Source organism: Colius striatus, chromosome 4 (genome assembly GCF_028858725.1).
Source record: "Colius striatus isolate bColStr4 chromosome 4, bColStr4.1.hap1, whole genome shotgun sequence".
Taxonomy (NCBI): domain Eukaryota; kingdom Metazoa; phylum Chordata; class Aves; order Coliiformes; family Coliidae; genus Colius; species Colius striatus.
In genome coordinates, this window is record NC_084762.1 from 79,271,717 (window position 1) to 79,415,895 (window position 144,179).

At 40.4% G+C, this 144,179-nt stretch overlaps 4 protein-coding genes across 12 annotated transcripts; 2 read left to right on the top strand and 2 right to left on the bottom strand.

Moving 5' to 3' along the window:
• Positions 1-8,546: 8,546 nt before the first annotated feature.
• On the bottom strand, positions 8,547-51,317 carry NUDCD1 (NudC domain containing 1). Of its 3 annotated transcripts, XM_061995153.1 has the most exons (11): positions 51,103-51,185; positions 46,053-46,146; positions 39,896-40,050; positions 35,390-35,575; positions 33,068-33,251; positions 31,475-31,660; positions 28,737-28,944; positions 22,864-23,008; positions 20,644-20,769; positions 14,700-14,859; positions 8,547-11,467 (listed from the first exon to the last, which is right to left on the bottom strand). In XM_061995153.1, the coding sequence occupies exons 3-11, from the start codon at positions 40,001-40,003 to the stop codon at positions 11,175-11,177; spliced, it is 1,596 nt and encodes a 531-aa protein (XP_061851137.1). In that variant the 5' UTR covers positions 40,004-40,050; positions 46,053-46,146; positions 51,103-51,185; the 3' UTR covers positions 8,547-11,174. The 3 variants fall into 3 exon arrangements, with proteins under 3 accessions (XP_061851137.1, XP_061851136.1, XP_061851138.1); XM_061995152.1 differs by lacking the exon at positions 46,053-46,146 and having other exon boundaries at positions 51,103-51,317; XM_061995154.1 differs by lacking the exons at positions 8,547-11,467; positions 46,053-46,146 and adding an exon at positions 12,869-12,928 and having other exon boundaries at positions 51,103-51,317.
• A 77-nt stretch (positions 51,318-51,394) lies between these two features.
• On the top strand, positions 51,395-56,009 carry ENY2 (ENY2 transcription and export complex 2 subunit). Of its 2 annotated transcripts, none has more exons than XM_061995155.1 (5): positions 51,395-51,522; positions 51,931-52,024; positions 53,543-53,613; positions 54,760-54,834; positions 55,750-56,009. In XM_061995155.1, exons 2-5 carry the CDS (start codon positions 51,957-51,959, stop codon positions 55,824-55,826), a joined length of 291 nt encoding a protein of 96 aa, XP_061851139.1. In that variant the 5' UTR covers positions 51,395-51,522; positions 51,931-51,956; the 3' UTR covers positions 55,827-56,009. The 2 variants fall into 2 exon arrangements, with proteins under 2 accessions (XP_061851139.1, XP_061851141.1); XM_061995157.1 differs by lacking the exon at positions 51,395-51,522 and adding an exon at positions 51,531-51,616.
• Positions 56,010-68,142: 12,133 nt separating this feature from the next.
• EBAG9 (estrogen receptor binding site associated antigen 9) lies at positions 68,143-86,573 on the top strand. Of its 5 annotated transcripts, XM_061995101.1 has the most exons (9): positions 68,143-68,295; positions 73,880-73,993; positions 74,676-74,851; positions 75,761-75,858; positions 79,896-79,974; positions 80,183-80,341; positions 81,159-81,266; positions 82,269-82,360; positions 86,037-86,573. In XM_061995101.1, the coding sequence occupies exons 4-9, from the start codon at positions 75,776-75,778 to the stop codon at positions 86,155-86,157; spliced, it is 642 nt and encodes a 213-aa protein (XP_061851085.1). In that variant the 5' UTR covers positions 68,143-68,295; positions 73,880-73,993; positions 74,676-74,851; positions 75,761-75,775; the 3' UTR covers positions 86,158-86,573. The 5 variants fall into 5 exon arrangements, with proteins under 5 accessions (XP_061851085.1, XP_061851087.1, XP_061851086.1 ...); XM_061995103.1 differs by lacking the exon at positions 74,676-74,851; XM_061995102.1 differs by lacking the exon at positions 73,880-73,993.
• Positions 86,574-92,485: 5,912 nt separating this feature from the next.
• SYBU (syntabulin) lies at positions 92,486-137,430 on the bottom strand. 2 transcript variants are annotated; one of them, XM_061994886.1, is made up of 7 exons: positions 137,332-137,430; positions 136,929-137,115; positions 122,847-123,044; positions 100,596-100,695; positions 97,975-98,178; positions 96,301-96,450; positions 92,486-94,588 (listed from the first exon to the last, which is right to left on the bottom strand). In XM_061994886.1, exons 1-7 carry the CDS (start codon positions 137,356-137,358, stop codon positions 93,484-93,486), a joined length of 1,971 nt encoding a protein of 656 aa, XP_061850870.1. In that variant the 5' UTR covers positions 137,359-137,430; the 3' UTR covers positions 92,486-93,483. The 2 variants fall into 2 exon arrangements, with proteins under 2 accessions (XP_061850870.1, XP_061850871.1); XM_061994887.1 differs by lacking the exons at positions 136,929-137,115; positions 137,332-137,430 and adding an exon at positions 133,125-133,218.
• Between the last annotated feature and the right edge of the window lie 6,749 nt (positions 137,431-144,179).

Consider the following 144,179-nt stretch of genomic DNA (forward strand, 5'->3'; position numbering starts at 1 on the left):
TGTGAAGGCCTGAATATGCCAATATTTACTTTCTTCCATGCAAGTGAAAACCAGACAAAAGCCCTGGCAGCAAAAAAGAAGTGAGATCCATATGGAGAGTATGAATTGAACAAGCAGTTGATGATTTATGTCACATCCTTGCAGAAAAAACTTTCTACCCACATTGGATCTTGACCTGTGTTTTCACACTGCTAATCCAATGATTTCTAATGGATTTTGAATCTTTACAGGTAGTTGTGGAGATCACTGTCATTAATTTCTTAGGCTCCAGGGTCAACAAAGCAGCTAAAAAAATTAAGCTGGCTAGTGATGTCATGAGTAGATAAATGAAGGTTGCAGCAAGAAAAAGCCTCTTTCAGCATCCTTACTACTATTTAAATTTTTATTGACTAACCAAAGCTCTTTAAATTTTGAGGTCATCACATCTTAATAGTGGGGGTTTTTTTTCCTCCTTAACTTGTTGCAGTCCCTGTTTGGTGATTCACAAGAAGTAGCTGCATTTGAAGTGGAGTCAGACACATTTCTCTCTCTTGATGAGAGTAAAATTCAGAACTCAGTACAGAATCATGCTGTGACGCTGAGCCTGACTAGTAACTCCTCAGTAGGCCGTATGTGTTACCAAGCAGATAGAATGACATCCCCCCCAACATTTTTTAAAAGCAGCTATCTTCTGGCTAGCCCTTAACCAGGAGATGGCATCTGGACCAGGTGACCACACAGTATATTTTTGAGACAGGACAACTAAGAACTTGTAAAAGAAAACAGGTAGAGAGGGAAGTCACTGTGGATAGGCACAGCCATTTCATATGCAGATAAACACATCCTATATCCCCTTCTCAAGAGATAAACAAACAAAAAAGAAAATGCCAGGTGATGTATCTGTGTATAAAAGTACTTGTGAAGACAAGTTATTGACAATCACATCAGCAATGGCTTGGAGCAGAGGTTTTGGACTGGAACCAATTCATGTGGATGTCTTCTGCTTTTTCAGATCTGTAGAATACTAGAGGTATTAAACAGGACCTCAACTCACAAGATTTGCCTTGGTAAACCTGGACTACTTCTTGAAACTAATGGTGGTCTTGGTCAGATAATGTTTCACCATTATCTGAAACTGTAGACATTTAGGAGCTTGAAGAATGTGAGTGTATAACTTTTATCCACTAAATTAAGCTATTCTTTCCTGGCCTGGATGAAAGGAGGAAGGGAAATAATACATACTAGTATATGCTCTCACATTAATATGATGTGATTTTTAATATTCCTTTAAAGTAAAACTAAATAATCTGATGCATTATTAATGTTTATCATGTATGTTTCTTTTCTTTCTAGGAAAGAAGAATGTTAAGTAAAACCCAGCTCAGGTGGGTTAGGGCACGCAGGTCTTGCAAAGCCTTGGCTGAAATGAGAACAGCACGCTGCTGCTCAGCTTCGCCAGGTCATTGATGTGCTGTTATGGAGATCGTTGGAATACTGTCCACACAGCTCCCTCCTTGGTGCTGTAACAAACAGTTTCAACATTTTCCCCCAGAGAGAACATTAGCCCAAACAGCAAAGTCAACCATATCCCTCATATGACGTTTGGAGAGATTTATTTAAACCTCGGAAGAGGAAAAACTCCACAGGACTCATTTGTCATGGGATTTCAGGGAAAAGGGCTGCCATGGAGTGCATTAGACAAAAGGAACAGTCAAGTTTTGAATCTATTATTTTTTTCTAGCTCAAAGACAAATAAAACCAAAAAATACTGCTAGAAGAATGCCTAAATCCCATCTCAGTTATGTTTGTACATGCCCCTGTTGCAGTGGATAGGCATCCCGAAGAGTGCTCCAAATACCTCTGCTTTGAACTTAGTTTTGTGCAATTTTCAGAGCATTTCTTTTCTGATAAAAGTTGGTGGATTTTTCTGCCAAAGAAGAAACACAGAGGAACAGAAGGAACCTTATCTGAAAACATTTACTTTATGAAGGGAGAAAATATATGTTTATATATATTTCTATATATATTTAGAAGTCCATGAGTAAGAGTGATGGATGGTTCTAAAGGAATTTTTGAACGATTCTGCCTCAGTAATTAAGTTCATATTGATGTTAATAGAATATCTTTAGAGTCTAAGACAAAAAGCTGTAAACATCAGGAAACAAATATGTTCTAACTAGCTACAGGGCAAGACAAATATATAAAACCGAGCAAAATCCTTTTAATCTTATTTATACTTCAATCTTAGCAGAAGTCCAAATACTTTTTTATGTCAATTTTAAGGGCCGTGTCTCTGAATTTTTAAGCTGGATGCTGGCTTGGTTTTTTGTTTTTCAAATGTTTCTTTATTGATTCAGCCAGCTTCTTGAAGCACCAGCACATGAACATCTAAACCTCAGCAGGCTCATATATATCAGTACTTGGAGTTATGAATTCCCCTGAGTAGTACAGTCATTTGTACAATGACCACAGTCATTGCTTATATGTCTGTCTTCTCCTCATCTTCTGTGCACATTTTCATTCATGAAAACATACACATACTCAATTTAAAATAAACCCCCAGATTTCTCTGAACATTCTTCTCAGTTGACAGGAATCAAATATCCTGTTTCCTCTCTAGTATTTTATAGGAAAAAATTAAAAACATCTTAAAAAGCAACACACCTCCCTTGACCCAGTTTTTGAAGAGTCTCTCTGGATTTGGGCTCCGTGCTGTCATCACAGCAACTCTAACCTACACCACAGATAAAAGTACAAAAGTTTCCTCTATTAAAATAAAGAGATCTGTCCCAGAAAGGACATGAAAGCAACACAGTTGCTGAACACAGTTCAGAAACACGCACTGTTTCCCAGGAGCCCTTAGGACCTGACCTGCTCTTTTCCTATCATGTTACTCAAAAAGTCATTTTCTAACAACTTCTCAAACCTGTTCTCAACATAATTTAGTCTTCTCAGCAGGAGGGCTGCTAAGCTCAAGAAACATCCAGAAGTGGTAGGATTTAAGCATCTCCCTTTGCATTAGCAGGTTGCTTTTAAAGCACTCACTAGTCCTCTCTGGCCTTGCTGACTTTGATCATGGCCAGTACTAAGGATGCAGAGCTCCATTTTCTTAGTCAGTACTCAAGAGTTTCAAAATGAACTCATTTTTACAGGTTTCCAGAAATTTACTTCATGTTAAAGTAATAACTGAGTAATCAACTGAAAATTAAATACTAAGGAGTGATAATTATCTCCAGTTCTGAATTAACCGTCTCATATGTTTTCCTCCACATCTGTGAATAATTCCACTAGAAAATTTGAGTTGTGAGAATTCATTAATGGTAAACATTAATCAATTCAAAGTCAAAATCACATATATGATTTGCTTCACTATAAACCACATTTGATATGGCAATGTATCTCCAAGCATCTACTTTGTGCACTTTCCCTCTAAAGTAGATGTGAATTGATTGCAGTTTATTAACTTATTTCTACCGCCATAGAAAATAAAGTTTTTTTTATGTTAGATAACTAAGAGCACTAAAATCCACATAGACACGAGATCCGAAACAGACTGAGTCAGTGACAGATACATTGAGATCCGTGGCATTGAAATACACCAGGTCTTTCGGAGGGTATAGCATCTGCTTTTTAAAGCACAAGACAAAGATTTCTAACAGAGAGAAAAAGGTTATTCATGTACTTCCCAGAAAAACAAGAAGTAAGCAGCCTGATTTGAGGGGTTTTCTCTGTTTCATCTGAAAAGGCAGATTTTATCAGATGTCACACTGGATCCAACAAGGCTCAGAACTGTACTGCTAGCAGCAGACAACACTTTTTTAATTGAAGTATCTTATTAGCTAATATCCCTGTGAATTCTTCTGACAGCAGTGAGCACCGGGAGCTACATCAGGCAAGAAAGAGCACAAAAGGAGTGATGCTGATCACACTGTTATCCAGGTAGCTTTGGCAACAACTTATCCTGGCCAAACACATAATATGGGAAGTCTTGACAACACACACACAGACACACACACACGTTCTGTTTCTGACTGATCCACTGTTTTGACTGGAGTATTGCACATATTTCCAGATTTTAAAAGGCAATCTGTGTATATTTTACCTTGCCTAAGCAAGCCTACTCTGCACAGGTTCCCATGTTTTTACTCCTTTTAGAATATGACACTGCAACTCACAAAATCAGCTTTTATTTCTGTTTAGACAGTCACCAGCTCTTAATCAAATCAAGAGCCAGTGTCTCTGATCTCTTTATGACTATATGTATCTATTTGGTACCTCTATGCCCATATTTTAGACACTCCATGTGCAAGTCTAATTCAGTTATTCAGGAAATTCCAATAAATTGTTCAGCCTTAAATTAGCATAAGGTACTCTGTATTTATTAGAAGGGACACATGGAACAGGGAGAATGAACAGCTTCAAAGGGAAAAATCATTAAAGGCCAATCAGCAGCAATTTCGGTGATAAAGTGACTGAATTAGTATTCAGTGGATCTTATTGCTTTTCCCAGTAAACGTCACTTATTTTGATAAAAACAAACGTTTATTACTCATATCATTTCTTGCAACTTGAGGCATCTGCTAATGCTTGGCCTCTGCACCATTTAAGTTTAGATATAATGCAATACTGAGGTATCATATATTTAATCCTCAACAGAAGAAAAACTCCACAGGATTCACAACTGATGTTTTCCCATACAGCAGTTACCATGCCACTCCGACGAATTTATGCCAGACTTACAGGTGTTTGCAGTTTGATGTGGGACATCATCATGCACACAAAAACCTAAACAGTAAAAAAGATAAACCAAACCCATCACACAGATTCCAAGGGGCTTCTGAATTAAGAGTCAGGATTTCTTCATGTTCAAGAACTTATTCCCAAGAGTAAATCCATGTTTTAGCACACAGCAAAATACTTAAATGTAAGGTCAGCCTGCTGACTTCACAACAGAGTCACTCATATCACAGAATGGTGGGGGTTGGAAGGGATCTCTAAAGATCATCCAGTCCACCCCCCTGCTAAAGCAGGTTCACCTTGATCAAGTTGCACAGGCATGAACAACTGAACGAGGAACCTCTGCTTTGCTGTCTGTGTTGTTAAAGAGTCTCCTTTCCAGAATCTGCCCCATCTTCCTCAATACTTTAAGGCAATATGAATACATATGTGTGTATGCATGAACACATGCAGATGAAAACACAAATGTAAATACACACACAACTCTTGAACATTGATAATACAATCAATACATTAAGAAAAGCTGGCGGATAATGCTTATTCATCCTAGCATAATAAAAATGACACTCAAATGATTTTTTAAAATCTAATTTCTTATGTTGTTCTTGACAATTCCTTGCAAATGCCAATTTAATTACATTGCAAAACCACACCAGAATGGTTTGTAAAGACATTTTGCCTAGAGCATTACACTGGTAAAGATTATGATTATTTTCCAGTTCTACATCTGAACTTGTTAATTATATCTATCATCAATTAGATCTTTCGAGGTCCCTTCCAACCCTTAAGATTCTGTGATTCTGTGATCATATTTTAATCAGTACCAAGCTACCACATCATGGTAAACATCTTCAAGGAAAGTAATTTTTCAGAAGTAATTCAAAATTTTTTAAAAGGAAAAAAAAAATTATTCCAGCAAATACTTCTCCAAGCAAAGCAGTACTAAACCTTGAGACTGAAATTATTGCAATAGCCTTGACCGAGAGGCTTGTTTGATACTTGCTACTTCTACCTCAAAGATTGCAGCTAAGTTGTCTTTTGATCTTACTGATTGTCATGGTTTGACATGAAGCCTTTTCTGGTAAGGGGGAAGGGGCTTTAGATGGCTCCTGTAAGCAGTTGCTCGAAACTCTTCTCAGCTCTGAGACAGACCCACTGCTGGGGCTGAGCCAATTAGATATCTCCAGGATCACTTTTTAAGAAGCCAGAAGAGGAGGGTTCTTCCTGTTCCTTCCTTCTTCTGTCCCATCTTCTTTTCCAGATGGTGGTGGAAGGAGTTGGAAGGGAGAGAAAAGCGACCAAGCTGACCCCAAGGTCAGTGAGGGAAGACAGGAGGAGGTGTGCTGGAGCAGAGACTCCCCTGCATCCTGTGGAGAGGACTGGTGAAGCACAGATTTGTTTGCACTTCATTAAAGACATTATATTAGGGGCAGAGATTATGCCAAGAAAAGTTTGTTAAGGACTGTGTCCCATGGGAGGAGCAGGGGAAGAGGGTGAGTTGTCCTCTGAGAAGAGAGAAGAGGTAGAGCACATCTGTGAGAGACTGACCACATCCCCCACTCCCTGCCCCTGGTGAGCTGTTGAGGGGGGAGGAGGTAGAGATATCGGGAGCAGTGAGCTGGGCCTGGGAAGAAAGGAGGGATGGGGGAGGGAGATCTTTAAGTGCTGGTTGTAATTTTCTCGTCATCCTGCTCTTTTTGCTTTTTGTTCTGTTTTGTGGGTAGCAGAATAAACCTTCCTACTTTCCTCTCGAAGTCGAGTACTGGAGTCTGTTTTACCTGGAACCGTAATTGGCAGTGAGCCCTCCCTGCCCTTGTCTCAACCCACAACAACCTTGCTTATCTTTTTACTCCCATTTCGCTGGGGCCTCCGCCATCCTAATGAGGGGGAGGGGGTGAATGGGGGAGCACCGAGCAAGAGACTGTTGTGGTGCTTCTTTGCTGGCTAGGCCAAACCAAGACACTGATCTTCATCCACAGCACAAATGCAAATGCACTGCATGGCGAGGAGAGCAAATCAATCCCACCAGATTTCCAGAAAGCTATTACCAATGGCATATAGGATTGGCAGCCATTTTTAACCAAATTAAAGATTATTACACGCTGATGTGTGATTGATTACAGGCTTCAAGGTCATCTAACCTGCATAATGAAAATATAAAGTGACACACGGCAAGGAAATTCAAAAGTTACAGGGGTAGTAGCATCCACTACCAAAACAAAAGCACAACAAACTGAGATAAAATGCAAGCTTCAACCTTATTTTTTTCACTCTCACAGGGTCTTCTGTTTCATTAATGAAGAGCCACTTTTTGACATAGGACATACTCACAGACCAAATAACACCGCTTCTTGTTCAAGAGCAAAAGAGCGCCCCAAAGCTGGAGTGAGAGGAAGGAAGTGCAGCTCTCTCCTTCTTCCATCTAGAACGGTTTGTCCAGATTATTTGGGTCTTGTATAGAGCAGAGACATGTAATAAGAGGATGCAACGTGCACTTTAACACAGGAATACACTTGAATACTTATCAACCCCTCCAGTAACTACATCCCTAAATTGGTATGTTCATAAAAAAGACTGTACAGGGTTTCTCACAGAAATGAACAAAAAGTGCAACAGTGTATGGCTTGGCAACGTTGAGTGACCTGATAGGGCAGACACTCATAGAATCATAGAATGGTAGGGGTTGGAAGGGACCTTTGGAGATCATCTAGTCCAACCCCCCTGCAGAAGCAGGTTCACCTAGATCAGGTCGCATAGGAACATGTCCAGGCGGGTCTTGAAGACCTCCAAGGAAGGAGACTCCACAACCCCTCTGGGCAGCCTGTGCCACTGCTCCCTCACCCTCACAGTGAAATAGTTTTTTCTTATACTTAAGTGGAACTTTTTGTCTTCCAGCTTCACCCCATTATCTCTTGTCCTGTTGCTAGCTACTACCATAGAAAAAAGGGATGTCCCAACCTCCTGAAACCCACTCTTTAGATATTTATAAATGTTAATAAGATCTCCCCTCAATCTCCTCCAGACTAAACAGTCCCAGTTCCCGCAGTCTTTCCTCATATGAAAGATGTTCTAGTCCCCAGATCATCTTGGTGGCCCTGTGCTGGACTCTCTCCAGCACTTCCCTGTCCCTCTTGAGCTGAGGAGCCCAGAACTGGACACAGGCCTCCAGATGAGGCCTCACCAGGGCAGAGTAGAGAGGGAAAAGAACCTCCCTTGACCTGCTGGCCACACCCTTGATGCATCCCAGGATGCCTTCTTGGCAAGACTTGGCAAGATTATATGACTTATAAGTAACCATTCTCTGTTCATTCTGATGTTTATTTACCTGATAAGTTATTAAATCCTTGTTAACAGATAGATTTATTAGCAAAACATGCCATAAACAAAAATAAAGTTCCCTGTCCCTCTTGAGCTGAGGAGCCCAGAACTGGACACAGGACTCCACATGAGGCCTTGCCAGGGCAGAGTACAGAGGGAGAAGAACCTCCCTCGACCTGCTGGCCACACTCTTCTTGATGCATTCCAGATGCCATTGGCCTTCTTGGCCACGATGGCACATTGCTGGCTCATATTTAGCTTATTATCAATCAGATCTCCCAGGTCTCTCTCTGCAGAGCTGCTCTTCAGCAGTTCGACCCCCAGCCTGTACTGGTGCATGGGGTTGTTCCTTCCCAGATGCAGGACTCTGCACTTGTCCTTGTTGAACCTTGTTGCCCTAACAGAAAGCCTTTTAACAGAACAAGTCTCATTTTAAGGAATTTCTTATTTATATTTTTCTATTTTGTTTCAGAGGCATAAGAAGGGCACACATTTGAAATGGAAATAAATACTTTAAAGTCATTTAAAAAACCTTTATTGATAGATTTACCATTTTTCCATTTATTTTAGCTTGTAGATGAATACATGATACATTCCAAATATGCAGCCAAGGAAAAAACTGAAAAATAATATTAGACATAAATAATGCAAGTCAATGATGGCCAAATATTCTCTGAGAAATTCTGTAAACAGGCTGTGATTGGGACCTTTCAGAAAGTACCGGGTCTTAAAAGGAAAGATTTCAGGAAATAAAATCCTAGAAAAATTGAAGTAAGGTTCTCAGAAAACCAACTCTCTCAAATATCCCCATTCTATACGTTGTATAAGCCTATATTAATAAGCTAAATAAACAGGCCTCAAAATTAGGTGAACACAGAAATGGAAATGCTCATAGGAAGTGCCTCCCTCTGGCCTGCTGACATTAATTACAGCAGCCTGCTGTGCAACAGCACAGGTTTCTCAAGGCAAGAAATCTTTTAAATAAGACATGTCCTTAACTCTCATAGAAAGAAAAAATATAAGAGAGACTGGCATGGTCTTTCTGAGTACACCATGGTTGCAAATAGATGGGTCACATGGCAAAAAGGGTGAACCTTCCCCCCACATTCAGTTGTTCCCAGAAGTGAACAAAAATTCCCTTAAAACAGACACACACTTGGGCCAGAATGTGAATTTCAGTCCTTGCAAACTGCAAAGCAGCCTCTGAAGAAGTAACAAATTTACTTGACTTTGTTTCCTCTGTTGCAGGAGAAAATCATCAGTTGCAGGAGACAGAAGTATGTATCCAGATATCTAAGCCACAAAAAGGAGAATTTGCCAAAGAACAGCTGAAATTCTCATCTGTACTGAGGATTCCTGAAACAGACTTGAAGTGACAAAAGCACATTGCCTATGAATTCTTCACTCCTCCATTCATTCTCCCAATACCACAATGTGTTCTTGACTCTGCGTTCCCAGAGCTTCTCAGGCTACTAAGTAATATCCACATAAATCTCAAAGCACTTACTTTATGACGCAAAGTAATCACCTACATAAAGTCTTTTAGAATAAAGAGCTCTGTACGAATTCTACTACCTTGTTTGACATTATTGCCCAACAGTGAAAACTTGGATGCAAACCATTCATGAAACAGTAATACATTCACTAAGTCCTTTTAAAAAGCATTTAAGCTTTAAAAACACAGAATGAGATGGGAAGGTTTGCAAATCAAGTCTGTTTTAACTTACCAGGTAAGAGTAAGGATTTTATTGGATATACAATACAATACTGCTGTAAGGAGGAGAAAACAGCAGGTACCTTGAAAAACTCCTGCATTTGGAGGTCGGTTTTTTTTGCAAGCTACACTTGCTTGACTCCCTCTTAACTTTTCACTGTATTATTTAATATAGACTATTAGTCTGCTGCTTGTATTTGTGTCTCTCCGTACTTTGGTACCACAGATGACAGCAGTTTCCCTGCCAGTACACAACGTATTAGGCAGTCTTTGCTATGGAGTTGTAAGCAAACTATAAAAAAAAAACCCCAAAACAACTTAAGAGTGGAGCTGTCAGAACTGACTTGGTTTTTTTTTGTTTAACTGTATTGACAATATTAATTTAAAAAGAAATAAGAACCTTCAGATACAGCTATTCCATGCAATTAACCAGCCACGTTGTTAAATTGAAGCATACTCATGGCCTGGGTAGTGTTGCATTGCAAATATACCACATTTGGACTTCTGCATCAGCCAAAACAAAATGGCTAACCACTAACACAGTATTTACAGTGGTATTTGAGGCAGAAGCAGCACCTCTGAGTTTCCCTTCTCAGGTTACAATACAGGTGCTTTTTCTGTTAGCTATCTTCTAATTGTAAATTAGTCACTTGAGATGAAGTACAACGTCAAATAAAAATGTCACAACTGAATACAAACAGACCTTGACTAATACCATTCAATATGTAATCACCAGCTATACATTGCTCTTACTTTGCTTCAGGAAAATTCTACTAAAAGCTATTCTAGAATCACTTAAAATGTGAACAGATTTCACTGCAAGTATGAGCAAGTCCCAAATCAGTACTTTAAAATCTGCGTATACAATGAAATTACTCCAATTGAACAAATTACCTGTCAAGAATCATCATATTCCATCCTTTCACTCGCATTTCTCTCAATACTACTGAATCTTTTTTTTTGGCCAAGGATACTTTAGAAATTTTTCTTCTTTAAGATACACACTACTTTGCACATCATATGCTTGCAACTGAAGGCTTTATTTTCTTTATCCCAGTACTTCTTTCATAGGCAAACAGTGGCATTTAAAAACAGAAGTGAATTTACAAAACTCAGAAGTATGGCAAACAATCATTTGGAGAAAACAATGCATAAATCTATTCACCTATGTGATAGACTGACAAGGGCTTTGAGAAAGCTGTTAGTGCAGAAGGCATTTTCCCATAGCGCTGAAAAAGCTTACTGCAGTGACAGCAAAGTTGAAAAACCTGCCCACTATCTTAAAATTCTAAAGACAATTTTTCATTCCCCTATAAAATATCTCAATTTTAAACTTCAGCAAGTTGTACTGAACTTCTCAGATCATTCACCTAGCCAGTTCTTTACCAACCTGTTAACACAAACTACAGCACAATATACTGAATAATTAATTTCCAGGGTTCACTTTTATTAAAAACAAGGTTTTTGTTGTGAGAACAAATAATCTCTCATTGGTAGCCTGAAAGCCTAAGATAGGATCATTGGCTTCCAGAGTTGCTACTAGCTGCTTAGCAACCTGTCCTACTTGTCTTCCTTCCTTCCTGTTGTAGAGAACTGTGGAGAGAGGAGTCGGTTGTCGATAGATGAAAACTCTTCGCATGCACTCACAAAGAGCAGCATAGGAGTAATCTGGAGCACAAGCCATGAACTTCTTGTCTTGCTTTGATGCTTGGACATAACCTGCAGGGCACAAAAAGAAGTAGAAGGAATAGTAATATATTGGTTTCAACAGCACTTCAACTAGTTAAGACAAAATCAAGCTTAGCTTAAAAAAATAACGTGCAATTGGTAACAAAAGAAGAAAAAAAGAGACCTTTTATTAAATAAGCCAATAGTTTTTGGAAGTATGCAGTAATCAATTTAACAGCAATATTCAGTTCTTCTGGTATGTACAGCTAGATACTGTTCTCACACATAGTTCCTCTCAGCTTCACAAGGTCTTCAGTTTTCTCAGCAGGATCATAAGACAGATACATATCTTGGCCCAATATTAGTAGTGTAAGCAGAATAAAGCTCTTCTCTCCCCTGATCTCCCTGCTTGTAATTACACTTACAAGTTTAGATTTCTGAGCCTACCTCACTTTAAACAGACACTTAAAACATGCCTTCTGTTTAGAGCTGACTGAGAAAAACAACAGTTAATTTTCAACTCTGTAATCTTTGTTAACATGTACTGAGAATGAAAAATCTTCCTTTTCTTCTTCCACTACAGAACTCAGTACACAGACTTTCAGATGAATTTCCTTTCATAGAATCATAGAATGGTAGGGGTTGAAAGGGACCTTTAGAGATCATCTAGTCCAATCCCCCTGCAGAAGCAGGTCCATCTAGATCAGGTTACACAGGAATGTGTCCAGATGAGTCTTAAAGATCTCCAATGAAGGAGACTCCACAATCCCTCTGGGCAGCCTGTTCCACTGCTCCATCACCCTCACAGTGAAATAGTCCTTTCTGATGTTTAAATGGAACTTTTTGTGTTCCAGCTTCATCCCATTACCCCTTGTCCTGTTGCTAGATACAATAGAAAAAAGAGATGTCCCAACCTCCTGACACCCGCCCTTTATACACTTGTAAATGTTAATCAGATCTCCCCTCCGTCTTCTCTAGATGAATCAGCCCCAGTTCCCGCAGCATTTCCTCATAAGGAAGATGCTCTAGTCCCCTGATCCTCTTGGTGGCCCTGCGCTGGACTCTCGTAAAGAGACTTCAGACACAATCTTTGCAAAATGATCTACGATCTTTCTGAAAGGTTATTTGCTTCACTTCCACTGAACAACACATGGCAATGGTTATCACTGAAAGCATCTCTGAGAATTGCAAGCATGCTAAGAGTTTACTCTTTGGCCCTCTCCTCTTTATCACAGGGTATAGGTCAAAGAATTTGTACTGGTGCTGGCTGGGATGGAGTTAATTTTCTTCACAGATAAGAAGAAAACTGTGAACTGTGGTGAGAATTGGTAATATCACACAACTACTCTTTCAACCAGCAACAAATCATTAGACATTATCAGTAAAAGGTCTATTCAAGGTCAATTGCTTTTTCCAACATAAAGTTGTTAAGACGGACATTTGGAAGAAAAAAACCTTAGCCTCTTCAGTTTGCCTTTGGTTCCTTCCTTAGCTTTCAGTCCAAGACTTGAACTGAAAAAAAAAAAAATTTTCAATCACTATTTTTCTGTATCTTTCTAAAAACTAATTCCAAAAGTTCAAGCAGAGGAAGGAAATGGGGCTGCTACCATTGCTTTGGTCCACATATGAATGCTCTAGGTTTTGGTAAAATAGCTTTGTATTCCAGAAAATACTACGTTTTACTACTAGCTCTTGCAAAGCACTTCTACATTTGGTTTTAGATAAACAAGCACATGACTTACATCACCTCCAGCACACAAAAGGTGACCTAGATTAGTACAGAAGTGTAAACTTCAATACAATACTGTAAAATGGTAGTATAATACGGAGAAAGAAGTAGAGGAACAGTGTTGGGTTTTATCACCTTAGGTACAAAAAGCTCAAAGATATCATGATTTCCTTCCTGTTATTTTCAGAACAATAAAAACACATTCTTAAAAACTCAGCATAGAAAGTAGAAACTAACAGGAAGTTGAAGAAACATGTTAATCCTTTTCACCTGCTTTTTTCTGAGCATAATGAAATTTCAGAGTAAACAAAGAACAAACTGAAATTAATCTCTCACTTGTTAGAGGATTTGCTGTAATGCCTACAGCTTAATTTCATCTTAAGTTAAAATAACAGGCTATTAAAAAATCATTCATACTACAAAACTAAATAAATTGCAAAAATTGATAACACATAATTGGTTTTGTTCTAGTAACCTGTGTGAGATCTCTAAACCTGCTCGTATCTTCCCTTTCATTCTGGACTCAAGACAGAGTGGTGTAGTCAAACAAATGTATTTCAGTGATGGAGGGAATAAATTGTCACACTCATAGCATTATTGAAGGAATAGGTTTAGAGAGAACTTAGAGAATGTGAAGGCTACAGTTGTCACAGGAGAAGTAAATTCTGGACCAGACCAATTTTCATAAAAACTGATTTGTCTTTTTCTTGCTTGATAGGTACAACACTGGGTTATAGGGAACATCCTATTTGGATTTCATGTGGCCATTCTTTCTCTTGCATCCATGTTTTTCAAAGTATTTTCTATTTCTGACCTTTAGGATTCTGCTTCCAACAGTAGGTGAAAACGTTCTCACTAGTGATTGCGAGAGCAATAACTAACAATTCTTCACAATCACATTTTCCTCTTTTTGGGCAGTTTGTAATTTCAGCAGAGTTAGGGACTTCCTGAGCATGAGCTGCCACAGTTAAATTCTTGATTGATTTTTGCTGTCACAGTGATCATTTGGGAGTTTTTATTTTTTAAATTAATGAAAACATTCCATGTCCAGCAAATGTTGCAGCAGGGGGTTCCACAGCTTAAATGTGCATATATGAGGGCTTTTTTTTTAGCCTCTTGAACATACTATGTACCAGTGCCACTGGATGCTTCCAGCTCTGAGGCATGAGGAAACAATTACAGCAGAGGAAACAATTAATAAGTACATCCAACTCTTCAGACCTGTCACCTGGGACAAGAAGATAAGAAAAATCTACTTTGCTTGCATCTTGTATATGGTCTGAAAAGGATTATTTTCCTTCCAAGGCATTTTACTTCTAATGTTCTACTATTTCTGTCACAGTACCCTTCCTGCTACCATATGAGATAGAGATATATATATATGTAAAATACATACATACATATATATATAAAATATATATTATATGATAGCTGCTATCATAGTACCTTTCCATTCAAATTTACTAAAGTGAAATATCAACAGAAGTCACACTAAGAGTATTAAGGTAGAAAAGTCTCAGATGGAGGAGTGTAAAACAGAAGTTAATTTCCTACCTAGAGCATTAAAAGTTGCAATGTGCTCCCACATGTTCTCTGGTTGGTCAGAGCGGGGCTGCCAGAGAAGAGCATCAACATCATGCCTCAGGCAAAAGCATGGCATTTCTCTGGGATCCACAACAACTGAGAAAAGATACTGGTTGCTTCCAAGATTTATCTGAAAATGAAAAAAAATATATAACATTGATTCAAAGCATTACTAGGAGATTCTGCCACTCGTCCTGCCAAAGTCAGATCACCAACAGCTTCAAGTTTGTTAGCTGATAAAATGTTTGAATGCATAATGCTGCACCCCACTGATCAACAGCTCAATAAATACACCATGGGTAGCTAATACATTTCAAGCAGATACAATTAAGTTTCTTGGGGTACTATTTAGAGAAACATTATGTCCCCTACACAAGCAAATGGGAGTATGTTTTGTGTACAAATGTCTTTCTAGGACAGAGGATCCTAACCTGCAACTTCTGGTGTTGGGAAAAAACTTCTAAGTAATCACATCTGGTTTCCTGTAGTGCCAACAGGGAGAGAAATATTGTCCCTCTGCAGTAAAAGTTGGTAAGCACTGGAATAAAGACTAGTTCAAATACTAAAATTATGAAGTGTCAACAATTTTTTACTCACAATCAACTAATTACTAAGTTTCAGATCAGCACGTCAAATATGTCTCGATCACAATAACAATTCAATAACTACTTCTATCCACTAGGAATGACCAGCTACGTAAGAAAAAGAAGACAGGCGTATCCTGCTACCTGAATATGCAACAGTAAGAATAAACAATAAAATTACACATATTTTGACTTTTCTATGTAAAAGCTTCTGAAAGAAGTTACCAGCATTATGACTAGCAAGGGCTCAGAGGAAAGAACAATCTGTTCCCTTAAGGTCTATCACAAAAGAAAGTTGAGGAATTCCTGTTTGTACTCAGAAATGATCTACATTGTGTCAGCAGATAAACAAATACATTTAAACTATTTTTTTTATATCATAGAATGTTCCAGCTGGCATCCATTACTCCTTGTCCTGGCAGAGACAACCCAGAAAAAAGTGACACCCCATCCTCCTGACATCCAACCTTTAGGTATTTTTAAGTGTTGATGAGGTCCTCTCTGTGTCTTCTCTTTTCTAGGCTAAACAGCTCCTGGTCTCACAGTCTTTTATCAGAAGAAAGATGTTCCAGTCCCGTGATCCCTTGCTAACACTCCACTGGACTCTCTGCAGAAGTTCGCTGTCTCTCTCGAGCTGAGGAGCCCAAAACTGGAAACAGTACTCTAAATGACACCTCATCAGAGCAGAGTAAAGGGAGAGGAGAATCTGCCTTGACCTGCTGGCCACACTCTCCTTGATGCATCCCAGGATGTCACTGGCCTTCCTGGCCACAGGGCACATTGTTGCCTTATGTTTAGTTTATTGTCACACAGGACTCCCAGGTCTCTCTCCACAGAGCTGCTTTCCAGCAGGTCACTCCCAGCCTGTACTGGTGCATGGGGTGGTTCGCCTCAAGGTGCAGGAGTCTGGATTTGCCTCATGAGGATCCTCTCTGCCCAACTCTCAAGCCAGTCAAGATCCCACTGGATGGCAGCACAGCCTTCCGGTTAATCAGCCACTCCTCCCAGTTTGGTGTCATGTTGAGTAAGACTGGCCCCAGAACCAATCCCTGTGGAATGTTATTTGCCACAGGCCTCCAACTACTGATTACCACCTTCTAGGCTCTGTCATTCAGCTTGTTTTTGATCCATCTCACCATCCACTCACCCAAAAGAAGCTACTATCCAGAAGCTATGTCTGCAACACTAACATGCTGAAGATTACACCCTAATACATGGTACAATGTATTATTCTCCAATGAGCCTTTCAGATGTTGGTATTTGTTGACTAATCATTCTCAAAACAGTTGTCAGAGCATTCTTTTTACAACATATATTGTGGCAATAAGGTGCAAGCCTTTTACATTAGCATTGTTCATATGTCACAGGATGAGGCCTCTGTCTTGAAGACCTTAGTTTAATCTTAACATAAGATCCAGTGGACAGAACAACAGCCTTGAAGACCCAGACATTTGTTTACTTGAAGTTATGCAGTCTATGGCAGAACTAACATAATTATTTCAGTTGATTAAGTTCAAGTCTAATGGCTCAACTTCAAAACAGTCTTTTATTACTATGCCATACAACAGGCACACAAATTCTTCAGTACAAAAGTGAAACAATCCTCAGTCTCCATTTGGGCCAGATTAAATAACTAAGAGGTAAAGAAACATTAATAAGATAACATCAAGAGCTATGCTAATATGGTGCCTCAGGAAAACAAAGCAAAAAAGAGGAGGCAGGAAGTATATTGGTGTCATATGCTGAGCAAAACAAAGTATGAAGTCCTAGTCCCTCAACTGACAGAGGTGAGTGGAAGAGACCTCTAAAGAGCACACGACATGCAGAACGAAGGGGAATCAACTTGAGAAACTTGAAGTGATATCTCTCATACATTTAGTTTAAGACTCACTTCATGGACTCCTACTGCATGCTCACATAAGGACCTGCTTCTCACACCGGTGAAAAAGTCATGGGGATTGTGCATCAACACTCCACAGAGTCATGGACAGCTGACTCAAGTATGATTTGACCAAAAAAGGTGCTTGAAGGTCCAGTCTCCTCAGTTGTTTTTCACCAATGCGACCTGTCCTTTGCTGCTGGACAGGTCAACCCCCTTTGCTGCTGGGTACCTCCCCAAAATACATTGTTACTGCTTCTACTTCATTCCCTAATCTCCCAGGTAAGAAAAGCAGAAAGCACCCAAAGGAAATGAAGCTTGGCATCCTACAGGCTGGAATTACATTTTCCTGAGCTTCTCTTCCCCAGAACTTCTCATACACGTCATCTCTTCTCATTGCTAAGTTTTTTTCTCCCATAACCCTCACCTGCTTTGTGGAACACAATGTAGTATTACCTATCACTGATCCTGAGCTTTGGCTGTGCTTTCAGGTCAAACAGCTACTGCCTTTCAGACTGGATATGGACTGAGTTACTGTGGTGAGATTGCCTCTAGGTGGCTTCCAGACATCCATCCAACTGCTCTCTCACTCACCCTCCTCAACAGGATGAGGAGAGAACAAAACGAAAAAGCTCATGGGTCAAAATAAAGTCACTTACCAAGGAAGGGCAAAATAAGACTTTACCTGGCGAAAAAATAATTAATTTATTGCTAATTAAAAATAAAGTAGGACGATAAGAAACAAAGAGTAAGATTTTAGAAGAATCTTTCCTGACTCAACTTCATTCCTGCATCTCTGGCTCCTCTTCCTCCCACACTACCAGCATGGTGCAGGCACACAGGGAACAGAGCTGTGGTGAATCCATAATGCTTTCTCTCTGCCACTCCTTCTTCCTCATGCAGTTCCCCTGCTCCAACATGGCGTCCCTCCCACAGGATCCAGTCCTTCACAAACTACTCCAATGCGAGTCCTTCCCATTTCTTGATGAACTGCTGACAGTGTGGGTCCTTTCCACAGAGTACAGTCTTTCAGGAATGGACTGCTCCAGCGTGGATCCTCCACAGACTACAGTTTCTACCAGAAAACCAGCTCCTGCATGGGACTCTCTTCACTGACCACAGCTTCTGCCAGGAGCTTGGTCCACTGGCTGCTATTTCCTCCAGGGCACATTCACTCACTCTGGCATGGGATACTCGCCAAGCTGCAGGTGGATCTCTGCTCCCTCATGGCCTCCATGACTGCAAGGGCAGAGCCAGCCTCACCATGTGCGGTGAGGGAATGCCTGCTCAAGAGCCTGAAGCACTTCCTGTTCTCTGACTTTGGTGTCTCCAGTGCTGATTCTCTCACATTTATCTTCAATAGTCTCTCACAGCTACTGCACAGGCTTTTTTACCTTTTCTTCAATATTTTTTTCCTGCAGGCCATCAGCATCCCTGATGGACTACGTTGTATCCTACAGTGGGTAGGTAATAGCTGTGGTGGAACAAGTAGCATCTCTTCCCTTATGCCATTCCAGTTTTGCTAAGTAGGGGTGCCTGGGTTTCCCACTGTAAGGACATCGCACAACTTGGTACTTCAGGCATCCTTCAGCATTTTGTCAACAACTAATTTGCATGCATTGTCATACATGCCCCTGCAACTGGTTTTAACAGGATACATAATACACACCTCAAGCATATGATAGTTAAATATTAGTCTACATAACACAGAAAGCAAGGTTTACATTTTAAATGCTTCTGCAGGCAGTTCTAAGAACCAGAGAGCATTTTTAGGCAGTGCATACTTCATCTGACAAAGCCTCTCCCCTCCACAGCAAAAAAACACTGTCCATCATGCACCTCTAGTTTCTGATGGCTTGGAAACACACCACCATGTCGGAGTTTAGGCCACCATTAACCTAACTTAAAGAATTTATTATTTTTCTCTAAGGAGAAACTGAATGACTGCATTTGAGTTAGAGGAGACAAATGTAATTTCACTACATAAGCACAGGACAGTATAAAAGTATATTTCACAAAGATTACTGGGTGTCAAATTTATCTCATCTGGACCATTACCATTGAAAGGCACTAGTAAATGTCAAGAAAAACAAGATCAAGTATCCTTACAGAACAGATATTATTGCATCATCAATGTTTTATATCCTTAAATTATAATTCAAGGTAGGAAATGTTTCTATATAAATATTTCATGGTCTTAAATTCTCTAAGATTCTGGGCACGTTTCACAAAGTTCTCTCCAACTTCAGAGCAAAGAGACATACATAACCGTATGCTACTGATGATGGCTTATTACAAAATATAGAGGCTACAGATTCTTAACAGGCAATCCAATCCATGTTATAATCATTGTGTAAAAAGTTTATCCTTCCATTTAGTTTGAATGTCTTGTTGCTACTTATGTCTGCTGTCTGTCATTCTCTTACCACACATCATTGAACAGCTAAAATCAGTTTGAACCAAGTTGCTATAAAACGTCCACCTATCAACTAGAGATTTTATTCTGACAAATGTTACGTATCACACTGTATTCACACAACAGACTACTTGATGGAGCATGCTAGCTTTTACTAATCTGTATTTCTTTGGGAGCACAGAGGCACGTAGAGGCATGTATACACATACATATAGATACACAAACACAGACATACATATATGTATCTGTAGTGACAAAGGGAAAGCGATACAGCTTTTTTTAAAAACAAACAAACCACCAAGATCTGCAAGATACAGGCTTAAGACTTCTAGAGCCTTTCTGAGGAAATGTGAAATTATGAGCTGATTAAAAAAATCTCATCCTGTAACTATGACATTTTCCATAAAAAAGGTTATCCTATATGTATTTGTGTGATGAGATGCAATACCAATGATTGTTGCAAGTTTAGCAGACATATCTGCTACATAAACTCAAACCCCAAGACAAAAACTTAAATCTGTGACATTTTCGTATGATTGTTTCTCATTTTATCCAACAGACCAGATCAAGTTTTACCTTACTGTTAGTCAAAGTTGCTTACAGCCCAGACAAGATTCCTATTGAAGCTTTTTGCTTACTGTTATTTCCAGTGTGACTGACATTTAGACACATATCATAAAGTGATCTATGCTTCAGCACCATATCTGAAAAGTTAGTGCGAAAATGCAAGCTAAGAATCTAGAATTTTTTACTACTGAAAAATACCCTTTTCTTGTAATTATTCTGACATAACTTTGCTTTTCCAAATGGCTCACTTACGAAAACACATGTGCTTTTAAAATCAGAATAAAAGGAGCCTTGTCATCACATTAAAATGACATTGAAGAACACATATTGCTTGAGAACTTATGTTAAGGAAGATCTTTACATGGTTTCAAGAGCTTGCACAATTTTTTTTCCTGATACTAGAAATCAATCTTGCATGTCAGTAAAAAAAAGTTTTAAAATATTTATTTAATAATTTGCAGTACTTACCACATGAGTGACTTTCAAGGTATCACCATCAAATCTGCACAAGCTTGCACCATCTTCAAGAAAAGCATCACATTCTTCTAATTCTTGAGCATTACATGGTGGGTTTTCCTTTTCAGGGTTTGGATTCTGACATAAAAAGATAGTGACCTATACTGAAAATCTGAGCTGCTGAATATATATACATATATGTAATAGAACCTTTTTCAATAGAACAGGAAGAATAATTTGTATATACTTACATACTTAAAGATCAAGCAATTATGTAGCTATTGAAAAAAACCCATTTCTGTTGCAGAGAATAGCATGAGTGCTAGGTACAACAAAATCCATTACAACTTAAGGAAAGATACACAAGCCACTAAAACATGGACAATAAATTCCTTTCTGTAAGTAGCAAACATATACAGTCATGAAAATCTAAGTAAGTTTAGTAAATTTACATCAGAGTAAACTTCTTTTAGATTGCCATCAGAAATGATACTAAAAATGGATCAGTTAATTCTGTAAGCAGCTCTAAATGCATGCCTCCTTTTAGGTTTTCTAACAATTAGTTTAAATGAATAATGCTGTTATGCAGATTTCTCAACGCACTCAAAACAAGGAAAAAGCATATGTATTTGTATGCCACAAGTCAGACACTTTTATTACTAATTTGAGAGCTAGACGTAAGACTACTGTATACAGAAATCGCTTACTTCTGCTTATATCTTCCTTGCATGATTTTCATAACACTTATGGTATGTTACCTTTGTGACATATTTAAAGAACTAATTTAATGATAACAGAAAGGCATCTTTATTTAACAGAAGGCAAAAATATACACTTCCCTCTTCAAGTATGACTTAACATTGCTTCCTGAACAAAGAAGATTCCCTCTTGATAACTAATATAAGCTGAAAGCTGATGCCAGATGGAATGTGTTCATTTCTTAATCCGTTTCAGCTGATTATTAAGGATATTTACTTTGGTTCAGTCCCCAAAGTGAAGGAAATCAGCATAATTTTTTTTTAATTGGTAAGACAAATTACCATCAAAGAAAACAAACATGGAGAACAAATAAATGTCCCTAAGTGACAGAAACCATGAAAATTAAGTATCATCTATTGCAGGCACAGGACTTTATCTGTCCCTTTAGAGGCTAGACTTTGGGGTTCAACATCTCCTTTATCAGGCATTCTTGATGGCCTCTGGTTTTCTGTTTTATCAAGAGGCTTTTAAAAATACCACTCCAGGTAAATATCATCATCACCATAAACAATTAAGATGACAAAAAAGAATCTATGCCTACATGTGTAGCTAAAGTTGCAGTATGAAATTTAAAAGAAGAGTTACCCAAGGAAAGATTTTTTTTTTAACCCATGATCATTACTGCACAGAAGCTGAAAACTTGTGACAAAATAAAGGATCACTTTAAGCTCAGTATGAGTTACAAATGAAAATAAATTTGAAGTTCCAAATAAATCTATGGTCAAAAGATGTACAATATCCTGTCCGCAATATTGAGGGACAAAGAAATCAATTTAGAGCACTAAACAGAATTAATTTTAATAACACTTTTCAGCCTTATTAAAAAAAATAATTCAAAACTAACATATGAAGACCCATAGGGAGTCACACTTGACAAGTTGTAGATAAGATGTCATTTTCCAATTAAATCAAAAGGGGAAGCATCCAGCAAACAGCAGTTAAAATTACATTTTAAATGTTTTAAGTAAACTCCCTGTATAACCATAATGCCAGAAAGTTCATGAGTTGTGCTTATGCTTTCACAAATTTTCCTTTTTAAAATGTTATTTTGACTTAAGAGTCTGTAAGTCAAGTATAGTATTCCCAGCAAGATATAAAAGTGTTGCTAACTTATTGATAAACAGGAAACAGAAACCCTTCAAAATTACTTAACTGTTTTAAACCAAGTTGCCACATTGTAAGTAGTGGGAACAAACTTTATCTTCAGTGTTAAATCAGATTTCTGTTTTAGTGCAAGATGCTTTCATGTAAACTAAAATCCATCCCCTAGGAGGACGGAATTACTGCTCAAAGTATATTCAAAACGAGCGCTATTAGTTTGTTACCAGTTTCTGTTAAAAATGTGAGTAGAGTTGGGGTTCTGAATAGTAAATGAACAGATGGGCTCTCCTAAAGAAGTGCAAATTAGAGTATCAAGAAGAGACGATTAACAAATGTACAAGTATTTTAAATGTTTTCTTTTCAACCCCTTACCAGTACTTCAGAGGTAAGATGCATCAGGCTTTCGGCTATCTCAGAGCACTGAGAAGCGTCCATAACGAATTCCCCTCTTGTATCACCAACTATTAGCTCTGGCCACCGAGGTCCCTCATTTTTCTTAATTAGAGAAATTTCCAAACTAAAATGCAAATACAATACCAAGAGTAGTACATAAAAATACTGCATTCATATCTCAGATTAGCCAAAAAGCTCTAAATGTAGATTTGAGCACTTCTTTCCAAACTCAACTAATAATGCAAATCAGAAGGCATTTGCATCCAATTTATAAAATCTACTATTTAATGTAAAATATTCTAAAGAAAAAACAGACTAAGGACATGTGATTTCTAAAAGTCTAGGCACAAACAGAATGTATTCATGTAAGTGCCCTCAGAGTTTTCAATGTAAATGCAATTTCCCCCGTAGCAGTCTTACTAAAATATTTTTAAAACTGTAAGAGATCATCTGTAAAGAAATCTATTCAAAGACTGGCAGAATTTTACTACAGAGGTTTATTTCTAATCTTAATAGTACTTAATAAGGCTACGTCAGTGTTCACTGCCTTTATATAATATATAGGAAAAAATACTTTTATTTTATAGCTCTAATAAATATTACAACACTTAATTATCTACATTGATACCTAAAATTATATCTCAGAAGATATACAATTTCAGTAACCTGTAAAAAAAACTAAACAAACTCCAACAAAATTCCATTAGGAATAACTAAATAAATATATAGGAAACAACAGACTTAGCCCAATGCACAAATACAGCTATTGCATTAAGTTACTGTGTTAGACCAATACATGGATATAACAATAAAATGAGAGTTAGTTTTATAAACACTTTATACACACTTATAGAGCCTACAATGACAGCCTTTTATCTGACAGAACAGGAAAATCTTCAAAGTTACTAACTACTGCATCACAGCCATAACTACTCGGTGAATCAACTTCTGAACCAATCGCACTGGTATTAGAAACAGCATACTTTTACAGAATATGTTTGAAACAAGTTTTAGACTTTTAATCAACAGGTTTAAAGTGGTACTGCAGTACTGACATTAAGTACTCACAGCAACTTACTACACTGAAATGTGAGATTGCTGTTTCCCGTTAAAATACTCGTCTGAGATTCATGCAATATTCCTCACTTGATTAATAAAAAATTGAGTTGCTTAGATGAGTTACTTTTCACTAAGATGTCTAATGAACAATAACTGAAAAGTCACATTTCAGTAAACAGTAACAGTATAATATACACGCAAACATTAGTCTCTCTATTTTGGAGAATAACTACCTTTTACAGCTAATCTTTTGTGGAAAAGCCAAGATTTTTGATGCTGGAAACCAAAAGAGAATCATAGAATATCTCAAGCTAGAAGGGATCCATAACAATGGAGGCCAACTCACTGTTTCTCACAGCACTACCCAAAAATCAAACAATATGATTTTTTAAAGAAATTTTTTAAAAAATTAGAAATGTAGAACATTTCTAGCTAGTTTTCTTCTCACAAGGTGTATACTCGTGTATATTTCATTTAGAAATATTGATATTAATGAAAAATATTGACATCAAGCTTGTCCAAGCACCCAGAAATAAGTATTATTTCTACCATAATGTTTTTCACTTTGTATTTGAAACTAACATAAGTCAAGAGTAACTACTGCCATATGTATTACATACAAAGCAATACACAAAACTATCATAAGAAACAGTATCTCAAATGTCTTAACACTCTGCTCCCCAGTTTCCGCATTTGGGGAACGGCAGTGAAAATGTATTTGCAAGTTTTAGTTTGGAACTGTAATGACCTTGTTTTCCTTTTTTTCTATTTGAAACACAGACTCCATGCTGTCATAAAGATATAGTTAATATAAAGTCTATTTTTCACTAGTCTACTCAAAATCCCTCCTTAAATATATTGAATATATAGCCATATATCCAATATCATTATGGTTGGGAACATTACTGTGCCATTTGAAATAAATCTGCATTCTCCTCACTTACAGCTTATAGGATTAAAGTTTGTGTGTTTCAAAACCTCTCAGACTAAACTAAATTGGAAACTCTACAGGAAACACTGTTGACCAAAAATGGCTGATGGAGAACCATGGACATATCACAACTACACAAAAAGTTAGTGTTCTTTTTTCCTATCAGTAAGCTTCACATACACAGAAATAACTTCTTGTGCTAGGACTCTAAGACAGAACATTGAAGTACATACATTCATAAAACGAGTATTAGACATTGAAAAGTGAAGGGGATCAATAAAACCATGTGACCTGCTCTAAGGTTCTACCTGGTAAAAAAAAGGTACATTTTTTCCTGTTGTATTATTACCTTTATTACAAAATATTGCGTTCAAAATAACTAAAACACAAAAAAGTAATCTATAGAAAAAAGAGGAAAAAAATCCCCAAAGGATCCCTGATTATTAAAAAAAGGGAAAGAGACTAAAAAGATTCTTTTACAAAGTTATACCACTGAAATATGACACCTGAAACGCTGGAGTCAAAAACTAGATTTCCAAGACATATGCACGCTCAAAAGGATAATATTTCTTCAGAAGAAATCACTAACTACAGCACAGTCACATTTTATTGCCAGCAAGAAACTCTTCTACACTGTTAGTTTATTAGGTATTTCTTTTAACATCTGTACAGTTTTGTTCAGAGCAAATTATTTGGTGACTCTTAATCAAAGAAAGCTCAAAACGTTTAAAGAAATCTTAAAAAGTGAATAACTGAGAAAGTTTTTGTTATTAGTAAGTTTAGTTTATGGAAACACAAAAGGGACTTTGATGCAAGTGGCAAATACTGTTATCTGGTACTTATCTCTACATTTTTCAGAACTCATTGTGCTTTAAAGTAAAATTTTAAGTTTTGGATGGATATTAGTAGTTGCTATTAGAAAATAAGAGGTCAAGCAGAGAATAACAAAAGCTATTTCAAAATGCCTTGGAAACGGACACAACTAATGCACTCTCCCCCCCGGCAAGTTCAAGAGGTATACTGTTGTCATTAATACATTAAGGAACTTTAAGCCAGAGTTATTAAGCAAAGAAATTCTTGATCCCTAAATCTAGTAAGCAGATTTAAGTATTTTTGCTGTACTAAGGTACTGTCTTTGTCTGGGATAGAGTTAATTTTCTTCATAGTAGGTGGTGTGATACTATGGTTTGGATTTGGTTTAGATTTGGATAAAAGACAAATATGCTCAGTGATATAGGCAAGCTTATATTTTTTTAAATTTATGTCCTTTATCACAAAGCATTTGCAAAACTATCCAAATGAGCAAAAAAATATCTTATTTAAAGGAAATACCTCTATTTTCACAGAAATAACTCCTTTCTTCTTTTTTTCTTTTTTTAACATGATGATACCATATATGGAAAGTACTCTTTAAGCAACCATTTAACCAAACATGCTTGTTTCGAGAAAAGATGGCTCATTACTTTATCCTAGGAGAGAGCAAAAGGAGTGGATCAACTAGTAGTGTAAGCATTTCTCCTTGAGGACATTAAAAAAGTGTAAGTATATCCCTGAGATAGCCAGACCACTGAGGGGGGAATGAAGATGTAGCTCAGCTCAAGTAGAGTATAAACACTTGACAACTAAGAAAAGAATTTTGAACAATGAGATGGAGCTGGCTTCAACCCACACATTCCTTCCTGGCAAGTGAGGATGCCCAGCACTGTGATGGTGAGCATATTACAGAGTCTGGTAATGCAAATCACGTGGTACTGCAACTAAACTTAGGCAGCTGGGGCTCTTTGGCTTGGAGAAGAGGAGATTGAAGGGTGATCTCATTAATGATTACAAACACATAAAGGGTAGGTGTTAGGAGGATGGAGGCAGGCTATTCTCAATGATGTCCAATGATAGGACAAGGGTTAACAGGTACAAGTTGGAACATAAGAGGTTCCAAGGAAACATAAAGAAAAACTTCACCATGAGGGTGAGGGAGCACTGGCTGGCCAGATGGTTTGTGGAGTCTCCTTCTCTGGAAGCATTCAAAACCCACCTGGACGAGTTCCTATGTGACCTACTCTAGGTGGTCCTGCTCTGGCAGGGGGGTTGGACTACAAGATCTTTCAATGTCCTTTTTCAGCTCTTAAGACTCTATGCTTCTGTAAACCATCTATTGCAAATGTTTTATTTTGTTAACTGTAACTTATATCACAACTGAGTTTTCAGTGTTTTTCATACCACTGATAAATCAGAAATTTTACATCAATTGTCTTCAAATAGGTAAATTTGATCATTACATCGTCCATTTATGGAATATCTAAAAGACTCTGGTCAGAGAGTATTGGACTGACACACCATCACACAGCACGTGCAGCTCAGTCTGAACTATCTCAGTTCATGCCCTACAAAGTAGGACAAACTGGTGCATATAAATGTTCAGTGCACTTGCTAACTGCAACAAAACAAGTGGCTTGTAACACAAGCTTTTAGCCTCAAGTCTCAAACAGAAAACCCAGAAGGGTAAATTTCCAAACATACAGGGATTTCACCGTTTTACATGTGCAGAAACACATGCGAAAGTAAACCTAAAGAATTATGTCACCCTCCAGACATGAAGCACTTTTATTAATGCAAATGTTGTAGGCAATTTGTATAAATAGAACCCCCTTGAACAGTGGTTGAATGCATCACTGAAGTCAGTTTAAGGCTCTGAAGGGCCCTGAGAGGCTCAATATAGATTCTAACCAGAAAGCAAAACTATGTGTCAAAAACTAGCTTTCAATTCTCTACCAGAGAACTAAAATTCTAGAACTAACAAGTTCTGAAATGAAAAAAAGTAAATTTAACTATGGTTTAAGAAGTTGAATTCATTTTTTTTTTTCTCTCAATTATTTCATGTTTTTATTTCAGAAAGAGACAAAATTTACTTCTCAAGTAAAGAATTTGAGTCACATTACTACCAAAAAGAGCTTCTGTTTGTGGAAAGCTTAAGTAGAAGACATATCATTAACACAAACAACAGGGTAAGTTCAGGCTAACCAATCAAAAAATTTAGAGGGAAAAAAAAAAAACCTGAAAAAATCCCCAATTTAAGTTTACTCTGCTTACCAAAGCTGTTTAACATCTTGATACCCCTTTGGGTTTTTTCTATTTGAAAAAAAAAAAAAAAATTTCTTTAATACTGAAAAATATTACTGAATTTATCACCTACATTTGATAACTATATGGTCCATTGTCTTTATGAAAATCTTTGAACAGTTAACTATTCATTTTTCCACTGTGGTCAACTAGAAACAAATGGACAATACTATTCTCAAAGAGAATAAAAGAACAGATATGTAGGGGCCCATGCCACCAAATACTGTTTTAGAAAAGCAACTGACAACACTAGGAGATGAGCTACAGCTGCCAATAAAACCAGGGAAAACATGTGAAAATACCATGAGGAGGTTAACATGAGCATCAGTGTACCTCTAGTATGGCAAAGAACTGTGCTTCACTGTTCAGTATTAGAAACCTTTAATTTCCTGATCTGCTACAGACACAGTCAGGACAGATAGTTACACATAATGCCTTTTTTCTGCAGTGAGATTATTATTTGGAAAAGCTGTTCTATGCTGTGTAGAAAATAGTCAGTTTCATAGTTTATAAGCAAGAAATTGTAAAAGGAGAGGATTACTTTCACAATTAGACAAAGAACCAGTATTGAGAGATGGCATTGCAAAAGCCAGTGAACTGTTTTCAGCAGAGGAGAGAGACGCTTGCAAGGAGGGATGCAGGCTGTAGCATTAAACGAGTCCATTGCCAGAGGAGTCAGAAATCAGAGATACACACTTTGCAATCAACTCCTATTGACAAGTAAACTAAAACCCATATACAGCACCTTTCATTCTCTCTAATTATCCATGTGCAGCTTTCGTGGTCCACAGATGAATAGAGTTTTCCTTCCATCAAAGGAGGCTCATCTTTCAGTATAACACATATGTTATCAGTGAAAAAGCGTACTTTAATGTCATCCTTAGTGATGTCTTTAGGAATGGGAACTGTTATTGTCACATCATCTTCAGTCTGCTGCCAGTAATAGACAGGGTCTATTGGAAATATACAAAAAAATAAAAACTTTACTGTGAATGCTGTCCTGGATTCCACAGCATGCAGTGCTGGGAAGTACGGAATAGAAGTTTGTGGAAGACTGTAAATTAAATTTTACTCTGGACAATTTAGGTAAAATATATTCTGATTATAAAATGGAGAGACAATTTTTTCAGCAATCAAATTCGTGTCCCTCATCTAGAGAGGAATTTCTATTCATGTCTATACTCCAATATACTGATAGAGTTATGCAATACACATTATCGATTACTCAAAGTTTAACATAGTGTTACAAAATTGACAAACAAAATATACTTAAATACACTGAAACATCAATGATTAATAATTTGGTTGATGAGACACCAGGTGCAGTAGTACTGACAAGCTGCTGCATGCTTAGAAGTAGATGCCATTCAGAGATGAGAATATCTTCTTACCTGTTTTGCCAGAAGCTATGCTGATGATCCAACAAAAATTATTTTAGAAGACAAAGTAGTCTTCATCTGAATCAGTTGATGAAGACAAAACTGTCTGCCCAGAGGTAATGACTGAGTTTTGCTCCTGGGTCTAGAAATCTGACTGATATCTATCTTGATTATTAAACTGCTACAAAAAGCGTTCTTTTGAGAGAAATTTTTATAAAAAAAGCAAGGCTATGACAGCATGACCAGGTAGTGTATAGTTGGCCACAGAGAACAAGTACAGATGTATTCATTTTCTAAAGAACAATAGATCTTGTACAAGTTACTTTCCTATTTAAGGAAAATTATAGAAGGGATAGACTCTTTAAAGGCTCTCAAGTTGCCACAAAAAAATACCACTGATCAACAACTTCATGTCAGCAACTGTGACTCTGAAAGGACTCTTACACTGTTGGCCACCATCATGACTTTCCTGTTTGCAATGGATTGGTCACAGCTGCTACAAAGGTACTTCCCAAATTTTAAAGTTTGACACAGATTAAATCTGATGGTAAAAGTCTTAATTTGTAAGAAAAATTAATGACACCAAAAAAGTAACTTATACTTCCCTATCTCCTGTCATCAAGACAGTCTTCTCATAATATCAAAAATGTGCAGAGCAGACTATAGACCAAATTAAAAACTAAAATTCCGATGTGCAAAATAACCATCTTAAAATTTCTTTATCTATTGCTGTAAACTCCTATAAAAATTAAGAGCTCTATCGCTAGCATATCTCATTTCCTTATCCAGTATCTATTATGCAAGCAATTTTATATAACCATGCAACTAAAATTACAGCCTACATAAGGTTTAGGAAGACAAAAATTCTTCCAAAGAGGTATTAGATTTCCCTCTAAACTACCAGTTCAGGTTTCAGTCTTTTATCTACCACTATATTTTTGTGCCATATATTTTTGTGTTTTCTACAGGTACTGGTGCAAAAGTACATGACATATTACAGATTTCTGGGATTTGGCAACACCATATGTTCATATACATGCATTAAATGAGCTGTGCCAAGGGATATATAGTGCTCTTTACTGAGTGTCTTCAATCACACCTAGCACACAACTCAGGAAGCTCCTAAAATCCTTAAACTACTGAACTAGTTCAGGTTGACAACTGCATAGACACTGCATTATAGTGCTCAGTGCATCAAAGAACTCCCTTGCCTCAAGATTTATTCACACACATTATTATTAATACAATTAAATGATAAATGTCACAATTTATCACTGTGTAACATTAGTATGTTCTAGAAAACTCATATTTTTTGTATTTTTTCATAGACAGATTTTTGCACCATTGATGAAGACTGTGCTGGTATCACTCAGGATTCATTCTCTAACCAACGTCTCATATTCAGAAGCCAAAATCAAATCTGAAATAATACAACTACAGAAATATATATATATTAAAGAGCTCAGTGACATTTAAGATAGAATAATTTTATTAATAGGTTCTCATATAATTTTGTTTCAGCCAAAGAAGTGTAGATGCCTTTTGTTGAAGTTTATTTTTTTGTTAACTACTTTCCCACTGGAGAAAAGAACCTTTTACAGGATTCACACTCTTTAAAAGGTTCTTTGGTTTTGTGGGTTTGGGGTTTTTGGTTTGTTTTTTTGTTGTTAGGGTTTTTTAATTTGGAAAGGGAGAAGTATATTACATATCAAAGAGCCTTCTGGGAGTCAATGAGTACCACACTGTCCTCTCGCATCTAAGACTGGCTTTTTAATTTGATTAGCCAGATGCTTAAATTTAGGTGTTACCTTAGCAATCCAACTGCTAGCAAATAATTAATACAGTCTGTTGGCAAAAGATCCCTTTCCTTAGGACAGCAAAATTCTTTACGTGTCTGCTATCTAAAAAAGATTTTCATATAAGTTTATACAACTCCCCAGGGTTAAAACAAAGAAGAGTCAATGTGTACTTAAAAAAAAAATCTGGCAGACAGGCATTAAGACAAACACATATTGCTAGAGTTTCTGAACAGATGCTAAACTGAAAAGCTATTTCTAAGCCAAAAGAGAGAGCAGCCTATCATAATCTGACAGATGAGTCTTACCTTTCTTTTCATTTGTTGTTTTTGTATTGTCATTTTCTTCCATTTTGTCATCTTCATCTTGCAAAAATTTGAATGGTTTGTAGGAAACAATCATCAGACCATCCCCACTCGGCTCTATTGCTGCATAATGAGGGACTGATTTTCCTTGTAAAACTCTCCTTTTAGATATTTCATATCTGTGATCACCTATCAAATTTAAAAAAAAAAAATCTTAGTGCTAATACTTTTCTAGAAGGCAAATGACTATGAGAATCTCATTACACTTAAAAATACTAAACAATCCTGCAAGTTAAATCACAGTACTACAGATTAAAAAGAAATTTCTTGTTTTCCAGTGACTTTGTTAAATATTTAGACCCTAAAATTAATCTAACAATTCCCTTTTTCCTTATGCTTTTGTTGATCACAGCTAGCTTAGCAATACATAAAACTTGTCACAACCTCTGTACAAACAATTTTTCCAAATATTTTTTGATCTGGTGTAAAAACTTAACCAGCAGTGAAATAGTTAGTGTTGATGCTTTATTCATAATGGAAAATGTCCCTCCTCCTCAACCTTTGTAAAACATCACACTTTAAAAGGGAAGTCCTAGATGTTAGCTACTGCCACCAAGGACCATGTCATTCCCTCCTGTGCTCCCAAACATGAGTACCAATGAATTAAAACACCAGTAAGGTGATAGGTTTGAGCACGAGGTTTGTTCTTTTCCCATTAGAAGCTTACTATCCACAGAGTCCTCAGTAACTGATAACTCAGGAATAACAACAGATTGTAAAAAGCTTTGATAAACTGCATCCACAGGCAGAGTTTCAAGAAAAGTTAAGCATAGCAACAAGCACTGTAATTCCTCAAAAAGGCTTTTATCTTCAAGTTTGGCTCATACATCACTCTGTTTTGCAAGATGTTTATTTAAAAGAAATCAAAACTTCTCTCTCCATAATTAAAGTTTGCTTTGAATCTTGTTATTTATATCTCTGATGACTGTAATCACAGTAATTTTGTCTATTCCTTGGAAATGTTGGAGAACTGTAAGATTTCAAAATCCAATTTTATGGAGAGATCTTAATTCCACAAATATTTGTTGACAGTTATAAAAACAGACAACATAAAAAAAGAGAATTTTTAACGAAAATATACAGTATTACAAAATATAATAAAAGCTTGTGTTAGTGTTCTCTTTAAGCAATAGTGTTCATTTCTAGACTAGCAATATTACTGATTTAATGTTCAGAGGTTTCTTGTTGAGCTGGCCTCAAAAGCATACCCACTGAAAGCCAGCTGAAACCTTGGGTGACAGATACTTCTCAGAATGCATTCTCAACAGCAGACAACAGGAACAAAGCCACTCAAGGCAACAAAGCAGGCAGCAGATAAGGAATTTGGGCTTGTTTGATTTAGAGAAGGGTAAGGGGTGATCTCATTGCTCTCTGCAGCTTCTTGAGGAATGGAAGGGGAAAGGGAGGTGCTGAGCTCTTCTCCACGATTATCCCGAACTGGAGGAACAATCAACTTCTAAGACAAAGAATAAAAGCAGGAGTTGTTTGGGGTTTTTTTTAACATTACTTGCCAGTAATATAAATTTACTTACTTACCCTCTTTGCTTATCTCTGCAATAGTAACCCACTCCAACGTAATATGAAATCCACTTCCTTTTGTGTCCAATTCATCTTTCTCTACCCTAAGCAGCAGCACAGCTATCGAATGCATACCAGACTTTACAAATGAAACACTGTGTGCTATAATAAATGGACTTCCTAGTTCTTCATTAAACAAAATCTAGGAGACAAAATTGCAGTAAAAAGTCAGTTAAAACTGGAAGTATTGTCCTCTCTCAGAAAGCAGGGAAAGGCTTCAGCGAGTGTAAAATCAGTTCAAGTTTTCTTCTCATAAACATCTCTGTCAATATGAATCCAGAAATGTACAACAGTTGTTCATCTTTCCTTGGCTGTCAAGCCACTGCTCTGAAAGGCTTTTAATTATTATTGTTTATATTATAAAATCATTACAAGGCCCATTAAACACGGCACAAAGATCCACAAAACCATCTGCATTGTTGTTGCTTACTACTACATTAAGCAGAGACACAAGAACTAATGAACAGAACAGGATCCATAACTACAGTGTATCAACTGCGGAGCATAGTCTCACACTCGAGATGAAAATGCAGGCATTTCACTACGGTCCAACATCCTGAAAATCTTTGTAGATCTTGACGTGTGCAAACAAGAAGATAAACTCCAGTGCATCACTGACAGTGTTTTATCATCAATCAATACTGAGGTGTGTTTCTCTTTATTTATCTGCTATCTTTAGAAAGACATGAAATTTTCCTTCTCTTATCAAGTTTTATGAAAGAGAAAAAGAACTGAAAAAGTAAAATTAAATGAAGGAGTATAATATTCATGTTTAGGAGAAGTTAGGGTTAGAAGTTTTGGAATTTTTATGTATGCTGTTTGGAAAGGCCTATCTGATGTTTGGATGGGACTAGGTAGGCAGAGTATGCAAATATTACTGTCATACTGAAAGGTCAATAAAGCAACACTGCAAATATGAAATAATTAGTACAGAAGGATCGCACATCTTGCAGCCTGAGACATTTGGTGTCTATAGTTGAAAGTTTTAATTTAAGAAACTATGCATTTCAGCTTTTCTCAAAAAAGTAGTCATTCAGCAAACACCCCAAGAAGATAAAAACAAAATTAATCCAAGGTGTAGAAATGAAACATTCTAGTAAATGAAGAATGTTAACACAAGAAAAGGGAAGAACAAGTGACAAGGAATTTGAGCTGCAATGGCTGAATAAGTATAGACTCAATCCAGCTGAAACCACATAAGGTTTGAAGATTTATGAGACTCGAACGTTAATATCACTGTAAACCAGCAGGTGATCTAAATACTCAAGAAGCTAATTTAAAAGGTGACAGAACCTCAATATATAAATCTCATATACTGACAACTCCAATGTAACTTATTTATGTATTAGCACTCTCAGAACAGAACAAAAAAACAGTTGGTATTTTAAAGAACAGGATGATCGTTTTCCTAGATACTAAACTTTTAAAAGATGTAGGGGGAAAAAGCTAATTCATCATGTTGAAATCTTCCACTTCAGGACATATACCTGAGTTTATGCCAGTACTAAAACCTCCTTGGTCACTTAGGAAATTACCATCTAATAAAGAAAATACAAAGTCGCCACATTTTACATCTAACAGATTCATTTTTCACGAATAAAGAGGAACTAACCAGAGACCATGAGACTCATAACTCATGTAGAAATGTAATGTCTTTGTTGTGTTCAAGCAGGATAACCAATACCATTATTAGTTTAGCAAGATCACTACATGCTCCTTATTAAGACTCTGAAATAATAAATTATATAAAGAATTTAATCACAAGAAACATAAAAACAAACTTCAGCCACAACCAAAAATTTTAAGAAAAAAAATATTAAGCACCAATAATTTTCCAGAGCCAAGTGCATAGTATGAAGTTTTTCTCTGCCAGTAAGGTGGAAACAATATTGCTTACATTATACCTGCTCTGCAAGTAACCCTAAGGGATCCTTATAAAGCTTTTTAACCTGAAGTTTTGCTTCAGTTTGAGTCTAGTCTCTGTGGATTTATTTTAAAGATCGGGTTAAATTAAATGGTGAATATTTCAAGCACAACTACAACTGCACAAATATCACACAAATCAGAAATCTCCTAACTTAAAATTCGGGTATTTTGTTCATAAAGAAATAGTAGTCAATGATTTTTACACTAGAAGATAATATTGTATCAGCAATAGAGGGTTACGATTTAAAGCTTAACTCTTCACAACATTATATATATGCAGATCTCGTAGGGAATGCAAGAATAAGAATTCTTTGGTAGATATACAATTCTTAAATATGTTATTGCATGACTTACCTCCCACTTTTCAGATGTACTATTTCCACGCTTGCCTGATTTCATCAAATACAGTCTTCCTGTACCATCAGAAAGGGTAACCCACGTGGAAGATGAGAAGTGTATTGAGGCACAAAGGCGATCATCACAAGCCGTCAAGTCTGTAGGCAGCCTGAAAACTTCTCTTGGTTTTTGTAAAGAGGTGTCCTATAAGTAAACAGTCACGCACTAAGACTTTGTGAAGTACTTCTCAGTTTCAGTAAGTATTACAGGCAAATTAAGAGTAATGTATGTCAGCAGCAATTCACCACTTTGTGTAGTTGAGCATACTTGGAGAAAAGCAGGTAATAAGCATCAAATTTCAACTCTGAGTTGGTTTCTGTTTATGAAAACATGAGTATACTATAATTGATGTTTCAGCACTCCATTTTTTTCCTTTCATTTCTACAGCACTAATTACTTTTTGCATTAAAAAGGGTTTTTCCTTTCAATTACCATAGCATTCCCACATAATTAATCACTTCAAATAACTCCAGTCCCAGTAAAAATTTGAAGATTTTAAAAGAAAGGAAAGCTACAGAATGATACTCAAAATAGTTCCAAAAAACTCATTTCTAAATTAAAAAAAATTTTAGTCTAGTCTCTTACACAACTGGTATACTCAAGCTGAGATATATATTTTCTTGGATTTCACAGAGTAGTAATTTTCTTCAGTAAGTTACACAAGTAACAACTGTGATTAGCTAGCAAAGAAATGCTGCACTATTTCATAACATGTTTGCATGTAATTTTTCCTCCACATTATAATACACATCAAGATAAATTTATTCAGCATACTGTATCCTTGGCACTCTGCAATCTTATGTTTTCTGTCAAACTACAAGAATAGATGGTTTCTGAGCATGAACAAAGTGCACAGATGATATAATTCTCCTGTGAAGAATTTTACACTAAATTTTACACAAAGAAAGCCACCAAAAAAGGAAAAATCCAGTATTTCCTGCTGTATAAACTTTACATAAAATCAGCATGAATAATAGAGAAAAATTTATGTTACATTACCCATTTCATCTATATTTCTAATAATTGTTCTCAGAAGTCCTGCTTTAATTCTGTTTTGCGTTCTTCATTTCATGCTAATCCTAATAGAAGAAACTGCTTTTGTGCTGTAAATTGGACTTAAAACTGTTGTTATGTACTAAAGGCATGTCTTCCAGGATATCTTTTAGTGATTATTCTTTATCTTGTGCCCTCATGCTCACATACAGCCTTTTCTTTGTTGAATAAGGCTTTGTAACTCTGCTCATTTTTTAGCTTGGAGAATGTCAGCAACACTGCTGCCTCCTTTGAACTACCATTTTCCTCCCTTTTGTAAGCTGAAATAAGGTCTGAATATCCAAGAGGCTTACTAGGAAAAAAAAAAAGCCAAATCCAAAAAACCCCACCTGACCAAATAATTACAATTTGAAAAGAACTTGGCACTAGAATTTAAAAAAGTCAGAACATGCTTTATCAGCAATACAGCTTGATCACTTACTTACAAAGTAGGTAAGGCTGCAGTATTAAGAGCACAAACAAAATATTCTCACAGAAAAACATAAGAGGCAGCAACATTGATCATGTCTCTATAACCTTTCAAATAACCAAAATAGAACTTAATTGATTGAATTTTTCAACTGAACTCAGGAGCTACTACGTAAAATGGGCTGGAAATCTGCTACAAGTGGGGTCCCCCAGGGACTGACACCAGGCAGGCCCTACACTGTTCAACATCTTCATAAATTACTTGGATTATGAGGTTGAAAGCACCTTCACATTTGACATTAAATGGGGTGATGAGGTAGACTTGTCAGAAGGGGGAGTCACTTTGTAGATTCAGATGCATCACTATGCACCTTGAACTATTCCACTGATTTACAAACACATTCTGAGGAAAGAATGGTTTTACAAAAAAATCAAAATACATAAGCATTTGACATACTGCTCTGAGAAAAACGTCCACACCCAGTATTCTGAGTAACAAAGAAACAAATATTTAAAACCCTGGTGCAGAAGTCTAAATCATTTTTATGTTCTTCACTTTATCTGCTTCCTTATTCTGCCTTGTTTCAAACAGAATTCCCATGTTGTTTCTGGTGCCACTAACAGTTGTTCTGAATTGAAGTTGACTGAAAGTTATGGAAATAGTATAGCTAATATAGAATAGCTAATTCTTACTGGAACTCAGAAAGCTGAAAATACAGATACCATTAGGAGTTTTAATTAAGTGTGAGAAGAGTTACTGGTGCCACAATTTCTCTATTCCATTATTTGGCATAAAAAGAAACAAAGTTGTCTTTGCAAGAAGAGCTTAAGGTTGAGAAATTCAGTCCAAGAATTTAACTGCTGAAGAAGAAAACTGACTGATGAAAATTTCCAGCTATATTCCACTATTATAAACATCAAACAATTAAAAAGGTCAACTAGATGCAAAAAAAACCCCAGTAAGCCACCAGAACAATCAAAAAACCAAACTCGGTCACTACACTACCCATAGGGTCTTTAAAAGTATCAACGCTGGTTTACTGAATGAAAGAAGTCCAATAGCTGTAACAGAAGAATGTCAGGTTTTATACAGTATTCACAACCAAGATACAGTAACAACTTTCTCAACAGGATATACAAAAACCCACCTGAATACTCATCCGATGACTTTAGAGGAACTGCTCATCTTGACCACTTTTCCTTTTCAATTATGATTGATTTTGAGTAAAGGTATTATCTATACTTTTTGGCTTCACAGATGCCATCTTTTTAAACACCTAGATTTGCAGGGATATTTTGTGATTTATGGATAACTAACACACTGCCACATTAGCATGAAAGTTGCAAAAGAAATAGGAGTAAAACTAGAAACAATTATGTGTTAAAAAGCTCATGTGTTCTTTCATTTTGAATTTAGGATAAGCATGTTAATCTGATCCATTTTCTGTTTTACAGAAGATTGACATTAATTTTAATTGTGGCCATTGCTAACTAGTAAGATGTACTTGGCTGAAAATAATGTTATTCATAACATATGTTTGACTAATATATGGTCAGGCACATTTGTAATGAGACACCTTGGTGATGTTTCTGAATACACATCCCTTTTTATACATGTGCAAATATGTTTATTTCACAAGCTGGTGGAACTGAAATTCATGACAGGATATTTACCAATTGCCATTTTTTGAAGATGCCAACAGACCCAACAGTCTTAAGAAATAATATTTATTATTCCAAATTGCTGTACATAACAGTACAAATTACTGCCTGTTGCAAAATCCTTTATCTAGCTTATCTGCTAAGAAAGAAATTTAGACAATTTAGTGCCTTCCCAAGAAAAGGAATGTATTTGGTGTCTGTTGTACTGGCAGCAGGTAACTGCAGGGCTGGCTTCTGAGGGGAGTGAGGCTTGGGCTGCTCATGTCACACACAAGACACTTAGAGCTGGCTGCAATGGACTTGCCACAGGGCATAGCTAAGCTCTGCGACAGAGATGGTGCTGGGGAGCACAGGCTGGTGGTGCACAGAGATTCTCCCACAGCCAGTGGTACAGCCCATGGTAAGGCAGGCCCTGCCCCTGCAGCTATTGAAGTCCAACGTAGGGCACATCTACAACTACAGCTTTAGGATTTTTCTTATCTTAGCCTTGACCCAGTAATTTCCATCCCCAGAATCTTAATCAGAGCAACCCATTTTCTCTCTGTCTAGCAAAAAACAAAAAAAAAAAATAAAAGAAAACCCACACATCACCCTATGTTTTCTTTCCTCCCACAGGGTTACAAGTCAAATGCCTTGGTAGCATGACAATGAATGCTCTCACTTCCACTCAGTCTTTTATTCCTTAATGATCAAGCGCTACAATTGCATGTACCAGAAACACAGTACCCAAAAAGCCATGTCCTTTCCCTCCAGTAGGAAGAATAGCTCTGTAATAGAAACTAATGCATCCACATATCAAAATGGCTCAAAAGACATAGAACATTAGTATAAAACCAGACAATTGTCGTGTTTTTGAGGCTTGGCCTAGCTTGCTTACATTCTATTTCAAGTTTGCCCAGGGCCAACAGCATCTTTTTGCCTCCAGCAAATGATGCCCAGAAGCTAGTAGTTCATAATGGCATACAGATTCTTCCTCTCCTTGTAACTACGACGATTGGATTTTCAAATTAACAAACAGAAAAACATCCAGTAATGTAAGGGAGAAAGAGCAAGCAACTAGCAAAGAAGTGCCTCCTCTTTTCTTCAGCTTGTCATCATACCGATCTCCTCCAGAATAGAAGATGCCACACTATTGCAATTCCAACACAACACTATTAACAAAAAGATGTCAAAAACATCACTTGAAATCCTTTCATCCTTCCTGGTGGACTGCATTTTTGCTAATCTACTTGTTTTCACACCCAACAGCTTCCACCAGATTTTTAACTTGGACCCTACTTGTCATATTTTCTACCTTATCTACCCCCATCTTTGCAAATTCATTTAAAAACATAATCTTACCAGAGTCACTGACAGATTCATAACCCTTCCAAATTGATCAACATAGTAGACATTATCCTGGTACCAGGAATCAAGGTGAAGGTAATTATACATGCCAAAAGCACGCATATGGTCAAGGGTATATTGATCATCACGAAGATTCACTTCTGCTACAGCTGGGGGAGAAAAAACAAAAACAAGAGTATTTTAACAGTTATGTATTTAGAATAATTTCAAGTTCAAACAATAATTTAAAAATAATTCTCTCATCCTTAGTCCATAAGTCTGTTTTAAGAAAAATACATTTTATATACATTTTTTAAAATGCCACCATAAACTTGGAAAGCAGGTCATCCATCCTGAAGGCCACTGCGCTCATTTGCTGTGATCATGCAATTACTATCTCATTTGCTGTGATCATGCAATTACTATAACCATTTATTGTGGTGGGTTGACCCTGGCTGGACAACACGTGCCCACCAAAGCTGCTCTATCATTCCCCTCCCCAGCTGGACAGGGGAAACAAAATGTAAGGAAAGGCTTGTGGGTTAAGATATGGACAGGGAGAGGTCACTCAGCAATTATCATCACAGGCAAAACAGATTAAACATGGGTAAAACAGTTTAATTTATTGCCATTCAAATAAAATAGGCTAATGAAAAATAGAATCAAAATGTAAAACACCTTCCCCCCACCCCTACCTTCCTCCTAGGATTAATTTTACTCCAGATTTCCTCTACCTCTGCCCGGCCTGAGCAGCGCACAGGGATGGTGAATGGGGGTTGCAGTCAGTTCATCATACTGTTTTTGGCACTCCTTCCTCCTCAGAGGGAAGACTCCGCACATTCTTTACCTGCCCCTGGATGGAGTTCCCTCCCTGTAGTTCTTCACAAACTGCTCTAGTGTGAGTCCTTCATATGAGGTGCAGTCCTTCAGGAACAAACTGCTCCAGTGTGAGTCTCCCACGAGGTCATAAGTCCTGACAGTAAGCCTGCTCTAGCATGGACTCCTCACTCTCCAAAAGTTCCCAGGTCCTGTCAGGAGCCTGCTCCAGTATGGGCTTCCCACAGAGTCTCAGCCTCCTTTGGGCATTCACCTGCTCCTGCATGGGGTCCTACATGCATGGGCAGAGCCTGCCTCATCATGGGCTGTACCACAGGCTGCAAGGGAGCCTCTGCTCCAGATCCTGTAAGACCTCCTCCCCCTCCTTCACTGACCTTGGTGTCTCCAGTTATTTCTTTCACATATTCTCATTCCTGACTGTTATTGCTGATTGTGTAGAGTTTTTCCCCCTTCTTAAATTATGTCAAATCACAGAGGCACTACTGCCATCACTGATGGGCTTGGCATTGGCCAGCGGCAGGTTCATCATTGAGCCAACTGGCATTGGCTCTTATCAGACACAGATGAAGCTTCTAGCAGCTTTTCACAGCAGTCACCCCACCTACTACCAAAACCTGGCCATTCAAACCCAGTGTATCAATGTTGTCTCTTCTCAACATGTACTGAGATTCAATTTATCAACAGCTCTCACAAGACAAAACACACCTTGAAGTTTGCTTGGGAAGAATGCAAATAATTCCAGATATGTTCACGGTACTACAGTATGGGGAAAAAAATCTGCTCTATGGTAACTCCAAGAAAACAATAGACAAAAGAAATATCCCAGCTAACTACATGGATTTCATAGACTTAAATTCTGAACCAAGCTATCAACACTTGAAAGGCAAAACACTAAAAGAGTCTCTAAAAGAGAACATGATCACTACTGAAAAAAGCCCTATATTCCTAACACTCCCACTGAATTTGAAATATTGAAAAATATCCAAGATACCATCAAAATTTCACACTAAGCTTTTTCTAAATGAAAGAGACTGCAAACTATGGGATTTCACTATAACATTCAAGCCAAGAAGCATGCTACCTATGTTAACAAGAGGCCAGAGATGAAGTACATTTTATTTTATTCTTCTTTGTTTAGATCATAGAATCACAGAATGGTACAGGTTGGAAGGGATCTCTAAAGATCATCTAGTCCAACCCACTCTGCTAAAGCAGGCCCACGTAGATCAGGTCACACATGAACGTGTCCAGATGGGTTTTGAAGACCTCCAGAGAAGGAGACTCCACAATCTACCCGGACAGCTTGTGCCAGGGCTCCCTCACCCTCACAGTAAAGCAGCACTTCCTTAAGTGGAACAACTTCTATTCCAGCTTTTGTTCATTACCCCTTGTCCTATCACTGGACACTAAAGAAAAAAGTGTTGCCCCATCCTCTTCACAAAGACCTTTCAAATACTTATTAGTGTTAATGAGTTCTCCCCTCAGTCTACTCTAGGCTGAACAGCTCCAGTTCCAGCGGCCTTTCCTCCTAAGAAAGATGCTCCATTCCCTTGATCACCTTTGTAGCATCCAGCTGGACTCTCTCCAGAAGTTCTCTGTCCCTCTTGAGCTCAGTAGCTCAGAACTGGACACAGTACTCCAGATGAGATCTTGATAGGGCTGAGAAGAGGGGGAGCAGAACCTCCCTCGACCTGCTGACCACACTCTTCTTGATGCATCTCAGGATGCCATTAGCCTTCTTGGCCATGAGGCCACATTGCTGGCTCATGTTTAGTCTGTTCTCAACCAGGACTCCCAGGTCTCTCTCTGCAGAGCTGCTCTCCAATAGGTCAAACCCCAGCCTGCATGGGGTTGTTCCTCCCCAGATTCAGGGCTCTGCACTTGTCCTTGTTGAACCTCATGAGGTTTCTCTCTGCCCAACTCTCAAGCTGGTCAAAAATGATGGAGAGTGGCTTAGCAATCACATCAGCCAGCTCCCTCAGCACTCATGGGTGTATCCCATCAGGTTCCATAGGTTTGTGGGTGTCCAGCTCGCCCAACAGGTCTCTAAACTCATCCACCAAGGGAAAGTCTCCTGTTCTCCAGAATATCATACTAATCCTCCAGGAACAAGGCTTCCTGAGGGCTGGCTTTGGCAGTTAACACTGAAGCAAAGAAGGCATTCAGTATTTCTGCCTTCTCTGAATCCTGTGTCACCAGAACACACTCTTCCTTTTGCTGCTGATGTATTTGAAAAAGTCCTTCTTGTTTTCCCTTACTTCCTTCACCAGGTTGAGTTCCAAAAGTGCTTTGGCCTTCCTGGTTTTGCCCCTGCATACTCTGGCAATGTTCCTATATTCTTCCCAAGCAACCCGGTCCTTTTTCCACCTTACACAGATTTCATTCTTCTCCTTAAGTAGTGCCAGTAGGTTCTTTTATCTACCATGTAGGCCTCTTGCTTCCTTTTCCTGATTTTCTACTTGTGGTGAGACACTGATCTTAGGCTTGGAGAAAGTGGCACATAAGATCAATCAGCTTTCTTGGGCACTTCTACCATATAGAATCCTGTCCCATTAGACTCTTCCAAACAGGTCTTTGAAGAGGTCAAAGTCACAATTCAGCTTGGTGTCCTGTTTCTTCCACTGAGGATCTTGAACTTCACCGAAATCTCAAGGTCACTGCAACCAAGGCTGCCTCCAACCTTCACATCCCCAACCAGACCCTCTTTATGATGATTCTAGACTCTGGAGATTTAAGATTTCTGTGGACCTCTCCTCATTGACCCCCTCCTTACTTAGTTACCATGTTTCATAAATGCATTATTTGGACTATGAGTTATGAATGGTGAGATAATTCCAAGCAACGGGTTTAAAGTATGAATAGTGCCAGTGTCACTTATCTGTTGTGCAGATACCTTTGAGTGGGAGGCTGTGAAATCAGTATGAGAAACAGTCAAGGGAGGAAGCAAGATAGTTGTATTTTGGGCATAAATTGTGGGACAGAGCAGATAAGTATCTTCTAAACAGTTTCAGCAAAGTCACAGTGCCCAGAATGAGACCTTTGCTTCATTAACTGAGAAATCAATATTGCAACTAACACCTCTTTAGCACTCCTAAGTAAGGTAATGAGTTAAAAGAAGTCCATGCTAAATACATATTGACTACATTCCTCAACTCTCAATCCAAATTGTGCCAAATGGCACCCTGTATCACATTAGGGTAACAGGCTCCTAATTTATCTTCTGAAATGTAGATGAGGTGTGTTCCTTTGTGACTTAGTGTGTGCATTAGAAGGAGCAATCCCTCATGTAGATGGTGCCAAATAAAGGAACATCCACTTTCTAACAATGAATAGTCTTAGAGAGTCTCTTCCAAATTGGTTTTCGGTAACACCTACAGTCATTCACTTGAGCAAGATTTATCCCAACAGAAGAACTCTCCTCAGCTACTAGTAATCAGAACTGCAGTTATCTTTCTAAGACTAATCAAGTTTTTATTTGAACTAGCTGAAGCTTTTTCTTCCTATTCTACAGGAAGAAAATTCTATATAGAGATCAAGCAGCTGCAGTTCCAACATCTCAAAATATAGAGAATCCTCAAGTTTCTGCAAGTCTTTGCAGAAGTCTAGCCCATCATTCTGCAAAGTCTCAGACTAATTGAAACTCCAGTTTACTCTCCAATACAGCCATGCCAGAATCCTTACCTTCCCTGCAGGAAGTTTCTCTCGAACTTCATGTAAGCAGCAAAATCTTTCAGAAAGTTGTAAGTAAACTGTCAGTCCATGATGAATACCCTTCAAATACAGAGTATGGGGAAGGCAAGGCTAATCCTCCTCATAGCAATACTTATTTTAGTTCCTGCTTTTCCAGCTTCCACTTTCTTTTTTCCACAGAGCAAAGCTATTTCCAGTATCTTACTTTCATCCACCCCCGTAACAGGGACCATTCTCAACTCTATGCAGCAATCCTCATCTTGCATTTTTTACACCCTTCTTTAACATCTACTTAAAAATCTACTGAAGAAGCAACAGTTTATTCTACACTGTCAGAACAACAATGACTGAAAACAGTAGTTCATTTTGCAGCGCAATCAGTGTCACCACAGAGCTATCACAACATCACCAATCAGACAGTCACTATGTGGCTTAGAACTGACCCAATTAGACATACTGGCTATTAACATAAAAGTGACTATAGGAAACTCTGCAAGATTATACTGTCTGATTAGTAAAATATCCAGTCATACCATACAAAATGCTTGCAAAATGACAGTATCATTAGTAATTAGGTCTCCTAGTCACTGTTGATATTTGCAAACCAACAGCATTAATTCCACTTGGCTCATTATTCATGTTTACCACACAAGAGCGATTTCCATACCTCTGTAATTAATAAATTACTGTTCCCCAAGCCATGGCCCTTCAAAAAAAGATAGAATATCAACAAAGAAGTGAGAAGAAAGTACACCTGTCATAAAAAGAAAGACTGCTACTCATTCCAATTTCTACTTTAACTAATTAGAATACTTTACAGTAAATTACACTGTAAAAGAAATTAGAAAAGCTGTGCTGTGAAAATGTGTTTTGAAGTTCTTTGTATAATCAGGTTTTATCACAGAGATATTTTTCCCAACACGACAAGAGATGATGTGAATATTCTGTAAACAATTACAGACAAACCCAAATACAATCCAGGATAATTATTATCAGTGAGACCACGTACATGTCATCTACTTACTGTATAGCTACATTAACTGATCTTCTTAAATCAGAATATACATGCATAAAACCTAAGATTGTCTTATTTTGTAATGCTTCCTTTCTTCTCTTCTCTCCATCACCTTGCTACCATCAGAATTGTAGCTAAAACACAAATAGTGAAAGCAATCAAAACGTTTCCCAAAGCAAGTGTATAATCTTCCAATAAAATTCTTGGAACTACATACTATTGATTAGCTGACTGTAAGGTGATAAGCTTTATAAAAGCTGGAAGAACATGAATAAATTCTCTGTCCTTCACTTTTTCAGACTGTAGTCTGGACAAGCACTGAAAAATAAGGTGTCATGAACAGGAGATCCAAAACCCTTGCACAATTTCAATATGTAATTACTTCTTCATAATCAGAAGCCAGAAACTATACAATGTGTAGGTGATTTTAAACCAGGAAACCAAGCAAATGTCTACTGTACTATCATGAAACATTTCAAATAAGGTTATCAACTGCTTGCAGAATATATCCTGTATATATATAGCCCTCTTCCAAGAAGTAATCAGAAACACAATTCCATACTTGATTAATTGAAACCCATTCTGTGATCAAGTGAAATCTGTGCACAAATGTCATCTGCTATCACATACCATGTGCTCAGATAGTTTATAGCAGATTTTACATTAGGATGAAGTTCATTCCTTCCTTTCTACAGTCTTCCAGGTTAAAGTTTTCTTGATGGTCCTTGGAAAAATGCAGAGAAAAGCAATCAAGTTGAGTGCAAAAAAATTACAAAAGAGAGAAGAAATGAAGACTTTTAATAAAGTAAATTGAGAAAAAAAGGAAGTTAATATAAAGGGAAAAAGAAGCAGCACTTCAACCAGATCATCTTATTCAGTCACATAGTTACATAGTTTTGCATAGTTTTTTGCTTGGTTGGAATTTTTTTTCTGATATTTTGTTGTTCAGGTTTTTTAGGGGGTTTTTTGACTTTTTTTTTTTTTTTTTAAGAGTACACCTAATTCACTAGCTTCAGCTCTTCAGGTTCAATTAACAAGCAGCATAATGACGTGTTCTTCAAGTTTCTGATAAATAAAGCTGCACTACTAAAATCCATAAACTCATACTCTGTCATGCCAGAAAAGAGAGCAAATATACAGAATGTACAAATTAACTCTCTCATCTTTAAATACTGTTTTCCAACAGCCCTAGTTAGGTGGGATATTTCAGACTAGCATAAAGAAAATCACACAGCTTTTCTAGAATTGCATTTATCTCCAGCTTCATACTTAAAAAAAGGAATTTGATTCAAAAAAGTTAAAAAATAATTACAGAAAGATTTTTCATTCACTCTTTTTTATTTAAAAGCAAAAAGCATTAAATACAAAGCAACTCATAAAAATCAACAGGAGTAAGACATTCCTAACTTAACTGGACCTTATTGTAATTATCCTGCACTGCAGGGGAAAAAAAATCCTCTGAATAAAGAACATCATCAACTGAAATCTTACACTTGCCATCAAACACTTTAAAGAACTAGGTGAAAACAAAACAACAAAACAAAAAAAAAGTAGAAAAGGTTAGATCCCCCCTACTCAATTTTTAGATGTTTTACTGAATACATCAAAGCAACTTTACAATGCTGGAAAATATTCAAAATAATTCTATCAACATCTTATTTTGCAGTATGGAACGTTACATGCTTGTATGCCATATTTTGCTTTGCAATGCCACCCAGTGGAAGCAACTTAGTATTTCATATACACTTATCTACTAGTGACAGAGATTAATTTATTTTCTATTATCAGCACTGAAAGATCCTTCTAACCCTGCATTAATGCTTTTTTAAATGAACAAATATATTTTTGTTGTTAATGGTAGCATTACCTCATTGCTACTGTTGAGTAAAAGTACAAGGCTTGTTTATTCCACTGCAGTATGTTCATAAGCTAAACACAATAATGTAGTTTAATAAAGATATAGTTTGCTGAAAACAAGCACAGACTGACAGATAACATCTCACGAAGTATTTTTGCCTGATCAAATTACATATACAAGTGTGAAAAGTAAACGGGAACTATCATGCACTAAATAGAATGATACAAAAATTAGCAAGGTATTTGTGAAAGTACCACTGTAACAATGCCTTGATTTATAAGCTGACTTGTGTTAGCTGTGAAAATTACTTTCTTTAACAACAGTTCTGAGACCGACTTGCCTTAATATTATCTTTTTATTTCTCAAGAAATTAAGCTGCAACACAAGAACAGATATACATGTGTCTGAGACCTAAATCTCGATTTATAAACTACAGCTGTGTCTGAAAGATGTGGCTCAGTTTCTTAATATTTCCCATTCATTCCTTTAGAGATTGTTTTCTAGACTTAGTTTTTCATATGGAAATAGAACATCCAAATCTCTATAAATGTTTGGAACCTATCAGTGTTTTTAACACATTTTCCATGTAGCATTACTAAAGTACAGTGAATAACTAGTTTTCACTGAAGTACAGACTAATTTAAACAAATTGAAAACAGAGCAGCCATTTCCTACCATTAATTAAAAAAAAAAAAAACAACAAAAAACCTAAATGCATGTGATCAAAGCAAAGCATTCTCTGCATATTCTCTTGGGAACAGGAGTCACCTGTTAGAGTGAATGTTTGCTACTACCTTTCAGTTGCTATTGTATCAGCTACATTGTATATGTAGTGGTTCTGCCAAATAGACAAGACAAAGAGGAAAGGCATGAAGGATATCCATATTTGAATAAATTCTAAGCCTCTGCTAAAAAACAAACAAACAAACAAACAAAATCACATTATATTCCTTGGATTGGCCCCACAACCACTGCTTTGGACTCTGCTGAGATCAGATCAGGGCAGAAGAGATAAAATAAACAAGATCCTCTATTCTCCCTCCCAAAGGTTCAGTGATCTAAAAGAAAGGCATTACAAAGCTCAATAAAAGGGAAACATTTGAAAATAAGTTCTGGAAATAACCTAAGGAAAATAGGGAGAAAAACAGACAAAATTTAAGATGAAGAGTTGTTAACTAAAGGTACAAATGGCATGGGATTTGTTACTAAAGAAAAATATGTTACTGGGACGAGATATAGGAGAACAGAACTGTGAAAGTTTAGATTAACTAGGACAGAATGGGTAAAAATAAGGAAATAAACCAATTTGCAAATCAGAGTATTTAAAAGGGAATGTAAGATATCAGCATCTCATCATTCCTCTTCATTGTCACTAGATACTTAACAAATTCACTAGAAAATTTCCCTCTACCACAAATCAAATAAATAAATAAATAGATGCATGTTTAAAATTTCTTTCTGCTTCAGCTGCACATATGCCCCACAATACCATGTGCTGCTATTCACCTGCTCCAGTAGTGGAAGCCTGCATATATTCTATGTGTCAGGGGTTTTTTTGTCATTTAATTTTATAGCTAGCAGTGACATTCATAAAAATGGCTAAATATAAAAACATAGATAAAATACATTGGCCAAGATGATTAACAAGCTAATGCTCAAGATATACATTTGCAATAACACTGCATAAACACTTCACCAATAGCTAGCTCAGTTCTACTTAAGAATGAGCATCTATCTCTACTTATTGGTACATATTTCAAGAACCCTAAATCTTGCACATTCATCTTACTGCCATGAAATTTGGGATGCCATACAGGTAGAACTCTAAATCCCTAATTCACTCCTGGAAAACAAACAAAAAACTCAACAGTCTTTTTACATCAATCTTCCAGATTCTACTACCACATTTCTGCACACAGCTGTGAATAAAGTAATAAATTAGTCATGCTGACAGTACTCCTAAAAGTATGACATTTTCTGCAGCTATTGTACTTCAATCATTCCCACTTTGAGGGAATAAAATGAAAATCTTCACTTAGTGACAGACAACTTAACTCAGAAACTACAAAATTTCTCATCATGTTCCTGAAACTTTTTAATCTGCTCACAAATGTGCTGGAAAGAAGTCCCTTCTCATACAGTATTAATTTCTTCTTACATGCATTAATTTGAAACATTCGCAGCCATAGTCTCTAAAACTCAGCCCTTGATGCCTGTACAACATAGAAGTCAAGCTATGGAAGGATGTCCTCAGTATAACCAGGAAATAGAGAGTTCAGGTGCAGAACATCTCTGTACTGTGAGAAAACTACCTTGAAATAAACAGAAGAAAATCAGCAAGTAGAGAGAGACAGCTGTATGACTAAAGAACAGGCTGAAATATGGACAAATAAAACATTTAGAAGTCACACATAGCTTTCCATTCTCCAGAGGACAATAACTATCTCTCTATATATATACACACACATACACACAGAGAGAGTTGAATAAGTGATTTGGTTTTAATGATTTAGTAGGACAACTAAATATGCTAGACTGAAATGAGTCAGGGTCTTTGTTCTACAGGAAGTGGAGAAAGAAAAGCATAGACACACATACCAATGTCCTATCACACAAGTTACTGTAACTGTTATGTAGACTGTTATGTGGACAAAAACTGGCTAGATCCATCTCCCCACTGGTAACTCCATCATTCAAAAATGTTAATGAAAATATGTAATGCTCATCTATTTAGAACAGTTGCACCACTGACTATACAAGAACCACACCACCAGTTTGACCACAGCCAGAACATCAAGTAAGGGGTAAATTAAGAGACTGTATCTACACTATGTTGTTGCCACCTTTGACACAGCTGTAGTACACTCCTAATACACGTACAGACACTTATATTTGGACAGTCTTTTGAAAGGTTACACATAAATCAGTCTTATAATAAAAATGTCAAAACACGTAACAAAAAATGTCACTCATTAAATTTACCATTCCTATCACAGATACACATACAGTATCATCTCAGTCCCATTCATTTGTCCTTGAATACACTCCTCACAAACAACTTCCACCTCAGTGCTGACAATTCACCATGATAAACATAGCTTTATGATCCTCCATGAATCAGCCCTTTAATGGACCAGCACCTCAAACATTACTAATGATCAGCAGAAAAAACAGAACATAGAATGCATAGCCTGAAGAGCCACCTCTGAACTTCGAGCAGAATATGAAAGAAAACCAGCAAATTTTCTGAAGTATGCTCTTCCCATGTGTGCTCTGAGTTACCTCAGTTGGTCATCTGACCTTACCAGATGAACACAAACCAAGACCAGGTTTAAGCACGTTGACTTTCTTACCCTTTCGGAAACTAAGTTCAATCTCACAGGGACAAACAGTGATTTGACAACAGTTAAGAGACCTTGGTCCACCACCAAAGACACAAGAGACTGGGGAATGACGGGGGCGGGGGAGTGAGGTTGGGGAATGACAACACTGGAGCCAGATGTTGGAGAATGACAACATTGAAGACAGTTACGAGAAAAATCGAGAGCAAATACTGAGTCTCAAACGCTCGGCGTTTACGAGAGACAGGAGCGCAGGCCTCCCGGTAATGCGCGCCAGGCTTCCCCCAGCTCAGAGTACGCTTGCACCGAGGCCAGCTGGGCCGGGCCAGGCCGTGGGGCACCATATGGGGACAGTAGGAAGCACAGAGGGATTCGGCACCCCCCATGGTTAGCCAAGGGGGTGTCCGGGCCGCACTGCAGAGGTTCCGCGGCCCCGCACCCCCGCGCCGCCCCCGCCGTCAGACCCAACCCCGCTCCTCACCTGTGTCGAGCCCCAGCTGGTAGCAGGCCAGCGGCTCCAAGGACAGCTTGTAGCCCTCGAACCTGGCGTCCAGGAGCAAGCGCTTGACCTGCAGGGAGCAGTGTGCGACGCCCGCCATGCTGCGGCGCCAGGCAAAACTTCGGCTACAGGCGGCAACTCGGCAGCAACTGAGCGGCCCTCAGGCGACGCGCGGCAGTGGCCGCGGAGCGCCACGGGAAAGGCCGCGCGGGCAGCGGGGCTTGCTGGGAGTCGTAGTCCGGGCGCGAAGGCCTCCGAGGGCCCAGTGCACGCCGGGAGTCACAGTCGCCGAGCTGTGGCGGCACGGCACCACACTACGTTTCCCGCCGACGCCCGCGAAGGGCGAGCAGGGCTCGGGGCGGGGTCTACGTCTGGGAGGCGGCTCCACGGCGCCGTGGCGGGGTGAGGCGGGCGTGCCTGGGCTGCGGCCCCGGTTTGGGTCTTGGCTTTTCCCTTTCCCTGAGCACTTGTGCCGGCTGCAGCGGGGGAGCGCCGGGTGCGCCGGGCGGGAGCGGTGTCTGGGCCAGGCGGGAGGGCCGCGCTGTGGGGAGGCCGCGCCCGCGCAGGGGCCCGCTTAGCTGGTGATGCCGTAGCGCCGGGGCAGCTGGGGGAGGCAATGAGCCCCGCTGGCTAACGAATGTGCTGTGGGCCTGTGCGGCCCTCGAGGTGGTCATGTACCAAAGCTCCGGTCGTGAAATGCGGGGCTGTGTGAAGGGACGTGGCGCTGCATGTGATTCTGTGCAAGTGATTGTGCATCGTGTTGTGTTAGTGATCCTAGTGCTTGTTCAAACTCTTTTCTGCTCCATGTAGGTTTGTGAAAAAACTTGATTTCCAAAATGAATAAAGATGCTCAGATGAGAGCAAGCATTAACCAAAAGCTGATAGAAACAGGAGAGCGAGAACGGTAAGTGAGCTTCCTCTTCCATGCCTGTAAGAGGCTTTAAAATATTATCAAGCATGACCTACACCTAGAAGTAAAGATTAAGTAAACAACTCTACTATGTCTTCAAATGCCTCTGTGAAAGTCTCATGTAAAGCTATATATTAAAAAAAAAACCCAAAACATATTGTTGCGTTTTGAACAGTATTTTGTGTTAGAAACATCTTGGTAGATATAAAAATCACAGTTAAATACTGTTTATTGAAATTAAACCTTGTTATTTCATGATAAAAAGAATGAGTTCTTATCACTTCTCTTTTACGGAAAGAAATATACAGTAGAACAGCCAAAACAGCACTTGTGCAAGATGTAATGTTACAGCTGGTTTTTGGTATTTTGTTGTCTCTTTGGTCTGTTCTATTCGTATTGTATTTACATATCATTAGCGTGCTTAGGACATTTCTCTTCACATCATTTTACTATATTTGTAGCACTGTGCACCAAAAGCTCTATTCCCTTCATTTTTCAAGGCCTGTATGCAAAGGAATCTTCTTCCTAGGTCATCGCGTAGCCTGGTTTACCTAGTTAGCCATTTGTAGACTGACATGGTGTCTATGCTCTACATCTTCCTTTGGAGATTGCATAGAGCTTTACCAGAGCAAGGATTTTCTTTAAATGGTGTTGGGACCTATTTTATTCCAATTTAAGAGTCTGACGAAATGTCAAAGGCTTTGTTACAAACAGACTTTATCATACCACTCTGATTTCCTGATTAAAAAATATCCAGTAGTGAATTTCACTTGCCTTGTTACTCTGCTTTTTGTTTATCTGCCCTCTACATAATTTACCAAGTAAAAGGGTTTAGACCTACACAGTTCAGCCTCTTGCTTCAATCCTTTCATTCATAAAACCAAAACTTTGCTAGGGTTGTTTAGGAACGTACAAGATAAGTAAGCTGGATAGCTGATGGACTAAAAGATAGAGATATTAAAGCTTATTTTATATCTTAATTTCATTTTCTCTTTTGTGGATTTTCAGTGCTAATTTTTACTTTTTTAGCTAGGTTTCAATATTCTCTTTTGATATACAGAGTAGATATATAATTGCAGCAGATTTGTGTGTGTATTTGTTTAATGTCTGAATCCTTGTTCTTATGCTTGTACAGAATTCTTTCAGAAAGGAGGAGATAAGAGGCCTGGTTTCAAGCAAAATATTTTAACTTTGAAAGTTAGCATACATTTGCTAACTGAGTAGATGGGAAGTTCAAGTGATTCAAGGGCTTCTGCATCTTTTCTGTGGCTGCAGCATCAAAACTGCCTGAAGAAATACTTTGAATTAGCTCCTAAGCCATCATAGTCTAACATAGTAAACCGAAACTGGTTCTCGTTTGGGTTGGGATTCACATTCTGTTAAGCCATTTCTGCCACTGGCCTGGGAGTTCTGCTATGAGTAGTAGTTGGACGCTTAACTTTCAGACTGAAGCATGTTTAAGCTGTAGGGCACATTTGCTGTTCCTAACAAATTTACATATTTCCTTAACAGCCTTAAAGAGTTGCTGAGAGCCAAATTAATCGAATGCGGCTGGAAGGATCAGCTGAAGGCACATTGCAAAGGTAACTGGTCAAATAACTCTTTGTAAGCAACTGAAGTTCTGGCCAAATAGAAGTCCCAGAAGAAGGTTTTATTGCCTAACAGTCAATTTAAATGAGACTTGGGCAAGACGAAATTTCCCCAGCAATTGGTTTTACATGCAAGAAAGCATCTTGCCGTCTTGGCAAAAAAATCTTGAAACTTCTCTGATCTAAATTTTCCTAAGCTTCTGAGAAAAGTATTAGAATTGACTCCCTAAATATTGACCATAATACAGCTTTGTGTTTGGTTGTGGTTGCTTTTGTTGGTTTTAGGGGGCAGGGTTTGGGCCTTTTTGGTGGCTTGTTCTAGGGCTTCTTGTCATTGTGGATTATGGCCAATAATTGAGCAATCCATGGTTAATCTCTACAGGGAATTCAGCCAAGAAAAACAGTTTACAAATAGTTCTTGTGATGTCAGTTCAGAGAACATATTTAGTTTCTTCGGGACAATCGATTCTGTCTGCTGCCATATAGTTAATGTGCATGTTTAGACAAAGTATTTTAGGTTTATGCTACTGAACTGAGGTTTCACTTCTGCATTTTTCAGTAATCTTCAAGGCACCATAAGCAGACAATTGTTTAAATACTGCTATATATTAATCATAGAGTGCTTCTTACTCGTAGCTTTTATTTTGCTGTAGAGGTCTACCTTTCAGATACGCTTTGTTACTTTGCTGAAATAGAGAGGTATTGCTTAGAGCAGTTAAGAGTAGTGAAGTATTTACACTGTGTTCTCCCTTGTATTTTCCAAAGCCTTTTCCTATTGCATCTATTTCTCACTATTATGCAAATAACCTGTTCAAAGACATAAGTAGGCCACCTTGTGAACTACTACTACACTGAAGTAATATGCACATCCAGTAATGCTGGGACAAGCTTAAACTTTCTAACATTTGATTTTAAAATACGAACTGATGAAGATGCATCAGTAGTGACAAGTTCCCCTCCTTAAACCTAAGGTGTGAATGAGAGGCTAAATCCACTGCCCAAAGCAGTAGGCACAGAGGTAATAACCTGCTCATAGACTACCTCATATTCTCTGATGCTCTGTGCATACAGATTTTGCCTTGTAATCATTGGCACAGATTCTAATGATTGAATTAAAATACTGCTCTTGGTCTTCCCCAGATGTCATTAAAGAAAAAGGATTGGAGCATGTCACTGTTGATGATTTGGTGGCAGAAATAACTCCCAAAGGCAGAGGTAAGAAAATACAAACATGGATATGGCAATACATCAATAAACGTACATAACTTGTATTTCATTAATATTTTGAAAGCAGTATTATGAACTTGCCTGTGTTGGATTCAAGGAAAAATGATAAGAGTTTTGTTTTAACCACAAATAAAACATGTGAATTTGTATTGTGTAACAGTTAGTCAAAATGTGTAATGAGCTGCATGTGTAGACTACCTCTGTAGGTTACACTGTTTAGTCTTGAGTCCGTGATCATCTGTATAATTGTCTTAACGGTCCCAAGAAAACTGGGAGTCTGCAGCTGAGATGTTTTAAAATTCCAGTCCTTTTTGAGATGCAAACTGTGAACTAACAGCATTAGTGTAATGGGAAGCAGGAAGAGGAAAGGACTTAACATACAGAAAAATGGAATCTCTGAGGGGAGATGCTGCAGGCTTCATTATAGAGTTGGTCTTGGTCTTTGATAGACTTTGGTGTTAGTGGGAGAAATGTCATTAAACCTTAGATTAAAATAGGCCTTCAAATAACTTGCTGAAGACCCTTACTCTGAGGTCAAGGCTGAGATTGTAAACACTTTTTTTCTTCAATTTGTGAAGAAAAAAGGTGGGATAATAAAACTAATTTCTGGCAATTATATCCTGATTATTGTTGAATGATCTATTCCCTTCAACTTTCAGATTTTCATGACCACAGCTAGGCAAAAGCTACCGATAACAACAGTGTTCTCAGTAGATCTCAATTTTAGCCTATTTTAAATGGGGAAAAACAAAGATGTGCTGTATGAAAATCAAGTAGCTTCGGTCACTTTAGGTATTAACAGAATTCCAAGCACAAAGAAAGAAGTAGTTCTTGTAAAAGGTTGGTATTAGTGTATTTTCCATTTTGTCTTTTTTTATGTCTTGCTTTGTTATTTTGTTTCAGCCTTGGTACCAGACAGCGTAAAGAAAGAACTCTTGCAAAGAATAAGAACCTTCCTTGCCCAGCATGCCAGTCTTTAACTTTGACATTTGTCTGGAATACGGTGTTTCTGTCTCTGTATTATGTCAATCATGTTAGCATTAGAATGTGGTTTACATACATAAGGATGGAAAGTCATTATTTTTTGTATGATGAGTTGAAGTTTGTTTTCACTGCATCGATTTCTTAAACTTGGTGTTATTTTAATAAAAAAAATTTGTGGACTTGTGGTTCTAAGGCTCTTCATCAGGGCACTGTAATGTAGTACTACCTGTTGCAGATTTTAATCATTTTATACAGTTATGCAGACTTTCTGATCTCCGAAGAGGTGGCACAATAAGTACATTAACTAGAAGTGCAGAGGGGATAAAAAGTCCGTGGAAAATAAGTTATGACGTGCTACTGAGCATATCCTTTCTAACTGTCCTTAAGTAGCTGGACAACACAGAGCAGTTTAAGAGTACATCAAACTGTTCATGACATTCCTCTTGGTACTTCTTTATCAGAGAGTGAGTGGTTTGAAGTTTCTGACTTGTTTTGCAAATATTCACCTAGTAATTCATAAGAGATTGAATTCTTCAAACAACAACAAAAGGCAGTTTGTATCTTTCACCAGTGTTTCTCTACACTTAACCTTAGGCACTACTCTGATTCACAACTGCTCTTTTCTGGCTTTACCCATATTACTGGTAATTTTAAATTATGTGCATCTTTGGGCCTTTTGAAATTTAATACAATAATTTGCCAACATAAGTGTCTTCTGTGAATTTCAAATATGTTATCTTTTCTGGAACTGCAACAATAGCCAGGTCTATAAATAGCTACAAAAAAAAGTTGATGAGAGAATCACAAACAGTAGGCTTTGATGTGAGAACATTTAATTTTTGCCAGCTTCAGTTTGAGGTGTGTAATGGATTCTGAAGGGGAGAGGAAGCATAAGAAGAAACTGAACGAAAATAGATCCTTTTGTGACTCGGCTACTGTGAAAAAGTGACTCGCCATAAATCTTGATCCTCCTATTTATAAGAATATGCTAAACCCTGTGGCGTAGCTTGGGGCTTGCGGGCCCGGGAGGGACCCCTCACCGCTGCTCCGAGCAGCCGCCCGGGGGCGCCCGCGCCTCGGCTCTGCGGCCTCGCTCTGCAGCTCCTGACCGCCCCATTCTGTCGCCTCGGCCTCGCTCGGCAGCTCGTGGCCGCCTCTGCCGCTCTGGCCCCGCGCTGCAGTCCCGCTGCCACCTCCGCCGCAGTCTGTAGCCCCGCAGCAGCCTCCGCCCCGCGGCTCTGGGAGGAGGGAAAGCGACACAGGCGCTCCCAGACACGCGACTCCTTGCCGGTGGCGTGTGGAACTGCAGTGGCGAGATTGCCGGGGCCGAGCTGCAAGCCCTTCATCAACCGCCTAGTCCCGCTTGCTAGCTGGTGAACGGACGCGGGAGAAGAGCGCAGTGGCAGCCTAGGGTGAAGTCTGGCGCTATGCAAAAGTCCATGTGAACGGGGCAATGCACACGCCCCATGGTACAAGAGGTAACCGGTCATGAACACCTTTTGCTAAGGCAAAAAACCCAAGTTCCTGCTGAAGCTGGCACATCGAGGGAGCTGGGATCAGGCAGCTGGTGCAGCACTCAGATACTCCTCCTGAGGCCCTGTTCTCTGCTGGTTTAGATCTGCCCTCTGCCAGTTTGAGCACACTTGTGTATGCCAGTGTCTCTACACTGTTAAATAATGGTGGATTTCAGAAACAAAATCTTTCTTCCATTTAAATGTCAATACTTTTTTTAAAAAAAACTTTATTTGTATGTTAATGTTTGATGGCAGCTTCATTTGTAATTAGCATGTCCTGATTGAACTGAATGTATGTATATTTATTCCGAGTTCTTCATTGTAGACCTGATTTACCCAATGCTAACAACTGATGGAACACAGAATGTTCTTCACACTAACTAACTGAATATATGCTAGCTGAGTGGTTAATATATTGCAAGGCTGTAAAATACCTTCGGTATTCTTACTCTTGTTCTTGGAGGTCCTTGCTGATCATCTTCAATGTTTTGCACATGACTTTAAGACTCTTTGCTTGATGAATGGGCACTGTGTCATGGGCACCCAGTAATTTACTACAGAACTTCCATTTGATCTCCTTTACTGTGGTGGGAGAAGGATAGACTTAAGGTAATCATACAGTAAACTGTGGAGGGCTTTTTGTCAGATTGGAACACGACAGTCGAAGTGCAGTTGCTCTAAGTGCAGTGTAATTCTCCTCTGTAGGCAGCTCATGTTTGGCACAGAAACACTGCATAAATTTTCAGAAAGTTTTGCTGATCAATCTGAAGTCAAAGGCTTGACAAATATCTCTTTCATATGCTTCCAAAAATGAGTTGCAAAGTTCTGCCTAGGCTGGCTTCAAATGCGTGTTCACAGACCCAGAGGGAGTATTTGCCCTCCAGAGACACACTAGCCACTCCTGTATGCTCTCTGATGCAAGCGGCCCAATGCTGTATGTTCCCACAGTGGGCTCTGTTAAACACACCAGTGCAGCCTCCATTTGGTACCTAGGGACAAAAAAGTATGTTTGACATCTGAAGATCCAAAATACTAGAGTAGACTGGTCAGAGGTATTTTGATGGATCTTCCAAGAATAAGGTTACTTTTAGGGTGATACCAACAATGGGAAATGGTTTCTTGAGGAATAAATAAGAGCCTGTAGTGGCCTCATATTTTTAACTGCAACTTTTATTCTCAAATGACAGAATTGCAGAATGGTAGAGGTTGGAAGGGACCAAAAGGAACCTGCTAAAGCAGGTTCACCTTGATCAAGTTGCACAGGAACGTGTCCAGGCAGGTCTGAAAACCTCTAGAGAAGGCAACTTCAAAATCTTTTTAAGCAGCCTGTGCCAGGGCTCTGTCACTCTCACAGGAAATAAGTTTCTCCTCATGTTCAAGTGGAACTTCCTGTGTTCCAGCTCATATCCATTACCCATTGTGCTGGCACTGGGCACTACAGGAAAAACTCACCCCATTCTCTTGACAGCCATGCTTCCCCTCTCAGTCTTCTCCAGTCCCTGGTCTCACAGCTTTTCCTCGTAAGGGAGATGTTCCAGTCCATTAATAAGGCCTCACCAGTACAGGGTAGAGGGGGAGCAGAGCCTCGACCTGCTGGCCACACTCTTCTTGATGCATCCTAGAATACTGTTGGTCTTCTTGTCCACAAAGGCACAATGCTGGCTCATGTTCAGTTTATTATCAATCAGGACTCCCAGGTCTCTCTATGCAGAGCTGCTCTCCAGCAGGTCAATCCCCAGCCTGTACTGGTGCATGGGGTTGTTCCTTCCCAGATGCAGGACTCTGCACTTGTCCTTGTTGAACATCATGAGGTTCCTCTCTGCCCAACTCTCAAGCCAGTTGAGATCCCGCTGAATGGCAGCACAGCCTTCTGGGGAATCAGCCAGTTCCCCCAGTTTGGTGTCATCAGGGAACTTGCTGAGGGTACACTCTGTCCCCTCATCCAGGTTGTTGATAAAGATGTTGAATAAGACTAGTCCCAGAACTGATCCCTGTGGATCTCCACTGGCCACAGGCCTCCAACTCGATTCTGTGCCATTGATCACCACCCTCTGGGCTCTGTCATTCAGCTGGCTCTCATCCACCTCACCATCCACTCTTTCAACCCACACTTCAGGGTAGCTTTGTTTTGCAAACTGTTCTTGGCATAGTCTCAGTTTCTACTCATTTGGTTGAGCACTGAAAACAATTGGTAACATTTGGCATTCAGACAGAAAATTATTGTCCTGTTGAGGTTTTCTTCACACACTGAAAAATAAGATGATCTATACTGTTGAAGGTTACATACATATAAGCATATACAGATGGATAAATGCATTAACTACTTTTTCTTCTAAATTTCTGCATTTTCAATGTCATGAAATGCATCCTTACAAAGACAGATAGCACCCAGAACTAGATAGCCAAGAAGTGACAATTTTAGGAATAGTTCTGGATGTGCACTAATCCAAATTGTATGTGACAATGAGCTGAACAGTCCTACTGCTGCCAACAGAAAAATAGTTACGTTAGCCCCTCCCCTGATCAGGCCCTGAGGGGTCTGTAATACACAATGCACTGAAACTGGTTAGATTCTAATTTGTTTGACAATTATCTCTCCATGAATACTTCTCCACATTGACATAGTCCAGTCAAGAAAAGTTGTAAAACAGTAAACAAGAAATTCTGCTGAGGTGTCAAACTTACACTCCCGTCTTAGAAATGTAACATTTTGCCACCACTGATTTTTTCTATTGTTTGTTTTTTTCTTTTTTCCTAACCTTTTTGTCTCATTCTTCATTATTGTTTACTGCTGTAACATTTAAGTACAGACCTTTATCCCTTGGAGAACAAGTATGTCTGAAGTCTTTAAATCCATTAAAAGTCAATCAGAGCTACTAAAAAATACTGCTGCTTCTCAGTTCTTGTCTTTGGAGGGTCCTTTGGAGTGATAGCTCTGCACTACCTAGCCATATCATCATCTTTTCTTTCACATAATGTAATATGTTTAATTGTAGTGATCCTGGCACCTTGATAGTTTGGTTTGAACTTACTTAATGATTGACTTTTCACTGGAGCAATGATTAATATCCAATGTTTTTACCTGTTGGCTTTCTTTTTATTTCTAAATATTTGCAGTTGAAATCTGAATTGTGTTCTACTTGGCCTATTTTTCTCCGCTATTCAGTTTCGATAAAGAAAACAGCTGTGGCTGCAGAGCCAAATTTGTAATGACTGGGTCCCAAGATGCCGAAAAATAAATTCCTTTCTTCATAAATAATTTATACTTCACCACTGTAGTGTAATGAATAGGTTAACCAGCATTCTGCTTGGAATGAGAAAAGGCCTCATCTCACTTTACTGTGTTTCACATTTACCATACTGCTTTCCATCTGAACATAAAATGTTCAGATGCTTAGAACTAGCAAAGTGATTTAGTAGTAGGTCATTTAAAATGCTCCTCAAGAAACCCCTGCTGATTTCTGTTTGTTGGAGTTACTGGGAGAAAGGTTATCCATTCTTTCAGTCATTGATCCTGAGGTAAAGGATCAAGTTGCTGCTGATAAAATCTGCATCTGGCAGCCTGTGGGTGAGCACTGACAGGGGCAGAGCAACCTGGGTTCTCTTGTTGGCTGGCTCCCACCAACCGCCTGTGTACAAGTCAGCACAGTGCTGAATTTTTACATCTACTGCAGAGGGCAAAACCAATGCTTAATTGCCTGGAAAGCAATGACACTGGAAATGGTAGCGGAAAAACTCATTGTCTGCTTCTATGGGATCTTTGAATACATATGAACAGAGATAAGCATAACACTTAGCTTTGTGGTCTGCATTGGTGAGAATGACACCAATGAGGTACCAATCGCAATTTTGAAAGAAGGGAAAAATGGAGTACTGAAAGAGGAAAAGGAATCATTGAGGGATAGTACTGCTAGTTAAGCTTTAAAAGTCTGTCAGTGTTAGTTTGTTGAAAAGACAGCTGATAGATAAGATGGTTGTGGTGTGTTAGAACCTCCTCAGGGAGAAAATAGGGAACACGGGGCAATTTAATCTACCAAAGACATAATGAGTAAATGGAATTAGAAATCAGACAAATTGAAATTTAAAACAAGATGGTGTTTGTAAAAGTACAGCTCCTTAATTACTGGGACAAACAATGAAGAAATATGTTGGATCCTTCATTTTTCAAGGCTTTCCCAAGTATAAAATGCCTTTCTGAATAAGCTGCTTTAGTTCAGAGTTACTCAAGATTTTCTGGAAATGCAGTACTTGCCTACAAGTGTTTCCCAGAGCTGGCAGCAGCATCTCTATTTCTTCCAGACGAGAAAGGAAAACCAGAATAAATGCTTCTTGATTACTTTGCTCACTTGCAAAAGAAACACAGGCATTTCCAAAAATTAAAGGTCCAGAGCAGTTCACTGATTTGTATAAATGTCCTCTGCTTTTTAACTCCTCTGTAGTGGAAAAGCTGAGTGGCATCTTACATGATATTTTCTAATGCTTTCAAGGTGAACCTTTTAATGAAGTTTCTGTAAAGAAAAATGCTGCTTCAGCTGAACCTAAGCAGACGTTGTTAGCCTCAGTTCAGGTGTAACTGAGTGGAATGCAGTGCCCTTGGAATCTATGATGGAAGCAGCAGTAGCAGTTAAGCATTGCAAAATCTTTTTTTGTAAACTGGATGGAGAAATGCTTCTATCCAGCTCATCTGTTTGTTACCTTTTTCATGTGCATTTCATTTTGTGATAAGTGTCTGCCCAAATCATGGATCTGTTTGCTAATATTTGAGTAGTTCAGATTACATTTCAAAATACATGTTAACATATCTTTTTGCAATAAAGTGTTTCATCAAATAGCCAATGAATGGAAAAGGTTTGTTCTTCTGTTGAATAAAGATCATAGAATCATTTTGGTTGGAAAACACCTTTAAGGTCAAGTCCAACCACTAACCTAACACGGCCAAGCCCACCACTAAACCGTGTCCATCAGCACCTCATCTATGCATATTTTAACTATCTCCAGATACGGTGACTCCACCACCTCCCTGTGCAGCCTGTGCCAGGGTCTAACAAACCTTCTCAGTGAAAAAGTTCTTTCTAATCTTCAATCTAAACCTCCGCTGGCACAACTTGAGGCCATTTCCTCTTGTTCTGTCATTCATTACTTGGGAGAAGAGATTGACCTCCACCTCACTACAGCTTCCTTTCAGGTAATTCTAAAGACTAAACAACCCCAGCTCCCTCAGCTACTCCTCACAAGACTTATGCTCCAGACCCTTCACCAGCGTTGTTGCCTGGTTTTGGACATGGTCCAGCCCCTCAGTGTCTTTCTTGCAGTGAACACAAAACTGAACACAGCACTTGAGGTGTGGCCTCACCAGTGCTGAGTACAGGAGGACAATCACTCCCCTGGTCTTGTTGGCCTCGTTCTTTCTGATACAGGCCAGGATGCCATTGGCCTTCTTGGCCACCTGGGCACACTGCTGGCTCATGTTCAGCTGTTCATTAATATCCTCAGGTCCTTTTGTGCAGGACAGCTTTCCAGCCACTCAGCCCCAAGCCTGTAGCATTGCCTGGGGTTGTTGTGGCTCAAGTGCAGGACCCAGCACTTGGCCTTGTTAAATCTCACACAGTTGGCCTCAGCACATCGCTCCAGCCTGTCCACGTCCCTCTGAAGAGCCTTCCTGCCCTCAAGCAGATCTACGCACCCACTCAGCTTGGTGTCATCCAGAAACTGACTGAGGGTGCACTCAATCTCCTCATTTTGATCACTGATAAATATGTTAAAATGATCAGAAAGAGTATTATCTATACCCAGTTTCTGCCTATTGATTGCTGCAATGATAAACATGACAGCCTTGCTATCATGAGACAAATAGGAAAACCTGATAAAGAATGAAAAAAGGTATCTCAGTTCCTTGTTTCGTTTTTTTGATTGTTGTTTCCCTTAGACTCCATATATGACATTATGTGCTTACATTCAAAACTATCTGTTTTCCCCTGCCTCATCAAAACTAGGATCTACATGTCCCAACACAAACTGTACTGAGACAGTAAAGTCTATCTGAATCTGACATTGATTTTAGACAGATTTTGGGAGCTCAACACTTTCAATAGCCACTTGAGCTTGGCACACAGGGGGTTGAGTTTTGAAGTTTTTGAGCTTTTTTACTTAATTGATTTGTTTTAAAATTAGAAAAGAGAAGATTTATTATTTTTTTTTTTCTATTAAGTTATTTTCCCAACTTTAGACTACTTCTTCATTAATTGAGACAGTTAGATCTGGCAAAGGGCATGAAAAAAATAAAAGAAACTAACATTTTACCAATAGGTAGAAATTCTTTTAACAAATGGTGAAGTATGAAGAAACAAAGAACAGTTTCATGATTCTCCCTCCCTCCCTTAAAAAACCCACAAACCATAGAAAGAAAATTCTTTGCTTTTCCCCAACAAAACTTCATGCTTTTATCTTTCCATGCTATGGACTCGCTCTCCTGTTTCCCTAAATGCAAATCATACACGTGCAGACATAAGCACACAAGCATATCCATGTAGGTAACTATTTTTATAAAGGAACACGCTAGATACTCAGGTGTTTAGAGTACTTGAATTCAAATAGTAGCACTATGCCTAGGATACAGCTTCTAACTTGAACTTAGTGCATATAATTCTTTTTTTTTTCTTAATAAGAAACACAAGAAAGGCTGTGTCTGTAAGTCAAGCAAGATTACTCAATGGCTACATTCTATATGATGGAAAGGAAGATTTTCTATTTAGAAATGAAATCATAAACTAGGTCCCGTTACTGTCTCTCTAATTGGCAGTTGAGGAGTATGAGGATTATGAGGAATACAAAGCCTACATTTCCTTGCCATATTTTTTTTTCTGGCAATTCTAATACTATTTTCTAGACTAGTTTATGCACCTGTTTTATCTATTAAAATCAGTAACAACTGAGAGCCAATGTGGATCGTGATCACAGTGTAAGCACTGATACCTACATTTGCTGTCTAAAAGCTGCTCAACTGAAATCAAACTAGAGTTACAGAAGTTCTTAAGTATTGGAAGTGTAGATACATTTATTGATGCAAAGTTAAGTCTATTCACAATCCTGTCTCTTTATGGCTGGTGCTGCCCTGTTTGTTGTCTGCAGCTGAAAGTATGCAGAGGCATCCAGCTGGCACCTAAAGGAAACTGGGATCTAGGAGCTGGAACAGGACACTTTAATCCCTGAGATCCGCATCCCAAGTACACCTTATGCTTATTGAGGGGATTTACTTCCTGCCAAAGTGCAGCAGCAGGTGATGCTTTCTTTAGCATGCAGCTGAATAAAGAAGAAATTGAGATAACTTTTTTAGTGAACCTAATAGTTAAAGTCAATATCTTAAGAGCTGGTAGATTCCCTATTTGTGAAAGAGAAGGAATAGGTTGGTCACCTCCTTCCTGACGTTCTGAAATGTAATTCCTCACTTCAAATCTTCTGTCTCCTGGGAGAATGGCCTTATTGACAAGCTACAGGTCTTTCTGTGATGAGTCATGGCAGGGAGCATAACTCCAATATCTCTGTTCAGTTGTGCTACTGTGGAAAAAAAAAAAAAAGAGAGAGAAGGAAGCCTAGCATTGTAGCTTCTTGGTTAGATCAGTCACCTGGCATGGACAGGGAAAACTAGGCTCTGGTGCCTACTCCCAGCATCAATTCTGTGTATTACCCCATAACCATTAAACACAGAAACAGCCTAGGAACAAGGAGCTGATCCTGTAAGAGAGAACTCAGGATCATCTCTCCAGGAAATTTCTCAGCATCAGGCTAAAGTTACACATTCTTTTATCACCTCCAAGTTGTTTACAGCGCTGAACAAACCAACTAGCCTCCCTCAACCTGAAGTGGGTGTTCCTCTTACTGGGGCTTCTGCCCTGCAGAAGGTCCTGTCAGCTAGCCAGGCTCCATTGTGAAGGTCAGTGCCTTGCAGAGGGATGTTAAAGGAGACAGAACCCCTGAAACACTCTCAGGGAGCAACAAAAACTGTCCAGTCCAGGAGAAAGTTAAAACTCCACAGTTTGCTCTTAGCTCAGGGAGACCTAAGCAGTAACTGCTGCTCTTTGGCCTCTCTTCACCATAGCTTCCAAAAAAAATATTTTGGGTGTGTCTTTTCACAGTTTCAAATATTCTTTTTTTTTTATATATATACTTGTTAAAAGACAGCTTGTTGAATTTTTCTATAAATGCAAGATCTAGAAATTTCCTCTACAAAGCATTATCAAGCCTCAGTGTGCACAAAGGAAGGAATTTAAGGTATATTGGCAGAGGCAGCAGACAGTAGAGCTTGAGCCTGGAAGACCTTTAGAGAAAAGAGGCTTTCATGACTACTTGCCTACTTACTCAGGAAAGGAGACAGATTTTCATACATGCTAGGATACATATTTGCCTAAACTTAGGCACACTCTTTGGACAACACATTTTACCAAAAACACCTCCTCAGGAACACTAGAAAGAAATGGAAAATGTATTCAATGATGCAACTGCCCTCTCATCTAGAGTTTCAAGACAGTTAATGATGAAATTTCAAAGAACAGAATATGAATTTGTAGCAGATGTATAAAACTTAATTCAGAATTTTATTGTAAAAACCTGCATTTTTTTTGGTGGTTAAAACTATAAAAACTGATCAGAATCAAACACTTGGGGGGGGTAAAATTTCTTCTGCAAATGTAAAACTTGAGTTACTGTAGAATTCAATGGGAGGATGAGTACCCTAAGATAAAAAAGGACTGAACAGTGAGAAAGTACACAAGTAAATGAAGCACATACACCACAGGAAGGAGAGGTCCTATTGAAAGACTGTACTTTTTTTATAGACAGAATGAAGTTATTACATAGAAACATGAATGTATTAGAATGCCATCTACCCAGTGGCTGTGGAATAATCAACAATGAAGTGATGGAAATTGCTTTAGATATGATTATTTAATCCTTCAGATCTGTAAAATAAAAGTAGTAATTAAAAAAAGTAGTTCCCAAACAAACTTTATTATTTTCCTGTATGGTAGTACTACGTTTGCTGTGGCAATGAAATAGCTAAGATTTAAGAACATGTCCGTGAGAAAACTAACTGATCCAAAGGAATCCAAGTGTAAAACATGGAAGCTAAATGTTAACGTCATTTTAACAGAGTAAAGCATTTATCCCTGCAAATAGTTTTTAGAAATTGTTATATTATTCCTAATTGAAAGTTGCATAATCATGCTTTTAGGAAGACAGTTTTTCTTTATTAGCAGTCTGATAATTTCCAGTATTTTCTTCCCAGGTCTGTTGTGCATTTAGGGAGACAGTGTGGGTGAGCCACTCTGGCAGATTTATATGAAATGTGGGTGTTTATATGCGCATTTTTAAATGTTTCATTCTCACTGTGACATATTTCCTATTGAGTATATAGTCTATAATGCCAAAACATAAGTGCATTCTCAAAGGAAATGGCACTAGCTGTCTTCATAACCTGATCTCTCCCCGGATGCCATTGAGTGCAGATGAAGACTCTTCCAGTTTCAGCTTTAGACAGTAAGCTATACTCACGGGTGCTATACAAATGGTTTTCAAATGGTGCTTAAAGTTAAAACTAGCATTGCATGTATTCTCTTAATGAATGCAGGTTCTGTGGGCATAAGGGTGTCAGTCCCCACCTGAGCATCGCCGTGGGAGTGCAGCCCTTCAGCTGTGCCATGACTTGCTATGGATTCATATTGATCCAGGACTAACTCCGTGGCTTGTCCTCAGATCTGCCACTCTGGACTCTGCACTGCCCCTTACCTGTCCTGCTTATGTCTTGTCTGGTGAGGCCTCTGCTCTGCTGCCAGCCATATATATCATGATTGGCTCCTTCTCCCTTCAGTGCCTGCTTCCTGATGAAAAGTTGGGGAAATCCAGTTACAGTGTGTGTCAGAGCATGGGATGAGGGAAACGAAGATACCAATGCCTCCCCAGAAGAGCCATCCATCTCCTCACTGCCTAAACCAACAATAAACAGCAGCTGTCAGTTTAGCTCTACTAGCAAGACAGCAAGTCTTTCATGGAAGATATTTACAGAGTGCTGAACGAACTGGGTGGTATGGTTTGGAGTTGAAGGGACTTTGCAGTGCCTTTTTAGAAGCTGACAGAGCCTCCCTTTACCTCACTTACTGAGTCAGTGGAATGTAATGCAACTGGAGGTATACCGAGAGCTCTGGAAAATCATGCATTACATTTCTTCAGCTTTTCCACCTTCTCTTTTTCTGTGCCTCTGCAGTGAACAAACACACTGTATCCAGAAGCCAGTCAGTTGAGGCACACACATGCCTTTTGAAGCATCTGGGTGAACAAAGACACTGGCAACACCCACTGCCAGCTGAGGCTACATCCCGTCAAAAGTCACTGCCGCAATTTCTTTTCTTGTAGCTTCCAAATTCACAGCTCAGCATCTATCCAACCACACGCGAACACCTTTACAAGCACACCCCGATGACCAACGCTTCTTTTCTGACAGTTCCCCAGGTGACAGAGACCCGGCCCGAGCTGCCTGTGGCCGGGCGCATTGTGGGCCGCAGCAGGGGAGAAGTGTAGGAGCGAGCCAAGGCAGCTGGCAGTACAGGCCACGGGGCACGGTGCCTGCTGGCGCGGCACGGAGGCCACGTCGCCCCAGGCGAGCCCAGCCCACCCCCGGCACCTCAGCGGCCGTTGTCTCGTCGGCCCGAGAGCGAGGGGCGGGAGGCGCGGGCCCAGGCGCGGGAGGCGGTTGGCGGCGGGAGGGGAAGAGGCGCGGCCGGAAGGGGCGGGCCCGTCTCCCGGGTGACAGGAGGCCGAGATGGCGGCGCGGGAGGCGGCGGCCCAGCGGCACGCGCCTGGCTTTGAATGAGGCGCGGCGCGCGCGGGCGGAGCGTGCGGGAGCGGCCGCCTGGGCCCCGGGCGCCCCGCGCTCCCCGGAGAGCCCTTATCCCTGCGGCAGGTGAGCCAGGAGCGGTGGTGGCTGCCGCCGGCTGCTCACTTCCGCCTCGGCGCGGCTTCGCCCCGGCCTTGGTGCCGTCGCGCCGCGGGGCAGGCCCTCGCGATTGTCCCTCGAGAACGCCCCGGCCCCGCTGCCTTCCATGCTCGGGACGCCGGGGCTCAGGGCCGTTGTAGCTGCCCGCGCCTCGGCGAGCCCGCCCGGCCGTCCCTGAGAGCGTGGGGCCCACGGCAGCCCGCTGCCTCTGCCCGGCTGGTCCCAGCTTTTTCTGGGGCAGAGAGAGAGGAAATTTCACGGGCGGGGAACGACATGAAGTGAGTGCCGAGTGGATAGGCAGCGCCTGGGCGCTGGGAGGTTCGGTGGGGAGCACGGCCTGTCAGAGCTGATGGGGTTTGAGCTTTCTAGGTAGTCCTAGGAACTCTGTGGGAGTGCACTGCACTGTTACCTGATTACCTAATCTGACGTTTTTCTTTTTTCATGCTGACTGATAAATTACATAAAAGTTAACACGAAAGTTGCTTACCACACTTTTAAAGACTTGAGAATCTCTAACAAGTCACAGAAAGTTGACATAAGTCACAGTGCTGCCATCTGACTTAAGTGCTGTCTCTAATAATATCCGAGCCTGGGCTGTTGTCTAGATTAGTGGGGCGTTATTTCATGGTCATGAATTCACAGTGCAAATGCCTCACTTGCACGTTTCATGAAAAGTAGTGTAGCTTGCTGCTTTATAGTCCTTCTGAATACCTGGAAATATGGATGTGCCCTGGAGAGATTTCTTTAAGCCATTTTGCACAGCATGTCTTGTAGTGTATCTTGATTGTAAATAGCAGGTGCTTGTCGAAACAGCAGGTGTTGCAAGATGATTTTGTGGTAGTAACAATGAAGGTGCATTAATTTGTCCTCTCCCGCTTTCCACGTAGATACAGATAACCCAAGTCCAGGATGAATAATAAGGACTGGAATAGAACTGATGTGTCTTGAACTCTGGTTCTGTGTCTGAAAACTTCTCCAGCCTTGTGAAGTGAGAATTAGTGCGTTATGTCAGAGTCTTCTTGCAAGTGTGAACAAAGTTGTAATGTCATGAGGCAATCAATCTTTGTGTTCCATATGCTGGCTTTCAGAAGGCAATAGCAATTACAGATTAAGGAATTGTCATAGAATGACTGTGACTAGTGAGTGGACATAAACTTTCTGTTTTAACTAATCTTGCCTTGAAAAAGAGAACTTAATTCAGAACAGAAAGATTCAGGAGTTCACATGAACAAGATGGTTCGGTTTCTTGGAGAGGAAGGGGTGAGATGTAGTATTAATACAGAAGTTCTATCACTCTAAGAGTAGCACATGTAAAAAATTGAAACTCCCTATGTTGTATAACAGAGCGTTGGGTGTGTAGGAATAATTTAGAGATCACCAGCTTGCATCAATTTTTACGACCCAGATACCTGTATTTAGAGGAGATGCCTGCTAATATTTTGTTTGGATTTTGCTCTTCTTTAATGTCACAGTAACATGGCTTCAAGATTCAGTCATGCTTCAATTTATCCATTTATCAAACTCTGTGCTAAAGACCTGGTAAGGTTTTTTTTTCTCTCTTCCCATAATGTTCCCAACATTGTGTTTCTCTATAAAGTGATTTAAAACCAAACACAAAAATCAACCAGGAAAAGGGAATGGACCCTGATTAGGCTACAGAATTGTAGTTGCTTTCTTTGTAGTGCAGGCGACGGTAGTTATGTTTTTCAGTACCAGCCTCAGTGCTATTCCTGAGTCATTTCCCTTTTCAAGATGCAGAATATCTTTGTACATCTTGTAATGTACATCATTTTGAGGAGAGTTTGCATGCTTGAAAAATAAACATTTTTAGCTGTATCTGCTAATCTTCTTAAAATCCTGTCTTTTTGTAAACTGACTTGGGCATCTTCAGGTAGATGTGTCCATGCTGCTCTTGTAAAATTTCATACAAAATGAACTTTTAAGAAATCCTATCTCTGCCATTGAAACTTCAGACCAATTGTATGGTACTTGCTAAGTACTATCTAAATCAGCTGTTTGAGTGAAAACGTGCTGATTTAGTGGTACTTTTGTGGAGTTTTGGTGCTTACACATGTAAGCACTCAAGGCCGTGTTAGTTTTTTGTACTAGCAATGGACTTCTCATTTTGCTTTTGGAGGGAGAGACTTTGTTTTGTGGCTTTTCAGTTTCAGACAAGTTATTTTTAGTCTTGGTTTAGACATGATCCTTTGGCTATTTAACAAGCTGTGTCTAATGTAAGTTAAAGTCACTGTTTCCAAGGTGTCTTCATATATTCATTTCAAAGTCCCAGATGAGCTGGTATGAAGGAAAATATAATGAATTAACAAAGCATTGGTAATTCAAGGCAGAAATTCCATTTCAAGGCTGGTAATACCTACAGAAAGCGACACATTACAGACCAGTCAGCATTGTAGAGGAACAGAGGAAAGCTGGATAGGTACTTTGTAACATCAATGCTTTGACATCTATTTCATTGACAGTTAAGAATTCACTACACTAGGAGAAAAAAGTCTCTAAGCCAATTTTAGTGTCACAAACTGACTTTATTTTAGAATCAGCTCTTTGTCTTTTGAAATGCTGTTTAAGTGGTATTTGTGTGTGCGGTTAGGTATGAAAGAGAAAGTGCTCCTCAGGATGACAGTATGCTCATTGTGTATGGTGATGGCCAGTGAGAGTCTTGCTTATCAAAACTTAGCTGGGTCTCTCATTGGCTATGTGCAGCGCAAACTGTTTGCTGGCTAGTGTCAGTAAAGTCAGAGGTGCCAGGAGTTCTAGTGACGCAACTGCTGCAAACTGAAAGCAATGTAAAAATGCACAGAAGAACCTCATGAGGTTCAACAAGGACAAATGCAGAGTCCTGCATCTGGGAAGGAACAACCCCATGCACCAGTACAGGCTGGGAGTCGAACTGCTGAAGAGCAGCTCTGCAGAGAGAGACCTGGGAGTCCTGATTGATAATAAACTAAATATGAGCCAGCAATGTGCCCTCGTGGCCAAGAAGGTGAATGGCATTCTGGGATGCATGTGGCCAGCAGGTCAAGGGAGGTTCTTCTCCCTCTCTACTCTGCCCTGGTGAGGCCTCATCTGGAGTCCTGTGTCCAGTTCTGGGCTCCTCAGCTCAAGAGGGACAGGGAAGTGCTGGAGAGAGTCCAGCGCAGGGCCACGAAGATGATCAGGGGAATGGAACATCTTTCATATGAGGAAAGGCTGCAGGAACTGGGGCTGTTTAGTCTGGAGGAGACTGAGGGGAGATTTTATTAACATTTATAAATATCTAAAGGGTGGGTGTCAGGAGGTTGGGACATCCCCCTTTTCAACAGTAGCTAGCAACAGGACAAAGGGTAATGGGATGAAGCTGGAACACAAAAAGCACAGAGGCGTTGTGGAGTCTCTTTCCTTGGAGGTCTTCAAGACCCACCTGGACATGTTCCTATGCGACGTGATCTAGGTGAACCTGCTTCTGCAGGGGAGTTGGACTAGATGATCTCTGAAGGTCCCTTCCAACCCCTACCATTCTATGATTCCAGTTCAATAAATTTCTGAACTTTCCCTCTCGCTGCCGTATTTTTTTTTTATGGATCCATAAAATATTTTGGGGAATAAGTTGCCTTGTTCTTCTGACTTGGCTCTAGTGTGTTTAATATCTTGCTGCTGCTGTGTTTTAATCCTTTCTGTTCTCATCTTTCATGTTAGCAGCTGCTGTGACTTTACCAGTGAAAGGCAGTATGTGCTATGCAAGTCAAACTCCAGCTAAATTTAGTGGCTGTTACAAAATTGTTACATTGACTTCTAGAATTAAATTAATTAGGATTTATGGTCTGATTTATTTGCTTTTTTATTGATGTTGCAAGGGGACTTGAAAGTGCATTTGACGGTAAGTCTGATAAATGTCACACGTTAAAAGCAATCTCCATAATGGGAGCAGAAAAGCTCTATCCTGTTTTACAAATAGGAAGCTGAGGCATGAGGTATGATACGATTAGGCTGACAGACAACTCTGTCAGATTTGTTAAGTTCTAGACCAGTATTTCACTTGTGCCTCCATCTGTCGAAATGTCCTAGGATTGCTGCAGAGGCACTGCCACTTAGTATTGTATCTCTCTGCTATCCTGTGTCATAGTCAGCTGCTGATGTAATCGAGTTCCTTTTAGGATTGATTATCAAGGAAAGGCTTAAGAGAAGAAAAAGAAGAAAGAAGATTGTGGCCCTGCGATTTAGCTTTGCACTGATCAGTACTTGTTCATGAGATAAGGAAGATACATCTCAATGATTCTTTCCAGTGTTTGAGAGAGATTGAGAAAAGAATGAACACTTTGTCTTAATTAACAAGTTTAGTGTAATGACATTAACTGAATTAAATTTGCAGTGAACTTGGGAAATATTGAGATTGCATTTGTATTCATGCAACTGCTTCAGAGTATAAAGTTATTTACCTTTGAGAATTTAATTTGTTCACTTAGAAAAACCACACAAACAAAAGGCACCAAACAAAACTCAAAACCTTAAACTTGTGTTTTAGAGTAGTGCTGTCTTTAGAGCAACAATACAAATACTTCAAGTACTGTTTTAGACACTGGGGAGAATGCTTGGCTTGTCCTCATCTTGAGACAATAATTGGTTCATGATTCTAGTTTGAACAGCTATTAGCATATTGCTAAAATTAATGCATATATATTGCTTCATATCTTAATTAGGAGTATAAAAGCTAGATACACTGATGAAAGCACTTTTTAAAGGTGAATGACTGCTAATACTACTGTGACTATCTGATAGCATATTATTGCCAAAACTCTAGTTGTGCGTCTCACAATTCGTAGTGTGCAGAGCTTAACTTAACTGAGAGCCTACAGTCAGAGCAGTCTTGAAGGACCTAGCACTGCCACAACTGAAGTGGAATGCAGCTTTAACACAAATACGTGATTGTTCGTGTGTGTCATTGTAACTCTGAAATTTTTGCATGACAAACATAAAGCAGAGAGGGACAAATTATCTGATTGTTACAGGGAATGATGAGAACTATTGAACCCTGCCAAACAGACATACTGGTGATATTGGAAATGCAGTCGCTCATGTATAGCAATGACCTGGGAAAAATGGATTAATTTGGAAAAAGGGATTAACTTCTGGTGGCTAATTCATGTCCGTAGTGGTCTTCACAAGACTGCAAGCCAGACTTTTGTGGCTTCTGATTTTTGTGTTGTTTAGCTTGGTGTTGAGAAGTCAATCCGGTGTACAAATTGATATGTTAAAAAAATAGAGATGAGTTGAAAAATTGGGGTGTTACATATATGTACACGTATATACATGTAACTGACGCACTTGAACATTGGTTTTAGTTTTGCACTCATGTCATAAACTTCCCAGTCCTTTGAACTTAGGCACAAATAATGGTTGCTTCCTAAAACAACCTTTTCAATTAATAGCTCGTTTTTAATTTAGAATCTGTTTGGACTGTCCAGTGTGGCAGTTCAGTAAGCTTAACAGGGGGTAAAATGGCTTTATTATTTCTAACACTGAGTACTTTTCTACTCCTTCCCTCCTGTCCCCCAAGCTGACAGAAGAGTTCTGATAGAGAAGAGTGGAGTGAGCTTCTAAACAAGCTTCCTTTCAGAAAAGAAGTACCTTTTTTCTCATTTCAGCAGGTCACCCGCTCCTCAAATACCAGGTAGATGGTTTCTAGCTGCCTCTTTTAAAAGTAACAGTTTCTTACACCAATTCAGTGTTAGTTTGCAATAACTTCTACTTGTAGAATAGAGAACTAACTTCCACTATTTCTGAATCCTTCAAATTCTCGACTGATACAAAATTGCTTACTCCAGAAGTTAAGTAAATGCTTGAGCACAATACAAATTAATCTTGTCTTTAATACTGAAAGCAAAATTTGTTGAATGATGTCTGCTGTTCTTGTGTCTTTGTAGGAAGTTTGACTGTTTCCACTTCCTGTTACTTGAAGAGCCCCTTTAATACCCACTCTTGTATAAGGCTCTCTACATTTTTAAGTCTCCTATGTAATAAGATTAAGACAATGCTTGTGTTGAGATAGAAGTGAAATGTGTCCTGTAAGACCTTTCTCCTGAGGTACAGCTTGGTAGTGTGGTTTGTAATTTGGTGGTTACTTACTGACTTAAGCCTTCCATTCTCCAGTAAAAGGACCTGTTTGTTTAATAGCCACCCTGTATGATTTTTTTCACTAGCAGAAATTCCTTATCTGGACTGTATGTGAAGCAATATTTCCAGTACTATATTTCTACAGTGATTAGTTACATTGTCTAGCATATGAGCACAAATAAATCTGAGCTCCATGAAGCTCATAAATCCCATTATGTACTTTTTAATAAAATCCTCAGGGCAGTACTGGAGCAGCCTACCTAATGATCCACCTTCCTGACTCTTCCTAACTTAAAGCCCGGAATATAGAAAGTGATTTAAATACCGTAGCATGTTTGAAATCAAGCTGTCCTTCTATGGAATACACATGGCATAAGGAAAATGTCACAGGGCTGCCTTCTCTTCTCACCAGGAGGTATGTTAAATTTGCAACAAAAAATGTTGTTTCAGGTGTAGATGTATATAATGAAAAGCTATTTGTGAAGCCTAACCTCTTAGTCTTTACTCTGAAACTTTCACCTGTACAAGAGAGGAAAGGGTTCCTGGAATTACAGTAGATTATTTTTATTCAGTCTGTACCTTTTTGAGGTGATCTGTTGGAATAGTGTGATATACTCAGTATATATTCTCTAGATTATCAAATTGACACAGAATAATAGCTGCTAATCTTAAGTGTCTTCAGCCAAAAATGAACTTTTTCTTGGCTGGCATGATATTGTCTGGCATAGAAATAATAGATAGATACAGGGATTAACTGGAGGTGTAGTGCATACAGGATGAATAATCTGTCTTTACTGATGATTTTTCAGTGACACTAGTTCTAAAATAAACAATATTCTCATGATACATTTCCATCAAAATGGAAACTAAATTTAAAGGGCCAATTTTAGGGTTTGACTTAATGTTGAAACTTATGATTTGTAAATGGAAGACTTGCTCAAGCTAGTGTGAGCTGCTTACTGATGATTATTCTGTTCTCCTGTTGCTAGAGTTCAATGCTGTTGTTATTGTCTAAAATATCATCTCTACAGACACTGCAATTGATTGCCTACACTTCATCTTTAAAAGTATCATACTTGTGATTTACCTACATTTATGTGCCTCTTTCCTTAAAGGCCATGTGCATTAGGTACTCGTATTATTTCCATGAGTAAAATGCCCTGATAGTAGACAGGTACTGTCTTTGTTCCAGGTACCTCCTCTCTTTTCTTCCATTAATATGGTTTCACAGAATGTTCCTTGCTTATCAGCAACTAAGGAAATTGACTTTAAGAACTACATGAAGATGTATAATCCTCTGCATCTAACTTTTTTTCTTTTGCAGGAAGGGTTTCTCACCATGGCCATAACACAATTTCGACTCTTTAAAATCTGTACTTGCCTGGCAGCAGTCCTTTCTTTCATTAAAAAGTTAATATGCAGGTAAACATGTCTTATTTAATTTGGTTAACTTTTCTTTTGAATTACAGGTTCTTGCACTTCTTTCCTTCCCTCAGTTCTGATTTTTCTAATTGCAAAACAGTCAAGACAGATAAAAACTAAGTCAAATTCATTCTTTAATCAGCATATTCCTTCAGAGTTCAAAAGTATTGTAGTGCAGTTGTGAGGATATTTTGTATTATGATATCTCTATTAAATATTTTCTGAACAGCTAAGACAGGGTTTTAAAAATTGCCTTTTCAAACTATCCTTTATAAAACTTTAAGAATTGTTCTCTGTATTTCCTAGAAGTGCTTGACAAGTGATACTTTAGTTAAGAGATTCAGTTATAAATGCTTCTTGACAAAGCAGGATGAGAATCACAATTGCCTGAGATTTGAGAGCCATCTGTCTATTGAAGGTTATTTCAAAAGTTTGGAAGACAGTGATAAAGTGAATGCAGCAGTGCATTAAAAAAAAGAAGCATTAAAAAAAAAAGTTATGGTTGTATAATAGCAGTTCAGTAGTACAGCAGCAGAGTATCTGAGGTACATCTTGTCAGCACTGTGCTGTCATGTGAACTACTGTTGCTTCTTGCCACTCTTGCAGAATGTTGTTTTACATAAACAAATAGCAGTCTAGAGAAATACATTCACCTTCTATGTATAATGACTGTTATTTTGACAGCAAAGTTAATAGAGATATAGAATGCATGGTAGACACAACTGTTTATTTCCTATTTACCTTTACTTAACTCCAAGAATAAAAGGAAGCTCTCAAATGGTTGGTAAATTCAGTACGGAGCTAGTGAAGCTTTGAAAAGGTACATTTTAGTGTGGCGTACAACTGTATAGATGTCAACCTCAGTTCTGTGATTTGAATTCTAAATTAAATTAAGAATACTTGCTCTTGAAGTTCTAAAAGAACTCAAAAACACCAACTTGATGATAGCTTCTATATTGTGTGAACACTTGATGATAGCTTCTATATTATGTGAACATTTCATCTTTTTAAGTATTAAGATAACTTTTATAAGCAGGTAATTGTTTAGTAGGAGTAATGACAGTATTTCCCTCTGTATTTCAATTTCTGAATGAACAACCGAGGAACTGCTTGTGAGTAAAAATTAGGAGAACTTTTTGTCTGTGAGTAACAATTGAAAGTATGAAAATTTCAAGTCTTTTACATAAACAAATCAGTGAATCAAATTAGTTAAATTTGTTGACTGCAGATCTTTCTCTTGTTTAGTGTCAGCTGCAAAGCATAGCTTGATAAATTTTGTTTTCCTGTAATGCATCTCTGCATATGAGTATGCGTGATAACCAGCAAATGTGGTTTAAATAAATGTGCATTTTAATTTCATGGATATGAGCTAGTATTTGCTTAGCTTATATAGCCTACATTAGTTTTTCATTTAAACAAGAGATGGTATACTTTTCTACTAAGTGTAAAGTTTATCCCATCAGTAAGTATTTGTTTTGAGAAACAACAGCCTGCCTGAATCTGCTGTTTCCAGGAAATAAAAAGGTATAAAAAGAGATGAAGCTTCTCTCTGTTTAAAATCTCCAGTAATCTTCTCCAGCTGAGAAATCTGGATGCTGCTAATTAGTAAGGAGAAGCAAAACCAAGAATTCTTGAGGCATTTGGCATTCAGAGCAGTGATTAATATCTGTCTAATGATGGTTGTGAAGCACTGATTCCTATAAGCATTTTGTTCCCTTTGTAGAAAAAGTGGAGATATGTAGCTTTCACTTGTGCTGCCCTATGTTGCATAGTCTTTCCCATGGTGTATGACAGAAGTTATTTCCTCCCACCTTCACCCTTGTCAGTGTAATAATTTTGGCTAGGTCTTTAGCTTGGAGAAGAAGAAACTGAGGGGTGACCTCATTAATGTTTACAAATATGTAAAGGGTGGGTGTCAGGAGGATGGAGCCAGGCTGTTCTCAGTGATGGCCAATGTTAGGACAAGGGGCAACGGGGATAAGCTGGAACATAAGAGGTTCCAAGGAAATATAAGGAAGAATTTCTTCACTGTGAGGATGATGGAGCACTGGAACAGGCTGCACAGATGGATTGTGGATCCTCCTTCTCTAGAGACATTCAAAACCCACCTGGATGAGTTCCTGTGTGACCTACTCTAGGTGGTCCTGCTCTGTCAGGGAGGTTGGACTAGATGACCTTTCGAGGTCCCTTCCAACCCTTAAGATTCTGTGAGACAGTAGTGTTTGTTATAAGCCACTTGCTGGAGTCTTCAAGATCATATATATGGCTTAGGATATTATTAAAGGTATGTTTGTTGTACAGGTCTGAAGCTTGGATGTTTCCAAGCTTGGGTTTCCTTTAGAGACATCAACTTAAATCTAGTCAGTCAGAACCAGAGGTCTATAATGTGTTTGAGGGAACAGTGTTTTCACCTACTCCTAAAGGTAGGAACTTAAAGGAACAGTTTCTAATTATATAAAACTTGAAAATTGGATGATAGCACCTCATCTTTCTTAAAGAAGAGTCTGTTAGGCTTAAGTAGAAAAGATACATCTAGTCACTCACCAGCATAAAACAGAGGTGACATTACAAGCAATTCAGCTATTCTGAGTTTATTGTAGAACGTTCTGTAACAGTAAAACTAACGAATGTGAACTCCAGATTGTAGTTTCATTGTTTTATTCTCATCAATAATAGTACACAAAACTTAACTTTTTCAAGCTCAGGTCAATTACTTGAGTGTCTTGCTATAGGAGCTTATACTCCCTGTGGGAAACACGAGCGTGAGCCGAAAGTTCATTGTATTGTAACGTTTGACAATGTAGTGAGTGTCAGCTAAAAACATGTTAATTATTGTGATCTTTGAATGATGTCATTAAGCAAATTTCTAGTTAGTTTATTTGCAATGCATTAGTGTTTGTTTTAAATTTAGATTGTATAGGTGCTGAAGCGCTTATGTTGATATATCATTCTGTAAGCAGAAGCATGTGTTGAACAGAAGACTTGCATAATCTTGTACCGTCTCTGTTTAAACTTTGGAGGAAAAAATGCTTTAGAGGGGCTTTCAAATCAAGCAGCTCAGAAAGTGATTTGTTAAGACACGATGCCCAAGACAAGTAGAAAAATCGGGACTCCCAACATCAGAAGAACATGGACCTGTTGGGATAAGTCCAGAGGAGGGCCATGAAGATGATCAGAGGACTGGGTGATCAGATGACTGGGTCACCTCTTCTATGAAGACAGACTGTGAAAGATTTGTGGTTGTTCAGCCTGGAGAAGAGAAGGCTCTAGAGAAACCTTATAGCAGTCTTCAGTACATAAAGGGACCTACAAGAAAGACACAGAGTATTTTTTTTAAGAGCATGTAGCAAAAGGACAAAGGGTAATGGCTTTAAACAGAAAGAGAGTTTAGATTTAGATTACATATTGGGAAGTAATTTTTTGCTATGAGGGTGGTGAAGCATTGAAGAGGTTGCCCAGAGAGAGTGTGGATAGCTCAGCTCTGGGAGTGTTCAAGGCAAGTTTGAATGAGGCTTTGAGCAACTAGGTCTAGTGAGAGGTGTCCCTGCCCATGACAGGGAAGTGAAATAAGATGACCTTTAAGGTCACATCCAACCCAAGCCATTTGATGATTCTATGATTTCTCAGTTTACCATAGAAATGGTTATCTTTCAACAAATATAGATTGTATTGGCTTCAAAAGAACTAAAAAAAAAAAATTAAAGAATTGTATGCAAATAACTGTTATTTTGTCCATTTTCATATTTAAGTCTTAAGAGTTGCTTCTTCTCTGTTTCCACTGCAGTTTGAAAAGTAAATTGCCCTTTGAAATGTGAATTGCACTTCAAAATTCTTATGAACACCACTTTAAATTCATCATGAAATTCCTTTGTTTAGCAGACTTTTGCTGGCAGTAGCTAATACTAAGGTAGTTTAAGCAGTCAATGTTTTAGCCATGACTATTTTCAGTAGTGCTGTTCTCAGACTTCCTTTTTGTTTTTTTTAAACGTAGTGCTCATGTTTTCAGAGCTTGGAGGAATCCTACATTTTTCTTTCAGGTCTGGAAGGGGGAGAAAGTTAAGTGGAGACCAAATAACTTTGCCAACTACAGTGGATTATTCATCTGTTCCTAAACAGGTAATTGCTTAAGTGGTAGGTGATTTAATCACTCAACAGTGTGATTATCTATTATACCAGCCCTACAACAGGATTGGGATATATCTTAGAAAGATAGAATATTGTTATATATGCTATATAATATTAAGTATATATCTTAGCAAGATAAAAAAAAAGACAAGATTTTTCTTGCAGGTAACATTAACTTTTACCATATACTTCTATTCAGCCTGAAGTAGAAGACTGGTCTTCATGGGATGAAGATGCACCTACCAGTGTGAAGATTGAAGGTGGCAATGGTAATGTAGCTGCTCAGCAAAATCCTTTGGAACAAATGGAACCTGATTATTTCAAAGATATGACACCAACTATTAGAAAAACTCAAAAAGTAAGTATTGCACTTTCAACTACACTTCCAAAAGGTTTTCCTTGCTTTAAAATAGGCTGTAAGTAAATTGATGACTTAAAGAAGGTGCTGCTAGTAAAATGAAGCTGTCCTCTTGAAATGAAGATAGGTGCTGATGTGTACTCTAATACATTCAGTTAAAAATACTGACTCTTGGAGATCTTGATGAATGTGATGCTAGTTCATGTTTACATGTTTAATCTTAATGCTATTGGAAACTTAGGAAATTGCATTTCTTTTTTCCACCCAATCCAGAGTCCAATATAAACCCTAAGATCTGAGGTGGAAGCTACTTGTGCTACTGCTTCTCTCTACAATGCCTGGAAATGGATCTTTAGTCAAAAATCATAGTCTGTCCTTGCTAAATAAGGTGGTCTAGTACTTTTTGCTTTCTTGCATTGGTACTGGCCTTTGTACAGACAGTGAAACTGTGAACCTGCCTCTGGAAGCAGCACAGAGACTTACAGTAGACTAAATGAAATAACTGAGTCAATTCCTATCTTGAGGTCAAAATGAGTTAGGGATTCGTGATCTTAGCAACCATGTTAAATTTGCTAATAACCATTTATGGGGAAGCAGTAGTACATGTTTTTTCAGCCAAATCAGTACAGGGCTTTACCAGCTGATGTGATAGTTAATTATATTGCAACTATGGAAACTTAAATTGTCTGCACAAATACATTATTGAAGTAGCTGAGAGAACTCATGTTCCAAAGCAGTATAGCTGTGCAGACAGCATGGTCCTCAAGAATCTGGACTTTGACTTACTACTTTTCATTCCTTTTTTGAATATCTGCAGATAGTTATTAAAAAACGAGAGCCTTTAAATTTTGGAATTCCAGAGGGAAACACAGGATTCTCTAGCAGATTAGCAGCTACACAAGATATTCCTTTTATTCACCAATCTGTAAGTATGCTCTGAGTATTGATCTTGTATTTGAGAGTTAAAAAACTGTTCTACAGAAGGAATAGTCTGCCCAAGGTCAGCACTGTGGCGAGCAAGAGAAATAGTTGTGGAATATTGTAAATTGGTTTAAAATTGAGTATTTGATTCAAAGTAATAAAGTAGTTTGTCTAATTTTAATGAATTTATTCTACTGAGAAACTTAGCAGATCAGTGATGAAAAGGTAAGGTAAACACTTGTATACTTGCAAATCTTCTAAAGCAACAGACTATGCTTTTTTTTTTCTTTGATAAAACACAGTAAGTTCCTAACAGTAGAGTTGAAGGGGTTTTTTTTTTGCCTTTGCAAGCATCTGGGTTACCTTTGCTTTTTTATCTTGTACCCATTTTTAAACCTTTCTGTAGAGATTATATTCTAAGGGTTCTAATTTTTGCTCTTTTAGCTTTTGAAAAAATAGTCAAGTTACCTAACAACATGGCTGTTAAGAGGGAGATGCTCTCTCTTCCTTCCCCTTTGTCTTCTTTAACAGTGCTTCTGCTTCAATTAATATAGTGCATGAAGGGATCTAGGCAGAAAGCAGTACCGAATGATCATATCCCTGCCTTGGACTCTACATAATGAAAATATTTCTGGAAAGGGCGTCTAGTGAGAAAAAGAAGCACTCCAATGATACTGGTACACAAACACATGGATGTATGTGTTGGTTTGTCCATGCAACTTACAGGTTTTGGGTTTTTTACCTACTCATTTAATCGGCCAGATTTATCTTTTCCTTACTTAAAATGTACTCCTGTGCTTCCTTTGTTACCCATGAATCAAATCCAGAAAGCTCTCCAACAGTTAACTGTAAAAAGTCAGTATTAGAGTAGGGGAAAGCATGTAAATGATAAACTGAGAATTACTGTCAATATGTCAAATATTTCTGGATGTCTGAAGCATCAAGCTTAAAAAAATGTTTTATTTCTTTTTTCCATATGCTTAGCGCTTGTCTTCTTTTGTTACAGCCTGAATTAGGAGACTTGGATACTTGGCAAGAAAATACTAATGCCTGGGAAGAAGAGGAAGATGCCGCCTGGCAGGCAGAAGAAGTTCTTAGGTAACTGAAAATAATGTAACACTGTGTAAACTTCTTTACATGTAGAAGAATCAAATACATAGAATCACAGAATGATAGGTGTCGGAAGGGACCTGTAACGATCTAAAGGTTATGAGTGCATAACCAGCTGGCTAGATGAGGGGAGAGCAACAGATGACATCTACCTTGACTTCAGAAAGGCTTTCGACACTGTCTCCCACAACATCCTCATCAGAAAGCTGAGGCAGTGTGACTTGGATGAGTGGCAGTGAGGTGGATCGAGAACTGGCTGAATGACAGAGCCCAGAGGGTGGTGATCAATGGCACAGAGTCGAGTTGGAGGCCTGTGGCCAGTGGAGTTCCACAGGGATCAGTTCTGGGGCCAGTCTTGTTCAGCATCTTCACCTGGATGAGGGGACAGAGTGTACCCTCAGCAAGTTCCTTGATGACACCAAACTGGGAGGACTGGCTGATTCCCCAGAAGGCTGTGCTGCCTTTCAGCGGGAGCTCAACCAGCTTGAGAGTTGGGCAGAGAGGAACCTCATGAGGTTCAACAAGGACAAGTGCAGAGTCCTGAATCTAGGGAAGAACAACCCCATGCACCAGTACAGGCTGGGGATTGACCTGCTGAAGAGCAGCTTTGCAGAGAGAGACCTGGGAGTCCTGGTTGATAATAAACTGAACATGAGCCAGCAATGTGCCCTCATGGCCAAGAAGGCCAATGGCATCCTGGTATGCATCAAGAAGAGTGTGGCCAGCAGGTCAAGGGAGGTTCTTCTCCCTCTCTACTCTGCCCTGGTGAGGCTGATCTGGTGTACTGTGTCCAGTTCTGGGCTCCTCAGCTCAAGAGGGACAGGGAACTTCTGGAGAGAGTCCAGTGCAGGGCCACGAAGATGATCAGGGGAATGGAACATCTTTCATATGAGGAAAGGCTGTGGGAACTGGGGCTGTTTAATCTGGAGGAGACTGAGGAGGGATCTCATTAATATTTACAAATATCTAAAGGGTGGATGTCAGGAGGTTGGGACATCCCTTTTTTCTATTGTATCTAGCAACAGGACAAGGGGTAATGGGGCAAATCTAGAACAAAAAAGTTTTATATCATGGAACGACAAGCTTTGTGATATGAATGATGTGCCTTTGGACTGGTTTTGTTCCAAGGATAGTACCTTTTCCTGTAAAGAATGTCAATAGGCTCAGTAAGGTCTTTAATCTCTAAAGTGCAATCTACTGTGACTTAATCTATGATGCAGCAGACACAGAAAATAAAAGACAATGAACAGCGCTGTTGGCTTGGAACTGAGAAATGAAGCAACTACTTTTGCTAACTGCTGCGGCCCCATTGTACTTTCTTTAACCCTTGCCACATTCCATCACAGGTGTTTTTAAGCCCATGGAAAGAAGTACTCAAACTTTCCAAAGCAGACACTTATATAATTTAGCTACTGAAACCAACCTGGTGTATGCATTTTCAGGTTTATTTCTGGAGTGTAATATTTGTGTAGTACATATTCCCAGGATAATCAAAGGTATATTGTCTGTCAGTTATCAGATTCATGCTGTAGAATCCTGAGTGAGAGACGGCGACATGGTGACGGCGACAGGATTTTCCCACTAACGGAGTTTTTCAAAGTGTCGTCTTATTTGGTTGAAGCCATTCTAAAGATTCCAGCCTGACGTTATTACTATTGAAAGGCTTCAGCTCAAGTGGTTCATTTTCACAGAAGCCCTCCCTGCCCTGCTCGTTGTAGAGGGATGTTTATGCATCTAATTATTCCAAGTAAATAGAAAGAACATAGTCAGAACTGTAACTGTTTGTATACTGCTTGGCCAGCTGTGAATGGCCACCTCAGTACAACTGATTGTTGTGTAAGCTGTAGACCAGCTGTGTGAAGAAAAACCTTTGTTTTCTTTATGACACATCAAATTACAATGTTTTTCTATAACTGAGAAAAGTGCTGGCTGATTTTTAGCAAGATTGATAGACATTACTTTTGGGGTTTGCTGTTTTTCTTGCAGTAGACATCTGTGATGTAATTAACATCTGGCATTTGACATGAAACTTTAAAAGTACAGTACTTGACAGCTCTGGCCCTGTTTTCAACAGACAGTAGTAAAGGAGTGATGTGGAGTCTCAATGATAGAGGACTGCATCTTGGTATGCAAAATGATCTGAAGATTTCAGACTACTAAATGAGGGACAGAGTGTTAATGCTGACTATACTCCAGCATTGTTTTTTCAGAATGAAATGAGTATGGAAAAAGTAAGGCTCTCCCTTAGCTCAGCTGTGTCTGGTACCTTTTGGTGCTCAATTAGTATCAGAAGTATCTTGGGACTGGAATGATTTTTTGCTCTTTTAGCAAAAAATTGCATTAGCATCTCATTGTGTAGTAATGAGATGTTGATCAATCATGCAAAAATGAGCTGCGGCCTGCTAAATAGTAGAAAAGACTGTGGCTTCTTAGGTGGTTTAATGCATCTGTGTAAGAGCTGAGATAAGGATGTACAGTTAGCTAATGCTTCCTGGAATCAAAGCACACTGACAGGCAGTGCCGAGGCTCCTGGTGCCTGAGAACTTCCCGTAGGTCTGGGTTTTATTTTTCCATGACAAACAGCAGAGCAGCTTAATAGAGTGGGAAAACTTCTGGCCATTAGTGATCAATCAAGGGAAACTGAAGCTATTTAATAAGTGCTGTCTCTTTTCGGTGCAATGCAAAGGTAGTATGTCATCTTTGTACCTTAAATGCTAAGCTTTGTGTGTCTGGTTTGGGAATCTAGCAGAGAACATTGTTTTGGGTGCTGGTAAGTTTTAATTCTGTATGTTTTACACAGTTAAGTGGATGTGCTCACGTAATCTGGATACACTGAAAGTTAACTCATTACTGCGCTGTTAATTTGAATTCTTTATTCTCTTTAATAAGCAGTTCTTTATTATGTTTTGGGTTTTTTCTCCCTTAGTTCTGGTCAGCTATGTATTTGTTGAATTTGGAAACCTGCTTCTGTACAGATTCTTTGAGCAAGCAGGTAGCAATGTCTGGGGTTTCATATCAGTGATAAGAGGGGTTTTATATCAGTGATAAGAGATAATGCTAAAAGAACATGAAACTGAAGACTTCAAAATTAATTTTTATTTCCTTAAAGGCTATTGTTTATATTTGTAATGAACAATAGAGTACTACTTGGATCCTGAACACATGAAAGAGTACTGGAAGTTCTCTGATCATGAGGTTGTAGTACTTGCCTTATGAAAAGCATAACTACAGGTGCCTCTGCTGAGGGAAAGTGGGGGAACACAAGTCAGTGTTCTAGACGAGTCAAACTGGTTTGGTCTGAATTTGAAAAGACAGTCGCAAAGCATTAGTTACATTTTGTTTGTTAGGTTTTTTGTTGTCATTTTCGCTAAGTAGCTCTAGGCTTTGTAACTGTTGTACACTCTCACCAGCTCGCGCTGGATCTTTGAGAATTGAGTGGCTGTTATATTGTAAAATAGTTGAACAAATGTTGTTGCTTAAGACTAGATTAATCTGAAAAAATTACTTCAGCACTATGAAACACTAACTGTTCTGAGCCTAACTACAGTAGACTAAAGCTCTGTTTTTATTGGTTATATCTTAAATTCCTGTCAATAAATAGGTTATGACCATGCCGAAAACTGCATTCCTGTTATTTAGCAATTCATGTTTTCTTTAATTACAGACAACAGAAGATAGCAGAAAGGGAAAAACGAGCAGCAGAACAACAACGAAAGAAAATGGAGAAGGAGGCCCAAAGGCTAATGAAAAAAGAACAAAACAAAATTGGTGTAAAACTGTCCTAACAGAAACCAGGCATCAGTGGCAGTGCCAGTGAAAAAGAGAGTTTCAACGCTACAACATACACATTGACATTAATTTCAGTATTTCTAGGACTTCAACACACTGCTTGGTTTCAATACATTCTTCAGGTCATCTTGGAAGCCAGGATTCTCCCAAAATGTCTTGAACTAAAAGTAGGGTGGTCCTTAAAGAAGTAAAAACCCACAGAAAACCATGCCTTGATGGAATGATGTTTCCTGCAATAGTTGTATTCCAGCACTCTTCCTTGCAGCAAAAGTGATTGAGTGAGGATGTTGATTGAAAGACACTTTTAATGAACAGCTCAAGCCTATAGAAAAGAATGTAAATATTCAGTGGTGAGAAATCTACTGTATTGTCTGTGCTTACCTGAAACATGTAATTAAACAGTTTTAAAGAACCTTTTGCTTCCTGCCTGATACAGAATGTCTGCTTTTGCCTTTTTGTAAAAATTTAGAAATTCGCCAGACTTTTCCATGGGAGATCATATTGACCTGTGCAGAAGAAAATGACTCGCTATGGATGACCTGCAGCTCTAAATGTACTCCTGGTGGAATATCTGATGGTAGAGTGCAGTTTGCAGCTGAGCACTGAAGTGGATTTCTTGTCACTTTGTCACTTGCAGCTTCCTGTGCTGCCATGGACACATAAATGTGACACTGCAGTGGCCACTGGCATTGACATCACTACCCAGCAGTGATGCACTCTGCTTCTGTCTTACAGCCTGATATTGTGAATGTAGGGCAGCAGTTTCATCGTTCACATGTATTTCTGGCAGAAATCCTTTTATTTCCTACAGCTGGGAAGAAAAATTCCCACACTTATACAGAGGTAGTATAATTGGAAAATTATGTGTCCTGTTGACAAATGTAGTGTGAAAATTCTCAGTTCAGTTTAACAGCGCTTCTCAAATTACATGTTTTTCCCAAACACTTAACTGTGCATTTCCACTGGGATTCCTCTGGTGGAGTGTGCACGGTAAATGTTTTAATGCAGAAAAGTCTGATGTCTGCTGGAAAGAAAGGAGTATGAGAGCAGAGGAGTCTGTATGGTTCTCGGATCCAACCCAGAGCTTCAATGCACACCCTCTCTGTGCCCAGCTGTGTGGATGCTGTTACCCTGCACTTCATGGGCTGTAGCCATCCCCTGTCTCGTGACGAAGGAGTGAAGATGGCAAATTCTGTGCCTGAGACTTGCTGCCTGTGTGCACAGAGACCAGTGAAATTGGGAAGGGGTGGGGGGCTGTCTGACTAAATCTTGCCTGCCTAGAAAAACTGAATTTTTAATTAAGTTGTAATAAGTTCTGACACAAGTTTTGTTTAAAAGAGAAGTAATTGAGAAAACAAAGAGTTTATGAAATGGCTTTAATGGCCTGAGTTATGGAAGAGAGTTAAATCTTTAGTATGGCTGTCATGTTGCTTAGTCTTGTGCAAGTCACCTCATGGGACAGCAATTTTCAGGTCCTTGAGAAATGCTCAGTTTCAAAATACATTTTAGAAGGCAGCAGTATGTGCTTCTGTGCATGTCTGCTGCACAAGTGCTCTGGCTGGTAGAAAGGATGGCTGCAATCTGTGTGGAATACACAGGGGTAGGGCAAACAAGTGTGTTCCTGGTGTACCCACCTCTGAAGTGTCTGATGAGTGGCAGAGGAGGATGGTGGCTGTGGAATACAGGCCTGTGTCTGTCCTTCCAACTGTCCTGACGAAACAAGGAGTGGGAATTCTGTCACTATCGCTGGCACAGGGCAGGGAAACCAATATATGGTGATTTAAGGTAAAACTTGTTAGAAGCTACATCTCATCTTTTAAAAAGTTAGTTTAGTAGTTACTAGTGCTATTTAAGACCATATAAAGTAGATGTGAATAAATACTATTCATTAGTCTTTCAAGGTCCCTTCCAACACTTAAGCTTCTGTGATTAGAAATAACAATGCAGGGACTAGTTAGTAAAAGTTCAGAAACACAGACCCTGAGCACAGCATGACAGCACATTTGATTTTGAGCTTTTAGCCATTTTAAAAACCATTGGGTAGTGCCACCTTCATGCACATCAGCCCTCCTGCTTTGCTTTCCCTCCATCTACCTGCCGCTGCTTCAGCACAGCTGCTCCAGAGTTTACCCACATCTCCTCTACCATGTACTGACACAATGCCACTAAGGATATGATGCGCTTGTAGGTTGTATCTTACTTTATGCACTGGTACTTATTTCATTTTTTTCCTATGCTGTATCTTATTTCTTCTTTCCTGTGTCTTCATTTTTGTCCTCAACAAATGTGTAAACACTTTTGCTAAACCTTTTTTGTAGCTGCTGCTCTATTATCTTTTCCATTGCTTTGAGTTCCCAGAGGGATCTCATACACTCACTGTGTGTGTTTGTTTTCCTCCTGTCCTGCTGCCACGGGCTCCTCTTTCTTCTCATATGTGGCCCAGTAGCCATGTCCTTTATCTTTAGTGAAAGTTAGACTTGATTGCCTTCACTGTTATTCTTGGTTGTGGAGGATTGATCTGCCAGGATAGCTGAAAAATCTTATGTGTCTTGATTGTGCTGTAGGTGTTCACGTTTGCAATGTCCTGTGTTCATTTGAAGACTTTTGAGCAAAATGCTTGCTTGTTCATCTCATGGAGCACTGTAAAACAGTGCTTTCCTTTTGGTATGTTTCTAGAGGTTGGGATTTTGGAGAAGACAGTTGGTTTGGGGGGAAAGGAAGGAGGAATAAGTAAGTAATTGGAAGTTAAGAACAATCTTGTGAGAGCATGGACATTAAGTAAGGATGAAGGTGAATCTCTGGCAGGGAGGTGGGCAGTGCCCAGGGCTCAAAGTTTCCAGCAGCTTAGGGACACTACCTCACAAGCTGGATATTAAAGAAATGCGCTTTCGTTTTTTTTTTCCTGGGTTAGAAAGAAACGTGTAATGGGATTATCAGCAGGTGTTGCTTCAGCCTGGGAAGGAGCTGGCTTGGTTCCTATGCTGCAAGCCTGAATTCAAGCAGACATCTGTGATTTTACGCTTAGCCTAAAAGCTACTTGTCCTCCCCACATGCATGCCTTGAGACAAGACTTCCCAGGGCAGTATAGATGTGAATTTTCTAAGCTCAGAAGAAAAGGATAGGAGTTTTGTTGAAGGGTTTGGATGCCAGTGGTGCTCCCCTGTACAGCTGCTCTGTGCAGCACCAGTGGGATCAGGGAGATACTCTCTCTGCTCAGCACCCACCATGGTTGCCCGGATAGATGCGATGGGAACACGCTGCCAGACTGGTGCCAGGCCCCAGGGCAGCAGTGAGCACATCATGGGAGCTGCTCACAGGGACATCAACTCCTCTGGTTAGTGATGGAGCTCTGGGAAGAGGGGAGTAGGCTGAGCATTACCAGGGTGTGACAGAGAGACAGGGTGCATCTAGCTTGCAGGTGTCACTGAGGTGAAACTCAGCACTGCATCAAAACTGCTTCCATAAAAAGAAAAAGGGGTCATTGTCATAGCAGAATCCCTTCTGAAGGAAACAGGAGGCCCAATATGCAAACTGACCCACTTCATAGGGAAGTCTGCTGTCTCCCTGAGGCCCAGGTTAAAGATGTGAAGCGAAAGCTTCTTACCCTGGTACAGGCCTCAGACTATGACCCATTATTGATTTTTGAGGTAGACAGCAATGAAGTTGCAACACATTTAAGGGCAATCAAACAAAACTTCAGAGCCTTGAGAGGATTGGTTTGGGGATCAGGAGCACAAGTAGGGTTCTCCTCAGTGGTGGTGAATGGAGTTAAACCCAGTCAACCGCTGGTTACCAGTGGTGTTCCCCAGGGCTCAGTGCTGGGGCCTGGTCTGTGTAACATCTTTATCAATTAACTCACTGGGAGAATCAAATGCACCCTCAATAAATTTGTAGATGACACAAAGATGTGCAGGAGTGTTCATCTGCTTGAGGGCAGGAAGGTTCCTCAGAGGGATGTGAACAGGCTGGTGTGATGGGTTGAGGCCAATTGTGTGAGGTTCAACAAGGCCGAGTGCTGGGTCCTGCACTTGGGCCACAACAACCCCAGGCAATGCTACAGGCTTGGGGCAGAGTGCCTGAAAAGCTGCCTGGACGAAAAGTACCTGAGGGTATTAATCAACAGCTGGCTGAATGTAAGCCAGCAGTGTGCCCAGGTGGCCAAGAAGGCCAATGGCATCCTGGCCTGTATCAGGAATAGTGTGACCATCAGGGCCAAGGAAGTGATTGCTATCCCATTCTCAGGACTGGTGAGGCTGCACCTCGAATATTGGGGTTTTTTGGGCCCTTCACTACAAGAAAGACATTGAGGGGCTGGAATGTGTCCAGAGATGGGCAATGAAGCTGGTGAAGGGTCTGGAGCTTAAGTCTGATGAGGAGTGACTGAGGGAAATGGAGCTGTTTAGTCTGGAGGAGGCTGAGAGAAGACCTTATTGCTCTCTTCAACTACCTGAAAGGAGGCTGTAGTGAGGTGGGAATCGGTCTCTTCTCCTAAGTAACAAGTTATAGGACAACAGGAAATGGCCTCAAGTTGCACCAGAGGAGGTTTAGACTGAAGATTAAGAAGAACTTTTTCACTGAGAGGTTATTAGACACTGGCACAGGCTGCACATGAGGTGGTTGAGTCACCATCCCTGCAGATGTTTAAAAGGTTTGTAGATGTGGGGCCTAGGGGATATCATTTAGGTATTTTCCAACCTAAACAATTATATGACTAAGACTAAAGTGAAATAATATAAGGGAAAAAATTAAGATGGTATGTTTGAAGCACAACTGACATATCCTTTGTGAATCAGGGAACAAAGGCAAATCCCCCAAAGTCTGTGACTGAAGCATTTACCATGGTACTACAGGTTTCTTCAAGAGTACCTTGAGCTGTCTATATCCTTGCAATATGGAGGAGGAAAGATGGAGGCTTGGAAGCGAGGGGGAGATGAGGACAAGGAGTTTTACCAGGAATGTGATGGGAACCCTGGCACCTCTCGCTGAGTGTAGTTAAGTGCTTTCTGGGAGCTTAACACACAGTAATATTTTTAAGGGAAGGAAGCAACTTTGACATGATTCTAGTGTTAGCACCTTACATCTTCAACACTATGTTTGGAAACACTGCTGCTAAATGGAGTCTGCCCAAAACATGGACTGAAATGAGTTCAGCCTACTGAAATTTTAAATGTGAGTTTAGGTTTGTGCTGTGTTGTTGCCTCTTGCTTCAGAAGAAACCTGTGTAGTCACAGGTGAATGTCTCTCCTAGAACTGAAGATCAATTTTTCCTCTAAATTATGCTCCATTTCACCACCACTCCAAGTGAAGATCAGTTAAACAATAGTGGCTGTAAAGGATAAATCCAAAGTTATAACAAAGTTGGTAACATTGGGTATAAAATGCTGTGTTGGCCCCAAGAAGACATACTTTGAAGCAGGAATTTGTCATTTGCTTTCATGTAGATATCTGGGAACAATGAAATTCTATGGTTGTGCAAATTTACATTAACACCCCCGTCCCCACCTATTAATTTTGGTCCCTGAGTTGACCTCCATAAGCATCAGCATGTATGACCCTCTGGAGTGTTGCAAATACTCCCTGCATGATGGCCAATTACTCCTCCTGCCTTGACGCTTACACTAGCAACTCCTTTCTTCCCAAAAGCTGCAGAGCAATGCATGGCACTGTCAGGCTTCACTAGACCTCTTCTGCTCTGGCTTGCACAGGGAAATACTCCACTTGCCATACTGAAGGGGAAAACAGGAGGCCAGTGAGGTTTAAATAGCCAGAGGTGTTGAAAGCTTGGGTAGAGCCAGACAAACCCCTGTTCCATCTGTTGGGTAATGTTGCCCTTCTCTCATCTATGCACAAATTTCAAGTTTTAGACATGGAGAATTCATGGTTTGATGGTCACAGTTGTATGTCAGTGTGCAAGCCAGACTGCATGACTCTTGGCCAGCTTGACTGAGGCCTTCTGGACCTCTGTTCCGTGCCAGGAAGACTGATACTTCTCCTGGAGTGCAGAAATGAGAAGTCACTAGCCTCCAGAAGACTACATGGGGTTACATGTTCAGTCATCTGTGCCTGTTAACACAGTGTGTGTGTGGTAGAGTGAGCGGGTGGCCTGTGTGTCCCCCAACATGCGGAAGCCCCCTTCTCTGCCCCAGCGCTTATCCTGGGAGCTGAGCTTTGGTTTTCTCAGTCTAACGCTGTGTTCCAGGTCCTGATGGTTTCTTGTGCCTTGATACAGTGCCTCCTCCTGATCAACCTGTGCCCGAGAGCTCAGCTGAGACAGAGTACTTCTTATAGCTTTGCTACAATAAAACACTCACCCACGTTTGACATTTCTAACATGCTTTACTGAACTTGTGATTATAAAGGTAATTTACAATAAAGGAATTAAATAAACAATAAGTTAAAACACAATACATTTATACATAGTATCTTAAAGGGCTCGAAAGACTATCGGGTTCTAATACATTAAGACTTTGAAACAACATGAAGATCCAAAGTGTGCCCACCCCTATACTTATCATTGCAACAAGTTTTAAGACTCCCAACAACGCACATTTTTGGTTACAGTCCCCATATACACACAAGAACAGTGAAATGCTCGAGCAATTGTACAGTTGAAAAGAGCACTACATGAGACAGGCACAAACGATGTGCTGGAAGCTGCCTGGGGAATATGGGTTTTAACTCTAAATTGAATTGACACTTGGGACAACACATGGAAAGCATTAGCATGCCTTCTGGAGCTTGTGTGTGTGATACCCTTAGTAGGAACAAGTCTCCATGTCATTCACTCAACACTGCAGCTTCACAACTGTTGTAGGTTAGTGCTGCCTAAAGAAACACCCCACCTTTCTCTGGCCATTCATTCCTGTCTCTGTTGTGCACTACCCTTGAGCCAGTGCAAAGTGCTTGTATATTTGCTCAGTGAAACAGCCAGGGAAAGTGATGGAGCTTAGCACTAACTCAGCAAACAAGCAACAGAGTTGGCTGTGATTCTCCATAATTTCCCTGGTCATGTTCACTGTGCAGATGCACTGGCAACAGGAAGACACCAGCACAGGAGAGAAATGTGGTTCCTGAAAGTAAGAGGACTACTTCTGTAGGCAGCAGTACTGTTAAACACACCAGTTAAAAACATCTTGTGGAACTACAGGGTTCAGGTTTTAGATTTTGAAATGAGGAACGTGTTTTAGAACCGATTTATAGTGCAAATCAAACAGTAAGAAGCAAAATTATAGACTCTGCCAGAATATACAATAACTTTTTACAATCTATCTCATCCTTCTTTCTCTGCCTCAGCCAGCTGGTGCTCAGGGGCAGACTAGACTTTAGGTTTTGATATTGAAGGGTGTACGGCGTAAAGAGTGCAGGGCCACCAGGCAGCAGCCACGAAGCAGTGCTCCAATATTGTAAATGGGATCTATTCCTCCTCTCTGGGTACTGAAAGCCCACACAATAGTTGGTACAACAGGGGCTGCTACAGCCAGAACATCTCTGATGAGACTGCTGCTCCAGTACCTCCTCTCTATTCCTGTCTCAGATGAAGTATTGACATACCCAAAGGCCTCATCATCATCAGGTTCTGTAAAATCAAGTTCTTTCATGAAACGGTTTTCCTTAACGCTGTGCTCCACCTTCCTGCATGGAGACTCCATAGGAGACAAAAGGATGGCAGAATTTGGATCACTTGGAGTTAAGTCCGTTATGACAGCAGAATCACTGAAGCTTCCAGGAGAAAATTCGCCCAGTTCCTTCAATGAGGGAGGTGGGCTTAGAGGACAGGCATCTTGATCTCTGAAGGTGTTCTGAATGAGCTGCTCCACATCTAGGCTACATGGCACCACATCAGTCTGGACAGCCTGTTCTACCATCGCATTGCTGCCTTTCTGCTCCTGGGAAGAAGTTAGTTTTTCATCCAGAATATTTTCAAGTATCTCCTTAATCACAGCAGAACTGGAGAGAGATGGATCACTCAGCTCTGAGGTGGTCAAACTATCTTCAGATGAATCAATCCCGTGAGCTGTGTCCTCATTGAGAAGCAGCCCACTATCTGCCACCTCGTCCAGCGCTTGGTCCTCTGTGATGAGGCTGTCTGGCACCGTGGCACACAACGCTAGCGACTTCCCGTCTGAGTCACGCGTGTACTCCAGGCACTGCTCGTCTGTCACGGACCTGTTCTGAGTCATCTCCATGCTCTGCAGCAAAGATTCCAGTTTCTTGTTTTGAATGTTTATGTCTACAAAGTATTTATCAATCTTCTTGTCTTTCTCAGCCATGCTGTTTTTCATGGTTTCAATAACCTGTTTAAGTTCTTTAATTTCACTTCTTGCTTCCTTTAAGGCCAGCTCTGCCTCCACACGATTACACTCTTCTTCAATCCAATCTTCCCTCATCCGAACTAGCTGAGCTTTCAGCTCTTCTATTTCTTTTTCCCTGTAGCAAAATAAAAATGTTGTAATGTTTATAGAATCATAGAATCGTTTTGGCTGGAAAAGAACTTTAAGATCATCAAGTCCAATCACTACCCTGACACTGCCAAGCCCACCACTAAACCATATCCCTCAGCACTTCATCTATGTGTCTTTTAAATGTCTCCAGGGATGGTGACTTCACCACTTCCCTGGGCAGCTTGTTGCAATGTTTGACCACCCTTTTTTGTGAACAAATTTTTCCTAATCTCCAATCTAAAACCTCCCTTGGCACAACTTGAGGCCATTTCTTCTTGTCCTGTCACTTGTTACTTGGGAGAAGAGATTGACCCTCACCTTGCTACAACCTCCTTTCAGGTAGGTGTTGAGAGCAGTAAGTTCTCCTCTCAGCCTCCTCTTTTCCAGCCTAAACAACCCAGTTCCCTCAGCCACTCCTCATCAGACTTGTTCTCTAGACACCTCACCAGCTTTGTTGCCTGCCTCTGGACACACTCCAGCACCTCTTTCTTATAATGAGTGGCCCAACACTGAAAACTTCTACTGACTGGTCAGGTAAAGAGTTAATGTGAGGTTCCACTGGACTGGGATAGCCACAATGCAGAGATGCTCCAAGAAGAAAGCACATTCCCCTGTGCACCATTTGTGGCTGCCTCTGAGAGAGCTGTGAGTGATGTGAGAGATCTGTGAACAATGTAAGCAGCTGGAGTCACCAGCCCCACCATACAGCTGACAGCCCATGGGCTGCCCTGCCAGCCTGGACATTGTGAGGCACAAGTGGTGACCTCTGGGTCAGGTCCAGCCAGTGCAGCAGTAACACCTCACCTACTACCTCGCCTGGGAGGAAATGAGAAACACCTGCCTGGCTGCATGCCCGTGCAGTTACTGAGGAGCAGGCAGAGCCAGCACTGGCACCGACAGCGGGACCAGGACAGACCAGGAGGGCACAAGGCTGCAGGCCCTGGCCTGCTCTGCCCGGCACGGAGCCAGAGTCTGCTGCCCTGACTTGCAATTGGGGAGCAGGGGCCCCTGCGTGAGACAGCCCTCGTGGATACAGAGCTCAGACTATCCTGACTCGAACCATCGGCTTCTTGGGACTCTGCCCTGGATCTTAATTCAAATATCTCTCTGTGCCTGCTTGGTCTGTGTGTGCTGGAAAGCCAGTTCTCAGAGTGCGGTTTTGCTAAAAGAGATGACATCTGTAGCTGTGTAATGCACATCGCCACTTCTTTACTCAGCATCTGTGCAGAGAGCTGTCGTGAAAAATTCAGTATCTAAGTGACAAAACCACAAGTGGGCATGCTGGTTTGTGTAAAAGCTTTTCTTTCACTAGGGGAGAAGGGGGACGTTAGTAGTCGTGTTTCACTGAGTGAGGCAGAATGGGAAACAAAGGTAACGCACGCTGGTGGAAAGAAACTTCTTTATGTACAAAAGGTATCAATGCTAAATCAGACTGGTAAAAAAGCCATCCTTTAAAAATATTCTATTGTAAAAGTTAAAAAAGGTAAAAGAGACACCAATATTCATAGCTGAACTGCACAGTACATATTCCCTGAGAAAGCTCTGAAACCTGAAATAACCTGCAAACAACCTCATCGGAATGACTATAGTGCAAATTTATTAATTAAATCTTCATGTGCTCAAGACATGAGTAAAAACATTCAAGATTATCACCCCTAAATGCTCCTGAATAAATCTGACTTCTGAAGTGAAATTTACCTTTCTTTAAGTTTGCTCTCAGATTCCTTCAGCTTTGTTTTCAAATGCCGTACTGTAACTTCTTTCTGTTGCAGAGGAGTCAAATACTGCTCTGGATTTGGTGGCTTAATGCTGTGATTGTCACCACAAGAATGGAATCTCCCTGATCGCCTGAAAAGAAAAAAAAACCACCAAACCATCATATAACATCACTCCTACAGTTCTTCAGTTGCGGAAAAAATGAAAAACATCCCGTTGACTGACACAGAGCTTGACTCATTTTGGGCTCCTCGGTGTCCCACAAGTGACTCCCTCTGGCAAACCAAAGTGCTTGAGGAAATGGCTGATCTGTGGCTATAGTGCCACAATAAATTCGTTGTTTACTGTACTTGGTTTCATTGTCATTACACCAAATGAGATATTTAACTTCAAAATACTGTTGTGGTTTAACCTTGGCCAGCAACCATGCACCATGCAGCCACTCTCTGACCCCTCACCCCCTGCCCTGTGGGATGGGGAGAAGAGCTGGGGAAAATACAGTAAAACTCTTAGGTTAATGTAAGAAGAGTGTAATAACCAAACCAAAATAAAATATAATAACAATAATAAGATACAATAATAGTAATGAAAAGAAATATAGCAGAGAGAGAAGAAAACCCAGAACAAGTGCTGTGTAATGCCATTGCTCACTACCCACTGACTGATATCTGAGCAGTAATCCATCCCTTCCCATCAACTGCCCCCAGTTTATATGCTGGGCGTGAAGTCCTACGGGATATCCCCTTGGCTAGTTCAGGTCAGCTGTCCTGGCCAGCTTCTTGTGGCCTCCCAGCCTACTTGCGGACAGGGCAGGGGGAGAAGCAGAAGCAGCAGAGTAAGCACTGCTTCAGCAATAACTAAAACATACCTGTGTTATCAATATTGGTCTCAGTAGAAATCCAAAACATAGCCCTGGACCAGCTACTGGGAAGATAATTAACTCTATCCTAGCAAGAACAAGGATCAATACCTAGTCATTTCCTCATCTAAAATGGGTGGTGTGCCCAAGAGCAGGCAGTGGGGCCATGGGCAAAGAAACTCAGCTATAGATACAGCCAGATGAGGTAGTGTAATACAGGACCAAGCTCAGCTCCACACCTGAATTATGAAGCTGAGCATGATGAAATCTAGATTAATCTTATCTAGCTATAGGTTTATATCTGACATGTTTGGCTGGTGAACTTCCCGAGAGACAGAGAGGGGGAGGGCAAAACAGCAGCAGCACAGTGGCAATTTCTTCTCTGCAGCACTTAGGGAAGTGCCTAAGCTTAGGCAGGTGAAGTGCCCAAGTGTATAATGTTTTCTATACTACCCCACTGAACTCTCTCCAAAGTGAAAGGACCTTTAAACACAAAAGAATCAGTAAATCCTCATGAGAGCTGATGGCATGAAACCACATGAAGGAGCCTGCCTTGGTGTGACAACCGACTACAGAGGGCTTTGACTAAAAGTAACCTTGAATTTTACAGTGCTGAAACAACAAAGCTTTTACAAGGGATGGAACATCACATTGACTGCCGAGCCACCAATGTGAGATGCCACATCTATGCTGAGGAGCAAAGTGACCTGCTCAGCAGCTCACACAGCAGATCCCACGCTACAGTGCAGAGAGAAAGGCAGTGTGCTGGACACCAGGGGGCTGAAGTGAAGACTTGCCTCATCACAGTGCTGTTGTCGCTTCCTTTGTACGAGCCTGAGTTGCTGCTGCTGACTGAATAAGTCCTGTGACTCTGATGGATGTTAGCAAGACTCGGCTGGTTCTTGCACAGTGTCGGCAAAGGGTCCTTTTCAAGGGTAGCAGGTGGGCTGGCTCCAGACTTGTAGGATAAGGATCCGTTATTCCGACCATAAGGGCCACGACTGCAGGGGAACCAAAAGGGTTGGTTAAAGGATATTGTATTATCCTCACCACGCAACTCATTATGTGTCTTGTTTTACACACAAAGCTTTCTGAACACTAAGCCAGAGTGATTAACTCTGAGTGGCCAGGAAGAAAGTCCTGAAGTTGTCAGCCACTGCACATTCTTTCGCTGCCAGTGGGGCTCTCAGCCTGAACTACATGATCTAGGGAAACCTCAGCCATTTTCACATTTGTCTGTGGATAGCACAGTTCCCAGTAACTCCATCAGACCATCCACATTCCCTGAACCTCTGACTCCATTAAGTAATGAAAGGACTGCAGCCTGGACTGGTGCCAAAAGAACTACGTTCCAGCTTTCCTCACGCAGGCCTGCGGAGAGATTCCCAGCCCTGGAGGTTTGCTGTATGACTGCATTCATGCTCCTCAGCAAGCAGCCTGAGGGATCACGGCGTGCAGTGAAAACAGATTTTGTTTGAGCCACTGTTCTTTTCTGCCTTTGGTATACTGGGTGCTTCAGCTGTCAGTGCCAGCTATTCTTTCGCTTACATGTAGTTTGAACCCCACTGAGAGCATGCTGAAATGGTACTAAAATAGACAAAGGAAAGCATGGCCTTTTCTTTCTTCCTTCCAGTTTCCCCCCATACAGATATACCTTTCTTTTCCCATTCTTTATTAAATAATCTGTCAACTGTCTGAGCTTGAAAGCAATTCCTGTCTGCACTGCCTGACAGCTGCCAAAGGGCTGGGGTGCTCCAAGGACAGCTTCTCCAGTTCTGTCCCTTGCTTGCTCAGTCGGTTTGCCTTCCTGCACTACTATGCTGCTACCTTCATCTTCCCGTGGAAGTTGCTCTTCTAAACTGTAATGAAAGGGCAGGTTTAAAAAAAATATGGAAAAAGGCAGATTCAGCCAGCAGAAGACATAAAAATTTAAGTACCACAGAATTATGAAGCAAAATCTCTTCTTAAAATTGTCTGACTTGGTTTCCTCCCTTCTTTGAAAATGGAACAGTTTATAAGGAACAGATGGTTGAGTGGCTGCTGCAAACCTTCATCACACTGCTGCGGTTTGGGTGATTTTGTAATTATTTTAGAATGAAGTGCAGGACTGGGGTTTCTGACAACATTGAAAGATTGAATAGAGAGTTAAGTCAAACAGTTAAAAAAGAGCATATTGCAAAGGAGACATCTCTTTCCAGTTTGTACAGCACAGCACCAGCTCTAGTCTGAGGCAGAACTTGCGCTGACTGTGCATAACAGTAGTGCATCTGAGGGAGCACTATTACATGGGACTTTGTCCAATTAAGTAGGTCTAATTTATATTTAAATGCATAATGATATATGGAATGATATACAATCTTACTGAAAGTATGGTTATTTTAGGGCCTCATATGATATTTAGTACTGGGGTTTTTTTTTTCCCAGTAGTAGTAGTAGTAACTGGGAAAAGTGTTTTTTCCCAAGCCAGTAACTTTACTTGCCAGATTTAATCTAGAGAGAGCTTGAGCAATGTTTATTTTTCTAACAGTCTCATGATACAGATAGGAGACTGCTCATTAAGCATTGTCATCCTGTGGATCTCTGTGCGCTGGGGCACACTGCGACCTTGGAGATGTCTGTGTGACTGAAGCATACGGGTATCCCGCTGCCGGTCCCAGCCTGCCTGCCAACTCTTCCACAAAGGGTAGGAAACCAGTCCTGTCATTTTGAACTCTTTCCTCCTACTCCAAAAACTGTAACCAGCAGGGATTGCGTGGGTAGAGCACAGCGCGCGCTGCCCCGTCCAAACATCCCTGTGCTCGCCAGCTGTCTGGATCTGCACTTCACTCATGACAGAGGGAAATCTTAACAGAAACCTTTCACAAGAGGTTCACTTAGATAGATGACTATTGTATTTTTTTTAAATTTGCATAATGTTGTGCAAGGCTATTCAGGAAAAAGTCCTCACAGGCAATATTGTCTACTTCTTCCTACAAAAAGTCAGGTCATGATCTGGGAATGATGATCTGAGAATTTATTACAGAGAGAAAACGAAGTGATAAGACCAAGAGGATAAGGTTACAAGCACTGCTGTTAACTAACGTATGCATTCAGTTGTTTCCTCCTCCACTCTAGATGATGCCTTTTCGGTCGGTCTTACCTGATTGTATTTCCCATACTTGTTTGAATAAACAACAAAATAATACCACTCGGCTCATCTGGCATATCGACAATTTCTGTGCTCCAAATATAGCATTTTTTTTGCTTTCCCATATCACAGTTCTCATCAGCCTAAATGCTGCCTGAGAGCATAGTGCTGCCCAAGTTGTTTTAAAACTCACAGCACTCATATTGTATGTCTTTACTGCAAGACCTCACACAATAGCCAATCTTTGCACTAGCAATGCTGGCACTACTCAGGAAAAATTGCTTTGCTTACTTGCGAGAAAAAGATCTTTTGCTTCCAGCAGCAGACATATGAACTTCAGGTGCTGAAATACTGCCTGTGCTGCTTGAAGAGCTAAAATCAGCTTCACTCCCTGGAAAGGAAAAGGGAAGAGTGAAAACTTAATAGAAATTATAATTCAAAGACTGTTTTCAAAATAACAATGAATCACAAGCATCCTTCCTCTGTCCGTCCTGTGTGAATTTTGGAAGTTGCATGAATTTTCAAATATCCCTGAGGACAAGCACTGGATTTGTTCCAGATTTTCAACATTTCTTCAGAACTGACATTGCAACGAGAGCAGAAAGAAAACACTTGGACGCAAAACTCTCACGCTACAGAAGCCATTTTAGGACTCAGCTAGGAACATTTGTTGAGACAACCTGTTTGCTTTCTGACAGCCATCAGTACACGAATGAGGCTGCTCACGTGGCTCCTTCAGGAGCACACAACTGCAACTGGAGATTTCTCTTGCTTTAAAAGACATGAAAATACTCCTTGCTGCTTTTATTTTGGTTTCTGAGACAATGTACACACACTTATACATATGTATACACATGTACAGGCTAACAGGGTGTATATATATATATATATATGTACAGATATGTACACAAGTCTGCAGGCTTTTATGTGGCACAGAAGCACAGTAAGGCAGTTCTAATAGCCTTAAAATAATCCAATAATCACGTGTGGTTCTCAAGTGCTTCTTGGATCCTAAGCCACCTATCTGATTACTGACTTTCTACGCATGACAGCTTTTATTTCCCAGTCTCTGGCATATGTAAGGAAAACTGCTTTCATGTTGCCAGGGACAGTAGTAGTTAGATGTACTATAAGTCTTTTATTGCTTGGGGAAAAAAAAAACAAACACCCTAAAGCTTCCACGAGGGGGAGATGCAGCTGCAGCTACCATCATCTCGCTGTGACAGACGAATCATCAAGTGCACCATCTCTCTTATCCTTGGGCGTGTCTTGCCCCCCTGAATATCCCGAACAGGTAAAAGGCCTTGCTGGAGCCTGTCTTCACAGTCTTAAAGAGGATGAGACATCCAGCAACCATCCTTTTAATCCAGCAACTCTTAGCAACTGATGCTAGTTTAACCAAATACTTTCTCACTCTCACTAAGTCCCAGTGTTGCAAATCAGCCTCTGTTCCTCTATGCCTCTGGTTCAGCCCAGCCGAGATATTCCTTAGCCAAAACACCGTAATGCAAAGCCAAGCTCTTGAAAAGAGTAATCCCCCTCTAAGCAACTCCATACCCAGTACAACATCCCTGATAATCAGACCCAAGCAGCCTCAGCTGTAACCAAAGCGCAAGTTTGCAAGAGGAGGGAGGGAGGACAGTAAAGCTGCTTTGTTTCAGAGTATTTATATTATGTCTACAGATGCAGATGTCAGTGACCCCCTCTTTGAGGAAGCAAAATGACCATGGGATGCGACATCTGAAACTGCAACCGAGTTTTCCTGATAAACAAAACACTACCATCTATGAAACTGAGATACCAAATACCATATCAGTACCATATCACTATTGCCAACCTCCTTTTCCTAGCAAGATCCAAACAGGTAGACACGTCACACAGATTTCATACCTCCGACGTCTAGGCCCCCAAAACATTCCTGCCCTTGCAAGACACCAGCAGCTTTCCAAAGCCAAGTCCTGGCCGTGGCACAGACAGCAGGAGTCCTAGCAGAGGCTCATCTCTCTTTAAGTAGACTACATCATAATCAGATCTCACTATTGAAAGCATTTCAAGGAAGCAAGGCTTAATAATAACCTCTCCCTGACCCAGGCTGGGGAGGGCTGCCGAGACAGGCACTGCCAGTAACAGTTAGCAGAGCCTGCGGATGCACCCGCCTCCGAGGCTGAGCTTTCTGAAAGACTGAACAGCATCTGAGACCAGGAACTGTGTCTGTGAAGCACAAGTTAAACCTTTCTGGCCCCAATTCTGGTAACAGCTACACACAAGCTTAACACTGAGTACAGGAGACTACTTATGTTTAAAATTAGGCATGTGGCTATTTATAGGACCTTCAAGAACATTTTATAAATTAAAGAGGTCACTGCTAGTAATGGTTCCGAGTGTGTTAAGGATGTTCAAGCTAGCCTTGCCAGTAGCACAGCTCGACGGTGCAATGGTACTAGGAGACTTTACAAAATATTTTCTCCCATTTAGTAGATATGTCTAAGAAAAATAATGTGGCATCTATCCATAAAATATTGATTGCAACAGTCTTCGATCTTACACACGTCTCAACAAAGAGGTGAAACTCCTTGTCTAGCCACAATGCAGGCAGGAGCCAATGTAGCCTCTCATCTTCCCTAACGCCATTCTCCAGGCTGACAGCTCCCCAAGGATGCCTGTTGACTATTTTTGTCACTGTGACAATGAGATTGCAAAAGCTCAGACATGTAAGCCCCAGAAGACCCTGACATTTCAGCATCAATTATGAAAGAGACTCACATTTCTCAAAAACATATTCTTTTGTCCAAACTGGCCGTAACTCTTGTTTAGCTCTGACCTGAGACTTTGCTGTTAAGAGGACTACCTTATCCACTCTGTTCTACAGAAGATGCTTCATACTGAGCCGCTGGCTTCAGCAGTAGCCCATTTGAAATTCATTCATGCATATTCTCCCATACTCCAGCCACTCAGAGCCACAGCACCAACAGCCTAAGGAAGGTGAGCTGACTTGGAGATGTGCCCTGATGGCAATGCTGGTGCTGCATGTACCTGTGGGTCCAGCCCCACCACTCTGCAGCAGGCTCTGGGCTGCACTGCAATGGGAACACAGCATGTACACCATAAAGTATGGTTACATTTTCCAGGATTGCTCCTTGCCTGGAAAGCATATCTGAAGCAGGAGGGAAATGATGCAGTGTCTATCCCGTCCCTGCACTTCACTGCTCGATGGGTAATGGCACAGAACTCAGAGCACGCTGCAGATGGCACCAGGCCTTGTGCTGCTTTTCATCTCCTGGCTGTTCCAGCACCGCAGCAGTCACCCGGCCCCAGTTGATGTGGCAGGACAAGAAGGCCACTGCACCCTACGACAGCTACTGTGTCCTTGGCAGGAGTGTGGGCGATGTGGGCAGGCACAGCCCAGGCACAGGCAGGCCCCTGTGCTCATCTGCACTGTGGGTCAGGGAACACAGTTCAGGGGGCTAATGCCATCCTGCTGCAGCACTGCAATTGACTGGGAAACCTACTATTTACTCAAGAAATTTTCTGTCCTGCATGTGATGCAAGAACAAGCACCAGGGTGGGACTGAGGAAAGAGCTGTCTGTGCAAGGGCCGGTCACACAGCTGGCACTGCTGTGTGTTTGTGTGTGGTGCGGACAGCTAGCCAAGAAAGTCAATAGCATCCTGGAGTGTTATCAGCAAGGCCAGGAAAGTGATGGTCCCCCTGTACTAAGCACTAGTGAGACCACACCTTGAGTAATGTGTTCGGTTTGGGCCCCTCACTACAAGAAAGACATTGAGGGTCTGGAGTGTGTCCAGAGACAGGCAGTGTAGCTGGTCTGAAGAACCTTATGAGGTTCCACCTAACCTTATGAGGAGTAGCTGAGGGAACTGGGGATGCTTAGCCTGGAGGAGACTGAGGGGACAATATTGCTCTCTACAGCTAGCTGAAAGGAAGCTGTGGTGATGTGGGTGTTAGTCTTTTCTCCAAGGTAAAAAGTGATAGGACAAGAAGAAATGGCCTCAAGTTGTGCCAAGGGAGGTTTATATTGGATATTAAGAAAATATTTTTTCACAAAAAGGGTGGTCAAATGTTGCAACAGGCTGCCCAGGGAAGCGTTGATGTCACCATCCCTGCAGGGATGTAAAAACATGTAGATGAGGTGCTGAGGGACATGGTTTAGTGGTGGACACAGTAATGTTAGATCAGTGGATGGACTCAATGACCTTAAAGGTTCCTTGCAACCCAAATGATTTGATGTTTGTACATTCTGGGTGTAGAAAAGCCCCAACCATAACTGCACTCTGCACTGCTTCAGTCATACTGCAAGGATAATGACACAGTGCAATGACTATGTCACATGTGGCATTCACAGCTTTTACAGGTAGAACAAGTTATGTATATTGGGCCTACCAGGACCATGTGCAAGTACAGAAACATCATGTCATGTATATATATAGAACCAGTATGTACATTTCTTAGTCATATGTGAGGCAGCATGAACTCCATATGCTGCCAATATCTCCTCCTCAGCTGGAGTGTATCGGGCCTCAGATCCTTTGTATCCCCAACTCCAGAACCCGAGGGGTCAGCCTCAAGTCTCACCAGGTCCTTTTTTCCAGGGGCTTCAGCTAGGGTGATTCTCTCCTGCTGCAGTGTAACGCACATTTTTCACATCTGGTCCTGTTTGAACTGGCCCAAGGGCTACTGCCTGAGCAATTTCTTGTTTTATCTGTTGAAAGCTTTGCTGGCAGGTGACAATGTGCTCCCTTGGGTGACGGCTGAAGTCCTTTTGTATGCCTTGCAATTTGCTCAGGGATAGGGATCGGGTGGTAATCGTCTTGTTCGTAACTACCACCTCTTCCTTCTCCTTCTTCTCTTCTTTGGATGGTCCTGCATCAGTTTCTTCCTTCTCCCTCTTTGTAATTGGAGCTTCCTCACTTTCGAAGTGAGAGTTGACTTTCTCATCCAACATTTCTTCTTCTCTATAGGGGCAACTGATACTGCCAGAGGTTGTTTTCCTGGTTTGGCTGCAGTGCCAGGGTTTGAGTAAGCCATGCTGCCTGTTGTTGGTGTCTGTGTAGCCACAGAGTATGTCATTGGGGCTGGGTTAGCTGCAATGCCTGTCAGCCTATTTTTGTCCTCTTTCCCTGCAGGGTTCCTTTTTCTTTGTGCATGAAACGGGAGTGACCAGACACCAATATGATGTGCATCAGCTCCAATTTACTGTCACATAATCATCACTTATATACCTTTTTCAAATGCTGTGTACGTGCTACAGTTCATGGCAGAAAGTTAATACTAAGCATCACACGCTATGCATAAGGCCTCAAAGTTTCATTTTTGTAACAACTTAAACACCAACCTCATTGTGTAAAAACACCATCCCTATTGGGCTTAAAACATCAGCCTTATTGCGTCTAAAATATCACCCCATCTGTTCGGCCTTCAGTTAGTTTTCTCTCACACTATGGTTATGCTTACCTTACATTTAGTTAACTTCATATTATTGTTAGTTACATATGTTACAATTTATTAGTCAAGTACAATCAATCATATAATGCTAAATTGAATGCTCTATTCAGTCTTCTAACAATGCTTAGTTTAATGTCCTGTCCTATCTTCTTGCTTTGACCTTGTTTCTGTTCCAATTTGCTGTTTTGGTTTTCCCCTTGCTCAAGCTTGCTATCACGTAGGCACTCCTTTCTGTCCTTTTTTGCTGTAGAAGGCAATTCAAAGACAAACTGCAGACTTTCTTCGTTTCTGACTGACTCCATAACATTCATTATAGCCCAGACCCCAACATTTCCCCAAGGGTGCTGTCTAATGTTGAGCAGCATTTGATATATATACTAGCCAGGGCCCAGCACAGTACAGTCAGTTGTGCCTCTCTGGAATAGCCATAGCATTTTCTTTTCAAATATTCTATCACTCTATTAGGGTCATGTAGCTGTTCCGGGGTGAAGTTCTAAACCATTGGAGGCGAGAAGTTCTCTAGATACCTGCCCAATATTCTCCCACATTCCATTCCACCCATTACTATGAGGCCTTGGGGTAGATCTTTGAGACTTTTAACAAATTTTACAACCTTAATCAAGATATGAAGCATATACAGGAGACATAACAGTAAAAGCAGGATAACTGGAATGTCCCAAGAACACCCAAATTTCTCAAATGTTGTTTTAGTTAGCCAGAAAGAGGAAGTGAAAGAGTGGGGAAAAGTATCACCCTCACCTTCTCCACAGGTTGTGTTAGATTGATAATGAATTCTGAAAGGAAAAGCCTGAGGTATGGAAGTGACCACAACACTATATAGAAATATCAGCTAAGCCTCATAACCAATGATAGAATCATATCATAAGCTGAAAGAACCCAGTACAGCAAAACTGTGATCTTCATTACTTTCCCTGAGGTGATAAACAGCACTGCGGGGAACATACAGAGAAAGAGTTTACGTAAAACCACCATGTAAACAGCTGAGCGAGCATTGTGATCAGCTGTATGGTCAATATAAGAAAACTGTATACCAAATCTCAACACACTCTTTGTCAGATCTGTCCTTAACTCAACCCTTCATGCCCCACACTGGGCGCCAAAAAGAATATGGCGGTTTAGCCCTAACTGAACAATAACCAAACCACCCAGTTACTCACTCCTCCCCAACTCAGCAGGATGGGGAGAAGAATCAAGAGAGAGTTCTAGAACTTTCTGGGTTGAGATAAGGACAATTTAAAGAACAATAGAAAGAGCAGGTAGTTACAATGAAGGCCAACTGACACAGAAAAACGAGCAATGCCCAGTGTAACTGCTCACCGCGCTCAGCCTGGCGCCCAGCTGCAGATCCTGCACTGACTGCAAGGCTACCGCAGATCCCGCACTGACTGCAAGGCCACCGCAGATCCCGCACTGACTGCAAGGCCAGCGCAGATCCCGCACTGACTGCAAGGCCACCGAGGATCCTGCACTGACTGCTACCCCACCACAACCAAGCCGTTGCCCTTAGATCCTGAATGTGATGTCACAGGGGATTGACTAGCCTGGCCACGCCCACTGGAGGTGGCTGGGGAGAGTTAACTCTATCCTGTCCAAAGCCGGGACATTAACAATAACTTCACATGCACAACTGGAATATGGTGTCCCAGTCTACTATATGTAGCCCTTACAGGTGGTAGGATGTCTTCTTGTATGGTCTTCTGGCCTTGGTATTAAAACTTTATTTGCACTTCAGCACTTAATACTTTTCCTTCTGTAAGAATAAAGCTCAAACTTCCTTGTGTGCACTTTATTGTCCACAGTAAGATTAGAATATGGAAAAAAAGGAAAAAAGTTCAATTAATATATGTGACAGGAACACTGACAGCTGAGCAGCAGAACTGGACTCCTAAAATTCAGGATGCTAATTAAACTTTATTCTTTTTGTGTCAGTCTTTCCTATTTGAAACTTTACCACTTTTCATAGCTGCCAAAGCATATAAACCACAGAGCTTAGATATCTTCTGACTCCAAAAGCATGGCCTCTTTATATCACTCTTGATGCTAGGTTTTACATGTAGTCACACAAAGCTGTAAATAAAACAGTGCTGACAGAGACAGCTTGTCCTCAAAATGTAAAGCATCTACATTTGCTGAGCTTCCTTACCTTCAAAAGCATCTTGTAATATGGCAAAAAGACCAAAATATGAACATTTATGATCATCAATCCTCTGCAGGAATTAGAGGAATAAGTAGCATGCTGTCTCTGTAGATAGCTGTATTTAGAGATCCCAGGAGAAGAGACAGAGTCTAATTGCATTAAAAATGCCAGAAAAGCCATTAGAAGAAGCTGGAAAAACAGAGAATTAAATTGTAATGCCCATTATTGAAAAGACATGTATTTTTTGGTTGATTTTGTCTTGAAACTTTTAACTTAAAGCTACATCTCTAGTTCCAATCTCACAGCATAAGCAGTGTATTTCCAGGAAACACTAATGCTGCTTCTTTTCTATTTAGTATAGGGTCGTTCCTGTAAGATTCTTTTTGTATACCATAAGCAATCTAGGAAATAAAACCACAGTGCTCACAGGCACTGAAAAATACAACAAAAAGAAGCTGCAAAGAAGTGAATGTCTTGCTCTAGCATTTCAGCCTTTTCTTCAGATAACACCCTTAAAAATGACCCATTTCAAGAGCAAAATCCCCTAGTGGGAAGCGGACTTGATTCACAGTGCCAAACCCATAGCTGACAGTGGGTTTTGGCTCCAGTCCCTGGTCTTTGAGTTATTACTTCCTTGACTTGCTATCACTCTATGTGAGACTCTTATCTTGACCTTGCTAGGATATTTCACACCAAACAGTAAATGGATAAAAGCATACATATTCCTGGGAGCAAGGAATGGGACACAGGACTCTCCTCCATGTGGACTCCTTTAGTCTGTGGGTGATACAAGCTGCTGTCCACATGCTCTACCTCTGCCCATGTCTCATACTCTCCACCACTATCAAGTCTAGAGTCAGTGGAGGAAGCTGAGGACGCGCAGTATGTTGGCTCAGGAACTCTCAGAAGTGTGGGTTTGAACTCCTTTGGTTTAAGGAGGGCACTGAACTCTCATCTGTTCCATAAGCTCTACCTGCACTTGGCTGCACACACACGTGACTGCTCGCCGATCAGACAGGTCTGTGCATCACCTCTCAGCTGACTGCATGGTGCACAGAGAGCAAAACTTCCAATGTGACTCTTTATCAACTGTTTAAACCTGCTGGATGAGGAGACCTCTAGCTCAATACCAGACAGAAGACTCTGAGGAAGAACTGCAATGCAGATCTCACTTCCCTATGTTTGGATCTAAACTTGATTTTACAAATGATCCCTTCAGTTTAGAGCACTGTTGTGTGATCTAAACTAATTGTTTATCTTGATCTTTGTTCATCTTGGTTGCTTGCTCTTCTTACTTTGGAAGAAGGATTGTTATCAAATAATTAAAATTTATCTCATTAAGCAGTTTTCTGATCTCATCTGAATACTATAGTCTTGGTAGCAATCTGAACTACATTAATGCAAATTATAAGCACTGCGGATCTCAAAATGAATACAGAATGTGACTTGTGTATGCTGTGAAACCACAATCAATCAAGCTCTTCTCTGAAAACACAGTCACTACAAACTAATTACTGATACTGGCTGAGGGCCATCATGTATATTCTGCATATCACTATGATCTGGGTTTGTGTTTTTCTTAATTGTTTTTACTTCACAAATTTGAAGAGCAGCCCCAAGCGGATGTTGGAACAGACAAAGAGCAAGTTATGGATTTTTTCTTCCTTACATATCTGCAGGATATTCTTCATGCAGAGATCAGCCTGACCCAATTATTTTTTGTGCTTCCATATGCAGTTTGAACTGTTTTAACACAGCTTAAAAATGGCTCTCATAAATTTTCTCTTCTCAGCCTGAAATGACCTTTGTTAGGGAGAACATATGTTCATGGAGCAGAAAGGAAGAGTCTGGGGAACTTACCTTCCTGTTCAAACAAAACAGCTCTTTGGATCAGGGAGGGAAGGATGCTGTATTGGTATACCAACTGCAACCGAAACATTGAGACTGGTGGTTCAAAAATACAGGTAATTGTTTAACATGATAACAACTTGCATTTGACAGTTGTGTAGCATATATGTGCAAATGCACTTACAGACAAGTATCATTTATAAGCATGTAGTGTCACCTCAGGAGATTTTTTTATGTACCTGGTAGTACAATTTGGGCTGTTTGAAGGCAAATTAATGGGCTGGTAAGAAGTATTTTTAGGAGCTGGAAAATGTCATCTTTGGCAGGGATGACTTAGCAGTACACAGAAAGGGAGCAAACTCCATCACAGGCTGGGAAAACATCCCAGCCCTCCCATCATGATGGTGGCAGAGGTTTAACAAAGGGCTTTCAACAAGATCTCCTAAACCTGGTTTCCATGTGTAAGGAAGAAAGAGGCTGGCTTGCACATAGAATTAACTGCACAGGCATGCACTCACAGTTTATATGCAAATGCATGGAATTACATGTTAAACCTGATTCAGCTGCGAGCTTTTGCACAGTCACCCTTAATGTAACACACGTGGTTTTCATTACAATGTGCATAAAACATTTTAAATCCGTTTGACATGTTTTCAACAGGGAAGTGAAAAACACTGGAATGAGAAACATATCTGGGAGGTAACTAACTAAACAACCCTGCAGTCTGGGGATGAAAAGCAACATTTGTCATAAGCTCATCGAATATTTACTGTAATGCACACACTGAAATGATTACCAAAAACTAGTAAAGTGTCATCTATTGAAAAGAACAGTAAAACCCCACCCAGTATATTGATGAGTTGCCTAAACTGTCTTTATTACATCAAGAAAGCCAAAATAGGTCTCAGGGCAATGCATTTCAAGTTAAGATTGCAGTCATTTGCAGCTTTTTTTTTTTTCCCCTAGTATCACTCTTGCCATGATGAAGCATAAATGACAGACAAGAAGCCCGTGCTTTTTCAGCTCATTAATCCTTGTGGGTTTGTGGTCGCACTGTACTCTGCCAGCTCTCGCAAACAGGCATTGCCTGCCTGGATTTCAAAAGCAAACAGCTTCCTATTGCTTACAGAATTTAAGGGAGGAACAGAGGCCTGTAATGAAGTACCTCAGTGTGGAAACAAGACAAGGCTTGCAATACTAATAAAATATGAAACAAACCTGGCAGAACTTTCATTTCCTTTAATCACATTCTATATAACAGTATAGGTAAGATAGGCTATTCTAAAGTAGGTTTACTATTTTGCTATGTCACATTAAAGGCGATATATTTCAAGCTCCCTGGGAAAGCAATGTCCACTGTGCAGTGGCCAGAGGCTGGCTTTATGAGATGATGCCACATCCTAAGCTCTCAGGGGACAAGTTTGGAAGTGGCATTCTCCTTATCTGCCACCTCACTCGAGAAATGCCTCCCGTTGATCTCAGCTGTGTGAAACTCTTGTTTCTAGACATGCCTAGAAGCAGGCCAGCTTTAGATGTGCAGAACAGCTTGGTGCCTGGCCCCTGTCTAAAGATCAGGGTGGGTGTCCCACACTACATCAAATACATCAGCTTCCACATAAAAATGGCCCAAGGAAAGGTCTGTTCTGCTGTTGACTTTACTGGGGAAATAAAGGATTCCCCTGGGATTTGCAGGGCTGGATTTAGCTTTGAACTTAGAGGAGGCTGCACAACAACTCCCCATCATACCACCAGGAACTGCATCCACCAGGAAGAACTGGACAAAAATACGGGGTTCCTGTCCTCTCAGTTTATCATGCCCCTCTCCAGCTCCTCCATAAATCCACCTGGTACATGGGGAAATACAAACAGGCCTGAATTTTCCACAGCTCACACCACCACAAGATCCTATCCAGCCCCCTTCACTCAACATACCAGAGAAAACCTAGCTCTCCAATCTAGAGCTTTGGGCAAAGTTGGGCAACCTCTATTAAGTTGTTCTTCTGGCTGCTGTGTTTCATTTTATGTTTTTTTATTGTGGTTGAGTTATTGTAGCAGAGACTGGATGTGCATTCCTTCCTTCTCCTAGGCTTTACCTGAGCTCAGAATCATTAACTTCAAGTGAGAAACAAAACAGAGTGAAGGCATCTAAACTGCAGCTTCACCAGGATTTAGATATCTGGGTACATAAAAGCAAGTAAAATACCACTGAGCAAACAGGCCAAGTGTTTCAAATGTCACTGCAAAGACCTGCTTAGTCATTTTTGTTTAAGCTTCCACTTCTCAGCACAGCAACCACCAACTTACTTGATGTCTTCATACCCCAATGAAATCAAATAAATGAGATTTGCATGACCAAAATAAAGACATTGCCTTAGCTTTCCCTGTCTACTTACAAATAGGGATATATAAATGCAAGGAACTTACAGACATGCTGACACAATACTGCTCAAAAAGTGTTTAAAGTAATCACTCTGAGGGAAACAAAAACTTTCAGGTAGTAGTTCAGTTACCAAATACCAAAGTTCAGAATACACGGAAAGTATTATTTGAAGATGATTATGGTCAGAAAATGGAAAACCAGAATTTTTTAGCTTTTGTTTAAAACGATGCTTTAATTCTTGAAAACCAACAAATTTTTTCTTCTTTTAAAAATGGGGTAAAATCATTATACATTTTCCCCAAACATTGTAAATATTTTAGATTGGATATTTTCATTCTTCATTCTCAAACAAAGGTTTTATTTAATGTTTGGATTTGGCAGCAAGCCGCCAAAGGAGTTATTTGCGTATCTCCACTTTGAACATAGCAAGATGTCAGACAAAAGAGAAATAAGGGATGTAAAGGAAAATAGAAAAGGAAATAATCTATCAATTCTTGAGTAAACATTGCTCAGAAAACAGTTTAAATCCCAGGATTCTCATTAAAAAGGCATTAATAACCTGGAGGAATTCCAAAAAAGGTCAACAATAATGATAACAGGATTACAGGGCACTGTTTATGAAGGGAGATTAAGGGAATGCAATTTGTGTATTCTAAGATAAAAATGAATACTGGCAACACTTTTCTATCATGGGGAGGAGGAATACAGCTGGAAAACTGTAAAGAAAAACATGTAACAGCAACAGAGGATTCTGGCTGAGATGTGTGTTATTTCATGAAAAAAAGATCTGAAATACAAACTGACAGTTGGTGGGAGCTGTGCATAGTAAAATGCAGCTGGATTACGTTCAGAATACTTTAACCAAGGAATCAGAAAGCTATTTTAAACTTTGGCATAAATAATACAGATTTAAATGCAGAGTACAAAAAAAAATCTCCTAAGGGAAGATTCATAATGGTGTCTTTTGTATACACAACATTTCTTTCTGTGGAGGTGAAGTGGGATGAAAACCACAAAAAACAGCCAGAAGGAGCAGAAAATTCACTACAGTAAATACATAGATTGCAAAACATATTCTAGTTTGACCTCACACACATTTTAAAACAAATACTTAAGAGTGTACAGTGTGCATGCCATCAGTTTCTCTTTCTTGGCTCATACTCCACTCGGGATTAGCAGAAGAGAGGAAAAAAAACCTGCCGGAATATATAAAAAGATTTTTTTTTGACTGCTGACCACAGCTATTGTCGTTTTCTGACGTCTAAACCCCAGGGCCTTTGTCATGCCAGGTAGTTGGTCATCTTTGCCAGATGCAGGAGCATGTCCCCACAATCCCCAGGAGACTTTCACGTCTATCAGAAAGCATTTGGAGCTAAAAGGTGAAGTGACTGACGTGAGTCCCAGGCTATCCAGCAGCTTGGACATTCTCTATCCTCATTCCCTCCTCACTGTGGTCTTTAGGGAGAGCCATGGCTCTCTCCCGGGCCAAGCGTGCCACTAAGCCTAAGGCCATAGGTGTCCTCAGGACAGAGCCTCCCTTTGATGGGGGCTGTCCCACTTTCTGCACATCTGGAGTGGCACCAGGACAATTAACAGGCCAGAGAGAGTAAAAGTAGTGATGGTGTGCCTGCTGGGAGCTCAGCTTCAACCCCCAATAATGCAGTTACTAAATTAGACAAAGTGGGACAGCTCCCCTGGGAACAGAACCTGCATCTTCCCAGCCTGCCCAGCACCCCTGTATCAGGGAACTCTTTTCCTTTGTACCCATATCCATCCTTCAAAAGAGCTGCAAACAGACAAATTTAAGCTTCTTTTCTCTTTCCTGAACTAAGTATCAGGGATGTCTTTTTATTTTTTTTTTCTTTGTGAGGAAGGAGGTAAGTACCTAACTGCAGAAGATTTGTGCCAGAGACCTTGAATTGGAGGTGGCCTGTGCCACCTGCCCACACCTAGGAAGGTCATTTTCTAGGATAGGTGGGGCTCCGGCTTTCACTTTTTACTTGCCAATCCCTCCTTTGCAACTTGCTTGCTTTGTTTTTGGATCCTCTGTTTTTTTGCTGTGAGATTTGGGCACTTGCTGCAGCCTGAGAGTCTTCTGAACAAAAAGAGATACATGTCTTGAGAGGCCACAGCCCATCTGCTAATTTCCTACATCTCTACTAAGCAACATCAACAATATTTTTTTATGAGGGGGTGGATTATAAAATGTGGGACAGAATTAAAAGTTTGCTTTTCTGGTCCACTTTAATTTACCAGGAGCTTGTAGATTTGGGTTCAATAACATGAAACACTTTAAAGCTGAAACACTCTTTATAGCTTCTGCTTTGCTTCTACTTTGTTCGAAAGAAATACTTGGCTATTCAAACTTGTTTTCCACATCAATTCAAGCAAATTTGTTTAAATTAAAGATTTAAATCTAAACAAGTTCAAACTAAAAAAAACCAAACCAAAAGTTGTGCTAATAACTTTTAGCTTTTGCCCAAAATATTTATATTCTGATTATATTTCACTATTATCTCTTGGAAGTTACAGAATTCTTTTTTTCACCGACTTTCTTTTAAAAAAATAAAAAAAAAATAAAAGAGACAGATACTGTGTTTTGCTTCAATAAGGCTACTAACAGCAGAGCTGTAAGAGACCTGATGAGGAACATAGCAAACAGGGTGTTGGGCTGACTAAATGTGGATATCTCCAGTGCAGACACACATGTCCCTGCCAACCTTGGTCCCATTTTTAGTCAACAGAGAGTTAGTAATAACCACTGAGTTCAAGGTACTATTTATCTTATCCTAAAGTAAATGCTTATACATTTGGTCAGAAAGACTGTGCACTAGATTCACTGATTTTATTCATTTTGTCTTCATTAAAACAAAATAGGACCTCAGTGCACTCGTGCAGGTGGAGGCAACTACATTACAGATACATAACTGATGTCAGATAAATTACAGGCCATCTCTGTTCTCCTTAACTTGGCTTGAGAATGTGAATTCACATCTCCCTCATCTATGAAATAGCTCCCATTAACCCCCAGAAGGGGAATGGCAGACAGAGGAACTCCAACAAGACCATTCCAAAACTGCCACCAGGAACCAACGTTCTGAAGCATAGAGGGAGGGAGGAGGGGAGGCTATGCAAATGACAGACCCTTCAACAGCAGTTTCCACTCCACCACGTCCAGCAGTTGCCTTACTAATGGTGCCAGTTGCCTTCCAGACCTCTCAGCACCAACAGCTACAACACACCAAACCTTTGCAGGGTGAGGTCCCTCCACGCTCAACTCTGGGAATCAAGCTTTGAGGATAGCATAGGCTGGAACCCAGATATGGCCTCTTCACTCCTGGAGGGCAAGAGGTGTACGTTCATCTCCCTGCAAAGCACGCCTTGGTCCTCTGGTACCCATGGCGACCGAGTCCTTAATAACTCCCTGTGCTGGCAGGTCAAGTAAGCAAATCTACACAGCACCATAGCAACAGACGTGAAATTAAAGCAAATTCCATCAGTAAAACATGCAGGAGAGCTCAGTGCATACAGAGGTATTAGCCGTAAACGCTTTTATTAAAAAAAATCAGCAGTGGCTCTTTTGTGTGGGCTCGAAAGGCAAAAAGAAAGAGGAAAGGCAAAAGTAACTGAGGAGAAGGAATAGAAAAGTGCTACAGCTGTATTTGTTATATCTGTGTTAGAAAAGGTCTCAGAAATGTTATTGTCCCAAATGAAATTATTAGATGTGCATACAAGAAAGGGGGAAGAGTGAGAGTAAAATGATACAGGAAAGAAATGTTGCATATTGTTGGATTTGAACATCCGAATGGTTATTGGCTGTTACCAGGTGCGGGGCAGAAGTGAAGCATTCGAACCATGTGCTTACATCTGAGAAAGATGACCTATGTCATATGCTTCCTCCTTTTTATTGCCAAGGTGATGTTTTAAAAAGCAGATGGAAAGCCTTCCAGAAGCACACATAATTAACCGTTGGGTATCTGCTCTTTGCAAAATATTGAGTTGCTTAACAATCTAATGCTCAAGTTAAAGCCATCTCCATCAGGTTACTCAGTGAATCTGGGCTTTGGCTTTTCCGCTTTTGCACTTGCAAACTCTTCTGCATTCCTCACTGAATTTATGCTTTACACTTGTCAATAAACATGGGCACATCAAGAGATTGTATATTATTAATTCAAATACTTAAGGAGGTACAGAAGAAATAAATATGTGGAGACCATGTGGTCATAGGCAAGATGCTCCATCATTTCTTATCAACTTACTACACTATGTCCATCTTGAGAACATTTTTTGTTCTATGACCAATTATTTGAAGGTGTAGCACATTAACCAATGTCAGTATTCTTACAGCAGCCACATATTTCACTATCTGAAAATTCTCAGGAATAGAAGTACGAATCTTCTTATCTTCACAAGTAAGGTTATGACTGCTTGCAGGTTGGGGGTATGGTGCACTCTGTTCAAATTCTGTATGTGTAACCAGGTTAAATGTTCTTTGATATATCCTTGTTCTTAATTATCTATCCCCTAGAAAAAGTGCAGTCTTGGAATGTGGGTTATAAAGTACTGCTAAGTAAGTCAGAGCAGAAAGAGAGACACAATACACTGCAGTAACCAGTCTTTCCCCTTTGTGTGATCCTGCGTCTAAAATGAGGCACACTAAATTATTTTAAGCATCAATCAAGCCAAATTGCTACCTCCAAATACAAGTTTTCTCCTGTGTTTTTTTTTTTTTTTTGTCTGTTGGTTTTTGGTTGGTTGGTTGGTTTTTTTAACAGCCAAACAATGTGACTTTGTCTTAGCATGCAGAGCACACCAGCAGCATTAAAAAAAGTATTTCAACATAAGAGGTAGAAGTACCAAGTGGTAGCTGTAGAAAACAATTAATCTCTTTGCATGCCATAGGATCTATTCAAGTTAGCACATTCTGTAACTTGTTTTTTGTACTGTGTCAGTTGTTCCTGAACAATGGGCACAACAGTACTATTATTTTTCCCACTGCTTGCAGAAATTTGGTACAGAGAATGAAGAAAAGCCATGCAAATGCAAGACTTGGGTAATATTCCATGCAAGATTTTAATATTACAATAATACAAGACTCTTGGATAAATGCACTAGTAAAATAATGTCTTCCTAATATTTTATTGGCCTTCAAACATAAAACAAATTCTTCTCATTGCATCCTTTTGCAACTGGAAAGGTAAAGTTCTTGACAGTGAAATATATTTCCAGAATTACCTCTTCAAGACAATCTTGCAGAACTTATACATCAACTAATCTGTTTTTCAAGTGAAGCACATACATACATATCAGTCAGACACTATTATTCCCATGCTGTCATACTAAAGAGACAGTACAAGCTAACAGAAGATCTGTAAAATAATTTAGAAGATCTAAATCAGAGCTTTACGTTTTATTTTTAAAATAATCAAAGGGACTGTCTTAAGAATACATACATGGAAATACAGCAGCTAGTAGCTAACAGCTAGTTTTACAGTAATGGATTAACTATCCACTACTCTTGCTTGCACAGCATGTCCCAACAACAAGTTCCTGGTCATCTGGTGTACTGAGAATCTAATCCTCACACACTAGATGATACAAAAAAATCAGCATGAAAAACATAATGCTTTAACAGCTACATATAATTTTTCAGCTAACACCTGCATTTTCTATCTAACCTGTTTGGCTAATGTAGCTCCAACATATTCCCACATGCCCACGGTCATTTTCTTTGCCTCCTTTTTGGTAACTATCATCAGCTCCAATGCTGATTTAAAAAAGCACCCATTCCTACTCAGTACTCACAATCAATTTAAGGCAAATACAATCTGCTTCACTTGTCTCTCCTAAAACTCCTAATAGTCCTAAATCCTTCAAAGATTAATGTGTTCAGACTGGGAAATCCTAACCCAAGGCTCATTCACTCATGACCTGATAAATTCACCATCAAGGAGAGAGGATCATACTGGCAACACATGCCAGTGTAACATTACTTACTATGGCTCGAAGTGAAATGATAACTTTAACTGAATAGTGAATGGTAAAAGTTACTTTTAATTTTTCTTTTCATGTCTATGAGCTTGTTGTAACTGAAATGGTGGCACACAGACAATAAAGATAGGATAGGAAAAGGACAAATTAATGCTGTCCAACTACTTAGCTACAGATCTAGGTGATGCACTATTTAAAGGAAAAATGTTTGGACAACACAACCACAGAATCACTGGGAGTGGAAGGGATCTCTTGAGACCACCTAGTCCAAGTCCTTGCTCAAGCAAGGTTGACCAGGACCTAGTTGAGTTTTGAGTTCTTCCTCGGATAGAGACTGCATCCACAACTTCTCTAGGCAACCTGTGCCCATGTCTGACCACTGTCACAGTAAAAAAAAAAAATGTTTTCTTGTGTTCATCTGGACTTTCATCTTGTTTAATTTCTGATCATTGCTTACTGTCCAATAAACATGGGTGCTCTATGGGGAGGAAGTCTTTGAGATTTGCCCAAGATGTGGGCAAAAGTTGCAGGAATTCAGGACAGATCTTTGCAGGAAGAGTACACCAAGAATGTGAATATGTAGAAGTGTTTAGGCTCCTTTTTATCCAATTATGGAAACTGTGGAATTCAGCACAGAACCTTGATATAAAATTAGAACTAGTATTAATTAAGCTTTTTGTGCCTTTTTGCAAGATCATTTTTTGCAACACATTTTCTGCAACACATTTTCTGTTCTTTCAATATTGCATAAATGAATCACATACAAAAGAGGGAACAAGTTCTAAAATCCTGAAATTAAAAAGGTTGTAACCTTTTCCTGGAGTGAAAGTTTTATATCTTCCTTAACGTACTTGTTCTCTCCATCTATTCCTGGGAATGCAGCCACTGATTTTAAGCCAAATTTGCCTATAATACTGCTGATTTGGATTTAATGCACAATAAAAAACATTGCTAGCTTTCCCAAATGAATAACATCTTCACGTTTATAAATCTTCCAGAGGTTAAGCAAGATGCAGTGATAATACATTCCAGGATTAAGTATGGCTTGCTATGCAAACAACATAAATTATCAATGATATCCAAATCTAGCCTGTTAATTCTTCAAGAGCTGAAGATGACTTAGGTCCACACAGCAATGCCTTAGGCTGTTAGAGAAAAAAAAAGCTATGTTGTATTTCACATTATGAAGTATAGAAAAGAAAAATGAAGTGATTTGCTAGAGTAGCAGAAAAGCATTGGAGCTTGGGAACAGCCTAAAGAAAAGTCACAGGGTTCATTCTCGCTGCGTTCCCACTCTGACATTTTCCAAATTATCTAAATTTTTGTGTGAGTGTTACTTCTGAGATTCAGTATGTTCCAAGAAAACAGTCCTGGAAACAGACAAATTTTCAGAAAAATGACAGGCATTTTGAGGGTGCACACTGATGGATGTACTCACCTACAAAAATGTAGTACAGGACAGAGTCTGGTAAAGATAGCGGTAGGCTGGATTTTTTTTCTCATGTCTGGCTCCTGCTATGTAGTCATTATCACAAGACATTTCAGATAAATAAAAAGTAGAGATCCTCTCCATAAATCAGTAAGGGTTTTTGGTAGAGAGAAAGATACAATGCAGGGCTCTTTCTGTGCTGTAGTTTGAGGCCCTCAGCTGTATGCAGAATGAGGTTACATACAATAAGGACACATTGCTGTTCTTCTCATCCTAGATCCCACTTCTACTGCTCCCCTCCTACTTCCTGCGAGTTTTACTGCATAGCAAAGCCTCCTCTTTGTGCAAGGAATAGATCTTCCTGAATAAGCTACCAGAAATTCATGTGCAAGTAGGTCATGGGGACAGGACTAGGATCCACCCCAAGACAACAGATAGCAACGGATGACAATTACATTAACCCCTGTGGCCAACAGTGAGGAAAACGACCCCCAGCTGCCTCCTGACATGCTCTCCATTTAAGGAATGTCCCTCACCAGTGTCAGCTCTCACACTGACTACAGTGTGTTTTTTTACAACTTTTCACTATAAAAGCCTGAGATATTTGACTGGAGGAACTTAGAATTACTCTATAAATCAGATCTGGTTCCTGCTCAGAGGGTTTTGATGGATCTCAGGAGTGATATGCTTGAACATTAGAGACATACTTTCTGACCTCAGATATCAATCAATGCAGAAGTACCAAGACCTACAGAATGGCCCAACTACAAGAATACCTAAGTACTTAAACTAAGTCAGTTCAAAGACTTCAAATATCATCAACTAAAATGAAGATGTCTTAAACTATTACAGGAAAAAGCTAATAACAATATTTTAAACTATTACAGGAAAAAGCTAATAACAATATTATAGGTCAATTTAAGTGTAATAATTGAAAGCCATTAATGAAGTAATTTATTGAAACAAATTCATATCTCTTTTTCCATGTGTATAGGACTCTTCAGTAGAAAAAAAAAACTTTCAAAATTCTTTATCCCCATTTGCTATCCTACATTCATATCCACATACAAAATGGTTGTGGTAGCCATGACTGCAGATTCGACTGTCATGTACTTTATCACTGCATTCTGCCTGCATTAGATTCCTTCTTTTAATGGAACAGGAAACAAACGTTGAAAAATATTATCTACCATCCATTATGCAGAGCAATGAGAGTCTGGGAGCACTCAAGTAACACAGTGCTATGAAATGAGCTGAAGAGCTTGCAGGCATAGTGGTAAGTCAGAATTAATCAGCCCTTTCAATGACCAAGTCAGCGAACAGTTTTTGCAACAGATTTTCTACTGTTTCTAGATTAAACATGGTGCTGGTAAATCTGAGTTGGCTCTTCATTAAAGTAAACTGCTTCCAGAGGTAACATGACTCTGGAAACAGTATAATCAGAAGGTACCTGAGCTCATAAACCAAGTCAGTTCTGCAGCTAGCTCTGTAGAGAGTCAAACCCCTTTCTGTTTCCATGATTAATTAACAGCACAAATACTCTGACCATTTGTAATCAAGAGCGGCCTGTACATGAATCAGAAAAATATTTCTACTCATTAAAATTACAACAGCCAATGACACACTAGGATATTTAGTCTCATGTACTGGATTTGCGTGGCAAGGTTTTGGTAGCAGATGAGCTACAGGGGTGGCTTCCGTAAGAGGCTGACAGAGCTTCCCCTATATCTGATAAAACCAATGCCAGTTGGCTCCAAGATGGACCCACTATTTGAAAAGGAGAAGATGTTACTGCACAGGAGAAAATTGCAGAAAAGAAGTGTGAGAATATGTGCGCATAACAACAACTCTGCAGACACCAAGGTCAGTGGAGAAGGAGGGGAGGAGGGATGCTCCAGATGCTAGAGCAGGGATTCCCCTGCAGCCTGTGGTGCAGCCCATGGTGAGGCCTTGCCCCTGCAGTCCATGGAGACCACAGGGGAGCAGAGATCCATCTGCAGCCTGGAAAGGACCCCACACTGCAGCAGGTGGATGCCCAAATGAGGCTGCGACTCTGTCAGAAGACCACTGGAGCAAATTCCTGGTAGGACCTGTGACTCCATGGGCAGAGGAGCCCACATTGGAGCAGGTTTGCTGTCAGGACTTACGACGCTGTGGGAGATGCACACGGGAGTGGTTTGTGAAGAACTGCAGCCTATGGGAAAGGCTCACATTGGGGAAGTTTGTGGAGGACCATCTCTTATGTTAGGGACCTCACACTGTAGCAGGGGTAGTGAGAGGAGTCATCCCCTTGAGAGGAAGGAGTGACAGAGTGATGAACTGATTGCAATCTCCATTCCCTGACCCCTTGTTCCATTGTGGGTGGGGAGGAGGTAGGGACCTGGGCAGAAGGCAGAAGTGGGTGGATGGTGTTTTCAGATTTAGTTTTTATTTCTCATTACCCCTCTCTGTTCTAATTGGCAATAAATGAAACATCCCCATTGAATGGGGATAAACATTTATTCCCAATAAATGAAAATTTATCCCCAAGATAAGTCTGTTTTGCCTGTTACGGTAATTGCTGAGTGATCTCCCTGTCCTTATCTTAATCTGTGAGTCTTTCATTATATTTTCTCTCCTCTGTCCAGCCTAGGAGTGGGAGTCATAGAGCATCATTGGTCAGCACCTGTCATCCTGCCAAGATCAACCCACCACATCCTGGATGTGCAAGAAACAAGTGCTGATTTAGTTGGTGGTCTGAGGTGGCCCATTGGTAGGCAATGGCAGGCATGCTTGTGATTCAGCCAATGCAGTATGGATCTGCATCTTCATAACTCCCACATGTAGGCTGCCACTTATCTTGCTTTGGTTTCACATTGTATCCCCAGAGCTATCACAGCATGGCAGTGTAAACTTTAGGCAGGATTCACCAATAAATCCTACAACATCAGATGACTATTCTTCTTTGCTTTGAAAGTAAGAGTCATTTACCTTTAGACAGTGAAATATGTGTGCAATTACCATGAAACAGGATAAAATCCATTTCAGTTTTTATTTGACATCACTATTGAGCCTCATAAAAGAAAGCAAAGATGTCAATTAATTACATTACCATGAAAAATCTAATACTGATACTATTTTCAAGTCTTGCAGGTGGCTTCAATAGAAAGAACTCAACTATCTTTTTTTACTTACTTTCAGCATTAGTGGTATCATAGGCAGCAGTACACAATGTATTTAGACACCAGTCAGTTAGAAAGTATAATAAAATAAATTAAAGGAACTATAATGTACTCACCAGGCTTTACAAGGCTTGTCTTTGTATCCTTCTTATATCGAACTAGCTGTGGGTTCCCTTCACTCATTGTTCCCGGACTGAATTTCTTCCCGGAGAAGTCTCCATCGCTACCAGTGCAAAAACTGATTGGACTGTTTCCAGCATCAGAAGGAGTCTTAACTGGAGATACTGACTGGCTACTAGGACAGCCAGTGTCATCTGAAGAGAAAAGGGAAAACATCACTATTTCTAACTAATACGTGATTGTTAGCAGATTTATTTTTAAGTGTTTGTACTACAAATGTTTACGGTTAGTTATGTGATAGGTACAACCTTGGCTCTGAAAACTGGTGAGATGTTATTAGTTTCTCTCATGTTTTAAAAAAATCTTGAATACACTATATGGTAGACTAAACTGGCAAGTACTTGTTTCACTAAGTCTGACAAAACAGAAAATCAGGGGCTACATAGTGAAAACTCAGATGTAAGATAAATTCTTCTGAGTCAGCTAGGTTAGCAAACATTATGGTGCAAAGAAATGCACATAAGACACAAGAATGCCTTGTGTAGCACACACTGCATGAAAAGCAGGCATGGGCTACATGCTATCCTTCCAGATATGTTCCTATCTGAACAAGACGAAAATGACACACAGCCCATATGCACAAAGTCAGGATTTTAATTTAACTGGAATTCATACAGATTTATATATCTTTTTTTCCCCGTTTGATTACAGAGCTCTTCCATTCATGACAAATGTCTGTGAAGTACCTGGTTCTGAAGAGGCTGTGTTACATGCAGACTGCTTTTGTTTGAAGCCAAATTTCTCTGAGGGCACACCAGTGCTTCATGGCATCATCAGCCATCTCAGGAACAGATCCATATTCCTGACCTCTAAGAATACAAACACTCTAGCTCTTGCAATTAAATGCAAAGTAAGATAGATGTCTGAGTCCAGGTGAAACCCACATATCAAATACCCTCTTCATCTATTCACATTTCCCGTAATCTTGAGTAATCACAGCTCCCATAAAAGTCATGGTGATTTTAGACATACACAACAAAAACAAATGGGCCACTCTAACACTGGGAAGCCTTGAATATTTACTCTCTTGGACAAACGTGTTTGTTCTTAGAGCAAAATGAAAGCTGTCATCTTACTTATGCAACTCCACTCTCCTCCCGGTTTGTTATCTTTACCTAACATGAAGCTCAAAGGATTATGTGCAACTTAGCCAAATAATTTGCATGACCATATTGCACTTACCACTTCTACCCTGTTCATCATTGAGGTCACACCTGATCTTGCAATGAGTTTTGCATATGCAGATTGTTTAAAAAGTCAATGACTTTGCCTTTATGGGGGAAAAGAGGCACCTCATAACTATCTAACCTCTTCCCTGTCTGCCTTCCCAGTGCAGGAAAGAGCAGTTTTTGATGTTGTTAACTGTTTCTCCCTCAGTACAGTAAAATAACCTCATCTTTTCATGTGAACCATGCCTGGCTGGTTACCCTCCCTCAGCTATTCCAATGTTCTGCTGCTCATTTCTCTGTGTCTTGCTTCCAATACCAAGCAAGATACCCATGGTTGGCCCATAAAGACAGCCACGGCCTGTGGTGCTGCAGTGCAGGCCTCCACAAACCACAGCCAGTGGTGCTGCAGCTCAGGCCCTGCAAACCACAGCTTGTGGTGCGGAAGCTCAGGCCTCCGCTAACTGTAGTTTGTGGTGCTGCAGCCCAGGCCTCTGCAAACTGCAGCCTCTGGTGCTGCAGCTCAGGCCTCTGCAGGCCACAGCTTGTGATGCTGCAGCCCAGGCCTCCACAAACCACAGTTTGCAGTGCTGCAGCCCAGGCCTCTGCAGCCTGGCCTACTGCCACAAGTGCCTCCCTAGGCACAAAAGGCAATAACAGTGTAATGCATCTAACTCCTACACATCAGCTCAACTAAGCCTGCCACCATCTTGCTGCTGCTTTTGGAGTGTGGCCAGCAGGTCAAGGGAGGTTCTTCTCCCTCTCTACTCTGCCCTGGCGAGGCCTCATCTGCGGTCCTGTGTCCAGTTCTGAGCTCCTCAGCTCAAGAGGGACAGGGAAGTACTGGAGGGAGTCCAGCGCAGGGCCACCAAGATCATCAGGGGAATGGAACATCTTTCATATGAGGAAAGACTGCGGGAACTGGGGCTGTTTAGTCTGGAGAAGAGGAGATTGAGGGGTGATCTTATTAATATTTATAAATATCTAAAGGGTGGGTGTCAGGAGGTTGGGGCATCCCTTTTTTTTCTATTGCATCTAGCAACAGGACAAGGGGTAATGGGATGAAGCTGGAACACAAAAAGTTTCACTTAAACATAAGAAAAAACTATTTCACTGTGAGGGTGAGGGAGCAGTGGCACAGGCTGCCCAGAGGGGTTGTGGAGGCTCCTTCCTTGGAGGTCTTCAAGACCCATCTGGACATGTTCCTATGCGACCTGATCTAGGTGAACCTGCTTCTGCAGGGGGGTTGGACTAGATGATCTTTAAAGGTCCCTTCCAACCCCTACCATTCTATGATTCTATGATAAATAATCCCTAGAAAAAAAAATACAGGAAAGAGAAGATCGATAATAAGGATTTCAGCCCATCCACACATCCATCCTGACTAAAGCAGGATTTTTGCTTACATGACTTTAGTTTGTTTTTTATTCTATTTCCATCAACAACACAATATAACTCAACACAGAGAAGAAAAAATGTGGCAGTTTACTCCCAGGTCCGGGTCCATTTCTGTTTCTCAAGGGTTTAGAATCTTTTCTGCAGCCTGAATGGAAGCTTCCTACAGGGCAGTGGATAAGCACGTCTGAGTCAGCTTCTGAATTGCATTTAAGCAGCTCCTTTAGCTATGTGCAGAGTGTCTTCTCTTTAGAAGCACACAAGCATTTATAACCAAACACATTCAGAAAAAAGTGTAGCTTCATGTAGTTAATGTTTAACCTTTCTACTCATACTCTATATGGCATATCTTCAAAACTTTGTGGTTAAAAAATCCAAGAAACTATTTACTTCATCTCTCCACCAATAAACTACTTGCCCAGATTCTGCAGACCTCACAGTTGTGTTTTATATGGAAGACATTGTGTACAAATAATTCCCAAAGCAATAGAGATGCTACTTGGAAGAACCTCAGGAGCTGATAAAACCCTTGAACAATGAAAGAACTAAACTAAGGTGTTAAGAATTAAGGCATTAAAAACCCCAAATATGTAAAACTACCTGGAAATTGGGTAGCTAAAGAAAGCATATAAAAATAGCATTTAAAAAAAATAAAGTTACCACTCCACCCATTACCTCTAACATCATACTGGTGACACTGTATGGTCAGATTATGTCATACCAACATATCCTCATTTTAGAGGTTTCAGCTTTTGTTGCAATGGAGCACTTATTAAAGGAATAAATGAGCTGGGTACAAAGAGCAATACCACTTCTCTACTTGTGACCTTTAGACACGCCGATAACCACATGAGCAGTCCCATTACAGCTGAAGTAAATAGACGATTTTATTGTACTCCCTCTCCTCTGGTCATGTATTATTTTTTATGTAATGTGTAACTTCTACTCCTTCTACCTACTATTAGCCAGAAATGTGAACAAAATTATAAATTTTCCAAATACAGGTTAAACTACAGAGAAATGTTTTTCTGTGACAGCCTTTGGAATAATCAAAATGTTTACCACCACAGAAAGGAACAGCAGTATACGAAATGCCGGTGCTTACCACCAAACAAAGCTCTGCTCTACGCCTCCCACCTCCCACCTGACCTCCAGCTCACTGCTCCAGCACAAGGAGAAGTCCTGGTGAACACTGAGGTGCTATCCAGTTGCTCAGTGCAAGCCATTGCCTTTGTTCCTCCCTGCTACCTTAACAAGCTTTTTAATAGTATTTAATATTGTGGGTGAGCTCCACACAGGAGTGCAGCACAGCTGCCCATGGACCCTGACAGCACACTGAGGAGATGCCCACCCTGCTCACCTCACAGCCAGCAGCATCTCCGCTGCTCACACGCAAGAAGAAGGTAGCCACTGTCATGGCATGGGGCCAGGACTTCCACCTGACCAGAAGCAAGCCAAGATAAGGAATCTATTTCCAGGTAGGCAATAGGGTAACAGGAGCAGACGAGCCCACAATAGGATTCACTTTCTGTTAAAGACATGATGTGAATGTGGTTTTCAATGCGGTCAGTTAAGGATTCAATCCTAGAACTTGCCAAGAGTTTTGCCTCAGTAAGGACTTCAGGTCCAGAGTTCTCAGGAATACAGATTTACCTGATTTGACTTCTCAGGAATACAAATAGACTGGATCTACCTTCTCAGCCATATAAGCATCAGGAAAAGAGAAGAGAGAAGGCTGGCAAATACTGCTATGAAAGTTCATACTTCTAATCTTGCTTATTTACTTGTACAAGAGGGAAAAGCACATACATTTATTACACATGACTTTCATCACTTTCTTAGCAATATTCACTGTGTCCTTTTTTCACTGTGGCCTCTGAAGAGTGTTCTGGGAACAGACTTTCATCTGCTCAACATCAGCTGGATTTCATCACTGAAACTTGAAGTTCAACCCCTCTCCCAGATCAGACACGCCTGCCAAGTTTCAAAGCCAAGCACGGGACAGCGTCTCCTCAATCAAACAATCAGGGAAGTTGCTCAGAGCACTCTTTACATTTGCATGCACTGACTAACTTTCATATAGTAAAGTATAAACAATAGTGTTAAAGATGATAACACTCTGACATACATACAAAGTGACAAAAATACTGTTCACATGGACTTTAATGCTATACATTATGACATAACAATTTTCTCTGATTTTCTGGCCACAGAGGCTTTAGAAGTTTTACTAGAATATGCCTGAGATTCCTCTTTAGAGAAATACTGCTTTTTCCTACTGGCTTCAAGAAATACTGGATATACAATCTGTTTATATATGCATCTCCTTATATACATCTAAGTAATTAATGATGCTGTCACCGGGGAACCACTGATATTTCTACTTCCACTCCCAGCTGCCAGATCTAGTTGTGCACTTTTATGAGTCTGAACTGTCCACCTCCTACCTGATCCCTATTCTGCTCTTCTGCTTTCATCTTAAGGTTCCCTTGACTAACATTTAGGTTGTACATACTCTGCATTTTCTGAATTAAACATGGGCCTCTAATGAACTTTAAGTGTTCAGTGTACCAGGGCAAATGCAGTTTCCTGATTTTTACTTGATGTCAGGTAAATACCTCATGGTTCCCTTTCCATCTTCCCAGGATCTGTTAGTCTTGGTAGCCATGGCTCTGCCAGGATGCTGCACTGCAAGCTGGCTATGGGCAGTGAAAGGGTATTTCTGAACTTTTCAAGATGATCTCTCAATCTGCTTGTCTGCTGCACTTTTTTGGACCCACTATGTATCTATGTATTGCTTTGTTCTTCTTTTCATGACTGGTCTTGTAGAACAGGGGTGTTCTGTGGATGAACAAAAGCTGCTGAAAGACACCAAAGGGAACACATCACCTAGCTTCCATCGGTAAGGCTCTTTCTATATTAAATGGACAGAAAGAGGCTTCTCTGGAGAGTGAGTCAGAATGGCAGCCTAATTCAGTCTAAGCCATCCCACTGCTCTGAGTCATTGTCTGGAGGATCTCACCTCTCTCCATTGACTAGCGCAGCCACCATGTAAGGGCTCACCACCCAGTCAGAAAACATTGTTAACAGGAGAGTCACAATAGCATTCTGGAACAACTAGGCAATACAATGAAAGCAGAAGGATGAAACATAATAGTGTCAAATGTGTAGTACATGCAGAAAGACAGAGGTGGAACATCACAGAATCACAGAATCTTAAGGACTGGAAGGGACCTCAAAAGATCATCAAGTCTAACCCCCCTGCCAGAGCAGGACTACCTAGAATGGGTCACACAGAAATTCATCCAGGTGGGTTTTGAATGTCTCCAGAGAAGGAGACTCCACAACCCTTCTGGGCAGCCCATTCCAGTGTTCTGTCTCCCTCAGAGTGAAGAAGCTTTCCTTGTGTTTCTTTGGAACCTCTTATGTTCCAGTTTGTACACATTGCCCCTTGTCCTACCATTGGACATAACTGAGAAGAGCCTGGATCCATCCTCCTTATATCCACACCATCAGGCACTCATCACAACACCAAAGGCACTCTGAAGGCACCCTCATCTGCCCAGCAATGACTTAGGGAGCACAGCTTAAGGTAAGAAGTGTGAACAGTCTCCTCAGCCCCTATTGATGCTGAAACATTTCACTTTTATTACAGCCATTCCAATAGGTGATTGCCACTAACAATTTGTCACTTGCAAACCTGCAGAATCGTACAGACTATTGAATAAAAAATGAATAATTTCAATAAAAGTAGAGTCCAAAAATTCTACTCATTTTGGTCCTTCTGATCAATTCTAAATTTGTTTTACAGTTATTTTTAAGATCTCTTTGGGTTGGTGTTTAAAATTAATCAGAACACCATGTGCTTGTGGGACAAGTGTCTCACCAGAAGTCAAGCACACAAAAGCAGAGTAGAAGAGCAATCAAAACTATAGCCTTTCCTGAAAAGAGAGGAGGCCTCCTTATGCACAATCCTGCTAGACAAATTAATTCCACACTGAATCTCTGTGTCTCTGCAGACAGAACTTGAATTAACTATGCTCCATTTTGCCTATGAACAAAGGCAAGCTCCACCACTCCCTGAGGTCACCCAGAGAGGCTGTGCAATCTCTTGTCCTTGAAGGTGTTCTAGACACAGGCAGACAAAGCCATGACTGATGTGACGCTGTGCTGGAAACAGGCCTGCTTCAAAAAGAAGGCTGGATGAAGTGATCTCCAGAGGTCCCACACAACCCACATGCTTAGGATAGTACTTTTCTTCCACATCTGTTAGATATTCTACTGCTGGGAAACACCCTGTTTTTCCCAGTCCACCTTTCAAGCTGGAACTACTGGATTTAATGTTCTAGTAATAAAATCCAATCGAGTAATGAAGTAAGTAAAATCAAGATTAAACATCTTCAGATCCTTGTGATTGTTGCTGAGGTTCCTGTCATTAACATACAGGCAACTTTTACACCTGTTCTCACCAGCCCCTTTGACCTTGCTTCCACCACACCCACAGGCTGTCCACTAATGGTAACTACTGAAAATTTAGGATGGATGCTGCCCACTGAATTTGGTAAGAGGTCCTTTCTGCTCACTTACAGCATGGCATGAATGGTGGCAGGCTCAGGTTGTTTAAGAGAAGGTGAAAGAAGATGGGTGGACCTGCTCTTACAGCTTGAGCTTCTTTTACAATGCAGTATTTCCCATAAACATAAAGGCATCTGATCTTGACATCTGACTGTACAATAGCCAAGTTACACTGAAGCAGAAAGTTTTAATTGACTCAAGTGGCAAATCTACTAATCTTCCTTTTATTTGAACATTTCACTAGCAAGCAGGACTGATGCGAGTTCTGGGAGAAAATATAATTGTGGCTTAATGGCTTTGTCATGACATTTATAGCAGCACTAATGGTATTAGTATGAAAAAAGAAATGTATAAAGGCTTACTAGTAAAAATATCAATAAAAATAGTGCTGTTACTAGGAGAGCTCTGTGGTCAGGAATAGCACAGCTCCTGAGTTTTGATATCACATCACAGATAACATTGGGGTACAGGAGAGAGTCAGGAAAAAAAATCAATAAGAGTCTTGCCTGTTTGGTAGGTTTTTAAAAGCACTTTAGTACACCTTACTAACCTTTTCTGAGGACAGGAGCTGGAAGTGGAATCACATCTGCTACCTTTGGTGGGAGAGCCTTGACTACATCTAGTATAAGAACTGTTACCCATTTAATATTAACATTATGTGAAATATATGTATATATATAGGTGGGTTTCTTTGTGTGTGGTTTTATGCATTTAATTCCATTATGCAGCAAAGGAAAAAAATATTCTATACAATCTGAAGGTACCTTTATTTTTGGAAATAAAAATCTTTATTGGACCACATAGAAATTTGTACCTTTTCCTCACATGGTACCACACGTTATACTTCCTTATTCTCACACAGCTCTGCCTCCAAGGCTGACAGCACGAATGTGATTCTCACAGCTTCCACATTACATTGTGAAGTTCCACTGTTTATCTTCAAATGGATGGAAAACACTAATATGCTATCCATTGTGTTTTTATGCATAGTTATCTTTCTTTCTAACTGTCCCCAAGCCCAGACTAGCACTTAGCATCAACCCTCTCACCGTACTTGGTGAGACCCACACATTGGAACACTGTTCCAAAATGTCAATCGACCCAATAAATGTAGGGTGAAAACATGTCATGTAGATTTTTTGTCTCAAACCATCAAGAGTCTCTTTTAAAACAAAATAAATCAAGGGCTTGTGATTATAGTTTCATTCCTGCCACAAGTTGTGACGTTGCTCAATATGCACAACAATATTCAACTCAATAGAAAATTGCATGAAAAGCACTTTAAAGTCAAAGTATAAGCTTATGCATTGGTGGCAAAGAAAATACAGCAGGACACAGTAAGTTGTGACAAACAGGGTAGTAGAAAGAGAGAGGTACTGATTGTTCTCAGGACACCATCCAGAATGTGCCAGAGAGAACAGGAACTCTTCTGCTGACCTCAGAAGGCTTTAAAGGTTCACAGTGCTGACAGATACATAAAAAGGTGACAAGAAAGATGCAGAGGTCAAATATTTTGGCTTCCAGATGTTGTTGTGTGGCACAGAAACTAAAGGATTGTTACTCAGCAAGAAGAAATAAATAGTGAAGTTGAAAGGAAAGCAGGGAAAGGCCAAAAACTGAGGAACAGGCAGGCTTTGCTCTTTAGTACCTAGACACTTTTCTCATTTCCATGTTTGGAACAGATCTCTGCACTGCAGAAGCAGAACTGGTGGTTAACAATATGAAGCAATAATAAATTACTGCACGTAAGCCAGCCCAGCAGGAAATTCTCCAGGGAAGCAGCAGTGAGAAAAGGAAGCATGTCCCCAGCGTCGCCCTTACGCAGAGGCCATAGGGGCATTTTTAAAAGCAGATTCTGTTTCAACGTTTTTGAAAATGATTATCACAGTGCTTGCTGAATTGCCTTGCAGAGTGCTGCAAACAAATGCATTGGAGAAGACCTCCACTTCAGGAGCTTGAAAAAAATGGCAAAAGGACTGTAGTAAAGCATAGCATGAAGGACTGCAGGAAACAGAAGCTAACTTTCAGTACCATATACTTGTTCACTTCTAAGCATGTAATTTTGATCTAGTGACTCGGGCTAAAAAAACCCATCAAACAAACCAGTAAGGAATTATCTAAACAAAATATTTCTTCTTATAACAAGAAACAAGAAGAGCAAGAGAGCTCACTGTTTCTGTAATAGCCCATACATACGTGAATACATAGGCACACACCACAGAGGTAACTATTTTCAGTAATTTATGTTAAATATCTGGCCTCAATCTGTTGGTTTCTTAAAACTCTGCATATTTTTTTTCCTCTTTCTTTTTCTATCCAGAAACATACCTTTCAGTACACACATTAATGGTATAGCCTCCAAGGCTAGTTGGTTTACAATACAACCTACTTCAATGCTCTAGGAAAGAAATTATTTACCAGAGTATGAGAAGGTACAGATTTTTATTCAGTAACACCCATACAACCCTTTGCTTTGTATGTGTGGCTAGAAATACGGGTCACAGACTCACATGGCCTTTAATAAGTTTTTTTTTGACACACACATTGCAAACCCGGCCCCATCATCCATCAGCAGTTGGTCCAATCGGCAGACAATCTGTGAGTTCAAGGGGATCATGCTCAGGAGCAAGCGAGAAGGGAACGGTAATACTGAGGTTCCTCTTGCAACATCTATATCCCGGGGCTGACAGTGAAGCCATGGTACTGGAGCATATTTGTTGTGCCACCCATTTAACAACAATATTTAAACTGAATATTTACACCAGAAAAGAATATGTAATTAAGTAAGAATTTAACCCAGCTCTTGAAATTTCAAAGGAAAAGTAAAAAGGAAGCTTCTGCTCCAATTTTGGAAAACGTTATTGGAGTGAGTCACAATCATTCATGTACAGAGATGCTGCTGGTTTCCAATGGTCCATAGTACTATGCAGACTAGTCAAAGAGGTGATCTGCAGGTAAGCCCGAGAAGAGAGAAGCTGTTTGCTATGGCCATAAAACGATCTCATAAAGCCAATTATTAAATGCACACGCACTTTCTGCAAAGCTGTTATCCTAGTTAACACAGAGCTGCGGCATTACCTGCAGAAGTACAGGAGCTGGCTTCTGAAGAAAGGATGAAGGAAAGCTTGTGTGTCGTTATGCAGGTAGCATGTAACAACTCTTCTTCATAAGAATAAATTTAAAAGCTGAGCTATTCAGAGGCAGAAAATAGAAAAAAAAGATCCCAAACTAGCTTCCTTTTGAAATGAAACGCTAAACAGACTGTTCCTGAGTTCAGCCTGCCCAGCCTGTCTCTGATCCAATACGCAACTGGCTTGGTATCAAAAGGATGTGTACACAAAACCAAAGGATAATGCCCCGCCCCAGGGATCTTATTTCTTACAAGGCAAACACTGCAGCTGGAGTTACCAAACTCAGCCTCCCTCTTTCTCACAGCAGCCACTCAGCCATGGATCTGTGGGCTGATGATTAGTTCTCAGTCTTCAAAATCTCCCCCTCTGCCTGCCTGACAAGGGAAGTGTGCACAGCTGCTTCAAAGCCAAGTGCAACTTATGAGGAAAACACATATAACATGGGCAAATGCTCAGCAGCAGCTGAGCCAGATGAAGCTGCTGGGAGTGTTTTTTCAGCATTGGACATTACTCCAGTTCTGTGGCCGACATCCAAGCTGAAGGAGGGCAGTGGCTGAAGGAAAAGAAGTGCTTCTGTATCAAATGACAAACAGGACCCCAGATGCGCTAAGGCCTTAAGGAAGGATTGCACATGGTGACTGCTGATACAAAGGCTCACAGCATCCAGAGTGCAGCCGTGTGCACTTGGCAGAAACAAAGAAATTAAAAACACATCTTGTCAGGAATATCACAGATAACAGTCTCACTGTGTTTCATACGGACTTAGGCAAACTGACATAAAGCCTATTGCAAATAATTGACCAACATGGTCAGGGGATCCAGTCCTGTGAGATGAAGAGGAAGATGACCATGCACATTTAAAACTTATATAGTAGTAAATACTTCTTCAAAAGAAGCCATGCATTAAAACAAAGTGTCTCTTTTCTGCTACTAGGAGGTATTTTTTGCTGGTGCCACCATGTTCAAAGCACTGCCATGGTTCTCAAACCAAAGGTTCCTCCTACCTAAACCAACTATAACAAAACCTGGAAGACCCTGCTGCCCCATTTAGAGAGAAAGAAGAACTTCAAGCTTTCACTTATGTGTCAGGACCAATGTAAAACCAGGGAAAATTAATAACCTCAGAAGCTCTAGGGAATCAAGCAGGAAACACACATTTAAATAGACAATTAAAAAAATCATTTCATTGAGGGGGAAAAGAAATCTACTGATCATAACTGCTTGGTGTCAAAGGAAGAAAGGTAGAAGGCAACTTCTAAAGAGAAGGGTAAAGAGGAAAGGAATTTTTCCACGGGTCAGTTCACATTATTTGCTACACATTAAGAATCTTTTGGAGTTCTATGCTCCAAAGAAGTTATAAAAAACGACATTCATCCAAATGCTCATGAGCCTTTTTCATGCTGCCATCACACTGCTGTTTGTCACAGTATTCATCTGCTCATCTCTTCCAAATTTCTTACCTGCCCATTTTAAATGCACTTTCTGCACATGCCACTTCCCAGTTCAGATGGTATGTGGCCAGTGAAGCAACAGGAGGTGCAGGCTTAGGCTACATTCCCTCCACTCACCTCTCCATGCAGCTCTTTACCACCCCCTCCCCTGAGGCAGGAACCTGCAGTCAAACACTGCCGCTGGGGAATTTCAATCTAGACTAGACGAAGTGTGATAAGTGGAAGACAGGGAACAGACATCAGGGAATGAGGAAATTGGGCCAGTGACTGTTGTCATACCTGCATCACAGTAAAAAATACATCAAATCCATCAACAGCAAAACCACAGAGTGAGATGGAGGACATAGCTGATCTTAGGCTGTGTAATGTCTGAAGTCTTGCAGCAGTGCATAGTGTTTACCTGTATGGGTGCTAAAAGCAGCTTGAGAGACACACAGCTCTCAGCATGGGGAAAAAGCCAAGCTAAATCAACACAGCATTAATGGAATAAGAAAAGATGAATAAAAGAAATAAAAACTTGAGCAGCTGTGATTAAGAGACAGGATAAGAGACCAGCATCGCACTCTTGAATATGTCTGTGAAAGGTGCTTGAAAACAGTCAAGTTGTGATATCAGACCCACCCAGAGCACATACAAAGCTCCGCTGGGACTCAAGACAGCCTCTAGTGCAGTGGGACAGCAAGGGTCCCACTCTGTCTGGCAGCTCTGCGTTGAGTAGATCTGAAGAATGCGATACAAACCCCAAATATATAAAAAATAATGTCAGCAATCAGGATGAAAGGCTTGTCAACACACAGGAGAAAAAAAAAAACAGTATAAGAAGCAGCCATTTGGCAGAGATCATAAAAATACTGTATATTTCTAAGGGAGCTTCAAAAGATTTTACTTTTTTGTAACAGGCAAACTCAAACAGGTAAGGTGAAGGGAGTCAAAAGGAATGGGAAAAAGCCTTCAGCATTCTTACAGTGTTGTTTGTTTACTCTGCATTGTTCGTTGAACAATAACCAAATAGATCATTCCACTAAGCCCAAATTGCAAAATCTGCTGAAGCTAGACTCAAACACAGATATTGTGTTTCTCAGCTAGAAAAAGTGACTATTCTTGTACTCAGTGTTCAATATACTACTCTTCCTTAAAGGAATGAAAAAAAAAACCCTAAAAAAGTCTGATCCACTATAGTGAAGGCAAAGATAAATGTGTTTCTGGCTGTTATCAGGATAATCTTTGATAACTGAAATACTTCATGTATAAACAAAAATGGAAGTGCAGGAACTTGCTCTGATATTACCTATTGCAAACATACGTATTGTAATTCCAGTTTTCAGTGTTACGGTCTCCAAAATACTTTAACACTTTAATTTGGTTTAAATGAAACCCGAATTTTTAGTAACCAAAATATCTTCATAATTGCTACACACATATGGAGCCCAGGGCCTTTCTGATGAGACCCTGAGTGCTGTTATCCACGTGCATAACATGGCGAGGAGTTTCACTGAATTAAAAGATTACTCACCACTAGTGGGTATCTGAGTCATTCACTGCTAGTCGAGGCACTTAAATGGTGCTACACTCTTACCCAGGACAAATATTTAACATGAAAAAAATCTGTTTTCAAGTTGCCCCTGATGGAAAGGGATATACTCATTTTTAGGAGCAAATGACACTTGTGTGATCTATAGTTAGAAATTAGACATTTACTCGCGGAACATCACCCAGCCATTGCCCTCTCTAAAGAGAAGACATGCCTGGCTCACAGCCAGCAACGTGCTTGTCAAGAGAAGCCTGGATTTGCAAATAAACAAAACTGAATTCAATATAACAGAGAAAACTTCACCTACATATTTTGTCCCAATACACTCGTGGGGATCATCATCACAAAACCGAAATGAGCTGCAGTATCTGATCCACGTTTAACTCTCCTGCTATACAGACACCTTGCCTTACGGGCCTTTTGGAATGCCTCAAACCACGCTGAGTTTTTAAGGCAAATCTTTCTCTTTAAAGCAACTGTTCTGCTGCAGTAAACCGCCAACTTTTTAGCAGCGGAGAGCAGAACCCGAAATGGAAACATCTGGTGTTGCTTACAGATATGGATTAAAAGAGCAGATACTGGATTTCCCTGGAAAAATCAATGGTTGCCCTTCTTCCCCTGCAAAGCAGGATGCTGGTCAGGGCTCGGTATCAGCCGGACACAGGGATGCTGCGTCCGCGGCTGACAGCGGAGCCTTGGGGGTCGGCGCGGCGGGGCCTACAGCCACCCCTCGGCTGAGAGCCGGTGCGAGGGAGTCCGTCGGCTGTACCTGAGCAGAAGCTGTTGCTGCTGACGGTCCTGCCGGAGGCCCCGGAGGAGCTGGGCGGGTTGAATTCCCGGCTCTCCTCTTCCGAAAACGGCGACTCGGAAGCGGGCGATACCTTCTGCTGCGGCCGGAGGACCAGGCGGGGGATGCGGCTGCGGGACACCTCCTTCTCCAGCTGCGCCTTCTGCTCCTGCTCGGGAAGGGACACCCCGGCGTCAGGGGCCCCTCGGACGCGCCCTCCGCATCCCATCATCCTGGCTGGGACCGGCGATTCCTAACCCACTCCCTCCTGCCCCCGGGGGCAGCAGAGGCGGGTGGAGGCGAGCGTTTTCCGCGGTTCGCCTGCCCTGCTCTTCGCCGTCCCCGCAGCCCCGACCCGCCGCCCCTTCCCTTCCCAGCGCCTCACCTTGCTGCTCTCCCGCAGAGGCCCCATGGCTCCTCAGTCACCGCGCAGCCGGGAACAGGCACCTGGCATGGGCGAGAGGGATGCGCTGTGCCGCGCTGTGCCGCTGCAGCTGCGGCGCTGGGGGTGGCGGAGCGCGGCGCGGCCCCGCCGCCGCTCCCCGCCCCGGCACGTGGTGCCGCCGCCCCGCGGGGCTCGGCAGGTGCGGGCGGGGCGGGGCGGGGGGACGCTGACACCCCCTGCCCCGCACCGCATGGCCCAGGCCCCGTATCGCCCGGCTTATTGCACCGCATTGCCCCGCACCGCCTCGGCCCCTCATCACTCTGCACCACGTTGCCCTGGCCCCTCATCGCCCGACTTAATGCACCGCATCGCCCCAGCCCCGCATCACCTTGTCCCGCATCACGTCGCTGCGGGTCCCTCACCGCACCGTCGCAGTCCCGCATCACCTGGTCCCGCATCGCCCAGCACAGCTCCTCATGGCCCAGCCCCGCCAGCTGCCCCAGGCAGCTCCCTGCCCACTGACTGCCCACTCGCCATGGTCACAAACGGCGGTGAAAGTGGCTGTGTCCGGAGGCTGGGGTTGGTGGGCCGTGGGGGCCCCTTTATTGTTCTCCCAGCAAGGTACCATGGCAGATACGTAACAGGGCAGATGTTGTCAGTACAGATGTGATAGATCATAGAATCATAGAATGGTAGGGGTTGGAAGGGACCTTTAGAGATCATCTAGTCCAACCCCCCTGCAGAAGCAGGTTCACCTAGACCAGGTCGCATAGGAACATGTCCATCTGGGTCTTGAACACCTCCAAGGAAGGAGACTCCACAACCCCTCTGGGCAGCCTATTCCACTGCTCCCTCACCCTCACAGTGAAATAGCTTTTTCTTATAAGTGGAACTTTTTGTGTTCCAGCTACATCCCATTACCCCTTGTCCTATTGCTAGATGCAATAGAAAAAAAAGGGATGCCCCAACCTCCTGACACCCATCATTTAGATATTTGTAAATATTAATAAGATCATCCCTTAGTCTTCTCTTTTCTAGACTAAACAGCCCCATTTCCTGCAGCCTTTCCTTGTATGAAAGATGAATAGCTGTGTAAATAGTGAAATGCTATAGCATGTTCTCCGCTTCTTGTTATTCAGTGTCAGCTTTTCATGGAACACCTAGAGATGTAAAAACTTACTTGAGTCTCAGACAACACATTGCATAGTATATTAAATGATTGTCTTGTCTGTCTTCTCCTTCGTTGTGATAATTGCTGTTGACCCTCCTATTGATTAATGCACATGCATTAACCTTGTTCATCTGCTCCCCAGTGCGAGTCTCCTCAAAAGAGATGCATTTATTAAGCGGGACCACAGTCTGAGCTGTATGCATAGTCACACAAGGGCTGGAAAGTACTTCTTTTCCACAGAAAAAGATTATTAAATTCTTGATATGGAGCTCATTTGAGGTTCCACATAAACATCTGCTTATAGGACTTACTGAGCTTGCAGAAACTGTACTTTCAGCAATAGTATTTTGGACAAGGATTTCCTTTGAATGTATGTTTCCTTCAAATGGCCTCAACTCCTGCGGGAACTTCTGTTTGCTATTAGAGAGTAAATATTAAATACTGTCTCAAAAATAATTATGAGCAAATGTGTCTTTTCTGTGCAGTGCAGAGAACAGGCCATCAGCAATAGGAAAGGTGATGCATTCATCTAATCCTCAGAGGAAAGAGGACACTGGTGAGTACTGGCACACTGATTGCTGCATATACAAAGAGTTAGAATTACTAATTTATTAACCTGGCTTCAGGATTAGATCCATTACTTACGTAGAGCTCCAAGCTATGCTCTGCCAAAAAGATGATACCATCCTCCCCTGGCAATGTTAAGACATCTATAATTCAGAGAAGTGAGACAGTTACAGCTGAAAAAAAAAAAATCCTGTATTAAAAATTCTGGATGTCTATGAGGTATGTTTTAAACACTGGAGTATACCTTCCTGAGGCACAAAAGAGCAGGAAAAATCTTGGACCATTCCCTACTGCTCCAAGACTGTTTCCATGGAAAACGAATAATCAGAAATCATGTATTTTAATCACACAAATTTGCTCTTCCCTTCAGTGGAGACCAGGGCACCCGAGACCAGGCTTCTCTTGCGAGCCAGGCATGGCATGTGTGTGGTGGAAATTTCCCATGTACATTTAGAAAGCTGTTGTAGCAGTAGAAAGAGTAAGAAGAAGCCATGTAGCAGCACTGCTATTGCCATAGTAACTCAACTCGAGAGTTGATGATGATGATTCAATTGTCAGAGCCTGCTTTATCTTTTTCCACTTCAAGCTCAAATTTTTTGCCTCCCTAAGAAACAAGATCTAAAAAGTGAAGTCTTCAGACTGCCTCAGGATTCATAATGGGATGAGATTTCCTTTGATCTCCCCTTCTCTTTGCATAGAGATTTATAGCCTTACCATAAATCATAAAACAACCATTAACTTTCAAGTGAACATTTTTTTCCCCCCATACAGTCAATGTATATCTAAGAAATATTGAGGAATCAAGTAACTTCTCAGCTTATTAATTTTTTTTTTTACTGTGCACTAGTTAATCATCAGTACTGGCAGGACGACGTACTTGACATGACCGTGTGATATCACTCATATTCTGCTCTTAGTGTCTTTTACAAACCGTCAGTTTTGCTGTATTACCCATAAAACTAATTTCCATAACCAGTATGCAGTTCTGACCCAAACTGTATTTGCTGTGGAAAGGAAAAATGTTACACATTCGTAAAGGCCTCAGAAAACCTACAGATCACAGGCTTTCCCTTGCTCTACTCCCTCCTGAAAAATACCATCTCTCCAGGAAGCCGCAAAGGGCTGTGCATTCAGCAGACGCGCCCGGACGCGGGGAGCTGCCAGGGAAAGCTGGGCACTGAGCCAGACCCTTGGGTTAGACCTTATGCTTTCCTGAAAGGGGAGCAAGGTATGTGGAGCAGTTTTTATTTCAGGCTTTGCCACAAAGATCTTCACTCGGACAGAGTGCTCTTCCAGAAAAAGCTGCAAGGGAGAGAGGGTGAATTATAGCAGGTCATAGAGTAGAATTTGCTGTTGCCTCTGCTCCTGTTCTGCTGCTGCCTCTGAATCTCTTCAGTGGGAGGGGGATCTAATGAGGTTTTCATTCAGCAGCTTTCTAGCCAGCAGTGAGATGTCTCCTTTAGCACAAGCATAAGGAAGTCAATGCGTTGCTGCTTCCACACCTGAACTGCTAAAAGAAAAGCTTCACCTAATGTTTTTACAAAGCTTTATGTGAAACTTGCTTATTTATTCCCTTTGATGGTACATTGTTTCTAGATATCTGCAAATGCTGTTTTCCAGTTTTCTCTCTTGCAATGTAAGATTTGTGCTCACGAGCTGTCAGAGTAACAGCAGAATAAGAGCAGTCCAGTAAAGGTCTCAGCATCCTACTGAAGTACCCAAATACCTCTGTTAGAATCAGGCACTTCAGAAGAACAAGCAGAAAAATCCCCACTGCAGCCAGGAGAGAATCATTTAGAGCTCATTAATGCATACAGGGGTACCTTTACACTCTCTGGTGCAAGAAGTTTACTCAACTGCTAGCAGAGATCAAGTCTCACTTGAGACTTTCTCCATGGTACAGCCTTGTATACTGCCTTTCTGATAAGATGAATTCTCCTTTTCTGTGTAATAGTTCAGCTTGAGCAAGAAGGCTTCTTCTAACTGCTGACTCACTTTACTTTTGACCAGTCCCTCACAGAGTGGAAGACAGCAGGACTTCTAGGAAGTCAGAGGCTATAGTCTCCCTGGGTGGCAAAAGGATCAGAACCTGTACTTTTGGGGTTTTTTTGTATTTTTGTTTTTTTTTTTTTTGTGTGTGTGTGTGTAGTAGTTAAAAGGCTGAACAATGTTTTCTGACTAAGTTTATTGCTTGGAGAATGCTGGTCCAAAACCAGGCTGACTTGTTCCTCAGACTGGGACGGATTCAAGTTTTTTATAACACTGAAAGCACTTGATGAAAACCAAAAAGGCATTTTGTGATCTTATGTTCATTAGGGTTAAGTGGCTTCCTAGAAAAGTTATTTTAGTGAGTTTTCGTGCCTGTTTGTCTAAATTGTTTCAGGTGGCTGAATTTTTGTTATAGGTTTACCATTGGGCTTTCACACGTCAATAATACTTCATAGTGCTTCAGGACCACAGGCCAGCTTTTGTTTTTGAATTACATTCCCGCTGAGGTCAAAAGAAATGCTGAATGGGGCAGAGGGCAGAGCTGGGCTCTGTAATCCTGATACTGCATGATTTCATTAATGCAGGCACATAGCTGATAATGCTTCTGTCTCTGACCCAGGGAGCATCTGTACTTTGCCAGCTGAGGCCTATGATGCTTTGACTTTTTTTTCCCACCAGAAACATGAGAATGATGTTGAAATCAGGTTTTCAGAGTTTGGAAGTGGGTAAATGTTGGGGAGATTGTGAAAGCACTTGGAGATGGTAAAAACGAAGGCAACAAAGCAAATTGTCAATATTAAAAATAATTGACTTGGAGATCTTCTTTAAACATCTCCTTTGTATCCAAGTGATTAATTTGTAGGCAAGCAAGCACAGTGAAAAGTACTGCCAAGTACAGAAGACTCTTCATTTGCAGTCATGTGTGTCAATGTATTAATAGGACAGATAGAAAAGATGCAGAAATTAGAACTGGGAGAATTATGAGATTACAAGAAAATCTACATTGCCAGACTCAAAATGCTCTTGTACTAAGATTATAGAGAAGGAGTTGGGGATACTGGTGGATGAAGACGTGTGTTTGTAGCCCAGAAAGCCAACCATATCCTGGCCAGCAGGTTGAAGATGATTCTGCCCCTCTGCTCCACTCCGGTAAGACCCTGCCTGCAGTACTGCATCCAGCTCTGGGGTCCTCAGCACAGAAAAGACATGGACTGGTTGGAGCAGGTCCAGAGAAGGCACGACCAGAGGGATGGAACTCTACTGTGAAGACAAGTGGAGAGAGTTGGGGTTGTTCACCCTGGAGAAGAGATGGCTCTGGGGAGAATTTCATTGTATAGAGAGAGTTTCTAAGAAAGATGGAGAAACACTCTTTACCAAGGCCTGTAGTGACAGGGCAAAGTGCAACAGTTCTAAACTGCAAGAACATAAATTTAGGTTTGAAAAAAGGATGATTTTTTTTATGATGAGGGTGGTGTGACACTTTAAGTGATTGCCCAGAGACGTTGTAGATGATCCAGCATTGAAAGTATTCAGGGCTAGGTTGGATGGGGCCGTGAGCAACCTGGTCTAGTGGAAGGTGTGCCTGCCCATGGAAGGAGGGGTGGACTAGATATCTTTAAAGGTCTCTTTCAATCATTCTATGATTCTATGATCTCCATTCTGACTGGCCTTGGTTCAAATGAGTTCCAGTTCCCCAAGCAGAATAACAACCTCTAGTTTGCTTATCAAATGCATTGGTCCTGTTCTTCTATTCAGATAGGCTGTATAACACATCAGCAGATCACACTCAAACATTTCACAAATGCTAAAAAGAGCACCAGCTGGCACTAACCATTTTCATGGCATGAGTGCATATAGAGAATACATTAGAGGTCTTCAGAGAATTACCTGAAAAATTGTCTCATCATGTTTAAGAAATACTGGAAAATGAGTGAAAGATGAGAAGACTATGAATATAATTGTAGTTTACAGGAAAGAGCAAAAGGAAAACACTGTTTCATGTTGGTCTTGGGCAAGAAAAGAGAATTTTTAATTCGGGATTCTGGCAACACAAAGCAGAGGTTAAAAATATAACTAATAGCTGTTATGATGTCTTTATAGGAAAGGTATCTCTTGTAAAAATGACTCATTGGGCAGAATGAATACTAACATTTTAAAAAATACAGCCAAATTCAAAGAAATTGCATCTGGGACAAATAATAAAGCTCTGCCAACAGGATGTGAAACTGTTTTGGAAAGCAATTATGAGAAAAATACTTTGGACCCATAGTAGTGAATATCTCAATGTGAGTTCTTAGACTATGGCTGTGGTTAAGAGAACTAATGCTGAAGAAGTGGAATCTTTGGCTGAAATAATGGAGCAATTTTGCCTGTGTACACAGTGCGAGATGTCTGCTGGAAAACTGTGTTCAGTTCTAGTAGGGAAGAGTTCAAGGGAGATAGTATTTCCTGCAAGACATTTATTTAATCTGACTTTTGATAAGAATTGTGTGATCTGGTTGTACTAGATAGATCTCTGTCAGTACTACTCAGTGAAATGCAAGGCACAAAGCAACCTAAAACATTGCACACCCTCAGATGTCTGTGTGGCAGCCTGTATATGTAGAAAGGACTTGGGTTTGACTTCAGACACCTGAAGTTACTGTGTGAAATGATGAAACATATAGAGGTGGTGTCATTGCAATCAGGCACATCCATGCCTGCATCCACAGTGGAGACAGAGGTGTGAGGATGGACCTAAGGCTAGCGGCTGTCTGGATTTGAGCTTCCCTCCCCCACGGCCCCAGAGCTCTGCCAAAACTCATGACTCAGCTCTGCTTCCAAACAGTTTGGGAAATATGAGAAATTTGGGTTAAAGTGCGATTTGGATCTGCTTTTAAAATACAGAGTAAACACATTAAAAGTCTACTTAGAAGCAATAACTGAACTGCCTTGCCATAACAGACATTCCCATCAAAGGCTATCATTTTGTGAATATGCAATCTAAGTGGCACAGAAGTATCTTGTGTGTTTTAGACTACAGCTGTGACTGAGCTCTAGGGGGACAAAATCCAGTACTGCTATTTAGGTCCAATTTATCTGATTCATAAAATGGTGGCATATAGCAGGACACATATCTTGG

Bases quoted from the DNA above. Each gene is read 5' to 3' on its own strand.
- NUDCD1 (XM_061995152.1), bottom strand. From the start codon at position 51,220: ATGGCGGGCGTCGCACACTGCTCCCTGCAGGTCAAGCGCTTGCTCCTG. The intron at 33,252-35,389 runs GTAAGTCATGCA...TTTGTCTCCTAG, and splicing joins GTACATCTGAAAAGTGGGAG to ATTTTGTTTAATGAAGAACT. The intron at 14,860-20,643 runs GTAAGTACTGCA...TTTCATTTTCAG, and splicing joins CCTTGAAAGTCACTCATGTG to ATAAATCTTGGAAGCAACCA.
- ENY2 (XM_061995155.1), top strand. From the start codon at position 51,957: ATGAATAAAGATGCTCAGATGAGAGCAAGCATTAACCAAAAGCTGATA. The intron at 52,025-53,542 runs GTAAGTGAGCTT...TTTCCTTAACAG, and splicing joins GAAACAGGAGAGCGAGAACG to CCTTAAAGAGTTGCTGAGAG. The intron at 54,835-55,749 runs GTAAGAAAATAC...ATTTTGTTTCAG, and splicing joins AATAACTCCCAAAGGCAGAG to CCTTGGTACCAGACAGCGTA.
- EBAG9 (XM_061995101.1), top strand. From the start codon at position 75,776: ATGGCCATAACACAATTTCGACTCTTTAAAATCTGTACTTGCCTGGCA. The intron at 80,342-81,158 runs GTAAGTATTGCA...GAATATCTGCAG, and splicing joins CTATTAGAAAAACTCAAAAA to ATAGTTATTAAAAAACGAGA. The intron at 81,267-82,268 runs GTAAGTATGCTC...CTTTTGTTACAG, and splicing joins TTCCTTTTATTCACCAATCT to CCTGAATTAGGAGACTTGGA.
- SYBU (XM_061994886.1), bottom strand. From the start codon at position 137,358: ATGGGGCCTCTGCGGGAGAGCAGCAAG. The intron at 100,696-122,846 runs GTGAGTACATTA...TTTCCTTTCCAG, and splicing joins GACAAGCCTTGTAAAGCCTG to GGAGTGAAGCTGATTTTAGC. The intron at 96,451-97,974 runs GCAAGTCTTCAC...TTTTCTTTTCAG, and splicing joins GACAACAGCACTGTGATGAG to GCGATCAGGGAGATTCCATT.